The sequence below is a fragment of the Canis lupus genome, chromosome X, assembly GCF_011100685.1.
Source record: "Canis lupus familiaris isolate Mischka breed German Shepherd chromosome X, alternate assembly UU_Cfam_GSD_1.0, whole genome shotgun sequence".
In the NCBI taxonomy this organism is placed as follows: Eukaryota; Metazoa; Chordata; class Mammalia; order Carnivora; family Canidae; genus Canis; species Canis lupus.
Genome location: NC_049260.1, coordinates 75,419,156 through 75,563,334, shown reverse-complemented (window position 1 = coordinate 75,563,334; position 144,179 = coordinate 75,419,156). Strand labels below are relative to the sequence as shown.

General features: G+C 39.0%; 2 protein-coding genes across 4 annotated transcripts; both read right to left on the bottom strand.

The window, feature by feature from the left end:
* Positions 1 to 43,109: 43,109 nt before the first annotated feature.
* CENPI (centromere protein I) lies at positions 43,110 to 123,245 on the bottom strand. Of its 3 annotated transcripts, none has more exons than XM_038587859.1 (21): positions 123,116 to 123,245; positions 121,197 to 121,432; positions 119,636 to 119,773; positions 114,957 to 115,075; positions 114,562 to 114,669; positions 101,693 to 101,741; positions 101,379 to 101,425; positions 96,200 to 96,289; positions 95,542 to 95,670; positions 95,145 to 95,312; positions 94,883 to 95,003; positions 93,262 to 93,353; positions 90,813 to 90,930; positions 90,659 to 90,723; positions 78,924 to 79,018; positions 74,839 to 74,974; positions 73,828 to 73,952; positions 71,571 to 71,619; positions 70,957 to 71,175; positions 44,763 to 44,807; positions 43,110 to 44,060 (listed from the first exon to the last, which is right to left on the bottom strand). In XM_038587859.1, the coding sequence occupies exons 2-21, from the start codon at positions 121,417 to 121,419 to the stop codon at positions 43,959 to 43,961; spliced, it is 2,238 nt and encodes a 745-aa protein (XP_038443787.1). In that variant the 5' UTR covers positions 121,420 to 121,432; positions 123,116 to 123,245; the 3' UTR covers positions 43,110 to 43,958. The 3 variants fall into 3 exon arrangements, with proteins under 3 accessions (XP_038443787.1, XP_038443788.1, XP_038443789.1); XM_038587860.1 differs by lacking the exon at positions 123,116 to 123,245 and adding an exon at positions 122,941 to 123,108; XM_038587861.1 differs by lacking the exon at positions 123,116 to 123,245 and adding an exon at positions 122,827 to 122,920.
* Positions 123,246 to 124,696: 1,451 nt separating this feature from the next.
* On the bottom strand, positions 124,697 to 138,233 carry TMEM35A (transmembrane protein 35A). The gene is made up of 2 exons (XM_038587857.1): positions 137,942 to 138,233; positions 124,697 to 126,502 (listed from the first exon to the last, which is right to left on the bottom strand). Exons 1-2 carry the CDS (start codon positions 138,059 to 138,061, stop codon positions 126,104 to 126,106), a joined length of 519 nt encoding a protein of 172 aa, XP_038443785.1. The 5' UTR covers positions 138,062 to 138,233; the 3' UTR covers positions 124,697 to 126,103.
* Positions 138,234 to 144,179: the final 5,946 nt, after the last annotated feature.

Genomic DNA, 144,179 nt, shown 5'->3' with positions numbered 1-144,179 from the left:
GCTGATGAGCAACCATTTGTGAACAATCTAATTGTGAGGGAACCAGGGCAATAGCAGACTGAGCATAATGACCCCTAAGCATCAACAAACTACCCACCTACACACTGATACGCTCTCCAGATTCCTGTGTCCAAGTTCCTCATGCCTCCCACTTAGGGTAAGAAAATTAACAGTGAGGGGAGGTACCAGACAAGGCAAGTAGTTTTCTATGATTATTTTTCTCTCCTATAAGACGTTTTCAAAAAGTTCTCCTTTGCTAGTTTAGGGTGGGTTTGGTGCAGTTCTGCAGAAAGCAAAGAGACCATTTATTTCTTCCAGCTATGTGAATCTCTGGATTTAAATCTCCTGACTCCCACAAGAGATGAGCCAGGATTAGCACCCACACTGTCTAGTCTTTTCTGCTGTTCAAACCCAACAAGACCAAACTATTCAAAAGATTTCTGCTTATTGAAATCTTGCTGCTACTGCCAGTACTACTACTTTTATCAGTGTTTCTCCTCTCAGGGAATTTCAGCCTGATAGCACAGATTGAGAAATTAATTCTGACCTCAAGGAGTCACTGTGAGACTTCCAAGAGGGGCTGATATTTAAACAGGTCACCAGACACAGAAGGGTGTTCCAGGCTAAGGGAGCAGCATGAGTAAGGGTGCAGAGGTATGTAAGTGCATGGTATGTTCAAGAAATTGAATAGCAGGGCAGCTGGGTGGCTCAGTCGGTTAAGCATCCGACTCTTGGTTTTGGCACAGGTCATGCATGATTTCAGAATAGCCAGATCAAGTCCCACATCGGGCAACACGCTGGGTGTGGACCCTACTTAAGATTCTCTCTCTTCTTTCTCTGTACTTCACCACTCCTGCTTGCGTGCACATGCACTCTCTCTCTGTGTCTGAAAAAAACAAAAAATTTAAATTAAAAAAAAAAGAAAGTGAATAGTTGAGTGGAGTAACAGTGGATGGTATCAGAGCAGTGAGAGTGATGTCCAAGAGACTGGATCAAGGTGGGGTGCAGGCAGATTGTAAAGAGCACTGAATGCCACGTTTAGGAGGAGGTGGACTTACTCCTTTAGAAATGGGGTGTTCTAAGCAGATGAAACACAATCCGATCCACATTTACAAAATAAGCTCTGGTGGCAGTATAGAGGTTTGATAGGCAAAGGTAAGACCATTTAGGAGGTTCTAGCAAAGGGCTACTTGAGAAAGAAGAGCCAGGAGCACCTGGGTGGTTCAGTTGGTTAAGCATCTGCCTTTGGCTCAGGTCATAATATCAGGGGTCCTGAGATAGAGCCCTGTGTTGGGCTCCCTGCTCAGTGGGGAGTCTACTTCTCCCTCTCCCTCTGACCCTCCCCCCACTCATTCTTTCTCTCTGTCTCAAATAAATAAATAAATAAAATCTTTGAAAAAAAGGAAAGAAAGAAGAGCCAGGTGTAGGACAGTGGTAGTGGCAATTGAAAGGTAGCATATTTGAACAACACTAAGAAGGAGAAGTATGCTGGTAAACAACTGGCTCACCAGAAAAAAAAAAGCCCTGATTTATAGTGTTTGCTGATTTCCACAGTGTAAATACTTCTCCAAGGCAGATTTCAAGCTACCAACTGGACATCACTGGACATAGAATTGAGAAGAGCTCAATCAGCTCTTTCGAGCCAGTGTACCCCTAAGAAGTGACCAGGTAGATGTGGGTGAAAAGAGAAAAATCAAAGATGATGGATGTGTTTACTTTGGATGACTCCTTAAATGTTAAAACAATAGGGAGAGGGGACTTCAGAGGAAAAACAGATTTTGTTTGTTTGTCTGGGATGGTGGACAACTAAGAGTTAAGAGGCATACCAGGAGGGTATTAACAATGTTGAGTTGGAAGTACTAGTCCTGAAACTCAATTTTCAGTGAGGCTCTGACTTATAGCAATAACTCACATTAATGGAATACTAACACTATACTGAGAACATTCTGTAATTTTTAAATGATTTTATTTATTTATTCATGAGAGACACAGAGAGAGGGAGAGACATAGGCAGAGGGAGAAGCAGGCTCACTGTGGGGAGCCTGATGCAGGACTCAATCCCAGGACTCCACGATCAAGACCTGAGTCAAAGGCAGACACTCAACCACTGAGCCATGCAGGTGCCCCTATTATGTATTTTTTTAGAGATTTTATTTATTTATTTATTTGACAAAGAGAAGCAGGGGGAGTGGCAAATAGAGGGAGAGGGAGAAGCAGGCTCCCCGCTGAGCAGGGAATCCAATGCAGGGCTCAATCCCAGGACCCTGGGATCATGTGAGATCATGACCTGAGCCAAAGGCAGATGCTTAATGGACTGAGCCACCCAAGCGCCCCGAACATTATATACTTTTATGTTCTTTCCCCCTCATAAGAACCCTATGGGTCTAGCAGAACAGTTGGCATATAGTAGTTGTTCAACAAATATCTATTAATGAATGAATTAGGCACTCTTGTTTTCTTCAGTTTATAAATAAGAGAAATGAAACACAAATTGGTTAAGTAACTTATACAAGAACACACAGCTGGACTCAAGCCTGTGTGATTCCAAAACCACTTTGCTAGTCTATACGTGTGCTGTAGAGACAAACCATGGCAGAGACTTTTTTATCTTTCTAACTCTAGCTTATCATAATGCCTATACCTATGCTATGGGCTTAATGTCTGTGTCTTCACAAAGTTCATATGTAGAAGCCCTACCTCCCAGTGTGACTGTATTTAGAGATAGGGCTTTTGTGGAGGTCAAGGCTAGGTGAGATCATAAGGGTATGTCCCTGATCCAAGGGATTTCTGTCCCTGTAAGAAGAGTAAAAGAGACCAGAGCACTCTCTTGCTCACTTGCACCCTCTTTCTTTTTCTCTCTCCTCTCCCCTACTCCCCTCCTCTCCTTTCCCCTCCTCTCCATACCCTTCTCCAACCACTCCTTCCACGTGCATTCACTGAGGGAAGGCTTCTAAGGACAGAGCAAGAAAAGAATGTGGCTGCAAACCGGGAAGAAAACTCTCAGCAGAAGCTGATCAGCCAGCACCATGATTTTGGACTTTCCAGCCTTCAGAACTGCAAGAAAATAAATGTCTGTTGTTTAAGCCACCAAGTCTATGGTATTTTGCTATGGTAGCCTGAGCTGACTAATACACAAGTATAGGATCATAATATTTGTTGAATGAATGAGGACTGATCTTAACATTTATATTTGCAATACTATTTTTCAGAGATAAGACCTAGTAGGATATAAGGAAAAAAATAGGAGTTAAAGAAGGCTTCACATGAGAAATCTTTGATGGTGGATTTTTCTGAGGAAAGATTTTCTCTATAGGGAAAGTAAGGGGTTTCTTGCCAGGGTTTACAGTGTTATCATTAGCCAAGCCTGAAAAATATATTCTCCTGAGGATTTTCATACTGTTTCCTGCATTTTTTATTTACTTATGATACTGGAAATGCAATGGGAGAATTAGAAAAGTATTTGTTATTTACAAATATATATTGAGTATCTTATGTCCTATATAATAAGCCCACTATAGTATTCATTTTTTACTACAAGCCTTGGAGGTGGTTCATATTATAAGTGAAATCACACATATAAACTCATGTCTGACTTTTCAAAAAAAAAAAAAAAGGCTCTCTTTCTTTACCCTCACTAACCAGCAGGGGGCACCCTCTGCACAATAATCTTTTTTCTACCTCTTGGCTTCTGCTTATTTCCACTTGGGGGTACTGTGCTGCTATTTATGCATTCTCTTATTTCCTTCTCTCAACAACCCTAGGCATCTAGCCCAGTATCTTGAGCATAGTAAGTATTTGATAAATCCATTTTGGAAGGATGGCCATGTAATAATAATAGGAAGCAACATTTATTGATTTTTCCATGGGTCAGCATCCATGCTAAATACATGCAGTCACTTATTTAACTTCCACGACAACACAATGAGTTAATGACTACTCTTTTACACCTTTTAAATACATCTACTGATGATAACTTTTTGGGTGTTCCACAGGCATCTCCAGTTCAACATGCTTAAAATTGAACACCTCTTCCTCATAGCTCGGGTCTATATAACCCCCCCACCCCCAACATCCTCCTCTCCTGAGTAAACATCTGTCTGCCAAACATCCTGCTGGCTCTACTTCTACAAAATGCAGGTATCAGGATGCTTGGATGGCTTAGTGGCTGAGTGTCTGCCTTCCGCTCAGGTCAAGATCCCCATTCCTGAGATTAAGTCCTGCATCAGTCCCCCACAGGAAGCCTGCTTCTCCCTCTGCCTATGTCTTTGCCTCTCTTTGTGTGTCTCTCATGAATAAATAAACAAAATCTTTAAAAAAAAAAAGCAGGGATTGGAGGGAGGTGCAAGATGGTGGAAGAATAGGGGTCCCCAACTCACCTGGCCCCACAAACTTACCTAGATAACTTTCAAAACATCCTGAACACTTATGAATTCGACCTGAGATTTAAAGAGAGAACAGCTGGAACGCTACAAAGAGAAAAGTTTTCACTTCTAACAAGGTAGGAAGGTAGGGAAAAAAAAGAAAAAAGAATAAAGTTGGGGAGGGGAACTGAGAGTAGCTAGGCTAAAGGGGAGCTGTGAAATCCTCCGGGACAGAAAAGTCCAGGCCTAGACAAGTGGAACTTTAGAAATCCGCACTGGAATTTTCCCTGACAGAAAACTGCTTAGCAGGGAAATTGGGCAGAATCCCAGGAGGGGCAGTGAAGCCTCAGGATTCCAGGAGTCTAGAAGAGGAGGGGCGCCAGGGGAAATCTCACCACAAACCACAGTCGATATCTGACCAGCGATAGGCGGAGCCTAGGGCTGGAGCACCGCAGCCTTCCGGGACATTTGGGAGAAGCCAGTCAGTTAGGCAGGCCAGCTCCAGATGGAGGTGGCTGTATCATGTTCCCAAGGAGAGGTGGTTCCCAGGAGCACGGGTACAGCAGGACAGGGCCCCAGATCCCAGGGCGCCCAAACGGACCAAGCCAGCGACCCTGGGTTCCCCCTGGAACAGGCGGAAGTGGGGATGGCACTGGAAAGCAAGAACTCTCCTGCCACTGGGCACCCCGGCAAGCTATGCAGATCAGTGCACCTACACCTGCCTCGAGGAGCATCTAGACCAGTGAGGACTGGGAGACTGCGGTTAGTTACAGAGCTGGAAATCTGGCCGCTGATATTGTTGTATTTCCTCTTTGTTTTACCTTGTGCCTGGGGTGGGGGGGAAGCGAGGGAACAGAGGCCTCACAGGATAAACAGCTCCCACTGAGTCTGGCACCTGACAGGGAGTAGGGCATCTCCACCCAGGCACAGACATCTGAGAATCAGCACAGCAGACCACTCCCCCAGAAGACTAGCTGGAAGAAAAAAGGAAGAAAAAGTTTATTGACCAATCAGTACTGGAAAGCTCCAGGACTGAGGGAAAATAGTACGTAGAACTAGAGGGTCCTTTTTTTTTCTTTTTCCATTATGACTCATTTTTATATCAAACTAAAAATTTCCAATATTTTTTCTCTTTTCCCACCTTAACTACAATATTTTACCAGCTCTTCCTTTTTAAGTTTTTTCCTTTTTGACTTTCACATTTCTACAATTACATGTCTTAAATATATTTCTCACTTCTGGATTCCATTCAATGTATTCAATTTAATTTTGGTAGATATATGAGATATGGGTTTTTGTTTTTTATTTTTTATTTTTTCTGCCTCATTTTGTTTTACAATGGTGGAAGTTAGTACCTTGGAGAACATGACCAACATACACTCAGAACCAAGTGGATAACTGTATTGGTTCATTCTGTGAGATTATATTCTCTCTTCCTTCCCATTCTGCCTCCCTCTTTTATCTTGTTTATGTTTTGGTGGTCAAAGTTGAGGCTTTCCACAAGTATTGCTGGTTTATATAAATTTGGGACTGAGCATCATCTAACATACAGAACTTAATACACTCAGAACCAAGAGGATCACCCTCTAGGACCCCTCAGGTAGACTATATTCTCTCTCCACTACCACTTCCTCACCACAACCATCCCTCCCTTTTTTTTTTCGTTTTCCTCATTTCTTTACTTTTTTTCTTTCTTTTTTCTTCTTCTTTGTTTTTGGTTTTTCGCTTTTTATTTTTACTACTTCGTTTTAAAATTTGTTTTTCACTCTAGTCGTCCTTTTGTTTTATTTTGTTCTGTTCTTTTTTCCCATTATTTTCTGGTCTCTGATCTCTTCAGAATCATCTAGAGTGTATTTTACTTAGATCGTGGTTGATATTCTTGACTCAGCCTGCTCATACAGCCACTCTGCACTGGATAAAATGACTAGAAGGAAGAATTCACCACAAAAGAAAGAACCAGAAACAGTATTCTCTGCCACAGAGTTACAGAATTTGGATTTAAATACGATGTCAGAAATTCAATCCAGAAGTACAAATATAAAGCTACTGGTGGTTCTGAAAAAAAGAGTAAGGGTCTCTAGAGACTGTGTTATTGCAGAATTGAGATCTAATCAGGTCAAAATTAAAAACAGATGAAATGAGACACAATCCAAACTGGATGTTCTAACTGCTATGGTTAATGAAGTGGAAGAGTGACTGACATAGGAGACAAGCTGATGGTAAGGAAGGAAGCTGAGGAAAAAAGAGAAAAACAATTAAGAGCTCACAAGGAAAGGCTTAGGGAAATAAATGATAGCTTGAGAAGGAAGAATATACGTCTAATTGGAATTCCAAAACATGCCAAGAGAGAGAAGGGACCACAAAGTATATTTGAACAAATTATGGCCGAGAATTTCCCAAATCTGGGGAGAAACAGGCATTCAGACCCAAGAAATAGAGAGGACCCCTCCGCAAAAAAATCAATAAAAACCATTCAACACCTTGATATTTAATAGTGAAACTTGCAAATTTCAGAGACAAAGAGAAAATTCTTAAAGCAGTGCAATACAAGAGATTCTTAACTTATACGGGGAGAAATGAGATTAACAGCAGACCTCTCCACAGAGACCTGACAGACCAGAAAGGGCTGGCATGATATATACAGGGTACTAAATGAGAAGAACATGTAGCCAAGAATACTTTATCTAGCAAGGCTGTCATTCAGAATAGAAGGAGAGATAAAGAGCTTCCAGGATAAGCAGAAACTCAAAGAATATGTGAACACCAAACCGGCTCTGCAAGAAATATTAAGGGGTACCCTGTAAAAGAAAGAGGAAGCCGAAAGAAACAATCAACAAAAACAAGAACTGAATAGGTATTACGGTGACACTAAATTCATATCTTCAATAGTTACTCTGAATGTGAATGGGCTAAGTGATCCCATCAAAAGATACAGGGCAAAGGACTGGACAAAAAAGGGAGACCATCTATATACTGTCAACAAGAGACTCATTTTAGACCTAAGGACACCTACAGCCAGAAAATGAAGGGGTGGAAGACCATTTACCATTCAAATGGTCCTCAAAAGAAAGCTGGGGAAGCAATCCTCATATCAGATAAATTAGAGTTTATACCAAAGACTGTAGTAAGAGATGAAGAGGGATACTATATCATACTTAAAGGGTCTATCCAACAAGAAGACCTAACAATCATGAATATTTATGCCCCTAATGTGGGAGCTGCCAAGTATATCAATCAATTAATCACTAAAGTAAAGAGATACTTAAATAATACTACACTAATAGTAGGAGACTTCCACAGGGCACTTTCTGCAAATGACAGATCTTTTAAGCAGAACATCACCAAAGAAACAAGGGCCTTACATGATACACTGGACCAGATGGATTTCACAGATATTTACAGAACTTTCCATCCAAACGCAACTGAATACACATTCTTCTCAAGTGCACATGGAACTTTCTCCAGAATACATGACATACTGGGCCACAAATCAGGTCTCAAACGATACCAAAATATTGGGATTGTCCCCTGCATATTTTCAGACCATAATGCTTTGAAATTAGAACTCACTCACAAGAAGAAATTTCGAAGAAACTCCAACACATGGAGGTTAAAGAACACCCTACTAAAAGATGAATGAGACAACCAGAAAATTAGAGAAGAATTAGAAAGATTCATGGAAACTAATGAAAATGAAGATACAACCATTCAAAATCTTTGGGATACAGCAAAAGCAGTCCTAAAAGGGAATTGCATCGCAATACAGGCCTCCCTCAAAAAATTGGGAAAAACTCAAATACACCAGCTAACCTTGCACCTAATGGAAATGGAGGAAGAACAGCAAGTAAAGCCTACACCAAGCAGAATAAGAGAGATAATAAAGATTCAAGCATAACTCAATGAAATAGAGACCAGAACAACTGTATAACAGACCAACAAAACCAGGAGTTCGTTCTCTGACAGAATTAATAAGATAGGTAAACCCCCAGCCAGCCTTATTAAAAAGAAAAAAGACTCAAATTAATAAAATCATGAATGAAAGAGGAGAGATCACAACCAACACCAAGGAAATGCAAATGATTTCAAAAACATATTATGAGCAGCTATATGGCAACAAATAGGCAATCTAAAAGAAATGGATTCATTTCTGGAAACCCACAAATTACCAAAACTGTAATAGGAAGAAATAGAAAACCTGAACAGGCCAATAACCAGAGAGGAAATTGAAGCAGTCATGAAAAACCTCACAAGACATGAAAGTCCAGGGCCAGATGGCTTCCCAGGAGAATTCTATCAAACATTTAAAGAAGAAATGTACCTATTCTACTAAAGCGGTTTCAAAGGATAAAAAGGGATGGAATACTTCCAAACTCGTTTAATGAAGGCAGCATTACCTCGATTACAAAACCAGACAAAGTCCCCACCAAAAAGGAGAATTATAGACCAATATCTCTGATGAACACAGATGCAAAAATTCTCACCAAAATACTAGCCAATAGGATTATTCACCATGACCAAGTGGGATTTATCCCTGGGATGCAAGGTTGGTTCAATACTCGAAAAACAATCAACCTGATAGATCACATCAACAAGAGAAAAAACAAGAACCATATGATCCTCTCAATAGATGCAGAGAAAGCATTTGACAAAATACAGCATTCATTCCTCATCAAAACTCCTCAAAGTGTAGGGATAGAGGGAACATTCCTCAATATCTTAAAAGCCATATCTGAAAAGCCCCCAGCGAATATAATTCTTTTTTTATTTTTTATTTTTATTTTTTTCGAATATCGTTATTAATGGGGGAAAACTAAGAGCCTTTCCCCTAAGATCAGGAACACGATAGGGATGTCCACTCTCACCACTGCTATTCAACATAGTATTAGAAGTCCTAGCCTCAGCGATCAGACAACAAAAAGAAATAAAAAGCATTCAAATGGGCAAAGAAATCTAACTCTCTCTCTTTGCAGATGACATGATACTCTACATAGAAAACCCAAAAGAAAAAAAAAGAAAACCCAAAAGACTCCACTCCAGGATTGCTAGAACTCATACAGCAATTCAGCAATGTGGCAGGATACAAAATCAATGCCCAGAAATCAGTGGCATTTCTATACACTAACAATGAGACTGAAGAAAGAGAAATTAAGGAGTCAATCCCATTTACAGTTGCACCCAAAACCATAAGAATAAAGCTAACCAAAGAGATAAGGGATCTATACCCTAACAACTACAGAACACTTCTGAAAGAAATTGAGGAAGACACAAAGAGATGGAAAAACATTCCATGCTCATGGATTGGCAGAATTAATATTGTGAAAATGTCAATGTTACCCAAGGCAATTTACACATTTAATGCAATCCCTATCAAAATAACATGGACTTTCTTCACAGAGTTGGAACAAATAATCTTAAGATTTGTATCGAATCAGGAAAGACCCTGAATAGCAAGAGGAATATTGAAAAAGAAAACCAATGCTGGGGGGAGTCACAATGCCAGATTTCAAGCTGCATTATAAAGCTGTGATCATCAAGACAGTGTGATACTGACACAGAAACAGACACATAGATCAATGGCACTGAATCGAGAACCCAGAAATGGGCCCTCAACTCTATGGTCAACTGATATTTGTCAAAGCAGGAAAGACTATCCACTGGAAAAAGGACAGTCTCTTCAATAAATGGTGCAGGGAAAATTGGACAGCCATGTACAGAAGAATGAAAGCGAACCATTCTCTTACACCATACACAAAGATAAACTCAAAAAGGTTGAAAGCTATAAATGTGAGACAGGAATCCATCAAAATCCTAGGGAAGAACACAGGCAACAACCTTTTTGAAATTGGCCACAGTAACTTCTTGCGAGATACATCTATGAAGGCAAAGGAAATAAAGGGAAAATGAACTATTATGACTTAATCAAGATAAAAAGCTTCTGCACAGCAAAAGAAACAGTCAACAAAACTAAAAGATAACCTATAGAATGGGAGAAGATATTTGCAAATGACATATCAGATAAAGGGTTAGTATCCAAGATCTATAAAAAACTTATTAAACTCAATACCCAAGGAACAATCCAATCATGAAATGGGCAAAAGACCTGAACAGAAATTTCACCAAAGAAGACATACACATGACCAACAAGCTCATGAGAAAATGCTCCGCATCACTTGCCATCAGGGAAATGCAAATCAAAACCACAATGAGATACGACCTCACACCAGTGAGAATGGTGAAAATTAACAAGACAGGAAACAACAAATGTTGGAGAGGATGTGGAGAAAGGGCAATCCCCTTGCACTGTTGGTGGGAATGCAAACTGGCACAGCCACTCTGGAAAACAGTGTGGCAGTTCCTCAAAAAGTTAAAAATAAAGCTACCCCATGACCCAGCAATTGCACTACTGGGTATTTACCCTAAAGATGCAGATGTAGTGAAACGCCAGGACACCTGCACCGCAATGTTTATAGCAGCAACGTCCACAATAGTCACACTGTGGAAGGAGCCACGATGTCCTTTGACAGATGAATGGAGAAAGAAGATATGGTCTATATATACAATGGAATATTACTCAGCTGTCAGAAAGAACGAATACCCACCATCTGCATAGACGTGGATGGAACTGGAGGGTATTATTCTGAGTGAAGTGAGTCAGTCGGAGAAGAATAATCATCATATGGTTTCACTCATACAGGGAATATAAGAAATAGTGAAAAGAAATATAAGGGAAAGGAGGGGAACTGAGTGGGAAAAATTAGAGAGGGAGACAAACCATGAGAGACTCCTAACTCTGGGAAATGAACAAGGGGTTGTGGAAGGGGAGGTGGGCAGGGGGTTGGGGTGACTGGATGACAGGCACTGAGGAGCGCATTTCATGGGATGAGCACTGGGCATTACTATATGTTGGCAAATCGAGCTTCAATAAAAATGAATGAAAAAAGAAAAATATTAAAAAAAAACAAAACAGGTATCATTCTTTGGGGAAATTGGCCCTCCACCATTTCATTGGTTCTTGCGGAATTATGGATACAGTACCTCCAACTTTCCACCACAGCAGTGGGCCTGTGATCCAAGCAAGATTGGATTCTCTTAGAACACTGAACCTCAGGATGCCTGGGTTGCTCAGTGGCTGAGTGTCTGCCTTTGTCTCAGGTGGTGATCCTGGGGTCCTGGGATCAAGTTCCACATCAGTCTCCCTATAGGGGAGCCTGCTTCTCCTTCTGCCTACATCTCTGCCTCTCTGTGTCTCTCATGAATAAATAAATAAAATCTTAAAAAAAAGAAAAGAAAACTGAAATCTCAAGTGCATAGGGAAGTGAAAGTTGACTAGGGTTTGGTTATCTAATATCAGCACCCTAAAGAGACATCCCTAATTTCCTGTTCTTGGAGAAACCCATAGTTGTTCTTATTCTGTCCTTTCTAAGGTCTGACCCAGCTCTTCCTTTAGTTGTGACCCATCCTTCCCATGAATTTGGTTTTTCGTTGTTTAAGTCAGAGTTTTTTCACTTTAAATTTAATTTCTTTCCTGTTTGCAACCAAAGGACTCTGATTAAGCCAAACTCAGTGAATGGTACCATTTTATATATCCAGTAGTTTAGGTTAGAAACCTGAGAATACTAGGCTGATGATACACACCTATATCATCAGTCACAGAGTCTAATATTAATTGTACCTTTCTTTCTCATCTATCTCTATATTCTTATTGCTATGGCCTCGTTTCAGGCCCTTGTCTTGCTTTGATGGCAGCAAGTGTCATTGTTGGTCTTCCTGTTTCTAGCTTAGTCCCTTCCAATATATTCATGCTGTAGTGGATGCTTTCTAAAAACCCAAATCTGATAATGTTGCTCCACTATTTAATACCTTTTGTGGTTTCCCATGCCACTAAAGATGACTTTGAATTCCTTAGGTTAATGCAAAGGGCAACTTATGACTAAGCCCCTGTCCATAATTCTCCCTCTTGGATAAAAGAAAACAAAACCAGTATTTGTGTAAGAAAATTCAATTGCCCCTCCACCACATGGTACAAAGCAATAGGCATGAGATATTTTCAAAATATCTCCCCAAAAGGCCTTAACTCTTGGAGGGCAATTTTATTCATCTTTGTAATCACAGTGCCTACTCATAGTTAGACACATGATAGTTAATTCCCTTCACTCTTTCCCATGCTAGATATTCTCCAACAATTCCTCAGTGGCATTATTTCATTCTATTTCTTTGTTGCTTTGACACTTCTATACAGGCCAAAATGTATACATTATTATCTTTTCTTTTTTTAAGATTTTATTTATTTATTCATGAGAAATGCACAGAGAGAGGCAGAGACATAGGCAGAGGGAGAAGCAGGCTCTCTGCAGGGAGCCCGATGCAGGACTCGATCCCAGGACCCCGGGATTACAACCTGAGCCAAAGTCAGATGCTCAACCACTGAGCCATCCAGGTGTCCCTATTTTCCTTTCTTCCTTCAGTCATCCCCCAGTGAGCCCATGCCTCTCCTATATTCATGCCCTATGGGACATATCCCGTATCCTTCCCTTTCCCTTGAATCTTGACTGGTCTTGTGACTTTTTTTTTTAACCAATAGATAGAAGTAACTGTGTGAATGCTGAAGCAAGGTCATAAGAACCTTTATAGCTGGGGGCACCTGGGTGGCTCAGTAGTTGAGCATCTGCTTCTCCCTCTGCCTATGTCTCTGCCTCTCTTTGTGTGTCTCTCATTAATAAATAAATAAAAACTTTTAAAAAAGAAGCTTTACAGCTGTTACCTAAGCAACTTGGACCACTCCCTCTCAGAACCCAGCCATTACACTAAGCTCAGGACACATGGAAAAGGCACATGTAGCTGCTCCAGTTGACAGCCCTAGCTAGGTTCTCAGCCCACAGCTAGCTAGCATCAGCCACCAGTGATGTGAATGAGCTGTATCCAGCCCAATCAAGTCCTTCAATGAATCTAACTCTAGCCAAGAATAGCCCAGCTGAGCCTAGTCAGGTCACAAAAGTATGTGAGACAAAAATAGTTTTGACTTTGGGGTGGGTTCATTACACAACAAAAGATAATTAGAACACCTTTCTCATTCCACCCTGTATCTTTAAAAAATCCTCATAGGTAAACCAAGTCATGTTGTAAGACTGAACCTTCTTTCCTGGTTATACTATCATCCAGTCAAACAAGTTTTTCCTCCAAGGACAAGCACTCAGAGAAACTAACCTAGATAATTCAGCTTTACTCTATATCTTCTACAGTTCTGAGTTTCTCTAAAAGAGGGAATATATTCATTGAGATTTTTATAGAATTAGGAATAGTACTGATTATAGAATTTCAGTAATTACAGGATTGTGATGAAGTATTCTGACATTTATCCTAAGTAATAGCCAAGTACTTTTTTCATCTCTGAATGTCTGCCTTAGAACTCATTTATTGGTAGCCATAGAGTCCACAGGCGTCTTTATCCCTACTTAACAAAAGTAGACCATTGACATCTCATTCTCACTTCCTTTCCAATGCTTCCCTTTCCTTTGTTTTCTTAATAGGTAGTCACTGAATTGTCAATTGTATCTTGGTGCTTTTTTCTGACAATATATACCAACGGCAACCATTAATAAGAACCAAATTAAATATTTTTCTCAATGTCACAACTTCTCCCTGCAAATCCTCAGTATCTTAAGATTCTCACTTCAAAGGAGAATTGCTAAAGAATCCTGAATCCATCAACACTATCATTTTAAGCAAAATGTTTCCTTAGGTATTTAATGTACTTAATGATGATAAATTGGGTAAAGAAGTAATAATAATAATGGTTAACATTCATCAGGTGATTATTATATACTAAACACTGTTCTAAGTGTCTTACATATATTAATTCATATAATTCTTGTCACAACCCCGAAAGGAAGGTGATATTATTATTTCTGTTTTATGGATAAGAAACTGAGACACAGAGAGATTAAGTAACTTGCCCAAGGCCACATACCTAGAGTATAGCAGAGTCTAGATTTGAACCTCGGCAATCTAGCTTCAGAGTCTACTCTCTTAACCACTATACTAAGTTTTGTTCAAAGCTTTCAGACACTCAAACTTTAAAGAATGAAATAGAGAAAACAGAATTACCCAGTACCTATTTTTCTTCTATTTTCTCTGTGTTAGAAAATGATTATGCATTGGTCTGGAAAGGGTAGAACAATTACTGGTATGAATCTTATATCCAAAAGTGAGTTAAGCAACTCTAAAGACATCTCAAAAATCTGTAAATTTAATTCTAGGACTTGTGCCAGTAATTTACCCTTGCCCTTAACTTTGCTCCTACTATTTTACACTTTGGTCTTCACGTTTACATTTGCTCTGTACATTTCCCAGGCTCTCTTACCAACTTAGCTTGCTCTTAGGGTCTGCCAGTAGGAGGCAGTAGTGGGAGATCAGAAGGCAAGTGGAAGAGAGGTGCTTCCTGCTTTTGGCTCTGGTCAGTGGCAGTTGCAGGCAGGACCTGTAGTGCCACCACCAGTAGAGTTTCTAGACCTGGTTAATGTGACACTGCTTTGGTAGATCTATACTTGATTGTAATAATGTCTCTAACAGTACAATAGTAGGTACCAGCTTCACTCCAGAAATATTAGTTTCTGATCTCTCTATCACCTTTTCCTCCTTTTTCCTCTCCTCCTTTTTGGTCTATGATTCTTTTCAAAATATTTGTAACTAATTTTTTAAATTAAATTTCCTGTTTGAAACACCAGGAATAATTTCTCTTTATCTGCCTGGACCCTAGGACCCCAAAGAACTTACAGATGAGACTATTGGATCCCTATCAATGGTCTTTGAGAAAGTTACAATTATAGGAATAGCATCAGAAACCTGAAAGCAGTGAAACATTATACTTTAAGAAACAATTTTTGTATTGTAAAGAATAAAATACAGAAAAATGAGAACATAGAAATATATAGCTCAATAGTTTATGAAGAATTAGCCATGCAACCAGCACCCAGGTCATGAAACAGAACATTACCAACACCCCCAAATCCCCCTGCCAATCACGAAGTCCTCTTTCTTCCACAAAGGCAACTATTAACCTGAGTTTTATGAAAATAATGTCATCTTTCTTTATAGCTTTATGCCTAAGCATTAGTTAATCATCAGGTAATGCCTGAACATTAATAGCTTAGTTTTTTTGTTGTTTTCTGAACCATTATGTACATGTAATCAAACAATATGTATACTTCTGTGTCTGTCTTCTTTCACTCAACATTATTTTTCTTAGATTCATTCATTCTGGTGCAAAGAACTATAATTATCTTTTTAAGATTTTTGAATTGTATTTATTCATGAGAGACATAGAGAGAGAGGCAGAGACAGGCAGAGGGAGAAGCAGACACCCTGCAGGGAGCTTGATGCAGGACTCATCCCAGGACCCCAGGACCACAACCTGAGCCAAAGGCAGATGCTCAACCACTGAGCCACCCAGGTGCCCCAGGAACTATAATTAATTCATGTTATTGCTCTATAATATTCTATTATATAAACAAACATCATTACCAAACAAGGTCTGATCTGAGGCTGTATTAATAAAGTAGGTACAATTTGGTATAATATCAATGAACTAGATATTATGCTGTGAAGGATGACCAAGACAGTAAAGGTCTAATTGTTTATGCTGGTCTGGAAAAAAGAGAAGACTTAAGGTACAGAAGAAAAGGAGTCACAGCTGTCTTAAAATTTTTTTTTTTATGATAGTCACAGAGAGAGAGAGAGAAGCAGAGACACAGGCAGACGGAGAAGCAGGCTCCATGCACCGGGAACCTGATGTGGGATTCGATCCTGGGTCTCCAGGATCGCGCCCTGGGCCAAAGGCAGGCGCCAAACCGCTGCGCCACCCAGGGATCCCTGTCTTAAAATTTTTAAAGGGTTACCATGTTTAAGAGGAATTAAATTCATTCTCTGCACTTTCAGAGGGCAGAACTAGGACCAGTAGGTAGATGGTATAAATATTTCAGCCATCTTAACACTATATTCTTGTCCTTGTTGTCCCAGAAAGTTCTTGGAGATAAATATAGATAAATTAAAATGGTCTGTATTACTAGTTGCCTGAGCACAAGGTCTTTAAATGCAATAAAATAGTTACAGAAATAATCTATATCTCAATTTTCTCTGCAAGTTTTCTGTTGACAGAGACTTTTCAGCTGGAGCAAGCATATGCAAATCAATAGAAAAAATAAGCTAGAAACTGTAGTAGATACTGACCAATCATGAGAACTAAATGATGTGAAAAATTGGAAAATTGCCAGTTCATTTTGACACTAATGTTAAAAATCAATTCCTACACTAGGTAATGTTGGGAACTTTCTAACAAAAAGGTGATCTCAAATATGTAAAGTTAGAGGAAAGCCAGCAGAAATTTCTTGGAGCTTCTGTGTGTATATGTTTGTCTAACACTACCTCCCTTACCAAGTTCTAAAGTTCAAACAAGGTAAGGTAAATATAAGCACTTCATAAACTCCATGGTATATTCAACTAGAAGATGGCTTTAAAAAAACAAGATTCCAAAGAATGCTCAGAAGAATCAGCCTGGGGATCCCTGGGTGGCGCAGCGGTTTGGCGCCTGCCTTTGGCCCAGGGCGCGATCCTGGAGACCCGGGATCGAATCAGGCTCTCGGTGCATGGAGCCTGCTTCTCCCTCTGCCTATGTCTCTGCCCCTCTCTCTCTCTCTCTCTCTCTCTCTGTGACTATCATAAATAAGTAAAAAAAAAAAAAATTAAAAAAAAAAAAAAGAATCAGCCTGAAGTTCCAAACCAGGGCTTAGTCTTAAATACAGAACCAGAAGTATTTCTTTTATAAGTTGGCCAAGGTACTAATAGAGTTGCTTAAGTGGCTATTAAGTTTTAAGTGGCAGAGATAACTAATAAATAGTGGTTTTTGCTAAAATTTATTCCCCTATTCTAAGCATATTAAAGAAAGAGGTATGAAATCTGATATTATTGGGATGAAAAAGCTCTCTCAGAGCCTTCAAATTCTATCTTAAGATTTTTGGTGGAGAATTTAAGTCATCTGTAATGATCTCAGTTACACCTCTCTCAATTTACCATTAGCCATAGTATAATGCCTCATTGTACTTCTGTGTTGGGGGGTGGAGGAAATGGAGATAGAGAAAGAATACAATATTTAAGAAAAATCCATGTCTAACAGAAAAACTAAGTAAATGTGGTTTGATGTTTTTTGTTTTGTTTTCTTGAGATTAGCAAAAATTCTAGGACAAAATAGAAATAAAAGAATGTTATTTAAAAGTTACATAAGTCAGAAAATTACATATTTTAATTAATATTGCTGAAGTTTTTTAAAAAAACCTAAATAAATGGATTGATATACCATGTTCATAGGTTAGAAAACTCATTATTTTAATATGTTAATTTTCCCCAAATTGATATATATAGATTCAATACAATCACCCATGGATAAGAGAGCCTTTGTGAAAGTCAAGGAGTCCAGTGAAGTTCCAGCATATCGTTTAAGAAAAAATTTTTTAAAAATTCGAGATTGAACACAGTGGAGAGAGTAAGATGAACAATAGGATTTTACCTGCATCATCCCTTCCTGAAGTCAGTATGGGTTAGAGCCAGGAAAGCACCCCTCAGTTTGTGATTTCTCCCACAAGGAAAAACAAAAGCATGTAAGCACTGAGCTTCCCTGGCTGTCAGGATACTGCAAAAGAGGCCCATTCCTTGCTTCCCTCACCCAGAGTACCAAGTTATGTGTTGCACAACTTGAAGTCAGTGAGTAGCTGGTAAAACAGCAGCCAGGGCTAAAAATGGAACATATCAAAGGGACATGGATCCTAATAACTATGTCATGAGTCTGTCCCCAAACTGCTAAGGACCACTCACCTACAGATCACCCCAACTGGCAAACAGGCACCCCCATAGTTCCATGCACTCTACTCACATCTCTCCCTCACCCCTTAGCCAGCATCCTGCACAAGCTTCTGATGACAGTGAGATCAAGCTTTTGCAGACAGCGAGTGAGTACATGCAGAAAGCCAGTCTGAATCACAGAAAGACAATTCAACAAAATCAGGAAAATAACACATAAATAAAATGTGAAGTTCAACAAAGAGATAAAAATCAAAGAAAAGAACCAAATAAAAATTCAGGAGCTAAAAAATACAATAAATGAAATGAAAACTGCAATAGAGAGCATTAACATTAGACTGGATCAAACAGAAGAATCTGTGATGTAGAAGAAAGGACCTTTGAAACTATCCAGTCACATGAGAACAAAGAAAAAAATGAAAAATTCTACTAGAACTACAGGATATCACCAAAAGAAACAATCTATGAATTATTGGAATCCCAGAAGGAGAGGAGAGGGAGAAGAGGGCACAAAGTTTATTCAAAGATCTGGGTAGACATTTGGTTATCCAAGTTCACAAAGTACATAGGTCCTCAAATGAATTCAACTCAAAGAGATCTTCTCTAAGACACATTATAATAAAATTGTCAAAAGACAAAGACAAAATATTGAAATCATCAACAGAATAGAATTTTATCACTTATCAGAAAATCCCCATAACTCATTCAATGGATTTCTCTGTGGAAATCTTACAGGCCAGGAGAAAGAAGGATGATATATTCGAAGTGCTGGGAAAAAACCCTGCCAACTAAGAATATTTTATCTGGCAAAGTTATCCTGTAGAAATGAAGCATAGATAAGGATTTTAGCAGACAAACAAAAACTGAGGGAGTTCATCACCATTAGACCCACATTATAAGAAATGTTGAATGGATATCTTCAAGTTGAAATTAAAAGATACTAATAAGTAACATGAAAATATATGAAAACATAAAACACACTGGTATAGGCAAGTATATAGGCATATTTAAATACTCTCCTACATTAATATGATGGTATGTTAACCACTTAATGCAAGTAAAAAGGTTAAAGGACAATAGTATTAAAAATAACTATAGCTATAATAATTTGTTAATAAATACACAATATAGAAAGGGGTAAACTGTGACATCAAAAACAAAAACATGGGAAGGAATTTATGTAAAAATACTAACTCAAAAAGATATCTGCACCCTCATGTTCATAACAGCATTATTAACAATAGCCAAGATATTGGACAAGACTTAGGAGACAACCTAAGTGTTCATCAATGGGTGGATGGATAAAGAAGTTATGGTAGGCATGTATATATATGTGTGTGTGTGTATGTGTGTATATATATATGTGTGTGTGTGTGTGTGTGTGTGTGTGTGTATAATTCAGCCATAAAAATGAGGAAATCTTACCATTTGCAACAACATGGATGGACCTTGGAGGCATTATGCTAAGTGAAATAAGTCAAATAGAGATGGGTGAAATAGGTGAAAGGGATTACGAGGTCCAAATTTCCAGTTATAAATCACAGAAGTAAGAAGTACAGCATAAGGAATATAGTCAACCGTATTGTAATAATGTTATATGGTGACAGATGGTGAATATATTTATCATGGTGAGCACTGAGTGATGTATATAATTGTTAAATCACTATGTTATACATCTGAAACTAATATAACATTGTATGTCAACTATATTTAAATAATAAGAAAGGAGAAGATACAACAATCATTAATATATATGCACCCAACATTGGAGCATCAAATATACTAAGAAAATTCTAACAGATTTGAAGGGGAAAATAGACAATAGTACAGTAATAACAGGGGACTTCAATACCTCACTTTCAACAATGGATAAATCATGCAGACAAAAAAACAATTAGAGAACTTTGAATTGATTTAGCTATACTAAAGATCAAATGAACCTAAAAGACATAAACAGAATATTATCCCACAACAGCAGAATATATATTCTTAAGTGCACATGGAACATTCTCCAGCATAGATTACATTATGGGATCTGAAACAAGTCTAAGCAAATTTAAGAAGGCTAAAATCATATGAAGTATCTTTCCCAACTACAATGATATGAAACTAAAAGCCAATTATAGAAGGAAAGTTGGAATATTCACAAATATGTGGAAATTAAAAAACACATTCCTGAATAATCAATAGATCAAATAAAAACCAAAGGGAAAATTTTAAAATCTCACAACAAATGTAAATAAAAATACAATATAATAAAACTATGAGGTGCAGCAAAAGCAGTTCTTAGAGGGAAATAATAAATGCCTCCATTAGGAAAAGAAATGAAAATAATGTCCTAACCTAACACCTTGAAGAGGTAGAAAAGGAAGAACAAACTAAGCCCAAAGGTAGCAAAAAGAAGGGAATAACAGAGATCAGGGCGGAAACAAATGAAATAGAGACCAGAAAAATAATAGAAAAGAGCAACAAAACTAAGAACTAGTTTTTTGAAAATAAATAAAATTGACAAACGTTTAGCTACACTAAGCAAGAAAAAGAGGAGACACAAACAAAAAAAATAAAATCAGAAATGAAAGCAATGTTACAGCTGATACCACAAAATATATAGTATCATTGGGACTACTATGAACAATTATATACTGATAAATTGGATAACTTAGAAGAAATGGATAAATTCCTAGGAACATATAACCTACCAAGAATGAATCTTGAAGAAGCAGGAAATTCTGAACAGACCAACAATGAATAAGGAGATTAAATCAGTAATCTAAACTCTCCCAACAAAGAAAAGCCCAGGACTAGATGGCTTCACTGGCAAATTCTAAAGAATTTAAAGTATTTAATAATTACATTTATTAAATTATTAAATTAAAATTATTAAATTAATTTAAAGAGTTTATGCCAGTATTTCATGAACTCTTCCAAAATATAAGAGAGAACACTTCTTAACTCATTCTATGAAGCCAGTATTACCCCAATATCAAAAGACACCACAAAAAAAACTACAAACCAATATCACTCATGAATACAGATGTTGTAAATCTTCAACAAAATACTATCAAGTCGAATCCAGCCACATATAAAATACATTACATTCCATGACCAAGTGGGATTTGCCCCAGGAATGTAATGTTGAGTAAACTACAAATATAACCAATGTAATTCATGGTATTAATAGAATAAAGAACAAAAACCAAACCATATGGTCATCTCAATAGAAGCAGAGAAACCATTTGACAAAATTCAACACCCTTTTATATAATAAAAGAACCCAGCAAATGAGGAATAGAGGGGAATTTCCTTAATTTTATAAAGAACATTACTAAATAGCCACAGCTAACATCATATTGAATTCTGAAAGAATGAAAGCTCTCCCCTTGAGTTCAGGAACAAGAAAAATGATGTGCACTCTCTCTATTTCCATTTACTATTGTACTAGAGGGTCTACTAGCCAAGATAATTAGTCAAGAAAATGAAATAAAAGGTATCCAGATTGGAAACAAAGTAATAAAAATATTTCTATTTGCGGATGGCATGATCTTGTGTATAGATAATCAAAATAAATCCTCTTAAAAACTATCGTAGGGGTGCAGTTAAACCTCTGACTCTTGATTTTGGCTCAGGTTGTGATCTCAGGGTCATGGGATCAAGTCCTGCATCAGGTGGAATCTGCTTGAGATTCTCTCTCCTTCTCCCTCTGCCCTTCTTTGCTTGTGCTCACTCTCAATCTCTCAAATAAATGAATAAATAAATAAGCAAACAAACAAACAAATAAATATTTAAAAAACTATCTGAATCGTTAAATAAGCTCAGCAAGGCTACAAGATACAAGATCAAAATACTAAAATCTGTTGTATTTCAAAACTGCTACAACTCAATATCAAGGAAACAAATAATCTAATTTTTTTGAAAGGACAAAGAGGAACACCTGGGTGGTACAGTCAATTGAGCATCCAGCTCTTGGTTTTGACTCAAGTTGTGATCTTGGGGTCATGGGATTGAGCCCTTTGTGGGGCTCCCCGCTCAGTGTGAGTCTGCTTGGGACTCTCTCTCCCTCTCCCTTTGCCCCTCCCCCCTCTCTAAAAATAAATAAATCTTTAAAAAAATAAAAGTAAGAAAGGACAAATAAACTGAATTGACATTTCTTTGAAAGATACACAAATGGCTAAGACGTATATGAAATGGTCATAACTAATCATTAGGGAAATACAAACCAAAATCATAATGAAATATCACCTTACACCTATACAAAAGCTATTATCAAAACAAAGGGACAAAAAACCCCAAGATAACAAGTGTTGTCAAGGATATGGAGAATAACAAAAAGGATATGGAGAAAAAAAGAACCCTTATAAAGTGTTGGGAATGTAAATTGGTGTTGCTACTATAAAAAATAGTATGGAGATTCTTCAAAAACTTAAAAATACTATATGATCCAGCAACCTCACTTCTGAGTATATATCTAGAGGAACTGAAATCAGGATCATGAAGAAATACATTCACTTCCATGTTCACTGCAGCATTATATACCATAGCCAAGACATGGAAACAACCTAAATGTCTATTGATGGATGAATTAATAAAGAAAATATGGCAAATACATACACTGGAATATTATTCAGCCTAAAAAAAAACAAGAAAATTCTATCATTTGTGACAACATAGGTGAATGTAGAGGACATTATTCTAAGTGAAATAGCCAGACACAGGACAAATACTATATGATGCTTATATGAAAAATCTAAAATAGTCAAACTTGTAGAAGCAGAGAGTAGAATGGTATTGTGAGGGGCTAGAGGGAGTGAGAATGGAAAAGCAATATTCTAAGTGTACAAAGTTTCAATTAAAAAATCAGTTGCATTTCTACACACTTATAATGAACAATATAAAAATGAAATTAAGCAAACAATTCGAGAGGCGCCTGGGTGGTTCAGTATGTTAAGCATTTGCCTTTGGCTCAGGTTGTAATCCCGGGTTCCTGGGATCGAGTCCTACATCAGGCTTCCTGCAGGGAGCCTGCTTCTCTCTCTGCCTGTCTCTGTGTCTCTCATGAATAAAAAAAAATCTTAAAAAAAATTTAGTGTAAGAAGTACAAGATTGTACACTCAAAACTATAAAACATTGTTTAAGTAAAGCATATGTAAATAGATGGAAACACATCTGGTGTTCATGAACTGAAAGATTTAAAATTGTTAAGATAGCACTACTCCCCCTTTCAATGCATTCTCTATGAAAATTCCAATTGCATTTTGTTGCAAACACTAACAAGTTAATCCTATGGGACGCCTGGGTGGCTCAGCGGTTGGGTGTCTGCCTGTGGCTCAGGGCATGATCCTAGGGTCCTGGGATTGAGTCCCACACTGGGCTCCCTGCCTGGACCCTGCTTCTCCCTCTGCCTCTCTCTCTCTATGTCTCTCATGAATAAATAAATAAAATCTTTATAAAACCCAAGTTAATCCTAAAATCCATACGAAATGCAAGGGACTTAGAATAGCCAAAACAACACCGAAAAAGAAGAACAAAGTTGGGGACACCTGGGTGGCTCAGTGGTTGAGCATTGGCCTTCAGCTCAGGTTGTGATCCCAGGGTCCTGGGATCAAGTCTCACATGGGGCTCCCTTTAGGGAGCCTGCTTCTCCCTCTGTGTCTCTGCCTCTCTCTATCTCTCATGAATAAATAAATAATATCTTGTAAAAAAAGAACAAAGTTGGACTATCCATACTTCTCAATTTGAAAGCTTACCACTAAACTACACTAATCAAGACAGTGTGGTATTGACATAAGAACAAACATACAGATCATTAGAACAAAACTGGAAGTATAAACTCATACTTCCATAGCCAATTGGTTTTTGATAAGGATGCCAAGACAATTCAATGGGGGACAAAATAGCCTTTTACTAAATACTCAATACTAAATGGTATTGAGACAAATGTATATCTTCATGGAAAAGAAATGAATTTGTAAAGAAAAGAATTGAATGAAATGAATTGAAAAGAAAAGAATGAATTTGTACCTATAACTCACACCATATAAAATAATTAACTCGGATGAAAGATCTAAAATAAAAACTAAGAGGTTTATAAACTCTCAGAAAAAAAACATTGATATAAATCTTCATAATCTTGGATTAGAAAATTTCTTAGACTTGATGCCTAAAGTATAAGCAACTAATGAAAAATAGATTAGACTTCATCAAAGTTTAAAAATTGTGAGCATCGTGGGGCCCTGGGTGGTTCAGTCAGGTAAGCATCTGATTCTTGGTTTTGGCTCAGGTCATCATCTCAGGGTCCTGATATTGGGCCCCACATTCAGCTCTGAGCTGAGTGCAGAGTCTACTAAAGATTCTTTCCCTACCCCCTCCCTCTCCCTCCACCCCTCTTTCTCCCTTTATCCCCCATGTACCCCATTGCCCCTCTCCCACTTGTGCTCTCTAAAATAAATAAAATCTTTAAAAATTGTGTGCACTGAAGGGCACTACCAAGAAACTGTAAAGACAACCATTTGCAAATCATGTATTTTATAAGCGTCTCATAATCCGAATATATACAGAAGTTTTACAACTCTACAACAAAGACTAACAACCCAATTTTTAAAAATGGGCAAAGGCCTCAAATAAGCATTTCTCCAAAAGATACATGTTGGCGAACAAGACACAAAGAGATGCTCAACATCATTAGTCATTAGGTAAATGAAAATCAAAGCCACAATGAGATAACACTTCACATCCACTAGCATGGCTATAATTTTTTTAAAAAGAAAAATAACAAGTGTTAGTGAGGATGTGGAACAAACGAAACCCTTGTACATTGCTAATGGGAATGTAAAATGGTGAAGACACTTTGGGAAACAGTTTGGAAGTTCCTCAGTAAGTTAAACATAGAATTATCATATGACCTTGTAATTCTATTACTAGGTATGTACTCCATAGAACTGAAACACAAGTGTTCAAACAAAAATTTGAATATTCACAGCAGCACTATTCACAATAGCCAAAGGTGAAAACAACCTGAATGTCCATCAAATGATAAATGGATAATAAAATGTGGTATATCCTTACAATTGAATATTATTCAGCCATAAAAAGGAATGAAGTAGTGATACATGTTGCATAATATTGAAATCATTATGCTAAGTGAAAGAAAACAGACACAAAATGTCATATATTGTGTGATTCCATTTATATGAAATATCCAGCATATGCAAATCCATAGAAAGAGACACAGACTGGTGGTTGCCTAGAGCTGGGAAAAGAGGAAGAAATGAAGAGGAACCGTTTAAATGAGTACATTTTGGGGAGAGTGATAAAAAGGTTCTAAAATTAGATATTGGTGATAATTGTACAACATTGTAAATGTATTTAATGCCACTGAATTGTACACTTCAAAATGATTAAGATGGTAAATATTGTGTGTATATTACCAGGATAAAAAGTAGTAAAATGTAAAACAGTTGTCTTACCAAAACTAGCCTTAAAAAGTGATGAAAGAAACCTAATATAAAAAGCATATATAAAATATAAAATGATTAAGAAGTCAAAGTTAAACCTACTGGTGATAGAATAAGACAAAATGTTATGAAAAATATTTAATGCTCCTTAATGTCAAGGAAAAGTCTGAGACTTAGTTTAAAAAGGACTACTAAAATAAATAAATATAAAATAAAATAAAATAAAATAAAATAAAATAAAATAAAATAAAAAGGACTACTGTAGCTACTAGCCAATACGTCTCCTCTTATGTAAATGGATGCTAGGGGTAGAGCTTTTTTATTTTAAAGATTTATTTATTTATTTATTTATTTATTTATTTATTTATTTATTTGAAACAGAGAGAGATGCAGAGACATAGAGGGAGAAGCAGGCTCCCCACTTAACAAGGAGCCCAATGTGGGACTTGATCCCAAGAACCCAGGATCATGACCTGAGCTAAAGGTAGATGCTCAACCACTGAGCCATCCAGGTGCCCCAGGGGTAGAGCTTCTCAAGTGTAGACCCCAGCAAGATTCAATTACTGTCTGACGCCCTAGGACCTAAGTCATAGGCCAAGAATTCTCAAGTTCTTGCGTTCAGCTCAATTCACTTCCAAACACATGGGAAATGGCTTTTTGAAGTCAGGAAAAGCAGAAAACCATAACTGTCCTCTAGTTCCCCATTCAGCTAAATATATTAATTTTACCCTACTGTTAGCTTTCTCTGCACTGTAGAAGCTAAGTTTCAGGGATTGAATTCTTATTTCCTTGTAGTGGGATAAATGTCCTGCCAGGGAGATTAGTAAATTATCCTAGATTCTGCAATAATACCATGGGATTCTAAACATGACTAAGGAATGTCTGAGTAGCTCAGTGGTTGAGCGTCTGCCTTTGGCTCATGGTGTGATCCTGGGGACCTGGGATCAAGTCCCACATCTGGCTGTCTCTGCCTCTCTCTCTGTGTCTCTCATGAATAAATAAACAAAATCTTTGAAAAAATAAACAAGATTTTTTATACAGAGTATATTAAAAACTGGGTTAAGTTTTTTAAATAAGCCTAATTTTTATAATTCTCACCTGAAATTAAATATGTGTGTGTGTGTATATATATATATATATTTTTTTTTTTCTACAATGATCAACCTAAAAAACCTGAGAGCTTCCCAGTTCTGTTTAAAATATCATTCACTGGCTGTATCCTCATTCAGGATAGGGGAAATTAAACTATTAGAAATCTAATTGTGCCTTATTTGTTTAAATATAGCCATTATGGCTATGTATTTTATTCTTGGTAGAAAATGTCAGTGCCTCTATAGTTGATCAAAAACTTTCTTAAAGAGAAATAATACAATGATTTTTACCCACATGAGACCTCATAACCTACTCCTACTTATCTATCTGTATTTTAGAAAATTATTTCAGCATTATTTTTCTTGCTTACCCTAAAAAAATCTTATATAAATATGTAAATCTGATATTTACCCTAAAAATTCTTAAAAATTTGATAGTTCCACAATTCCCAAATATAATTCTGTTTGCATATTCTGAATTTCCTAGACTGGAAGAGGACAAGGTATGAGAAGAGAAGCAAATAATAATTTTATGACTAAAATTTTTCTAAATTTTTATTATACAGTTAAGGTAATCATTATGCAAACACAATATATTAAAGACTACTCATCTCATCCTTTTCCAAAAGATTTGAAACAGTTCTTGTTTTTTTTTATCTTTTTTTCCTTACATGTTTTTTAAACAGCTTTAGTGGTATAACCTAAAATTAATTCATCCATTTAAAATTACATAAAATTGGGATCCCTGGGTGGCGCAGCGGTTTGGTGCCTGCCTTTGGCCCAGGGCGCGATCCTGGAGACCCGGGATCGAATCCCACGTCGGGCTCCCAGTGTATGGAGCCTGCTTCTCCCTCTGCCTATGTCTCTGCCTCTCTCTCTCTCTCTCTGTGTGACTACCATAAATAAATAAAGAATTAAAAAAAATAAAATAAAATTACATAAAATTAAGTGGTTTTTATTATATTTACAGAGTTAAGAGCACACTTCCATCATCCTAAAAAGAAAATCTACTCCCTATCTTAGTCTATTGGGGCTGCTAGAACAAAAACACCGTAGACTGGGTGGCATATAAGCAACAGAAATTTATTTCTCACATTTTTGGAGGCTAGGAAGTCCAAGATCAAGTTGCTGGCAGATTCAGTGTCTGGTAAGGGCCCACTTCCTGGTTCATAGACAGCCATCTTGTTCGTTTTTCTTTTTAAGATTATATTTATTTATTCATGAGAGACACAGAGAGTGAGAGGCAGAGACACAGGCAGAGAGAGAAGCAGGCTCCATGCAGGGAGCCCAATGTGGGACTCAATCCTGGGACTCCAGGATCATGCACACCCTGGGCCTAAAGCAGATATTCAACCGCTGAGCGACCCAGGTGCCTCTCTTGTTATAATCTTACTTGATGAAAAAAGCAAGGGAGTCTTCTGGGGCCTCTTTTTATAAGGGCACTTATCCCGCTTATAAGGGCATCACCCTCATGACCTAATCACCTCCTAAAAGCCCCACCTCCAAATATCATCATACTGGAGATTAGGTTTCAACATATGAACTTGGGAGGTGGGGGGACACAAACTTTCAGTTTACAGTACTCCCCATCATCTGCTTCCCTTTCCCCATCAGCCCTATGGACAACCATTTTACTTTCTATCTTTATCGATTTGCCTATCATGGGTATTTTCATATATAGAGAACCATACAATATGTACTTTTCTGTGACTTTTTTTACTTCACATAAATTTTTGAGGTTTTTCCAGATTAAAATATGTACCACTTCTTCAATCTTTTTTTGCCAAGAACTATTCCATTACATGGAAATAGTGTATTTACTGATATCAGCTGGACATTTGGGTTGACTCCTCTTTTTGGCTATTATAAATAATGCTATTTTACTGCATTATGCGTATGAACATTTGTGCATGACTTTTTGTGAGGACATGTTTTCATTTCTTTTGGGTATATATTCAGGAGTGGAATTACTCAGTCATATAGTATCTCTGCTTAAACTTTTGAGGAACTGCCACATTGTATTTCAAAGTGGCTACACCATTTATAGTCCAAGTTAGCAATGTATGAATTTTTTTTTTAAGATTTTATTTATTTATTCAAGAGAAACAGACAGAGAGAGAGAGAGAGATGCAGAAACACAGGAAGAGGGAGAAGCAGGCTCCATGCAGGGAGCCTGACATGGGACTCGACCCCGGGTCTCCAGGATCAGGCCCTGGGCCGAAGGCCACATTAAACCACTGAGCCACCGGGCTGCCCCAATGTATGAGTGTTTGAATTTCTCCACATACTCACTTGTTTTTATTATAGCCATCCTAATGATTGTAAAGGGGTACCTCATTGTGGTTTTGATTTGAATTTACCTCCTAATGATGTTGAAGTTCTTTTTGTGTTCTTATTATGCATTCACAGACTTTTCTGGGGAGAAATATCAATCTGGAACTTTTCCCCATTTTTTAATTGGGTTGTCTTTTTGTTATTAATTTTTTTAAAAAAATTTTATTCATTTATTCATGAGAAACACAAAGAGGCAGAGCCACAGGCAGAGGGACAAGCTGGCTCCTTGCGAGGAGCCCAATGCGGGACTCGATCCCAGAACTCCAGGATCACACCCTGAGCCAAAGGTAGACACTCAACCCCTGAGCCAACAAGGTGTCCCAGGTTGTCTTCCTATTATTGAATTGTTAACAGTTCTTTATGTACTCTAGATACAAGACATTTCTCAGATATACGATCTGTAAATATTTTCTTCCATTTTTGTGCATTTTCTGTCCACTTTCTTGATGGTCTCATTTGAAGCACAAAGTTTCTAATTTGATGAATTTCATGAATTTCATTTTTTACTCTTTGTACTTTTGTTATAACAGCTACAAAATCACTAACTCAAGGTCATAAAGATTTACAGTTTTTGTCTAGATTTACAGTTTTAGATATTACATTTTTTGATCCATTTGAGTTAATTTTTGTACATGATGTGATATAGGGGTCCAACCAGATTTTTTTTTGCATGGGGATATCCACTTCTCCAGCACCTCTTCCTGAAAAGACTATTCTTTTCTCAGTAACTGTCTCGGCATCCTACTTGGAAATCAAACTGACCTTGCATGAATGGGTTTACTTCTGGACTCTGAATTCTATTCCATCAATACATGTGTATCCTTATGCTAGTGCAGCACTGTCTTGATTAGTGTACCCTTGTAGCAGACTGAAATAGATAAATGTAAGGCCTCCAACTTTGTTCTTTTTCTGTATTTTGTTCATGGCCTATTTCCATTTGAATTTCAGAATCAGTTTGTCAATTTCTGCAAAAAATGTTAGCTAGCGTTTTGATAGAGCTTATACTGAAACTACAGATCAGTTTGGGGAGTACTGTTAACAATATTCAGGCTTCTGATCTATGAACATGGGATGTCTGCATTTATTAGATGTATTTTTACTTTAAACAATTTTGAGGAGGAGGGGCAAGATGGCGGAAGAGTAGGGTCCCCAAGTCACCTGTCCCCACCAAATTACCTAGAGAACCTTCAAATCATCCTGAAAATCTACGAATTCGGCCTGAGATTTAAAGAGAAAACAGCTGGAATGCTACAATGAGAAGAATTTGCCCTTCTATCAAGGTAGGAAGACAGGAAAAAAGAAATAAAGAAACAAAAAGCATCCAAGGAGGAGGGGCCCCGCGAGGAGCCGGGCTAAGGCCGGGGCGAGTGTCCCCAGGACAGGAAAGCCCCGTCCCAGAGAAGCAGGAGCTTCACCAATCTTCCCGGGTGGAAAGGCGCTAGCAGGTAGTTAGAGCAGGACCCCAGGAGGGCGGGGGTGCCCTCGGGGCTCCCTGGGACAGTAACAGAGCAGCTGCGCCCCGGGGAGAGTGCGCCGAGCTCCCTAAGGGCTGCAGCGCACGGCGGGACCCGGAGCAGCTCCGAGGGGCTCGGGGGGCGGCTCCGCGGAGGGGGCTGCACGGCCAGAGCGCGAATCCAACAGCGCAGGCTCCGGAGCACAGGGCGCCGGGACACAGCCCAGGATCTGGCCTCCCCCTGGGACAGGCAGAGGCCGGGAGGCCCCAGGACAGCGAGGACGCTCCTGCCCCAGCTGAGCAGATCATCGGCCCCACCCCCGGAGCCTCCAGGCCCTGCAGACGGAGTTCCTGCCGGAGATGAATCCAGGTTTCCAGAGCTGCCCTGCCACTGGGGCTGTTCCTCCTGCGGCCTCACGGGGTAAACAACCCCCACTGAGCCCTGCACCAGGCAGGGGACAGAGCAGCTCCCCCAAGTGCTAACCCCTGAAAATCAGCACAACAGGTCCCTCCCCCAGAAGACCAGCTAGAAGGACAAGTTCCAGGGGAAGTCAAGGGACTTAAAGTATATAGAATCAGAAGATACTCCCCCGTGGTTTGTTTTTTTCTTTTTGATTTGTTTGCTTCCCCACCCTTTTTTTCCCTTTCTTTCTCTTTCTCTTTTTCTTCTCTTTTTCTTTTTTCTTCCTTTTTTTCTTTTTCTCTTTTCTTTCCTTCTTTCTCTCCTCCCTTTTTCTCCTTTTCCCAATACTACTTGTTTTTGGCCACTCTGCACTGAGCAAAATGACTAGAAGGAAAACCTCACCTCAATAGAAAGAATCAGAAACAGTCCTCTCTCCCACAGAGTTACAAAATTTGGATTACAATTCAATGTCAGGAAGCCAATTCAGAAGCACTATTATACAGCTACTGGTGGCTCTAGAAAAAAGCATAAAGGACTCAAGAGACTTCATGACTGAAGAATTTAGATCCAATCAGGCAGAAATTAAAAATCAATTGAATGAGAGGCAATCCAAACTAGAAGCCCTAACGACGAGGGTTAACGAGGTGGAAGAACGAGTGAGTGACATAGAAGACAAGTTGATGTCAAAGAGGGAAACTGAGGAAAAAAGAGACAAACAATTAAAAGACCATGAAGACAGATTAAGGGAAATAAACGACAGCCTGAGGAAGAAAGACCTACATTTAATTGGGGTTCCTGAGGGCGCCGAAAGGGCCAGAGGGCCAGAATATGTATTTGAACAAATCCTAGCTGAAAACATTCCTAATCTGGGAAGGGAAACAGGCATTCAGATCCAGGAAATACAGAGACTTCCCCCCCCCCCCCAAATCAATAAAAACCGTTCAACAACTCGACATTTAATAGTGAAGCCTGCAAATTCCAAAGATAAAGAGAAGATCCTTAAAGCAGCAAGAGACAAGAAATCCCTGACTTTTATGGGGAAAAGTATTAGGGTAACAGCAGACCTCTCCACAGAGACCTGGCAGGCCAGAAAGGGCTGGCAGGATATATTCAGGGTCCTAAATGAGAAGAACATGCAACCCAGAATACTTTATCCAGCAAGGCTCTCATTCAAAATGGCAGGAGAGATAAAGAGCTTCCAAGACAGGCAGGAATTGAAAGAATATGTGACCTCCAAACCAGCTCTGCAAGAAATTTTAAGGAGGACTCTTAAAAATCCCCTTTAAGAAGAAGTTCAGTGGAACAATCCACAAAATCAAGGACTGAATAGATATCATGATGACACTAAACTCATATCTGTCAATAGTAACTCTGAACGTGAACGGGCTTAATGTCCCCATCAAAAGGCGCAGGGTTTCAGACTGGATAAAAAAGCAGGACCCATCTATTTGCTCTCTACAAGAGACTTCATTTTAGACAGAAGGACACCTACAGCCTGAAAATAAAAGGTTGGAGAACCTATTTACCATTCGAATGGTCCTCAAAAGAAAGCAGGGGTAGCCATCCTTATATCAGATAAACTAAAATTTACCCTGAAGACTGTAGTGAGAGATGAAGAGGGACACTATCTCATACTTAAAGGATCTATCCAACAAGAGGACTTAACAATCCTCAATATATATGCCCCAAATGTGGGAGCTGCCAATATATCAATCAATTAATAACCGAAGTGAAGAAATACTTAGATAATAATACACTTATACTTGATGACTTCAATCTATCTCTTTCTATACTCGATAGGTCTTCTAAGCACAACATTAACAAAGAAACGAGAGCTTTATTTTCTTTTTAATTTTTATTTATTTATGATATTCACAGAGACAGAGAGAGAGGCAGAGACATAGGCAGAGGGAGAAGCAGGCTCCTTGCACTGGAAGCCCAACGTGGGATTCGATCCCGGGTCTCCTGGATCGCGCCCTGGGCCAAAGGCAGGCGCTAAACCGCTGCACCACCCAGGGATCCCCGAAACGAGAGCTTAAGATGATACACTGGACCAGATGGACTTCACAGATATCTACAGAACTTTACATCCAAACTCAACTGAATACACATTCTTCTCAAGTGCACATGGAACTTTCTCCAGAATAGACCACATACTGGGTCACAAATCGGGTCTGAACTGATACCAAAACATTGGGATCATCCCCTGCATATTCTCAGACCATAATGCCTTGAAATTAGAACTAAATCACAACAAGAAGTTGGGAAGGACCTCAAACACGTGGAGGTTAAGGACCATCCTGCTAAAAGATCAAAGGGTCAACCAGGAAATTAAGGAAGAATTAAAAAGATTCATGGAAACTAATGAGAATGAAGATACAACCGTTCAAAATCTTTGGGATGCAGCAAAAGCAGTCCTAAGGGGAAATACATCGCAATACAAGCATCCATTCAAAAACTGGAAAGAACTCAAATACAAAAGCTAACCTTACACCTAAAGGAGCTAGAGAAAAAACAGCAAATAGATCCTACATCCAAGAGAAGAAGGGAGTTAATAAAGATTCGAGCAGAACTCAACGAAATCGAGACCAGAAGAACTGTGGAACAGATCAACAAAACCAGGAGTTGGTTCTTTGAAAGAATTAACAAGATAGATAAACCATTAGGCAGCCTTATTAAAAAGAAGAGAGAGAAGACTCGATTAATAAAATTATGAATGAGAAAGGAGAGATCACTACCAACACCAAGGAAATACAAACGATTTTAAAAACATATTATGAACAGCTATACGCCAATAAATTAGGCAATCTAGAAGAAATGGACGCATTCCTGGAAAGCCACAAACTACCAAAACTGGAACAGGAAGAAATAGAAAACCTGAATAGGCCAATAACCAGGGAGGAAATTGAAGCAGTCATCAAAAACCTCCCAAGACACAAGAGTCCAGGGCCAGATGGCTTCCCAGGGGAATTCTATCAAACGTTTAAAGAAGAAACCATACCTATTCTCCTAAAGCTGTTTGGAAAGATAGAAAGAGATGGAGTACTTCCAAATTCGTTCTATGAGGCCAGCATCACCTTAATTCCAAAACCAGACAAAGACCCCACCAAAAAGGAGAATTACAGACCAATATCCCTGATGAACATGGATTTTAAAAATTCTCAACAAGATACTGGCCAATAGGATCCAACAATACATTAAGAAAAGTATTCACCATGACCAAGTAGGATTTATCGCTGGGACACAAGGCTGGTTCAACACCCGTAAAACAATCAATGTGATTCATCATATCAGCAAGAGAAAAACCAAGAACCATATGATCCTCTTATTAGCATTTGACAAAATACAGCATCCATTTCTGATCAAAACTCTTCAGAGAGTCGGGATAGAGGGAACTTTCCTCGACATCTTAAAAGCCATCTACGAAAAGTCCACAGCAAATATCATTCTCAATGGGGAAGCACTGGGAGCCTTTCCCCTAAGATCAGGAACAAGACAGGGATGTCCACTCTCACCACTGCTATTCAACATAGTACTAGAAGTCCTAGCCTCAGCAATCAGACAACAAAAAGACATTAAAAGCATTCAAATTGGCAAAGAAGAAGTCAAACTCTCCCTCTTCGCTGATGACATGATACTCTACATAGAAAACCCAAAAGCCTCCACCCCAAGATTGCTAGAACTCATACAAGCAATTTGGTAGCGTGGCAGGATACAAAATCAATGCCCAGAAATCAGTGGCATTTCTATACACTAACGATGAGACTGAAGAAAGAGAAATGAAGGAGTCAATCCCATTTTCAATTGCACCCAAAAGCATAAGATACCTAGGAATAAACCTAACCAAAGAGGTAAAGGATCTATACCCTCAAAACTATAGAACACTTCTGAAAGGAATTGAGGAAGACACAAAGATATGGAAAAATATTCCATGCTCATGGATTGGCAGAATTAATATTGTGAAAATGTCAATGTTACCCAGGGCAATTTACACGTTTAATGCAATCTCTATCAAAATACCATGGACTTTCTTCAGAGAGTTAGAACAAATTATTTTAAGATGTGTGGAATCAGAAAAGACCCCGAATAGCCAGGGGAATTTTAAAAAAGAAAACCATAGCTGGGGGCATCACAATGCCAGATTTCAGGTTGTACTACAAAGCTGTGGTCATCAAGACAGTGTGGTACTGGCACAAAAACAGACACATAGATCAATGGAACAGAATAGAGAATCCAGAAGTGGACCCTCAACTTTATGGCCAACTAATATTCGACACAGGAGGAAAGACTATCCACTGGAAGAAAGACAGTCTCTTCAATAAATGGTGCTGGGAAAATTGGACATCCACATGCAGAAGAATGAAACTAGACCACTCTCTTGCACCATACACAAAGATAAACTCAAAATGGATGAAAGATCTAAATGTGAGACAAGATTCCATCAAAATCCTAGAGGAGAACACAGGCAACACCCTTTTTGAACTCAGCCACAGTAATTTCTTGCAAGATACATCCACGAAGGCAAAAGAAACAAAAGCAAAAATGAACTATTGGGACTTCATCCAGATAAGAAGCTTTTGCACAGCAAAGGATACAGTCAACAAAACTCAAAGACAACCTACAGAATGGGAGAAGATATTTGCAAATGACCTATCAGATAAAGGGTAGTTTCCAAGATCTATAAAGAACTTATTAAACTCAACACCAAAGAAACAAACAATCCAATCATGAAATGGGCAAAAGACATGAACAGAAATCTCACAGAGGAAGACATAGACATGGCCAACACGCCCATGAGAAAATGCTCTGCATCACTTGCCATCAGGGAAATACAAATCAAAACCACAATGAGATACCCTCACACCAGTGAGAATGGGGAAAATTAACAAGGCAGGAAACCAGAAATGTTGGAGAGGATGCGGAGAAAAGGGAACCCTCTTACACTGTTGGTGGGAATGTGAAGTGGTGCAGCCACTCTGGAAAAGTGTGTGGAGGTTCCTCAAAGAGTTAAAAATAGACCTGCCCTACGACCCAGCAATTGCACTGTTGGGGATTTACCCCAAAGATACAGATGCAATGTAACGCCGGGACACCTGCACCCCGATGTTTCTAGCAGCAATGTCCACAATAGCCAAACTGTGGAAGGAGCCTCGGTGTCCATCGAAAGATGAATGGATAAAGAAGATGTGGTTTATGTATACAATGGAATATTACTCAGCCATTAGAAACGACAAATACCCACCATTTGCTTCAACATGGATGGAACTGGAGGGTATTATGCTGAGTGAAGTAAGTCAATCAGAGAAGGACAAACATTATATGTTCTCATTCATTTGGGGAATATAAATAATAGTGAAAGGGAATATAAGGGAAGGGAGAAGAAATGTGTGGGAAATATCTGAAAGGGAGACAGAACATAAAGACTCCTGACTCTGGGAAATGAACTAGGGGTGGTGGAAGGGGAGGAGGGCGGGGGGTGGGGGTGAATGGGTGATGGGCACTGAGGGGGGCACTTGACCGGATGAGCACTGGGTGTTATTCTGTATGCTGGTAAATTGAACACCAATAAAAAATAAATTTATTAAAAAAACAATTTTGATATCGTGTATTACATTGATGTTAAACCAACCTTGCATGATTGAGATAGATCCCAGTTGGGTCATGGAGTATAATCCATTTCATGCAGCCGGATTTGATTTGCTAGTATTTCCTTGTGCTTCTTGAATATATAGATTGTTTTCATCAAATTCGGCCCATTATCATTATCAGCCATTATTTATTCTAATATTTATTCTGTCCCTTTGTTTTCTCCTCTGGTATATCTATTATGAATGTGTTTGTGTGCTTAATGGTGTACCACTTTCTATAAGGTTCTTTTCATTTTTCTTCACTCTTTTCAAGTCCAGCATTTTCATTTGGAGTGTCTCTGTATGCATTCTATTCTTTACTGATATTTTCTTTTTGATGTCATTATCATCATATATTCCTTTAATTATTTAAACATGGTTGAAGTTCCTTAGGCATAATTATAATACCCTGCTTTGAAGTCCTTGTCAACCAAGTTCAACATCTGATGCCCTCAAAGGAAATTCCTACTTTTTTCCCTGTGTATGGGTTCCCGTTTCTTTGCTCCTTGAAACCGAACAGTTCAGATAATATATTGTAGCAGCTCTGGATACTGATTGTTCCTGCTCCTGGGTTTATTGCTGTTGTTTCATAACTTGGCTAGACTAATTCTGTGAAACCTTGTTCCTTCACAGTGGGCAGCCTTTACTTTTTCTGTTTGGATTTTTCTTGGTTTTATCTTTAAACTTGGCATCCTAAGGGTCATCCCTGGTTCATCACAATTTAGTAGTCAGTCACTGATTGATCAGAGTTGTACTTAAGCCCTGAGCCAGTTAAAGGTTTTCATTTTTTTGCCACGTGATCTGGATGGCATAGAGACTGCTTTCACATTACAGGGAGTTTAAAAATTTGTTCTACATTTAGCCAACGACTAATAGAGTTTCCTCTCCAGTGGTTCCTAAGAGTGTGGCCTTACATAAATGCTGTCTCTTTTTGATCTCCCTGTTAAACTTCTGACTTGTCTCCACTAGTATCATATTATGTTTTTGGCCCCCAATAAATGTTAGTTGACTTTTATTTTGAACAGTTCCTTGGAGACATAAGTTGCTCCACCATGCAAATAAAGTCAGGCCCCTCAGGCCAGGGCCAGCGTGTTGCCGGTCTTTGAGGTTTTCTCTGACCTCTCCCCGGCAGAACCTCTGTATTATAGAATAATATCTGGTACTGACAGGAGCTGCCAGTTGGTTTCCAACTGTCCTAGAATCCCTCTTCTGAAACAGAGTTGGGTGAGAGAATAGGTTTATAGCCTCTACTTCAGATGTTACAGCCTCCTACTACTATTACTGAATTCTGTAGATTTTGAATAAATGGTTCTCAATTTGGTTTTTATTTTTTTATGGTTCTCAATTTGTTGTAAATCCTTTTATTATTCTCCAGAGATGTTGAATGATTACTCTTTGCTAATTTTGACCAATTAGACAAATACTTCTCTGGGGAGTTCCATTGAAGTCTTCACATTGCCGTCCAGAAAACCTCTCCATTTTCATTTTTAACTGACTGTAGAAACTGGTGATCAATTTTGTGAATTTAATTTATCTACAAAGCTGATTATAAAAATGATCCATTTCTAATTTTTTGAAGCTAAAAGTAATACCCAATTTTAAAAATTATATACTATCTTCTCTCTCATTACCCCAGGTAACAGAATGTTGTCTACAAATAGATACAAGGGGAAAGTAAAGCATATAAAAATGGTAGCCATGTTCAATTTCAAGTAATATTAACTGGGTTATTGTATCCAGGATTGAAATACTCATAAATGACCAGGATGTCAAATTTTTAAATAAATGCTTATTCGTATATTGAGCACTTTTTCCAGAAAGGCTCAGGCAACCTCTGTTCACACAGAAGGTGAAGTACAGAAAAATGTGTGTTACTTCAGTAACCTACTACCTTCTGGGACAGGCTTCAATTGCATTTCTATTGTTATACTTTGAATAGACATACTTCAAAGGTAGGAAAAACTTTTATATCTTTTTCCCCTTTATGGATTTTCAATAAAATTTCACAGATTTCTATCATTTGTATACCAGACCTTTGAAAGATAGACATAGAATCTGAATTTTACCAAAGAGGGAATCATTAGGCAAAGTACTTAAGTGACTTCCAAGGTCACACAATTCATTAATGATAGATCTAAAACTAAAAGCAATGAAAGAAAAAATAAATAAATAAATAAATAAATAAATAAATAAATAAATAAATAAATAAATAAAAGCAATGAAAGGACTCCTCAACATCCAGCCTCTGGCTCTGGAAAGCTGAAAAATTTGCTTTCTTGCTACATGACTTAAAAGTGGACTTTAATTCACAGGTATTTATTATGCTCCTTGGGAAGACATCCTTTTCTGAGTATGATAAAAGTAAAGCATTGATGATTCAGGTCAACAATATATTCTGTCAAACATTGCTGGTCATTGTCTTAGATCAGGTTGCTATAACAAAATACCATAGACTGAGTATCTTAAAAAACAAATTTATTTCTCACAATTCTGGAGCTGGAAGTCCAAAAGATAAGCGTGCCAACATGGACAGGTTCTGGTGAGAGCCCTCTTTCTAGCTTGTACATGGCTTGGTTATTGCTCTCTCCTCACATGGTAGAGAGAAAGATCGGTATCTCCCTTGTCTCTTCCTATAAAGGTATTAATCCCATTGATGAGGGCTCCACCTTCATGACTTAATTACCTCCAAAAGGCCCACCTCCAATTACTATCACATTAGGGGTTAGGGCTTCAATGCCTAAATTTGGGAGAAATAAACACTCAGCCCATAGCATCCATCTTTATTGAAAATAGAATATTTTTACACAAGAAAAATACAGTCTTTTTATATTAAAGAAATAAATGAAGTAAAAATTTATAGCAATTGAAAAGAGATTTTTAAAGTATCAATTTTTATTTAAATATTTATTTGTTTGAGAGAGTACTTGTGAAAAAGGGAAGGGGCAGAGGGGAAAACAGAGGGAAAGAGCAAAGGGAGAGGGAGGAGGAGAGAAGCAGACTCTCCGCAGAGTGGGGAGCCCAAGGCAGGGCTCAATCTCATACCCCTGAAATCATGACCTGAGCCAAAATCAAGAGTCAGATATTCAACTAAGTCACTCAGGCATCCCAATATAATAACAATTTTAGAAAATAATTTTTATTTCTAGTAAGCCATTGTGTGATATAAAATGTATCTAATGTAAACGGAAAATGTCTGCAAACAAAAATTTTACGTGAGACACCACAGACATATCTACTTTCCTTTCTAGATTGTTCTCAAGACCAAGCGGAAGAAGTTATGATAAAAAGAAAAATAAAATGTTAGAAATCTAACAGTAACTTTTTTTTTTAATTTTTACTTACTTATGATAGTCACATAGAGAGAGAGAGAGAGAGGCAGAGACATAGGCAGAGGGAGAAGCCGGCTCCATGCACCGGGAGCCCAACGTGGGATTTGATCCCGGGTGTCCAGGATCGTGCCCTGGGCCAAAGGCAGGCGCTAAACCACTGCGCCACCCAGGGATCCCTAACAGTAACTTTGTATTGAACATTATTAAGCCAATATTTATAACATCAACAATTTTACATAAATAATAGTAAAGAAAGTATTCTTTCTGTACAATTGGGATAATAAACCAAATTTTCTATTTTTCTTTTGTTGGCAACTTTTGCACTAAAGCAAAATAGCTATTCTTAAGTAATCTTGTTTTTGTTTGCCATAAACATCCTTCAAAAAGGTTTCCAAATAACTAGATTTGCCTTATTTGCACATTTAATCTTAACTGAGTTTTTTTAAAAAAATGGATCAAGGGAGGCCCGGGTGACTCAGTGGTTGAACTCAGGTCAGCCTTTGACTCAGGTCATGATCCTGGGGTCCTGGGATCAAGTCCCACATCAGGCTCCCCGCAGGGAGCCTGCTTCTCCCTCTGCCTATGTCTCTGCCTCTCTCTGTGTGTCTCTCAGGAATAAATAAATGACCAAGAGAAGAATATGAACAAAAAACGATACCTAGGGAATCATTACTAAACAAAAAGACAAACATAAGGGGAACATGTTTTTTTCCTATAACAAAAACTTAGGTTTAGAAACTTCTTCCATGACTGGAATATTTTTTGGGATTAAATTTCATGGAAAATAATAAAATTCCTTCTCACAAATGAAAGTTCCACATGATCTCAATGACTGAAATATCATATTCTAAATAACAATATAGAAAGTTATTCGGACTGCAAACTTAAAAACAAAAGAGAACTCTCTAAATGAGAAAGGTTATCTATTGGAGACACTGTCAAATTTACTTCAAAGCAGCTAAAACTTTTTTACCTGGGTATATAGGCAACATTCTACACCAAGAAGTACTCCCTCTCTTGTTTGAAACACTTTTTTCACTTGGCTTCCAGCATGCCAACCAGTCTCCTGACTTCTAGCCACTGGTTCATCCTTTTTTCTTCTACTTCTTAATGTTCACCTACACCACAGGGCTCAGTCTTTTGCTGTCTTTATCTTCTTTTTTTCTAGCTGCACTAAATGATCTCATACAATTATCATGGCTATTCACTAATGATGTCTAAATTAATTTTGCCAGTCCCAACTTGTACCCTGAACTCTAGACCCAAATATCCACCTGCCTACTCAGCATCTCCAACCTAACATGGCCCAAACAGAACTTCTGATTCCACATTCCTCCAAATCTGCTCCTCCTCCAGGATGCCTCATCTCTGTATCCTAGAACTTATCCAGTTGCTCAGTCAAAAATCTAGGAATCATCCTTTACTTCTCTCTTTCCCTCTCTTCATATCCAAGCTAACAGCAGATCCTATCTTCTCTACCTTTAAAGTAGAGCCTAAATCCAGTATCTAACCACCTCCCCATCATCTACCACACTAGTCTAAGACTCTTTCCTGGAACTCTAATAACTTAACTGATCTCTCTTTTAACCCTTAATCTTCTCCAGTCTAACTTTCAAACTACAGCTCCATACAGGTAAGTCAAAGTATATCACTCAGCTCTCAATTGTTTGAATGGCTTCCTTTTTTAAAGATTTTATTTATTTATTCATGAGAGACAGAGAGAGAGAGAGAGAGGCAGAGACACAGGCAGAGGGAGAAGCAGGCTCCATTCAGGGACTCGATCCCGGGTCTCCAGGATCACACCCCAGGCTGAAGGCGGCGCTAAACCGCTAAGCCACTGGGGCTGCCCTCAAATGGCTTCTTATTGTCTATCTCTAACACATTATAAGGGCCTTAATGAACTATGCTCTGGTTTCTCTATTTCATTTCTTACCACTCCTTTTTTATTTTTTTTAAAGATTTGTTTATTTATTTGACAGAGAGAGAGAGAGAGAGAGAGAGAGCACAAGTAGGCAGAGTGGCAGGCAGGGGGAGAGGGAGAAGGGAGCTGGGAACAGGGAGCTGAGCAGAGGGCCCTATGTGGGGCTGGATCCCAGAACTCAGGATCATGACCTGAGCCAAAGGCAGATGCTTAACCTACTGAGCCACCCAGGCGCCCCATCACTCCTCCCCTTTAATTACTCTGTTGTAACCTTACTGGCCTCTCTGCTATTCCTCAAATGTGCTAAACCCAATTAATGTTTTTAAGCCTTTCACAACTTACCTTTACCTCTGCCCAGAATTCTCTTACCCCAAATATTAACATGGCCCATACATTTATATCATTAGGGCTTCTGCATAGGTCACCTCCTCAAACAGGCCTTAAAGTAGCAACCGTCTCAATAGTCTGTCCCTACACCTGCACCCCGATGTTTATAGCAGCAATGTCCACAATAGCCAAACTGTGGAAGGAGCCTCGGTGTCCATCGAAAGATGAATGGATAAAGAAGATGTGGTCTATGTATACAATGGAATATTACTCAGCCATTAGAAATGACAAACACCCACCATTTGCTTCAATATGGATGGAACTGGAGGGTACTATGCTGAGTGAAGTAAGTCAATCGGAGAAGGACAAACATTATATGGTCCCATTCATTTGGGGAATATAAATAATAGTTAAAGGGAATAGAAGGGAAGGGAGAAGAAATGGGTAGGAAATATCAGAAAGGGAGACAGAACATGAAGACTCCTAACTCTGGGAAACGAACTAGGGGTGGTGGAAGGGGAGGAGGGCGGGGGTGGGGGTGAATGGGCACTGAGGGGGGCACTTGACGGGATGAGCACTGGGTGTTATTCTGTATGTTGGCAAATTGAACACCAATAAAAAATAAATTTATTATTAAAAAAATATATTCTGTATTCTTTGCTTCTTCTTTATAGCACCTCATACTATATTTTCGCTTATATTTTTATTGTCTGCCTTCTCCAAAGGGATACAGTAAATCCCACAAAAGCAGTACTTTGTATTGGTCACAGCTATACAACCAACACAAAAAAATATCTGCCACATAGTAAGCAAGGTAAATATGTATTGAATCAAATAATGAATGGGATTCTAATCTGAACACTACCCAATAGTATAGTTTTGTTTTGCTTTAAAGAAAAAAAACAAAAAAAAGAAAAAAACCCTCTAGAATATGCCCTTACAAACAAAAGTAAACTCAGCTTAATTTCTCTCAAATGATATGAATTTTATTAAAAGACAAAGAGTTACTTAGTAGCAGTGAGGCTGAATTTTCAGCAAGATATTCTAGCTATTATAATTTTTTTAAGTCTCAGAATTATCCCTGAAAATAAAGTCTCAGTTTATTTGAGCCTGAACACTTACAAATGGGATATGTAACATATACATAATACACATACACAATATAGTACAGTTTTGTGAAACCAAAGTAGTATAAATAGGAACATTTTAGATTATCCCACAATCCTTTCCATTGCCTTCTCTCTTCAAATTGCTACCAGTGAAGGCCCAGGCTCCTAATCTACCAATTAGTTAGAGCTAGCTTTCACAGTTAAACATGTTATATACAATTAACTTGATGGCTGACACTGTTGTTCACAATAAGGAAAATGGCAATATCACCAGAGGTTGCAGAGGCAGGGCATTTTACATGAGTATGTCTGTGGCTAAATTGCCACTATATATTATATATTACCTGATCTCTTCCATCAACACAATTTACAGTCCACAAGAATGTGAAAAATCCCACCACATAACAGATGTATAATTTGGTAGAAGGCAGGGCTTGATGATGAAGTCATTATTCACTAGTGGGCTAAAGAATCTAGATCCTGAAAAATATAGTTAGCCACACTGAGGCTCTCTGGAGCCATGCATAGAAGGCCAGTTCAAGTACTCCCTGAAGATGACAGTCTATTGATGAAAAGATTATGGAAACTCAAGTTGAGCCATTTGGCCTCTCTAGCAACAAGGAAAAGAATTTAGTCCAGTATGATTGGTTCATTTAAGTCTAAATTCATTTCATGTTGATGAGGTGGTTTATGCTCTCTGATGATCAGGGGACAGAAGAATGATGAATACTACTTCTTATGAAAAGTTTCAAGCCTTGTAACCCCTCTGAAAATAAATAGTCCAAATACCAGTTCCATTTCTTTCCCTGCAGGCACAAAAAAGGGAAGATTACTTGTGAAATATTTACTGTGCTTATTCTGTCTTCTCTTCTTTCCCGAGTAAAAATTCCCAATGTCCTGAATGCACATACCAAGGGTTAGCTCAGAGGGGCCAGGTTCCTAACTGGAACTCAGGCCCTAAAGTAACATTCAAACCAGAAAGTACCTGAAATTTAAAGGCTAAACATTCCTTTTACTTTATTGGCAAAAAGTTTTAGCTATCCAACTGAACACGTCCTATGAAATGGAAATGGGTCATCATTACCTTGTTCTAGAAATTTAATATCTAAAATAGATAACATGGGAGCAGACATTGTCATATTACTGTCTAGATTAAATATGTACACAGCAGAGTTTCTATAATAATGAGACAACTATGTTAGGTTTTGTTAAATTAGCCTCATGGCAGTCACACTTTGAATACATGCAACTGTACTATAAAATGAGACAATGCACAGATATAATGGCAAGAATCAAATTATGAGTAGTTCTATCTTAGAGAGGAAGGAGAGGGTAAATGCTAATAAATTCACATAAAAGTCACCGGAATGAATTCAGGAGGCAAACATTTCACTTTGATTTTGTGGAGGCAGCAGGCTTAAGACTGGGAGAAAAGTAAAAGTACACATTTTTTGATAAAATAAAGCTATAGTAAATTCCTGAAACATGATGAAAATAAATTTATTTACCCGAATAGATCTCATGTTTACTGTTGTCCTTTCTTCTGGCCACTCCTTAAAAAACAAAAACAAAACAACAAAAAAAAGTGGGGAGATAGGAGATAGAAATATTTGGTTAGCAAAAATTACCAGAAAATTAAGATGGCTCTTCACTGACTCATTTGTTACATTTTATTCCTACTATCATTCTTGGATTCCTTTTAGGTAAACACTCACTATAACCTTCCATATTTCTCCCTAATAGCACAAACAGAAGGAAGGTGAGATTACAGCGAATAAAGGGAGTTCCATTTTGCTAATTTATGGCCTCAAATCTGTATTCAGCCACTGGAGTGAAGATAGAAGATATTAGAGAAGGCATCTGCTGAGGTAAAGGATACCTGAACTGAGTTTTAAGGGATGAGGAGGAAGTCTAGTGAGGCAGTCTGTGTACACAGGAGATTCTATAAAAACTGATTATGAAAACTCAGACCTAGGCAATCCCACATATTTTCCTATCTTTAACTATCACCCACTGTATTTCAATGAAAAGTCATCAATTCTATAACAAACATTTTTAATATATTACTAAGAAAAAACTATGCCTATTAAACTATGTATAGCACAATGTCTTCTTAACACTTAGAATTTTTCTTTTATGATGATTTTTAGATGTAGGCAGATTTTGATCATATATCATTTTTATAAACATGAAATGGTAAATATAAACAAAATTAAGTAGTGAAAAGTATTTCTAAAATTTTATATTTGGAGTCCTACTCTTCTGAATTACTTTTCTACTCAAGAGCTATAGATAGATAACTATGTTTTTTCACACAGTATCATCTTCTGTGCCAAAGTGTTGGCAATGCAACGTTCCTCAAAAAGCTAAAAGATACTAGTGTTGGGGTCCCAATTACATAAACATAACCTACTTTTGGTTCCTGCTTCAAAGGAAAGTCCGTAACAAGTATGATATACTGCTTCCCTCCCCTCTTCCTCCAAGGCATTTGTTTTTTGGGGCCTAAAGGAGTGTTCCAATATTTCCTCCAAGTTATTTCCCCAACCTGCTAACAACCATCCTGCAAGGTCTGATTCTGGTAATCTGCCTGGACATACTCAAAAACAGTAAACGACAACTATATTTTCATTGCTGCCTGCCTGACATCAATTGCAAGACACGCCCTGATCTCTGAGAAGTTAAAAAGTTAAAAGAACATGTGTTTTTACTGATTAAATATACTCCATGCTGATGAATTCCATATTTATTTCTCTAATTCCAACTTTTCTCCTGAACTCCAAGCCTAGCTTCAAACTGCCTATACTTCCACTTGTATGTCTACAGACATTTCAAACTTAGGTAGATCAAAACAGAATTTGAGTCTCAACTTGCCCTCCCCCCAAACCAAAATAACCTCTCTTGCTCTTTCACCAGTATTCCTATTATTAATAAATGGAACCACCATCAACTCAGTTGCTCAGTTACAAAAAACCTCAAAACTGGATGCCTGGGTGCTCAGTTGGTTAAATGTCTGCCTTCAGCTCAGGTCATGATCCTGGAGTCCTGGGATCGAGTCCCGGGTCAGGCTCCCTGCTCAGTAGGGAGTCTGCTTCTTCCCCTACCCCTCCCCTCAACTTGTGTTCTCTCTCACTTGCTTTCTCTCAAATAAATAAAATCTTATTTAAAAAAAGAATTATAAAAATAAAAAAATAAAAAAAAATAAAAATAAAAATAAAAAAAGAATTATATAGGGACATCTGAGTGGCTCAGTGGTTGAGCATCTGCCTTCTTTGGCTCAGAGTGTGATCCTAAGTTCCTAGGATAGAGTCCCACATCAGGTTCCCTGCAGGGAGCCTGCTTCTCCCTCTGCCTATGTCTCTCCCTCTCTCTCATGAATAAATAAAATTTGGGGATGCCTGGGTAGCTCAGCAATTGATCGTCTGCTTTCAGCTCAGGGCGTGATCCCAGGTCCGGAGATCAAGTCCCACATCAGACTCCCTGTGAGGAGCCTGCTTCTCCCACTATGTCCGTCCCTGCCTCTTTCTTTCTTTCTCTCTCTCTCTCTCTATCTCTCATGAATAAATAAATAAAATCTTTAAAAAAATATAGCTTGCAAAAAATATCTTCTTAAACTCAAAAGTCCTTTTCTTTCTCTCATTCCCACTTTTTTTTTTTTTTTTTTTTTTTCATTCCCACTTTTTAAAATTAGTTTCAGAGGTAGAATTTAGCTATTCATCAGTTGCATATAATACCCAGGGCTCATTATATCAAGTGCTCTCCTTAATGCCCATAACCCAGTTATCCCTTCCTCCCTCCCCCATTCCCTCCAGTAACCCTCAGTTGTTTCCTGGAGCTCAGTGTCTCTTACGGTTTGCCTCCCACTTCTAATGAAGCCATTCATCAAGTCCTGTCCAACTTTTGCAATATATCTCAAATCAATCCACTTCCATCCATTTCCACTACCACTACATGTACACAAATCTCTATCAGTATCTCTTGTCCAGACTCCACCAACAGCTTCCTAATTGGCGTCCCTGCAGCTACTTGGGCCTCTAATTATAACTCTATCCTCCACAAAATAGCCAAAGTAATCTCTGTTAATAAACATAAACTCAGGCCGTACTATGATATTGCTTTAAAATTTTTCAATTGTTTCCCATGGCACTTCAAAGAGATCTGTAAAAGACACAGCCCCTGAATCTCTGCTCTTATTTCATTCCATTCTCACTCTTGTTCCTTAAGCTATAAACCATACCAGCCTTCCTTTTCTCCTTGAACCCCTTGAGCCAGTATACTATTCTCACTACCTGGAATTCTCTTATTCCAGCTATTCCTAGGCCGCTGATTCTCATCTTTTAGAAGAAATATTAGACCAAATGCCACCTCCGCAAAAAGCCTTTCTTGAACACCCATTCCTGACAACTCCCCAATCACTCTTTCTCTTACCCCACCCTGATTATGTCCTTCACAGCATTTCTCAAAATTCAAAATTATCATGTTTACTTATTTCATTACTTATTTACTGTTCGTTCTCATTAGAACACAAACTCCATTTGGGCATAGATGGTATCTGTCTTCTCAGGCACTATCTTCCCAGTATGAGAAGCATAGTGAACACAAAATAAATATTTGTTGAATGAATAAAGAAACAACTACTGGGCAGCTCGGGTGGTGCAAGCTAGATTTTTTTAAAGGTTTTACTTATTTATTCATGAGAGATACAGAGAGAGAGAGAGAGAAAGAAAGAAAGAGGCAGGGACGGACATAGAGGGAGAAGCAGGCTCCTCACAGGGAGTCTGATGCAGGACTTGATCTCCGGACCTGGGATCACGCCCTGAGCTGAAAGCAGACGATCAATTGCTGAGCTACCCAGGCATCCCCAAATTTTATTTATTCATGAGAGAGAGGGAGAGACATAGGCAGAGGGAGAAGTAGGCTCCCTGCAGGGAACCTGATGTGGGACTCTATCCTAGGAACTTAGGATCACACTCTGAGCCTTTGGCTCAGGTCATGATCCCAATGTCCTGGGATCAAGCCCCATGTTGGGCTCCCTGCTCAGTGGGGAGCCTGTTTCTCCCTTTCCCTCTGTCCCCTAGCTTGTGCTCTCTATCTCAAACAAACAAATAAATAAATAAAATCTTTTTAAAAATGGATGCAACCATGTTGACAAGATATGGAGAAAATAACCATTCATTGTAAGCAGCAATGTAAATTAAAATAACTTCTACTAAAAGCAATTAATGATACCCAACAAAATCAAAAAATCACATTGAAAACAATCCAGTTAGCGCAATTTTAACCACAGACACACTTATATATGTATGAAATGGTGAATGTGGTTTAAGAATATTCATTAGAGTATAATTTCATAACAGAACTAGAAAAAACTTAAATGTTCAATTTACAACTTATATGCTTAACTTTAACATAGATTCATATGATGGAATACTATGGAAACATCAGAAACAATGAGGCAGCGCTTTATGTACAAAAATGAAACATAAGCCTAGATATTAAGTCAAAAATTCAAGAGGCAAAAAAAAATTCAAGAGGCAGAAAAGTAAATATGGTATACAGTGTTGTAAAAGATCATTTACAGAGAAATATACAGTATGTCTCTATAAGGATATTCAAGAAACTGAACGTAGTTGCTTTATGATAAAAAGTATCCACATAGAGTTCCACTTCCAGGATGAAATCATGAGTTCTGAGGACCCACTCCCCAGAAAATGAGAAAATTTGGCAAAGACTGCTTTTTAAAAACCAGCACTTAAAGACTCTGAAGGTAGATCTAAATTCAATAATCTAACATACTGCCTTAAGAAACTAGAAACAGGAAAGCAAACTAAACCCAAAGTAAGAAGAAAGTATAGGTGACCCTTGAATAACATGCGGTTAGGGGTGCCAACCCTGGCACAGTCAAAAACCTATGTATAACTTTGGCTTCCCCCAAATTTAACTACTGACAGCCTGTTGACCAGAACATAAACAATCAATTAACACATATTTTATAAGTATTATACACTATATTCTTAGAACAGAATAAGCTAGAGAAAAGAAAATGTTAAGAAAATCATAAGGAAAACACACTTATAGTATTATACTGTATTTATTGAAAAAAAATCTGCATTAAGTGGACCCATGCAGTTCAAACTTCTATTGTACAAGGGTCAATCATAAATAATAATGATTAGATCAAGAAATAAATGAAATAAAGAATATAAAAACAGTGGCACCTGGGTGGCTCAGTTGGTTAAGCATCTGCCTTCAGCTTAGGTCATGATCCCAGGATCCTGGAATGGAGCACCACATCGGGCTCTCTCCTCAGCAGGGAGTCTGCTTCTCCTTCTCCCTCTGTTCCTCCCCCACCCCCCTGCACTCACGCTCCCTTTCTCTTTCTCTCTCTCTCAAATAAATAAAATCTTTTTAAAAAGAATATAAAAACAAAGATTCTCATACTTCCTGATTTTAAAACTTACTATAAAGTTACAGTAATTAAAACCATGTGGTACTGGATGAAGAAAGACCTATAGACCAATGGAACAGAATAGAGAGCTGAGAAATAAACACTCATATAGGGATGCTTGGGTGGTTGAGCATCTGCCTTTGGCTTAGGGCATGATCCTGGGGTCCTGGGATTGAGTTCTACATCGGGCTCCCTGCATGTAGCCTGCTTCTACCTCTGCCTGTGTCTCTGCCTGTCTCTGTCTCTCATGAATAAAAAAATAAAATCTTAAAAAAAAACCCTACATATCAACGGATACAAATAACAGAATGAAAAGGCAACCTATGGAATAGGAGAGAAATATTTGTAAATCACTTATATGATAAGGGGTAAATATCCCGACTTCTTATATAAAGAACTCCTACAACTCAACAACAAAAAAACAAATAACCTGATTTGAAAAAAATGGGTGAAAGACTTGAATAGATATTCCTCCTAAAAAGATATACAGATGACCAATGAGCACATGAAAAGATGCTCTATATCACTAATCATGAGGGAAATGAGAATCAAACCCACAACAAAATACTGCCTCACATCCACAGGATGTTTATTTTAAAAAATCAGAAAATAAGAAGTGCTGGTGAGGCCATGGAGAAATTGGAACCCATGTGCCCTGCTGGTATGAATATAAATTTAATATGGAAACACTTATGGAAAACAATACAGTGTTTCTTCAAAAAATATAAGTAGAATTACTATATGATCCAGCAATTCCACTTCTGGGTATACACCTGAAAGATCAGAAAGCAAGGACTTGAACAGATAATTTTATACCCATATTCACAGTAGCATTATTTTCAAGAGCTGAAAGTGGGAAGTAATCCAAGTGTCCATCAAAGGATAAAACAGACATGGGTGGACCTAGAGGATGTTATGCTAAATGAAATAAATCAGACTGAGAAAAACAAATACCAAATGATTTCACAAATGTGGAATCTAAAAGACCAAACAAATGAATAAACAAACAAACAACAGAATTAGACCTATAAATACAGAGAACTGATGGCCACCAGGGGGAAGGGGGTTATGGGAGGATAAGTAAAATGAGTGGTGGGGAGCAGGATTTACAGGCTTCCAGTTATGAAATAAATGAATTATGGAAATAAAAGGTACAGCATAGGAAATATAATAAATGATATTGTAATAGCATTATATGGTGACAAACAGCAGCTACTACACTTGTGATGAGCATTGCATAATGAAGCTGAATCACTATGTTGTACAACTAAAACTAATTTAACATTGTGTGTCAACTATACTAAAATGAAAAAAATTTAAATAAATAAGGACTGAGATTTAAAAAAAAAGGATGAACAGATAAGCAGAATGTGATATATACATATAGTGGAATATTATTTAGTCTTAAAGAAGAATATCTGTACACATGCTATATTAGGGATGAATCTTGAAGACATGCTAAGTGAAGCTACTTACAAAAGGACAAACACTGTATGATTCCACTTATATGAGGTACCTAGAGTTAAGCCAAACTCAGACTAAAAATAGGATGCAGGCTACAAAGGGCTGTGGAGAGGAGGGAATAGGGAGTCACTATTTATTTTATTTTTTGTTTCAAGCTCAGGTATTTATTAGGCACCCACTGCACACCTTGGGAGAAGGCCTGGCTGGTGAACATAGTAATTCCCCAGGACAGCTCTGGCCCCCATCCCACAAGCTCTCGGACTAGAATAGGGGGCAGCAAACATTACCAGCAAAACGACAGGGATGATGGGGGCCATGAGAGCTGGGTGGCAGGGGGCTCCCTGCAGGTGGGAAGCCAGGGTGAGAAAGAGCCCTCTGGCCCCCAGGAGAGGAAGAGCAGGCCCAGGTGCAGGTCTTCAGGCAACTGTGGGCTGTACAGCGTGTGGAACATTTGGGGGCATTTGGGGGCAATGCTGGTGGTCAAGGCCAAGCTCAGAGGGTGGGCTGTACTGCAGGTAGCCACAGGAGGCTTGGGGTAGAACAACAGTAGGACAGGCCACCGCGTGGGGGACTCGCTGGTGGGGGGGCAGGCTCCCCATGTCCCGCCTCCTGACAGTACAGCCCAGCCCGTGGACGCAGCGCTCCTCAGAGCCCTTGGGAGTCACTATTTAATAGGCACAATTTCAGTTTTACAAGATGAAAAGAGTTCTGTGGATGGACAGTAGTAATGGTAGAACAATAATGTAAATGTACTTAATGCCATTAAATTATATACTTAAAAATGGTTAAGATAGTAAATTTTATGTTATATGTATTTAATTACAATTAAAATTTTATTTTATTTATTTTTTTTTCAATTAAAATTTTAAAAAATTTAAGAAAAAATTTATTTAATTTAAGTAGAGAAAAAGCAGTGAAACCAAACTGGTTCTTTGAAAAGGTCAACAATATTGACAAACTAGCTAGGCTAAATACACAAAAAAGAGAGAAGATTCAAGTCACTAAAATCAAAAATGAAAGGAGGAAATCACTATCAACTTTACTGAAATAAAAGGTATTGTAAGGTATATCAACACATTAGATAAACTATATGAAATGGACAAATTCTATTCAACAACTAAATGTTGAGAATGACTCAAGAATAGCTGAACAGAACTATAACAAGAGGTTGAATAGTAATTTAAAATCTTCCTACTAATAAAAGCCAATGACCAGACAGCTTCACTGGTAAAATCTATCAGATATTTAAAGAAGAATTAATGACAATTCTTCACAAACTTTTCCAAAGAATAGGAGAAAGAATACTTCCTAACTTATTGTATGAGGCCAGAATTAACCTGAAACCAAAACCAGACAAAGATATCACAAGAAAAAATCAATATCCCTTATCATCCACAAACTACCAGGAAACCAAATCTGGCAACATGTAAAAGGGATTATTCTCCATGACCAAATACAATTTATCCCAGAAATGCAAGTATGGCTAAATATCTGAATATCAATTAATATAATATACCATTATCCTCAGAAGAAAGGGCAGGAACCACATGATCATGTTTGTAGATACAGAAAGAGCATTTCACAAAATCTAACATTGTTTCATGATAAAAACACTCAATAAACTAACAATGGAAAGTCAGTTCCTCAATCTGATAAGGGGCATCCATGGAAATTCCTAATATCATACTGCAGAAAAATGAAATTATTTCCCTAATAAGAAAAAAAACTTGTCCATTCTTGCCATTTTTCTTCAACTTTAATTTTACCTGAGGTTCTAGGGAATACAATTAGCTTGCCAAGAAAAAGAAAACAAAAGATCCAGATTTTAAAGAAGGAAATAAAATTATCTGTTTGCAGAAAACATTATCTTGTGTAGAGAAAATCCTAAGGGATCCATTGAAAAGCTTTAAAATTTTAAAAATAAGTTCAACAAAAACAATGAAACAAAGGTTTCAGGATGTAAGATCAATATATACTGGGATGCCTGAGTCGCTCAGCGATTGAGCTTCTGCCTTCGGCTCAGGGCGTGATCCTTGGGTCCGGGGATTGAGTCCCGCATCAGGCTCCCTTCAAGGAGCCTGCTTCTCCATCTGCCTATGTCTCTGTCTCTCTGTGTCTCTCATAAATAAATAAATAAATAAATAAATAAATAAATAAATAAATAAATAAAATCTTTTAAAAAATCAATATACACCAATCAGCAATGAACAATCCGAACATGAAATTAAGCAAAAAATTCTAATATACTGTCTTTGAATGACACATTAGACCAGATGGACATAATAGATATACACAGCATATTCTAGACAAAAACAACAGAATATATATTCTTTTCAAGTGCACATGGGACATCGTGAAGGGCAAATCATCTATTAGGTTACAAAACAAGCCTCAATAAATTTAAGAAGAGTGAAATCATATCATGCTCCTTTTTAAATCACACTGGTATGAAACTAGAAAAAAAAATCACAAGAAAAAAACTGGAGAAAACACAAACACAGGGAGACAAAACATAATACTAGACAGCCAATGAGTCAATGAAGCAATCAAAGAAGAAATAAAAAATACACAGAGACAAATGAAAATGAAAACATAACAGCCCAAAATCTTTGTGATAAAGCGAAAGTACTTCCTAGAGGGAAATATAGAGCCATGAAGGCCCACCTCAAGAACAAGAAAAAGCTCAAATAAAAAATCTAACCTTACACATAAAAAAAATAGAAAAAGAAGAATAACCAAATTCCGAGGTGAGTAGAGGAAAGGAAATAATAAAGATGAAAGCAGAAATAAATGACAGAGAGTAAAAAAAGGAAAACAATCAATGAAACTAAGAGTTGATTCTTTGAAAAGATAAACAAAATTGACAGCCAGACTCATCAAGAAAAAAAGAAAGGACTCAAATAAATACAATCAGAAATGAGAGAGAAGAACTGATACCACAGAAAGACAAAGGATTATAAGAGAATAACTATGAAAACTTAGATGCCAACAAAGTGGACAACCTAGAATAAATGGATAAATACCTAGAAACATACAATTTTCCAAAATGGAACCAGGAAGAAATAGAAAATCAGAACAGACCAATTACAAGTAACAAAACTGAATCGATAATTAAAATAAAAACCACCAAAAAATAAAAGTCCAGGACCAGATAGATTCACAGGTGTTTTCTACTAAACTTTTTTTTTAAAGATTTACTTATTTGAGAGAGAGAGAAAGAAAGCACGAGAGTGAGTGCACAGGGGGAGGGGCAGAGAAAGAGAATTCCAAGGAGACTCAGTGCTGAGCCTGTCACAGAGCTGATCTCACAATCATGAGATCATGACCTGAGCCGAAACCAAGGGTTGGCCGTTCACCCAACTGAGCCACCCAGGTGCCTAGAATTCTACCAAACTTTTAAATAAGACTTAATACCTATTCTCCTCAAACTATTCCAAAAAATATATAAGCAAGGAAAGCTTCTAAATACATTCTACAAGGCCAGCATTACCCTGATAACAAAACCACACAAAGAAGCCACAAAAAAAGAAAACTTCAGACCAATATCCCTAACGTACACAGATGGCAAAAATCCTCCACAAAATAGGAGAAAATCACATATAACACATTAAAAAGATCATTCACTATTTGCAGATGACATTGTGCTATATATATGAAACCCTAAAGACCTCACAAAAAAACTACTATGGCTAATAAATGAATTCAGGAAAGTCACAGGATACAAAATTAATATACAGAAATCCATTGCATTTCTGTACACAATAATAAAGTAGCAAAAAGCAACACAATTTCAACTGCACCAAAAAGAATAAAATATCTAGGAATAAATTTAACCAAAGAGCTGAAAGACTTATACTCTGAAAACTGTAAAACACTGATGAAAGAAACTGAAGATGATACAAAAAAATGGAAAAACATTCCATGTTCATGGATTAAAAAGAAAAATATTGTTAAAATGTCTATACTATCTGGAAAGAGCTCAGATGTCCATCAACAGTTGAATGGATAAAGAATATGTGATAAACACAACCACAAACACACACACACACACACTGGAATATCATTCAGCCACCAAAAAGAAATAAATCTTGCCATCTGCAAATGATGTGGATGGAACTAAAGGGTATTATGTTAAGTGAAATAAGTCAAAGAGAGACAAATACCATATGATTTTACTCATATGTGGAATTTTAAAAATGAACAGTTAAACATAGGAGAGGGGAAGGAAAAATAAAATAAGATGAAAACAGGGAGGCAAACCATAAGAGACACTTAACTCTAAGAAACAAACTGAGGGTTGATGGAGAAGAAGTAGTTGGGGGGGGGAGGAGTAATTGGGTAATGGGCATTAAGGAAGGCACTTGATGTAATGAGCACTGGATGCTGTATACAACTGATGAATCACTAAATTCTACCTCTGAAACTAGTGAAAAAATAATTTTTAAAATGTCTATACTACCTAAAGGAATCTAAAGATTTAATGCAATCCCCATCAAAATATCAACAGCGATTTTTAACGGAACTAGAATAAATAATCCTTAAATTTATATGGAACCATAATAGACCCTGAGTAGCCAAAGCAATGTTGAAAACAAAGAATAAAGCTAGACATATCACAATTACAGATTTCAAGGTATACTACACAAAGCTACAGTACTCAAAATGAATGGTACTGGCACAAAAATAGACACATAGATCAATGGAATAGAATAAGGAGTCCAGAAATAAACCCACGATTATATGGTCAATTAATCTATGAAAAAGGAGGCAAGATTATACAATGAGGAAGACATTCTCTTCAACAAATAGTGCTGGGAAAATTGGACAGTTACATGCAAAAAATCAAACTGGGGTGCCTGGGTGGTTCAGTTGGTTAAGCATGTGCCTTAGGTTATGATCCTGATGTCTCCCTCTGCCTACTGCTCATGTTCTCACTCTCAAACAAATAAAGCTTTTTAAAATTTTAAATTAAAAAATTAACTCTTGGACTACATCAAAATAAAAAGCTTTTGCACAGCAAAGAAAACCTTCAACAAAACAAAAAGGCAACATAACAAAATGGGAGAAGATATATACAAATGATATAGCTGATAAGTGGTTAGCATCCAAAATGTATATAGAACCTATACAACTCAACACCAAAAAACGCAAATAATCCAAATTAAAAATGGGCAGAGGACATGAATAGATATTTTTCCATATAGACATATAGATGGTCAGCAGAAACATGAAAAAATGTTCAACATCCCTCATCATCAGGGAAATGCAAATCAAAACCACAGTGGGATTAACACCTTACACCTGTCAGGATGGCTAAAATCAAAAAAGCAAGAAATAAGAAATGTTGCTAAGGATATGGAGAAAAGGAAACCTTTGTACACTGTTGGTGGAAATAAAAGCTGGTGCAGCCACTGTGGAAAGCAGTATGTAGGTTCCTCAAAAAATTAAAAACAGAATTATCACATTATCCAATAATTCTTCTACTGGGCATTTACAATAAAAATGAAAACACTAATTTGAAAAGATATATGCACCCCTATGTTTACTGCAGCATTATTTACAATAGCCAAAATATGGAATATCCACAAACAAATGGATCTCTCTCTCTCTCTCTCTCTCTCTCTCTCTCTCTCTCTCACACACACACACACACACACACACAGGAACATTACTCGGCCATAAAAAAGAATGAGATTCTTCCATTTGCAATAACATGAATGACTCTAAAGGGTATAATGCTAAGTGAAATAAGTCAGTCAGAGAAAGACAAGTACCAAATGACTTCACTCGTAAGTGGTATCTAAAAAAAATAAAACAGAAAACAAAAACAACAAATGAATAAACAATAAGCAGAATCAGACCTATAAATACAGAAAACAAACTGATAGTTGCCAAAGGGGAGGAGGTGGAGGGGTTGGGCAAATTGGGTGAAGGGAAGTGGGGCATATAGGCTTCCAGTTATGAAAGGAATAAGTCATGTGAATAAAAGACCCAGCATTAGGAGTATAGTCAATGACATTGTAATAGCCATGTAATGGGACAGATAGTACCTACACTTGTGAAGAGAGCCTAATAAATAAACTTGTTGAAGTACTATCTTGTACACCTAAAACTAATGTAACACTGTATGTCAATTATACTCAAAAAAAGAAAGAAAATAATTTCATTTATAATAACCTCAAAAAACCCCCCAAAATAATCAGGAATAAATTTAACAAAAGAAGTATAAAACGTATACTATGAAAACTATAAAACATTGTTGACAAAGGCTAAATAATTGGAAAGACATTCTATGTTCATACATTAGAAGACAAAACTATTAAGATGGCAATACTATCCAAATTGATCTAGGGATTCAAGGTATTACCTATCAGAATCCCAGCTGGTTCTTTGTAGAAACTGGCAAGCTAATTCTAAAATTCATATGGAATTTCAAGAACAAGAATAGCCAAAACGACCTTGGAAAAGAACAAAGCTAGAGGTCTCGTATTTTCTGATTTCAAAGCTACAAGACAGTTTTGTACTGGTGTAAGGATAGACAAAGATCAATGGTAAAGAATGAAAGTCCAAAAATAAATCCATATATCTATGGTCAATTGATCTTTGAGGGTTCTAACACATTTTAATAGGAAAATAATCTTTTCAAAAAATGGTGTTGGGAAAACCGAAGAGCCACATGGAAAAACTGGAGTTAGATACCTACCTGTATCACATACTATACAAAAATGAACACAAAATAGATTTAAAAAATCTAAATATAAGAACTAAAACTGGGTAGCCCAGGTGGCTCAGCGGTTTAGCACCACCTTCAGCCCAGGGTGTGGTCCTGGAGACCCGGGATCCAGTTCCATGTGGGGCTCCCTGCATGGAGCCTGCATCTCCCTCTGCCTGTGTCTCTGCCTCTCTCTCTCTCATGAATAAATAAATAAAATCTCAAAAAAAAAAACTAAAACTATAAAACTCTTATACAAAACATAGGAACAAATTCATGATCTTGGGTTAGGCAGTGATTTCTGCTATGACATCAAAAGCACAAGCAAGGGATCCCTGGGTGGCGCAGTGGTTTAGCGCCTGCCTTTGGCCCAGGGCGCGATCCTGGAGACCTGGGATCGAATCCCACGTCAGGCTCCCGGTGCATGGAGCCTGCTTCTCCCTCTGCCTGTGTCTCTGCCTCTCTCTCTCTCTCTCTCTCTGTGACTATCATAAATAAATAAAAATTAAAAACAAAAAAACAACAACAACAAAAAAAACAAAAGCACAAGCAATACACTAACAACTAACAGCTGAGCTCCTGGATGGCTCAGTTGGTTAAACAACCAACTCTTGGGTTTCGGCTAGGGCCAATGATCTCAGGGTCATGAGATCGAGCCCCAGGTTGGGTTCCATGTTCAGTGGGGAATCTGCTTAGGATTTTCCCCTTTGGCACCTCCTACTTCTCTCTCTCTCTCTCAAATAAATAAATAAATAAATAAATAAATAAATAAATAAAATCTTCAAAAAGGAAATTAAGAAAATTCTATTTACAATAGCTTTAAAGAGAGTGAAATATTTAGTAATAAACTTAACCAAAGGAGATGAATGACTTATACCTGGAGAAACTATAAAACACCAATAAAAGAATATATGCAAAAAATGGAAAGACACCTTGTGTTCATGGATTCAGAGAATTAATATTGGTAAAATATCCATACAAACCAAAGCAAAATACAGATTTAATGCAATCCCTATCAAAATCCCAATGGCATTCTTTACAGAAAGAAAAAAAAATAATGAAATTCACAAAGAACTACAAAAAACCCCAAGTAGTCAAAAAATTTTGAGCAAGAACAAAGCTAGAGAAATCATACTTCCCTATTTCAAAATACATAACAAAGCCTCAGTAATCACACAGTATGATACTTGTATGAAAACAGACACAAATGAAACAAAATAGAGCTCAGAAATTACAAGGATGCCAAGAATATACAATTGGGAAAGAGAGTTTCTTCCATAAATGGTGCTGGGAAAACTGGATGTCCACATGCAAAAGAATAAAATTGAACCCCTACCTTACACTACTCACAAAAATTAACTTGAAATAGATTAAAGACTTAAATGTAAAACCCAAAATTGTAGAACTCCTAGAAGAAAATATAGGGAAAAGGCTTCTCTGGACACTGGCCTTGGCAATCATTTCTTGGAAAAAGCACCAAAAGCAAAAATAGACAAGTGGGGTAACATCAAACTAAAAAGCTTTTTACAGGAAAAGAAAAAATCAGCAAAGTGAAAAATCAGCCATACTGAATAGGAAAAAAATATTTGCAAACCAAATATCTAATAAAGGGTGAATGTCCAACATACATAAGGAACTCCTACAACTCAACAGCAAAAAAAAACAAATAACCCAATTAAGAAATGGGCAGGGGAACTGAAGAGACATTTCTCCCAAGAAGACATCTAAATGGCCACCAGATACATGAAAAGATGACCAACATCAATAATCATCAGGGAAATGCAAATTCAAACCATAATGAGATTATCACCTTGCAATAGTTAAGATTAATTTCATCAAAAACAAATAATAACAAATGTTGGCGGAGGAGAGGAGGGGCAAGACGGCAGAAGAGTAGGGTCCCCAAATTACCTGTCCCACCAAATTACCTAGATAACCTTCAAATCACCCTTAAAATCTACGAATTTGGCCTGAGATTTAAAGAGAGAACAGCTGAAAAGCTACAGTGAGAAGAGTTCGTGCTTCTATCAAGGTAGGAAGACGGGGGGGGGGGGGGGGGGGGGGGGGGGAATAAAGAAACAAAAGGCATCCATGGGGGAGGGGCCCCGCGAGGAGCCGGGTTGAGGCCGGGGCGAGTGCCCCCAGGACAGGAGAGCCCCGTCCTGGAGAAGCAGGAGCTGCACCAACCTTCCCGGGTGGAAAGGGGCTCGCAGGGAGTTAGAGCAGGACCCAGGAGGGACGGGATGCCCTCAGGCTCCCTGGGACACTAACAGACACCTGCTCCCCGGGGAGAGTGCACGGAGCTCCCTAAAGGGCTGCAGTGTGCACACATTGACCCGGGAGCAGCTCTGAGGGGCTCGGGCGGAGGCTCCGTGGAGAGGGGGCTGCGTGTCCCGGGAGCAGCTCGGAGGCGGCTCTGGCAGAGGAAGAGGCTCCATACGGAGGGGGCTGCGCGGCTCCGGGAGCAGCTCGGAGGGGCTCGGGCGGAGGCTCCGCGGAGAGGCAGCTGCTGGGCCGCGAGCGCGAATCCCACATTGCAGACCGGGAGCCCAGGGCACCGGGACACAGCCCAAGATCCGGCCTCCCCTGGGACAGGCAGGGGCCGGGAGGGCCCAGGACAGCAAGGACACTCCTGCCCCGAGCTGAGCAGATCAGCGGCCCCACACCGGAACCTCCAGGCCCCTTTGGACGGAGAGCTCCCTAGTTACTGCGGGGGCGGAATCCAGGTTTCCAGAACTGCCCCAGCCACTGGGGTTGTTCCTCCAGGGGCCTCACGGGGTAAACAACCCCCACTGAGCCCTGCACCAGGCAGGGGCAGAGCAGCTCCCCCAAGTGCTAACACCTGAAAATCAGCACAACATGCCCCTCCCCCAGAAGACCAGCTAGACGGACAAGTCCCAGGGGAAGTCAAGGGACTTAAAGTATAGAGAATCAGAAGATACTCCCCCGTAGTTTTTTTTTTCTTTTTGATTTCTGATTGCTTCCCCCACCCTTTTTTTCACCTTTCTTTCTTTTTCTTTCTCTTTTCCTTTTTTCCTTTTTTTCTTTTTTCTTTTTCTCTTTTCTTTCCTTCCTTCTCTCTCTCTTATTCTCCTTTTCCCAATACAACTTGTTTTTGGCCACTCTGCACTGAGCAAAATGACTAGAAGGAAAACCTCACCTCAAAAGAAAGAATCAGAAACAGTCCTCTCTCCCACAGAGTTACAAAATCTGGATTACAATTCAATGTCAGGAAGCCAATTCAGAAGCACTGAATGGAGCCACTGGTGGCTAGAAAAAAGCATAAAGGACTCAAGAGACTTCATGACTGCAGAATTTAGATCCAATCAGGGAGAAATTAAAAATCAATTGAATGAGATGCAATCCAAACTAGAAGTCCTAACTACGAGGGTTAACGAGGTGGAAGAACGAGTGAGTGACATAGAAGACAAGTTGATGGCAAAGAGGGAAACTGAGGAAAAAAGAGACAATTAAAAGACCATGAAGGCAGATTAAGGGAAATAAACGACAGCCTGAGGAAGAAAAACCTACGTTTAATTGGGGTTCCCGAGGGCGCCAAAAGGGACAGAGGGCCAGAATATGTATTTGAACAAATCCTAGCTGAAAACTTTCCTAATCTGGGAAGGGAAACAGGCATTCAGATCCAGGAAAGAGAGATCCCCCCCTAAAATCAATGAAAACCGTTCAACACCTCGACATTTAATAGTGAAGCCTGCAAATTCCAAAGATAAAGAGAAGATCCTTAAAGCAGCAAGAGAAAATAAATCCCTGACTTTTATGGGGAGGAATATTAGGGTAACAGCAGACTTCTCCACAGGGACCTGGCAGGCCAGAAAGGGCTGGCAGGATATATTCAGGGTCCTAAATGAGAAGAACATGCAACCAAGAATACTTTATCCAGCAAGGCTCTCATTCAAAATGGAAGGAGAGATAAAGAGCTTCCAAGACAGGCAGCAACTAAAAGAATATGTGACCTCCAAACCAGCTCTGCAAGAAATTTTAAGGGCGACGCTTAAAATTCCCCATTAAGAAGAAGTTCAGTGGAACAATCCACAAAAATAAGGACTGAATAGATATCATGATGACACTAAACTCATATCTTTCAATATTAACTCTGAACGTGAACAGGCTTAATGACCCCATCAAAAGGCACAGGGTTTCAGACTGGATAAAAAAGCAGGACCCATCTATTTGCTGTCTACAAGAGACTCATTTTAGACAGAAGGACACCTACAACCTGAAAATAAAAGGTTGGAGAACCATTTACCATTCGAATGGTCCTCAAAAGAAAGCAGGGGTAGCCATCCTTATATCAGATAAACTAAAATTTACCCCGAAGACTGTAGTGAGAGATGAAGAGGGACACTATCTCACACTTAAAGGATCTATCCAACAAGAGGACTTAACAATCTTCAATATATATGTCCCGAATGTGGAAGCTTCCAAATATTTAAACCAATTAATAACCAAAGTGAAGAAATACTTAGATAATAATACACTTATACTTGATGACTTCAATCTAGCTCTTTCTATACTCGATAGGTCTTCTAAGCACAACATCTCCAAAGAAACGAGAGCTTAAGATGATACACTGGACCAGATGGATTTCACAGATATCTACAGAACTTTACATCCAAACTCAACTGAATACACATTCTTCTCAAGTGCACATGGAACTTTCTCCAGAATAGACCACATACTGGGTCACAAATCGGGTCTGAACCGATACCAAAACATTGGGATCATCCCCTGCATATTCTCAGACCATAATGCCTTGAAATTAGAACTAAATCACAACAAGAAGTTGGGAAGGACCTCAAACACGTGGAGGTTAAGGACCATCCTGCTAAAAGATGAAAGGGTCAACCAGGAAATTAAGGAAGAATTAAAAAGATTCATGGAAACTAATGAGAATGAAGATACAACCGTTCAAAATCTTTGGGATGCAGCAAAAGCAGTCCTAAGGGGGGGAATACATCACAATACAAGCATCCATTCAAAAACTGGAAAGAACTCAAATACAAAAGCTAACCTTACACCTAAAGGAGCTAGAGAAAAACAGCAGATGGACCCTACGCCCAGCAGAAGAAGAGAGTTAATTAAAATTTGAGCAGAACTCAACGAAGTCGAGACCAGAAGAACTGTGGAACAGATCAACAGAACCAGGAGTCGGTTCTTTGAAAGAATTAATAAGATAGATAAACCATTAGCCAGCCTTATTAAAAAGAAGAGAGAGAAGACTCAATTAATAAAATCATGAATGAGAAAGGAGAGATCACTACCAACACCAAGGAAATACGAACGATTTTAAAAACATATTATGAACAGCTATATGCCAATAAATTAGGCAATCTAGAAGAAATGGACGTATTCCTGGAAAGCCACAAACTACCAAAACTGGAACAGGAAGAAATAGAAAACCTGAACAGGCCAATAACCAGGGAGGAAATTGAAGCAGTCATCAAAAACCTCCCAAGACACAAGAGTCCAGGGCCAGATGGCTTCCCAGGGGAATTCTATCAAACGTTTAAAGAAGAAACCATACCTATTCTACTAAAGCTGTTTGGAAAGATAGAAAGAGATGGAGTACTTCCAAATTCGTTCTATGAGGCCAGCATCACCTTAATTCCAAAACCAGACAAAGACTCCACCAAAAAGGAGAATTACAGACCAATATCCCTGATGAACATGGATGCAAAAATTCTCAACAAGATACTAGCCAATAGGATCCAAGAGTACATTAAGAAAATTATTCACCATGACCAAGTAGGATTTATTCCCGGGACACAAGGCTGGTTCAACACTCGTAAAACAATCAATGTGATTCATCATATCAGCAAGAGAAAAACCAAGAACCATATGATACTCTTATTAGATGCAGAGAAAGCATTTGACAAAATACAGCATCCATTCCTGATCAAAACTCTTCAGAGATTCAGAATAGAGGGAACTTTCCTCGACATCTTAAAAGCCATCTACGAAAAGCCCACAGCAAATATCATTCTCAATGGGGAAGCACTGGGAGCCTTTCCCCTAAGGTCAGGAACAAGACAGGGATGTCCACTCGCACCACTGCTATTCAACATAGTACTAAAAGTCCTAGCCTCAGCAATCAGACAACAAAAAGACATTAAAGGCATTCTAATTGGCAAAGAAGAAGTCAAACTCTCCCTCTTCACCGATGACATGATACTCTACAAAGAATACCCAAAAGCCTCCACCCCAAGATTGCTAGAACTCATACAACAATTTGGTAGCGTGGCAGGATACAAAATCAATGCCCAGAAATCAGTGGCATTTCTATACACTAACAATGAGACTGAAGAAAGAGAAATGAAGGAGTCAATCCCATTTACAATTGCACCAAAAAGCATAAGATACCTAGGAATAAACCTAACCAAAGAGGTAAAGGATCTATACCCTAAAAACTATAGAACACTTCTGAAAGAAATTGAGGAAGACCCAAAGATATGGAAAAATATTCCATGCTCATGGATTGGCAGAATTAATATTGTGAAAATGTCAATGTTACCCAGGGTAATTTACATGTTTAATGCAATCCCTATCAAAATACCATGGACTTTCTTCAGAGAGTTGGAACAAATAATCTTAACATTTGTGTGAAAGCAGAAAAGACCTTGAATAGCCAGGGGAATACTGAAAAAGAAAACCATAGCCGGGGGCATCACAATGACAGATTTCAGGCTGTACTACAAAGCTGTGGTCATCAAGACAGTGTGGTACTGGCACAAAAACAGACACATAGATCAATGGAACAGAATAGAGAATCCAGAAGTGGACCCTGAACTTTATGGTCAACTAATATTCGATAAAGGAGGAAAGACTATCCACTGGAAGAAAGACAGTCTCTTCAATAAATGGTGCTGGGAAAATTGGACATCCACATGCAGAAGAATGAAACTAGACCACTCTCTTTCACCATACACAAAGATAAACTCAAAATGGATGAAAGATCTAAATGTGAGACAAGATTCCATCAAAATCCTAGAGGAGAACACAGGCAACACCCTTTTTGAACTTGGCCACAGTAACTTCTTGCAAGATACATCCAGGAAGGCAAAAGAAACAAAAGCAAAAATGAACTATTGGGACTTCATCCAGATAAGAAGCTTTTGCACAGCAAAGGATACAGTCAACAAAACTCAAAGACAACCTACAGAATGGGAGAAGATATTTGCAAATGACCTATCAGATAAAGGCCTAGTTTCCAAGATCTATAAAGAACTTATTAAACTCAACACCAAAGAAACAAACAATCCAATCATAAAATGGGCAAAAGACATGAAGAGAAATCTCACAGAGGAAGACATAGACATGGCCAACATGCACATGAGAAAATGCTCTGCATCACTTGCCATCAGGGAAATACAAATCAAAACCACAATGACATACCCTCACACCAGTGAGAATGGGGAAAATTAACAAGGCAGGAAACAACAAATGTTGGAGAGGATGCGGAGAAAAGGGAACCCTCTTACACTGTTGGTGGGAATGTGAACTGGTGCAGCCACTCTGGAAAACTGTGTGGAGGTTCCTCAAGGAGTTAAAAATAGACCTGCCCTATGACCCAGCCATTGCACTGTTGGGGATTTACCCCAAAGATACAGATGCAATGAAACGCCAGGACACCTGCACCCCGATGTTTATAGCAGCAATGTCCACAATAGCCAAACTGTGGAAGGAGCCTCGGTGTCCATCGAAAGATGAATGGATAAAGAAGATGTGGTTTATGTATACAATGGAATATTACTCAGCCAGTAGAAACGACAAATACTCACCATTTGCTTCAACGTGGATGGAACTGGAGGGTATTATGCTGAGTGAAGTAAGTCAATCGGAGAAGGACAAACAGTGTATGTTCTCATTCATTTGGGGAATATAAATAATAGTGAAAGGGAATATAAGGGAAGGGAGAAGAAATGTGTGGGAAATATCAGAAAGGGAGACAGAACATAAAGACTCCTAACTCTGGGAAACGAACTAGGGGTGGTGGAAGGGGAGGAGGGCAGGGGCTGGGGATGAGTGGGTGACGGGCACTGAGGGGGACACTTGACGGGATGAGCACTGGTTGTTATTCTGTATGTTGGTAAATTGAGCACCAATAAAAAATTAATTTATTAAAAAAAACAAATGAATAAAAACAAAAAGAATGTAGAGAAAAGGTACCCTTGCATACTGTTATTAGGAATGTACATTGGTGCCTTGCTACGGAAAACAGTATGAAGATTCCTCAAAAAATTAAAAATAGAACTATCATATGATCCAACAATTCCACTTCTGGGGATACATCCAAAGGAATTGAAGTCAGGATCTTAAAGACCTATCTAAACTCACATGTTCACTACAGCATTATTCACAATAGCCAAGACAGGGAAGCAACCTAAATATCCATCAATAGATGAATGGATCAAGAAAATGTGGTATATACATACAATGGAATATTATACAGCCTTTATTGTTATTTTAAAGATTTTACTTATTTGTTCATGAAAGACACAGAGAGAGAGGCAGAGACACAGGCAGAGGGAGAAGCAGATTCCCTGCAAGGAGCCTGATGTGGCACTCGATCCCAATCATGCCCTGGGCCAAAGGCAGACGCTCAACCACTGAGCCACCCAGGTGTCCCTTATGCAGCCTTTAAAAAGAAAGAGATCCTGCCATTTATGACAACATGGATAAACCTGAAAGGAATTATGCTAGGTGAAATAAGTCAAACTCAGAAGGACAAATACTTCATGATACCACTTATATGTTGAATCTAAAATAATCAAACTCATAGAAGCTAAGAGCAGAATGGTAGTTGCCAGGGGCTGAGGAGACAGAGACATAGGAAATCATTTTTAAAAAGCACAAGAGACAAAAGAAAAAATTCATAAATTAAAAGTTCACCAAAATTAAAAATGTCCTTTAAGAGATCAATAAAAATTAAAAGATTGCCTACAGAATAGGAAACATTTGTAAATCATGTATCTGATAAGTAACTTGAAACTAAATATAGAAATGACTCTCAATGAGCCAATAACAATAAGGCAAATAACCTCATTTAAAAATGGGCAAAGTGTGGGACACCGGGTGCCTTAGCAGTTGAGCGTCTGCCTTCGGCTCAAGGCATGATCCCAGAGTCCCGGGATAGAGTCCCACATCGGGCTTCCTGCATGGAGCCTGCCTCTCCCTCTGCCTATGTCTCTGCCTCTCACTCTGTGTCTCTCATGAATAAATAAATAAAATCCTAAAAAAAGAATAACAAGTCTTGGGGAAGATACGGAGAAAATGGAACCCTTATACACCGTTGGTAGGAATGTAAAATGGTACAGCTACTTTGGAAAATAGTCTGAAGTTCCTCCAATAGTACCATATAATCCAGCATTCTCACCCCCAAGTATATCCCAAGAGAAATGAAAACATGTTCACACAAAACCTTGTACACAAATCTTTATGGAAGCACCATTCGTAACAGCCAAAAAGTGGAAATACCCCAAAAGTCCATCAACTAATGGATAAACAAAATGGAGCACATCTGTACTAAACAATACTATTTGGCAATAAAAACAAATGAAGTACTGATAGGTGCTCTGTCATAGATGAACCTTAAAAACATTATGCTAAGTGAAAGAAGCCAGTCACAAAATAACATATTGTATGAGTTCATTTTCATAAATTTCCAGAATAAGTGAATCTACTTAGATATAAATAGATTAGTTTTTTAAAGATTTTATTTATTCAACCACTAAGCCACCCAGGAACCCCTAAAAATAGATTAGTATTTGCAGGATGGGGGTGGGGAATGGGAAAACAGGAGTGACAGCCAAGGGGTGTAGGGTTTCTTTTTGGGATAATAAAAAACAATATAAAATATATTATGATGATGTACATCTCTGTGAATACACTAAAAGCCACTGAACTATATTTTAAATGTGTGAATTATACTGTATTTTAACTGTATCTTAATAAAGTTGTTTTAAAAAGACAAATTTTTAAAAAGCACCCATATCTTTTAAAGGTATATAATGAAGCATTTACAGCAAAATTGTATAACATTTGGTATTTGCTCCAAAATAATTGGGTGGGGTGAGAGGGTAAAACTGGGTGGGAGTAGAGACTGAGCTGGGTGATGGGTATGTGGGGGTTTATTGTACTATTCTCTCTACTTGTGTATGTTTGAAATTTACAACATAAAAAAAAGTTTTATAATAAAAAAAGTAACAAAGACCTAACTCTATGGTAAGGAATTCCAAAATCTCTGGTAAGGTAAGCCAGTATCTAGAAGATGAGAACCCAGATGGGTAAACCTAATTCTCAAAGTCCCTCTTGGCTTTTGCCAATTTGCCAATCCAGAGGAATCATCTGCAAAACTGAGCTGCACTTCCTTCAACTGGGTAAGGCAAGTGAAGTAAAAGCACCGGGTTTGCCAAAAGTGTGAATTCTTATAAACCATCCCCTACTTTACACTAGAAAACCTGTGGGCAAGAAAACACTGGATGGGAAAAACAAGAAGCAATAAAAATGGCTAGCTACCTAAAGAGAAGAGAAAAAGAAGGAGGAGAGGAGGATGGAAGCAAGATTTCAATAGTTTAGAATTTGGAATATGGTCAACCTGTTACATTTTCTATGAATGAAATTAAATTATAAAAAGCAACCTCTACAACATGAAAAGAAACTGAAACTGGGACGCCTGGGTGGCTCAGCAGTTGAGCATCTGCCTTCGGCTCGGAGCGTGATCTGGAGGTCCCAGGATCGAGTCCCACACTGGGCTTCCTGCATGGAGCCTGCTTCTCCCTCTGCCTATGTCTCTGCCTCTCTCTCTGTGTGTCTTTCATGAATAAATAAAATCTTAAAAAAAAGAAACTGAAACAAACATACCTAAAATATAGTACCAAAAATATAGTACATGCACTGTACAATTTTAGTAGGGTTTAGTCCAGAGAGAAAAAGGACTAAAATTATTTCAAGTTTCATCCAGTAGTCTCATTATTAACAGTAATATAAATAATATTGATTTGAAACAAGTTTTTATATATTATATGAATCAGACAAGTTACTATGGAAGTGAGAAAAAAGAAGAATATCAGAAAATCACTAAACTATACAGCTCTGAAATCCTTCTATGGACTTAAAAATGTAATTTTTACTCAAATGCTAAAATCAATCAATATGTTTTTGAAGGCCTACATAATACCTTTTTCACCATCTGGTCCCTGACTGCATTTCAAGACCTCATTTTCTATCATGCTACAGACTAGCCCAGTGGTTCTCAACCCTTATTGTATATCAAAATTGTATTTAAAAAGGAGATCCTGGATATCACTCTAGAATTATTAAATCAGAATCTCAGGGTGGGAGCAATCAAGGATGTATACTTTGGAAAAGCATTCTGGGTACTTCTCCTCAGGGTAGAATCCTTACTCAAGCCCTACAATTCTACTTCAGGTCCTCAAACATGACAAGTTCTAAATAGGGGCCAGCAAAACATAGCCCATGGCTCACACTCAACCCAATACCTGTTTCTGTAAATAAACTTTCACTAGAACACAACTCTGTCCATTTGTTTACCACTGTCTATGGCTACTTTCATGCTACACCGGCAAGGTTGAATAGTCTTGACACGGACAACATGGCATACAAAGCCTAAATCATAGTCTAATCCTCTAACAAAAAAATAATACTGTCCCCTGCTCTATCTTTGCATTTGTCTTCAAATATTGCTCCTGTCTTGGCAAGATCATGCTCATCATTCAAAACTCTGATTAGCATCACTTCTATAATGCCTGAATCAGGTTAGCACCCTCATACATTTTTTCATCATCCTCTGTACCTTCCCTGTATTACTCATCATTCTTTTTTTTTAATTTTTTAAATTTTTATTTATTTATGATAGTCACAGAGAGAGAGAGAGAGAGGCAGAGACATAGGCAGAGGGAGAAGCAGGCTCCATGCACCGGGAGCCCGACGTGGGATTCGATCCCAGGTCTCCAGTATCGCGCCCTGGGCCCAAGGCAGGCGCCAAACCGCTGCGCCACCCAGGGATCCCTCATTCTTTTTTTTTTTAAGATTTTATTTATTTATTCATGAGAGACACGGGGGGGGGGGGGCGGGGCAGAGACACAGGCAGAGGGAGAAGCAGGCTCCATGCAGGGAGCCTGACGTGGGACTCGATCCCAGGTCTCCAGGATCACTCCCTGGGCTGCAGGCGGCTCTAAACCACTGTGCCACCAGGGCTGCCCTCATCATTCTTTATTCTATTTAATGACTTCCACCTCAACTAGACTGTAAGCTCTATGAAGATAACACCTAGATGTGTCTTGTTCACCACAGTGCCTGGTTCATTGTGTGCACATATTAAGCAATTATTCAATGAATATCTCCCTATTCTGTACATTTCTTTTTCATTTTGTTAGATGCCTCAATGTTCTCATCTGTTGAGGGAATTCTGAATCTAGATTCTATCAGTGTATTTGTAATTCCATCATGTTCCATCATCCACATGTTTGATATGCACACCATTTGAATTCCTCAAGTCACTGATAAAGGAATGAAGTAACAAAGATCTAACACTGTGATAAGGAATGAAAATGACAAGGCTGAAGACCACACTCCCTCCCTTCCAGCATATTGATATCCATTAAAGCAGCAGTCTTTGGTGAAGATTCCAATTCTAATTATAATATTATCTATCCTACAGTCTTCCATCTTGTCTAAGAAGGATCTTATGAGAGCTTCTACTTCTCCACAGCCTTTCTTACCTGGTACCATTTCTACCCAAGCAGAACTGAATATGACTCCATCTTTCTCACAACTGTACCTTTTCTTATTTCACCTCACTGTATTGTATTAACATTTACAAGTCTGTACCCGCCACAAGCCCAAGCTCTTGGGAGGATAGAAGCTTACTTAAACTAACTGAACCCCCAAAACCTAGTACAATGCTCAAAATCTAGCTGACACTTAAAAAGGAATGACTGAACACGTCTTACAATTCAGACACACTAAATTTATGGCATTTCCCATTACTGCCATTACAGTATTCCTATATAAAATCTAGAAATCTTTTAAATGTCCTTACCTGTAGCAGAAAGGAAACAGCATAGCTCAATAGAGCAGGGTGATGAACTAAATTTAAACTGTTTTTATACTCTGCTACTCCAGTTTTTTCTAACACATCAGGGTCAATATAAAATCCTTTCTGGAAAGGTTTGGATGTCCACAGGCAACCAACCATGGCTGTCAAATAATGATTAAATTCTTGATAGGTCTTGCTGCTGAAATTGAACTCTGATTTTGTCTATTGAAAAAGAAAAAAAACATTATAATCTATTCTCCCTTTCTTTCTTACTCCCAATAGATCATATATATCCAAACTCAATTTTTAAATTTTTTATTGGAGTTCAATTTGTCAACATATAGCATATCAACCAGTGCTCACCCTGTCAGGTGCCCCCCTCAGTGCCCGTCACCCAGTCACCCCACCCACCTCCCTTTCCACTATCCCTTGTTTGTTTCCCAGAGTTAGGAATCTCTCATTTTTTGTCACCCTCACTGATATTTTCACTCATTTTCTCTCCTTTCCCCTTTATTCCCTTTCACTATTTTTTATATTCCCCAAATGATTGAGACCATATAATGCCAAACTCAATTTTTAAACAATGGTGATTTAACACAGAACTTAATCATCCATACCTTTTGTACCAACTCATTTTTCTTGGCAGCTGTCAAATTTTTACGATATCTAAAAGAAAGAACAATGAAATTTTGAACATTAAATGCTTTTGAAATGTAAACATAAACAAGTGTACATTTTAAATGTAATTATATGCAGATGTGCACATACACAAATACCCAGCTGTCTAGTTAAGGTTTTTATTCTTCTGTGCTACATTCTTCTCAAAGAATAAAAATTAATAGAGGTTCAAATAGAGTTACACATTTAAGATATGCACGTGACTGTATGTAAATTATGCCTGAATAAAAAAGAAAAAAACAATGAAGGAAATGCTTTTGATGTTTCATTATAAAAAAGTAATAGAGGGGATCCCTGGGTGGCTCAGCAGTTTGGTGCCTGCCTTCGGCCCAGGGCATGATCCTGGAGTCCAGGGATTGAGTCCCACGTCAGGCTCCCTGCACGGAGCCTGCTTCTCCCGCTGCCTGTATCTCTGCCTCTCTCTCCCTCTCTCTGTGTATCTCATGAATAAATAAATAAAATCTTTTAAAAAAAAAAAGTAATAGAGGCTCAAGAACAGAAACTGATGGGATGCCTGGGTATCTCAATCAATTAAGCAACTGACTTCAGCTCAGGTCATGATCTCCGGGTACTGGGATCGAGCCCCACATAGAGCTCCCCACTCAAGGGGGAGTCTGCTTGTCCCTCTCCCTCTATCCTTCCTCCTCCCCTTGCTCGTGCTCTTTTTCTCGCTCAAATAAATAAATAAAACTTAAAAAAAGAGCAGTCACTGATTTAAAACATATTTTCTTAATGCAGAAAAAAGTACAGTAGAAAGGATAAAAGAGAAACTTACAAAATTTTTTTCTTGCCTAGGAAATATTTAATTAGTTTACAATCATTCTAACCTTGACATAATCCTACAAATTATGCCAAAAGGGTTTACAACTCTTATAGACTACAAAGGGTAATTTCAGCCTATAAGTGAAAGAACTAGAGAAGATCAGAAATAGTACTTACAGTTTCATATAACTGGCAATAGTTCCCCTAATCTCCCAGAAAATGTTCTTTTTATCAGACAAGCTAAGTAGACCTAAACTAGTTATCAGCCAAGGACTAATTTTTCTTTAAGACATAGCAATGAGAATGAACGATGCTGAGTGCACCAGTACCACTGCACAAAAGATTCTTTTTTTTTAAGATTTTATTTATTTATTCAGAGAGACACAAAGAGAGAGGCAGAGACATAGGAAGAGGGAGGAAAAGCAAACTCCATGTAGAGAGCCTGATGTGGGGCTCGATCCTGGGACTCCGGAATCACGCCCTGAGCCAAAGGCAGACGCTCAACCGCTGAGCTACCCAGGCATCCTGTACAAAAGGTTCTCTTTTTTGTATTTTTTATTAGAGTCTGTTTTGTCAACATATAGTTTAGCAGTCAGTGCTCATCCCGTCAAGTGACCCCCTCAGTACCCGTCACCCAGACACCCCATCCCCCCGCCAACCTCCCTTTCTACCACCCCTTGTGGTTTTGATTTGTATTTCCCTGATGGCAAGTGATGTGGAGCATTTTCTCATGTGCTTGTTGGCTATGAATATTTAATTTTTAAAAATTTTGAGTATAGCTGACATACAATGTGACATTAGTTTCAACTATGCAACACAGTGATTTGACAAGGCTATACATTATGCTATGCTCACTACATTAGCTATCATCTGTTATCACACAAAGCTATTATATCACTGACTATATTCCCTATGCTCTGCCCTTTATTCCCATTAATTATGAATTTTTTCTTATTTTTAATAGATATATTCTTTTCTTTTTAAAAGATTTTATTTATTTATTTGAGAGAGAGAGAGAGAATGAGGAGCAGGGAAGGGGCCAAGGCAGGGGAGAAGTAAACATCCTGCTGAGCAGGAAGCCTGGTGTGGGGCTCAATCCCAGGACCCTGGGATCATGACCTCAGCAGAAGGCAGATGCTTAACTGACTGATCCACCCAGACACCCCAACGATGAATTTTTTTAAATCCATATCCCCTACAGTGACATCTCAAAAACACAGTTAAAATAGTCCCATATGGGAAGGTCATTACCAAAAGAAAGACACATTCCCTATTTCCATAGGTTCTGGCAGAAAATAGAAATAGTTTTATTGTATTTAATATTTTATTACATTATATACAGTGTTTATTTTAGTGTATCTATAAGTTATTTATTATACAGTTGAAAAAGAAGTATGATATGTTAATTTATAAAACAGTAGAAATGCTTTGTACCTGTGCATGATATAACATAGCTGGTTCAGGATACTGGAATCTAGGCTGAGAAGAGCAGGATAGAAGATCCCCGGAGGAAATAATACCACCAATGGAAGGTTATAATTTATATATATGTCACACACCTTTCAGGAAGAATGATAACATCAGTATATAGATTATCCCCCAGAACCCCTCAACCAAGTTCACCCAAAGAATTATCAATAGAGAATAAGCAATAATAGAACCTAAGATTTGGACCTGCCTGATTCATAAATAGGTAGCCACAGCCTGCTTAAAAATGTACCTCTCTAATCATCAAACTTGCCATAGAGGATTATTTCTACAAGGTCACTACTAAAATATTCCATTTTTTTTTCTGGGACGAGATCTTCAAGTTGGGAAAAAAGGGGAAGGGAGCACTTCTACCTTAAGTCCTATTAATACTGATTTACCATATTAGCTGTCAACCTGCAAAACAAAAGAGCATGCTTCTATGTAATTATATAACAGAAAGACAATTAGTGCAGGGAGGAAGCCAGGAAAACTGAGATTAGTGGGAGCTTCAGTATAATACTTCTGTTCACATCAAATACTATAAAACAACCGAAGACCAGAATTACAGGTACTATGAGAAATAAGGCAGTTAAAAGGTAAAAGTTGAGAGCTAAAGAAACAACAGCATATTTTTGGGTTTTGCCAGGGGTTTGGGATGTACAATGAATGAGCAAAAAGTGATAGTGATGCTAGAGACAGACTTCTCTCTAGGGTCAGCATTCTTCAGGGGAATGTTTTTATTAAAGCAGTACCTGAACTCTTTACAAAAAGCATTTTGTTTCTCCACTTTATGAAGATCAGTTATTCAGGTAAGAATATGATCATTAACTTCACAATAAGTAGCTTATTTTAACTATGCTAATAAGGTCGAAACCCAACTAACAGTTGTACATAAAATTTAAATAATAGAGCAGTAACGTAGAGCAGTAAAGCAACAAAAATCTAAATAGGAAAAACAGGATATGTACTACCTACCTTCTCATAGAAATCCAAAATAAAGTGCAGCAAGAAAGTACTGTTGCTTTCCAAGCGCAATGCAGTAGTGGACAGCCACCCTACATAGTGAATCAGTTCAGACACAGAATTCATGGATCCACCTAAAGTTGTCTCTCTGCAATAAGAAACCATGACATTCAGATCCACATTTGCAAAAGTTGTCACAATTTCCAAGCTAAAGGTAAATATTACATAGCAAAAAGTTAAGGATTTCAGAAAACAATCAGTGCTCCAAAGTATAATTGACATTTTTTAAACCACAGTAATTAAAAATAAATAAATAAATAAATAATAAATAAACCACAGTAATTAGCCATAAAACTACACAGCCCTCCAGGGAATCATTAACATCAACTCACAGAACATCCTCAGCAACCACTCTACTAAATAAATACCAGAGAAATAAAGGATTAAGCTCCAGACAGACTAGATAATATTACCAATGTCCAGGAATCACAGCATTTAGCAAATTAGTTTCTAAGTGTAGAAATCAAGACCCAGTTTTACCTGAATTCCAGAGCTAAAATTCTATTTAAAATATTTTTACTTTAACTGGAACTCATTTCAATCCTAAAACTCAATTACTCTAATTTTGGGGATCTTTCTATCTTCCACTAAAAACCACACTGTGTATATCTTATATTCTTCCCAAATCAATGAACTGTGTCTCTTTAAATCACACACGGGTATAATTGGTTCAATTCATCCACCTACTTAACCCTGTTCTTCAAACCACTGTTGAGTGGATTAGGAAAAGACCTAGAAATGTGATTTCATAGCTTTACTCTCTGATTTAGGTAGCCAACAATGGTTATGCACAAGAAATAAAGAACAGCATATAGTTATAAAGCCTAAGAAATGATGATGACTTACCACTACCCACCACTATGATGGCTCAGTGCCAGAGTCAGCAGGGAAATATTAGGAGACCATTCACGTAGGTGGGCATCCATATATTCAGTTGGCCATTTGCAAACTATGTTTTAACTATGATTTTTGGCAGCACCTGGCAAATGTGTCTGAAATAATTTGAACAATGATGACTGCTCAGAACAGCATCCTTCGAAGTCTTTCTCCACAGGACACCAGAGGCATTTTAGATGAAACAATTCACTACTCAGGATTTCTTCCTATTCCTACAGTAATACAATGATCATCCTTGGCTCCCACCTACTAAATAAGGGTAGCACTCTCTTCCCAATCACAGTGCCAACCAAAAATGCCCAATGAAGAACCATTGCTGAGAATGGCTCCCTAATCTTCTCTCCTTGTGATCTACAATTTACTCCCTCTTTGACAGTCATGTGGCATATGGTCATATGAGAGGGACATGGCATTACATCCACATCTCCTAAATAAAAAAAGTTACTGAGAACATAAGAACTGTATTATAGACAGAAGCTCTTCCTGTCCATGGGTCCTGTCCCATTGTTTTAATAAAACCACCATTTTGCACCCAAAAAAGTCCTGTATAATGCCAAATGGTATTATGACATTAAAGTTACCTGCATTTATGTCCATTTGTTTAAGAATTTTAGAAAACAAAGTTCCTTTTAAAATGCCTCCCAAGGGTGCCTGGGTTGGCTCAGTGGTTGAGCCTTTGGCTCAGGGTGTGATTCTGGAGTCCCGGGATCGAATCCCAGGATGGAGTCCCACATGGGGCTCCCTGCTTGGAGCCTGCTTCTCCCTCTGCCTATGTTTCTGCTTCTCTCTCTGTGTCTCTCATGAATAAATAAATAAAATGTTAAAAAAATAAAATAAATACATAAATATATAAATAATAAAAAAATAAAAAATAAAATAAAATAAAATAAAATAAAATGCCTCCCAAGATTTATGGCTTTTAAAAAGGCTCCTAGGATATTTAGAAATATAGAAATTGTAAGGCTCCTATATCAGGGTGCGTTAAGACTTACATTGCAAATTGGTCGAAAATTATAAACACAACATAGTATCCTTAATAAAATTGAAGTGTTTGAAGAGGTTAAACATTTAATTTCTTCATGATTGTGGTTCTCAAACTTTAGCTAGCACCAAAATTACGAAAGCATTTGTTAAAACATAGATTACTAGGCCCTACCTCCAGAGTTTACTTCAGCAGATCTAGGGTAAGGCCTGAGACTTTCTGTCTCTAACAAGGTCCCAATAATGCTGATGTTACTGGTTCAGGGACCTTACTTTGAGAAGCACAGCCTTATAAGATGCTTTCACTACTCATAATGCTCTATTTCCTTCTAAAAGTGACCAGACAGGGGCACATGGGTGGCTCAGTCCGTTAAGTACCTGCCTTCAGCTCAGGTCATGATCCTGGAGTACTGGGATTAAGCCCCCTGTCAGGCTGCCTGCTCAGTGGGGAGTCTGCTTCTCCTTTTCCCTCTGCTCCTCATCCCCCATGGCTCATACTCTCTCTCATTTGCTCATGTTCTCAAATAAATAAAAATCTTTAAATTTTTTTTTATTTTTTAAAAATTAAAAAAATAAAAGTGACCAGACATACACAAGATATGGACACACTGCAATAATGAATATGAAGAACTAAAAACAATTTCCAAGCAACTCTCAAGAAGCTTCTATTCAGGGATCCCTGGGTGGCGCAGCGGTTTGGCGCCTGCCTTTGGCCCAGGGCGCGATCCTGGAGACCCGGATCGAATCCCACATCGGGCTCCCGGTGCATGGAGCCTGCTTCTCCCTCTGCCTGTGTCTCTGCCTCTCTCTCTCTCTCTGTGACTATCATGAATAAATAAATAAAATCTTTAAAAAAAAAAAGAAGCTTCTATTCATCATGCTCTTCTCAAAGTAGAAGATCACTATAGGGATAAGAACACATAAAAAGGTAGGAGGTAATCTAACCAAGCTAACCACCAAACTACATACAACTGAAGCTAAGGGATCCTTACACTTTAAAGTAAGACTATGACTGATTAACATAGGGAATTTGAGGGGCGCCTGGGTGGCTCAGCGACTGAGCATATGCCTTTGGCTCAGGGCGTGATCCCGGGAATCGGGATCGAATCCCGCATTGGGCTCCCTGTGAGGAGCTTGCTTCTCCCTCTGCCTATGTATGTCTCTGCCTTTCTCTGCGTCTCTCATGAATAAATAAAATATTTAATAGAAAAATAAAAAAAATAAAGAGACGTGAGATTTTAAAAAATATATAGGGAATTTGCTGATTAGATATTTGAAGATATTAAGAACTATTTATTTTTTATAAGTCAGATAGAGAAAGACAACATATGATATCACTTATATGTGGAAAAACAAAACAAATGAATAAAGAAACAAAAAAAACCCAACAGATTGATAAATACAGAGAACGAACTGATGGCTGGCAGAAGAGATGTAGGTGTAGGGTTGGGGAGGGAGGCAAAACAGGTGAAGGGCATTAAGAGATATAACTTCAAGTTATAAAATAAGTCACAGGGATGAAAAGTAAAGCATAGGAAATACAGTCAATATTATAGCAGTAACTTTTTATGGTAACGGATGGTAACTACATTTTTCATGGTAAGTACTATGTAATATATAGAATTGTCAAATCACTATGGCATACACTAATATAATATTGCACATCAACTATATTTCAATTAAAATATTTTTAAGGGGCATCTGGGTGGCTCAGTCAGTTAAGCACCTGACTTCAGCTCAGGTCATGATCCTTGGGGTCCTGGGATCAAGCCCTGAGTCAGGCTCAGTGGGAAGTCTGCCTCTCCCACTCCCTCTGCCCCTCTCCCCACTCATTCTCTCTCTCTCTCTCTCAAATAAATAAAATCTTTGGGACACCTGGGTGGTTCAGTGGTTGAGTGTCTGCCTTTGGCTCAGGTCATGATCCTGGGATCCTGGGATCCAGTCGTGCATTGGGCTCTTCACAATGAGCCTGCTTCTCCCTTTGCCTACCACTCCCCCTGCTTGTGCATTCTGTCAAATAAATAAATAAAATCCTTACAAAAAATTTTTTTTTTAGAAAACCATAACTAAGCATTTACAAAAAGGTCTCATGCCACACTATTAACCTCTATAGGAAAAATTTTTGTACAGATCATCTCTTGTGGAGTGCTATAACTCACAGAGGACTGTTCATCACAGGTTTCATGTGAATGTCCACAGAAAGCCACAACAGCCAATTCTGCAGCAGTTCCTTCAGACTCTGGAGAACACTACTCTGCGAAAGCAAAACAAAACAAAAAAAATCATTCACAAAATCATTCACACACTTTAGTGTTGAGAACTAAAAAATTAAACCAGAAGCTTAGAGGTGGAAGGGACCATGGAGATGACTGCATCCAGCTATTGGGTTTTATATCAGAACACAATAGCCGCTACTCCAGCCTGATCAATCTCCAAGAGACAAATGAATTTGAGTTCAAGTTTATTTTGACATTTTCTCTACAAGACTGCCCCAGCTTATCAGCCCGGAAACAGACTCTTGTTTTTCTAAATGACATTCATTTAGAACATATATTACATCTTCAAATACAGTATCACCCACTCCTTACTGTCTCCCCTCAGAGATCCTTTGAAGTTGCTAAAGAAATGAGTTCCCTATCCTTTTCACCTGTGTCACAACTACATTTTGCTCCCATTTTGAAGGTCAAAAATTTATCTTACCTTCCATAAGTATAGAAAACAAACAATTTTATTCTTTCCTTTCTCAGGCTTTGGCTTCATTTCTAAGGGCCTCAGTTTTGACACAGGTGTGCCCAGAGAGGACTGAGAGCACTGAGGAGGGGCACTTGACGGGATGAGCACTGGGTAATAAGCTATATGTTGGCAAATTGAACTCCAATAAAAAAATAAAATAAATTTTAAAAAGATACTGCCCTGTATCCAATCTTATCTCCTGAAGCCAAATAAGCTTCTTCTCTTTCCATGGGACAATCAATCAATTATTTGAAGGGGACCACAAAATCATAGTCTGTTTTCCTCCAGGCAAAAATATCCCCACTTCCTTTAACATACCAAGCTAGAAATCTTAAAGTCATCTTGTGTCCTTCATGCTTTACTTCATCACCAATTCCTATCATTTTTTTCTTTTCAAAATATCCAACTTTTCCATTTCCTTCCAATCCCACTGTAACTACCTTAGCCCAGGCCTTCAAATCTCTGAGATTACTTTATTCTCCTAGTCGGTCTTCTCTGGTCTCATCTCCCAGACCCCAATTCTTTCTCCATGGCTGCCAGATCCTTGTTATTTAAGTACTCTACCCATTATAGCCATCTTCCCTCAAAGAATTGTGTACGGCAAAAGAATACCAGTATGTAACAAGGTCATAAAAAATGTTCAAAATTTCCTTTCGTCCAGTAACTTCGTTCCTGGAAATGCATGCCAAGAGAATAAAGAAATCTGTATTATGAAGATGATCAATATAGTTATCTATTCCTACAAAGACACAAATTAGAAATAACAGGGATGCCTGGGTGGCTCAGTGGTGGAGCATCTGCCTTTGACTCAGGGATGGTCCCAGCGTCCAGGATTGAGTCCCACATTGGGCTCCTGTGGAGAGCCTGCTTCTCCCTCCACCTGTTTCTGCCTCCTTTCTCTCTCTCTCATGAATAAATAAAATCTTTAAAAAAAGATTAGAAATAATAGAAAAAAATTTAATTGTAGTATAACATCTATAGACTATGACTAGATATTTCACTATGACTACATTTGACTAACTTTATATTCTGATCTATAAATTTATGTCCACTGTTTTGTTATTATACAGGGAACACAAATCAATATGGACAAAAATTAGAAAATTAACATGCCACAATGAGAATTGCATTGTTACAGTAGATTTGTGGGATTTTCTCATTCAAAATTCAATGATAAAGGTTGTTTACTGATAGACACAATTGGCTAAACACTGAAAAGGTGAAAATATTTTTAATAGATTTCTAAAAATATTAATTATTACATTAAGCTGGATATCAAGCTATATAATAGCTAAGGTAATAATAAGTTATTAAAAGCCTCATAAACTATACTCCAGGTTCTCTACAGATCATGTAAATCTTTGGCTTTTTCTTTAAAGATTTTATTTAATTATTGATTTGAGAGGGAAAGAGAGAGATGGAAAGCACAAAGGGATAAATAAAGGGAGAAGCTAACTTGCCACTGAGTAGGGAGCCTAAATCAAGGCTCGATCTCAGGACCCCAGGATCACACACACCCTGAGCTAAAAGCAGATGCCCAACCCACTGAGCAACCCTGATACCCCAATCTTTTGCAATTTAAAAGCTTCATAAAAGGATGCCTGGGTAGCTCAGCGGTAGAGCATCTGCCTTTGGCTCAGGGCATGATCCCGGAGTTCTAGGATCGAGTCCCACATCAGGCATTCTGCATGAAGCCTGCTTCTCCCTCTGCCTCTCTCTCTCTCTCTGTGTGTCTCTCATGAATAAATAAACAAAATATTTTTTAAAAGGAGGCGGGGCAAGATGGCAGAAGAGTAAGGTCTCCAAGTCACCTGTCCCCACCAAATTACCTAGATAACCTTCAAATCATCCTGAAAACCTACAAATTCGACTTGAGATTTATTTTTCTAAAGATTTTATTTATTTATTCTTGAGAGACACACACAGAGAGAGAGGCAGAGACACAGGCAGAGGGAGAAGCGGGCTCCATGCAGGGAGGCTGACGTGGGACGCGATCCCAGATCTCCAGGATCAGGCCCGGACTGAAGGCGGCGCTAAACCTGCTGAGCCACCTAGGCTACCCTTCGGCTTGAGATTTAAAGAAAGAACAGCTGGAATGGCACAGTGAGAAGAATTCACGCTTCTATCAAGATAGGAAGACGGGAAAAAAGAAATAAAGAAACAAAAGGCATCCAAGGGGGAGGGGCCCTGCGAGGAGCGGGGCTAGGGCCGGGGCGAGAGCCCCCAGGACAGGAAAGCCCCAAGAAAGCCCCGTCCAGGAGAATCAGAGGCTTCACCAATCCTCCCGGACAGAAATGCACTCGCAGGGAGTTAGAGCAGGATCCCAGGAGGGGCGGGGACACTCAGGCTCCCAGGGACACTAACAGAGCACCTGTGCCCCGGGGGAGAGCAAGACACACACCGAGGCTGAGCTCCTCAAGGGCTGCAGTGCGCCCACTGCTGGGCCCGGGAGCAGTTCGGAGGGGCTCCGGCGAAGGCTCCACGGAGAGGGGGCTTCCCGGCCGGGAGCGCAAATCCAACAGCGCAGCAAGGACATTCCAGCCGCCAGGCCGCCCGAACTGAGCAGATGAGCGGACCACGCCCCTGGAGCATCCAGGCCCCTGCAGACTGCGAGCTCTGTAGTTACTCCGGGAGCTGACTCCAGGCCAGGAGACCTGGCCGCTGCCACTGTTGTTGTTCCTTCTGGGGACTCCCAGGATAAACAACACCCACTGAGCCTCACAGTGGCCTCACAGGATAAATAGGCTAAACAACTTTCACTGAGCCCTGCACCAGGCTGGGTGCTAAGCAGCTCCCCCAAGTGCTGACACCTGAAAATCAGCACAGCAGGCCCCTCCCACAGAAGACCAGCTAGACCGACAGGGGAAAAACAAAATATTGACCAAGCAGCACCGGAAAGTTCCAGGGGAAGTCGAAGGATTTACAGTATAAAGAATCAGAGGATACTCCCCCTTGTTTTTTTATTTCTGTGTGCTTCCTCCCCCACCCTATTTTTTCTTCTCTTCTTTTTTTTTCCTAGAAGGAAAAACTCACCTCAAAAGAAAGAATCAGAAACAGTCCTCTCTCCCACAGAGTTACAAAATTTGGATTACAATTCAATGTCAGAAAGCCAATTCAGAAGCACAAACTACCAAAACTGGAACAGGAAGAAACAGAAAACCTGAACAGGCTGATAACCAGGGAGGAAACTGAAGCAGTCATCAAAAACCTATAAAGCTACTGGTGGCTCTAGAAAAAAGCATAAAGGACTCAAGAGACTTCATGACTGCAGAATTTAGATCTAATCAGGCAGAAATTAAAAATCAATTAACTGAGATGCAATCCAAACTAGAGGTCCTAATACCGAGGGTTAACGAAGTAGAAGAACGAGTGAGTGACATAGAAGACAAGTTGATGGCAAAGAGGGAAACTGAGGAAAAAAGAGAAAAAACAAACGATCATGAGGATAGATTAAGGGAAATAAATGACAGCCTGAAGAAGAAAAATCTACGTTTAATTGGGGTACCCGAGGGCGCCAAAAGGGACAGAGGTCCAGAATATGGATTTGAGTAAATCGTAGATGAAAACGTTCCTAATCTGGGAAGGGAAACAGCCATTCAGATCCAGGAAATAAAGAGATCCCCCCTATAATCAATAAAAACCGCTCAACACCTCGACATTTAATAGTGAAGCTAGCAAATTCCAAAGATAAAGAGAAGATCCTTAAAGCAGCAAGAGACAAGAAATCTCTAACTTTTATGGAGAGAAGCATTAGGATTACAGCAGACCTCTCCACAGAGCCCTGGCAGGCCAGAAAGGGATGGCAGGATATATTCAGGGTCCTAAATGAGAAGAACATGCAACCAAGAATACTTTATCAAGCAAGGCTCTCATTCAAAATGGAAGGAGTGATAAAGAGCTCCAAGATAGGCAGGACTGAAAGAATATGTGACCACCAAACCAGCTGTGCAAGAAATTTTAAGAGGGACTATTAAAATTCCTCTTTAAGAGGAAGTCCAATGGAACAATCCACAAAAACAGGAACTGAATAGGTATCATGATGACACTAAACTCATACCTTTTAATAGTAACTCTGAACGTGAACGAGCTTAATGACCCCCTCAAAAGGCGCAGGGTTTCAGACTGGATAAAAAAGCAGGACCCATCTATTTGCTGTCTACAAGAGACTCATTTTAGACAGAAGGACACCTACAGCCTGAAAATAAAAGGTTGGAGAACCATTTACCATTCAAATGGTCATCAAAAGAAAGCAGGGGTAGTAGCCATCCTTATATCAGATAAACTAAAGTTTATTCCGAAGACTAGCGAGAGATGAAGAGGGACACTAAGGATCTATCCAACAAGAGGACTTAACAATCATTAATATATATGTCCCGAATGTGGGAGCTGCCAAATATATCAATCAATTAATAACCAAAGTTAAGACATACTTAGATAATAATACACTGATACTTGGTGACTTCAATGTAGCACTTTCTACAATCGATCGATCGTCTTCTAAGCACAACATCACCAAAGAAAACAAGAGCTTTAAATGATACACTAGACCAGACTGATTTCACAGATATCTACAGAACTTCACATCCAAATGCAACTGAATACACATTCTTCTCAAGTGCACATCGAACTTTCTCCAGAAGAGACCACATACTGGGTCACAAATCAGGTCTTAACCAATACCAAAAGACTGGGATCATTCCCTGCGTATTCTCAGACCATAATGCTTTGAAATTAGAACTAAATCACAAGAAGAAGTTTGGAAGGATTTCAAACACGTGGAGGTTAAGGACCATCCTGCTAAAAGATGAAAGGGTCAATAAGGAAATTAAAGAAGAATTAAAAAGATTCATGGAAAGTAATGAGAATGAAGATACAACCATTCAAAATCTTTGGGATACAGCAAAAGCAGTCCTGAGGGGAAAATACATCACAATACAAGCAGCCATCCAAAAACTGGAAAGAACTCAAATACAAAAGCTAACCTTACACCTAAAGGAGCTAAAGAAAAAACAGCAAATAGATCCTACACCCAGCAGAAGAGAGTTAATAAGGATTCGAGCAGAACTCAATGAAATAGAGACCAGAAGAACTGTGAAACAGATAAAAAAAACCAGGAGTTGGTTCTTTGAAAGAATAAGATAGATAAATCATTAGCCAGCCTTATTAAAAAGAAGAGAGAGAAGACTCAAATTAATAAAATCATGATGAGAAAGGAGAGATCACTACCAACACCAAGAAAATACAAACAATTTTAAAAACATTATGAGCCGCTATACGCCAATAAATTAGGCAATCTAGAAGAAATGGACACATTTCTGGAAAAACACAAACTACCAAAACTGGAACAGGAAGAAATAGAAAACCTGAACAGGCCGATAACCAGGGAGGAAATTGAAGCAGTCATCAAAAACCTCCCAAGACGCAAAAGTCCAAGGCCAGATGGCTTCCCTGGGGAATTCTATCAAACGTTTAAAGAAGACTATACCTATTCTACTAAAGCTGTTTGGAAAGATAGAAAGAGACGGAATACTTCCAAACTCATTTTATGAGGCCCAGCATCACCTTACTTCCAAAACCAGACAACGACGCCACCAAAAAGGAGAATTATAGACCAATATCCCTGATGAACATGGATGCAAAAATTCTCCATAAGATACTAGCCAATAGGATAGAACAATACGTTAAGAAGATTATTCACCATGACCAAGTAGGATTTATCCCTGGGATGCAAGGCTGGTTCAACACTCGTAAAGCAATCAATGTGACTGATCATATCAGCAAGAGAAAAAACAAGAACCACATGATCCTCTCAACAGATGCCAAGAAAGCATTTGACAAAATACAGCTTTCATTCCTCATCAAAACTCTTCAGAGTGTAGGGATAGAGGGAACATTCCTCAACATCTCAAAAGCCATCTATGAAAAGCACACAGCAAATATCATTCTCAATGGGGAAGCACTGGGAGCCTTTCCCCTAAGATCAGGAACCAGAAAGGGATGGCCACTCTCCCCACTGTTATTCAACATAGTACTAGAAGCCCTAGCCTCGGCAATCAGACAACAAAAAAGAAAAAAAAAAGGCATTCAAATTGGCAAAGAAGTCAAACTCTCCCTCTTCACCGATGACATGATACTCTACATAGAAAACCCAAAAGCCTCCACCCCAAGATTGCTAGAACTCATACAGCAATTTGGCAGTGTGGCAGGATACAAAATCAATGCCCAGAAGTCAGTGGCATTTCTATACACTAACAATGAGACTGAAGAAAGAGAAATGAAGGAGTCAATCCCATTTACATTGCACCCAAAAGCATAAGATACCTAGGAATAAACCTAACCAAAGAGGTAAAGGATCTATACCCTAAAAACTATAGAACACTTCTGAAAGAAACTGAGGAAGACACAAAGAGATGGAAAAATATTTCATGCTCATGGATTGGCAGAATTTATATTGTGAAAATGTCAATGTTACCCAGGGCAATATACACGTTTAATGCAATCCCTATCAAAATACCATGGACTTTCTTCAGAGAGTTAGAACAAATTATTTTAAGATTTGTGTGGAATCAGAAAAGACCCCGAATAGCCAGGGGAATTTTAAAAAAGAAAACCATAGCTGGGGGCATCACAATGCCAGATTTCACGTTCTACTACAAAGCTGTGGTCATCAAGACAGTGTGGTATTGGCAAAAAAACAGACACATAGATCAATGGAACAGAATAGAGAATCCAGAAGTGGACCCTCAACTTTATGGTCAACTAATATCGACAAAGCAGGAAGGACTATCCATTGGAAAAAAGACAGTCTCTTCAATAAATGGTGCTGGGAAAATTGGACATCCACATGCAGAAGAATGAAACTAGACCACTCTCTTTCACCATACACAAAGATAAACTCAAAATGGATGAAAGATCTAAATGTGAGACAAGATTCCATCAAAATCCTAGAGGAGAACACAGGCAACACCCTTTTTGAACTCGGCCACAGTAACTTCTTGCAAGATACATCCAGGAAGGCTAGAGAAACAAAAGCAAAAATGAACTACTGGGACTTCATCAAGGTAAGAAGCTTTTCCACAGCAAAAGAAACAGTCAACAAAACTAAAAGACAACCTACAGAATGGGAAAAAATATTTGCAAATGACCTATTAGATAAAGGGCTAGTTTCCAAGATCTATAAAGAACTTATTAAACTCAACAGCAAAGAAACAATCCAATCATGAAATGGGCAAAAGACATGAACAGAAATCTCAGAAGGAGACATAGACATGGCCAACAAGCACATGAGAAAATGCTCCGCACCACTTGCCGTCAGGGAAATACAAATCAAAACCACAATGAGATACCACCTCACATCAGTGAGAATGAGGAAAATTAACAAGGCAGGAAACCACAAATGTTGGAGAGGATATGGAGAAAGGGGAACCCTCCTGCACTGTTGGTGGGAATGTGAACTGGTGCAGCCCCTCTGGAAACTGTGTGGAGGTTTCTCAAAGAGTTAAAAATAGACCTGCCCTACGACCCAGCAATTGCACTGTTGGGGATTTACCCCAAAGATACAGATGCAATGAAATGCCGGGACACCTGCCCCTGATGTTTATAGCAGCAATGTCCACAATAGCCAAACTGTGAATGGTGCCTCGGTGTCCATCAAAAGATGAATGGATAAAGAAGATGTGGTTTATGTATACAATGGAATATTCCTCAGCCATTAGAAATGACAAATACCCACCATTTGCTTCAACGTGGATGGAACTGGAGGGTATTATGCTGAGTGAAGTAAGTCAATCGGAGAAGGACAAACAGTGTATGCTCTCATTCATTTGGGGAATATAAATAATAGTGAAATAATAAGGGAAGGGAGAAGAAATGTGCGGGAAATATCAGAAAGGGAGACAGAACATAAAGACTCCTAACTCTGGGAAACGAACCAGGAGTGGTGGAATGGGAGGAGGGCGGGGGGTGGGGGTGAGTGGGTGACGGGCACTGAGGGGGACACTTGACAGGATGAGCACTGGGTGTTATTCTGTATGTTGGTAAACTTAACACCAATAAAAAATTAATTTATTAAAAAAAATATAAAGAAGATGTGGTTTATGTATACAATGGAATATTACTCAGCCATTAGAAATGACAAATACCCACCATTTGCTTCGACGTGGATGGAACTGGAGGGTATTATGCTGAGTGAAATAAATCAATCTGAGAAAGACAAACATTATATGGTTTCATTCATTTGGGGTATATAAACAATAGTGACAGGGAATAAAGGGGAAAGGAGAAAAAATGAGTGGGAAATATCAGAAAGGTGACAGAACATGAGAGACTCCTAAGTCTGGGAAACGAACTAGGGGGGGTGGAAGGGGAGGTGGGCGGGGGATGGGGGTGACTGGGTGATGGGCACTGATGGGGGCACTTGATGGGATGAGCACTGGGTGTTATGCTATATGTTGGCAAATTGAACACCAATAAAAAATAAATTTATATAAAAAATATTTAAAAAAATAAATAAAAATAAAAGGCTTATAAACTTGGTGCCTGGGTGGTTCACTCAGTTGAGCATCTGACTCTTGATTTTGGCTCAGGTCATGATCTCAGGGTCATGAGATAGAGTGAATTAGAGCCCCACATCGGGCTCTGTGCACAGTGCAGAGTCTGCCTAAGATTCTCTCTAATATAAATAAATTTAAAATAATAATAATTACATTATAATAATAAAAGGCCTCATAAAATAACTGAATTTTTAGCTAATTCTACTACCTGTCATTGCTATTACCCTTAGCTATCCCCCAAAATGAAGCCTCTTACGCCACTTATCCTTTCTTATATTCTATACTTCCTTTCCCTTTTCATCAATCTCATCATTTCCAAATCTTTCCATTACAGTTCTCAGAACTTCTATTCTATGGTAATCTAAACCTGTATCTTCATATTCTTCAAAGTATGGTTTCTGTTTTCTTATTCTAGTCATATCCTGGCTCTCCCTTCGCCACCCAAGGATGCTGTTTCCTCTGAATACATTTCCATATCCCACCCAACATCTGGAGGTAAGCACTGCCCTTGCTTCCTACTACCAACATGAGAATATAAGCTCCTTCTTTAAGAAGGTAAATATAAAATCAGAATAAATGTCCCTTAAGGACAAAATCTGAAAAAATAAAAATTTTAAAAATTAAATATAAATAAAAATTTTTAATAAAAGAAAAAAAATCTGGTCGCCCCCCCCAACATTCCCCCAAAACTGCTCACAAAGGTAGCACAAAACCTCTGTATTATCAATTTCAAAACAAACTTTCTTTGGCCCTTATCCTTCTGGATCTTTCTGGGATATATGGCAACATTTTTCCTTTACTACTTCTTGATATCCTGTATTCCCTTTGTGTCCTTTGCACTACTATTCTTCTGGTTCTTTTCATACCTTTTGAGAAGGTTCTTTCATAGATTCTTCTTTTTAGCTAAGAATTCAATACTGAGTATTCCCCCTGAGTTCTGTCCTTGGCCCACCAACTGTTTCCTTTCCTCTATCCCTTTTTCTCCACAGACTCCCACTCTCAAATATATGTATGTGTGTATAATTGTGTATATACTTACTAGATTAGGCCATATGAAATTGCCATTGATCAAACATCTCTGACCTATAAAAATGGCAATTTCATATGGTTCAACCTATATTTATAGATAAACAGCTCTCTAAATTGGTGGAATAAGAAAAGAGATAAAGAATAGTCCAATTACAAGATAGGAAGAAAATCACAAAAGGCTGCAAAATGAAGTCCCTAAAAATGCATTAGCTGGGGAGAAGTGGTAGGTACTGTCATGTGAATGATGATATTGGTCAGGTAGTAAGTACAAGTAATATAAATAAACCTCAAGTCCAAGTTATTCTGACAGATAATTAATAAAGTGCCATTTCAATATGAGAAACACTAACCAGGACAAAACATTTTTCCTATAAATGTGGCCAACAGTAAGTGATTTAAGGTGAGAACCATGTTACAAAAGAAACATTGCTTATTGCACCCCGATGTTTATAGCAGCAATGTCCACAATAGCCAAACTGTGGAAGGATCCTCGGTGTCCATCGAAGGATGAATGGATAAAGAAGATGTGGTTTATGTATACAATGGAATATTACTCAGCCATTAGAAATGACAAATACCCACCATTCGTTTCGACGTGGATGGAACTGGAGGATATTATGCTGAGTGAAATAAGTCAATCGGAGAAGGACAAAGATTATATGGTCTCATTCATTTGGAGAATATAAAAAATAGTGAAAGGGAATAAAGGGGAAAGGAAAAGAAATATGTGGGAAATATCAGAAAGGGAGACAGAACATGAGAGACTCCTAACTCTGGGAAACGAACTAGGGGTGGTGGAAGGGGAGGTGGGCGGTGGGTGGGGGTGACTGGGTGGTGGGCACTTGACGGAATGAGCACTGGGTGTTATTCTGTATGTTGACAAATTGAACACCAATAAAAAAATAAATTTATTAAAAAAAGAAACATTGCTTATATTGTTATTCTTCTGGAATAGGAATAATCATTCTATACAAAAGTGGCTCTCAGACTAAGTGGGGTAAAACTACTGGAAGCCACAGTGGTCTTTTTGAGGAATAGCCCAAAATAGTATTAATTTTATCATATAAGGTTAGAACAATTTTATCAGCAGAAAAAAATTTTGTTATAATTCATTACAATTTCATATAATTCCTTATAATTTCTGTTATAAATATAGAATATGAATGTCACAGGGGTTTTATTTGCTTTGGCCATTACTGCATTCCCAGTGACAAGAAGGGCATCTAGTACATGGTAGGTGCTCAGTAATTATGTGTAAAATGAGTAAGTGTATCTATAAACATATCAACCACAACAATCTAAGTATGGTTAAGTATTTCCCACTTTGTTTTTATTAATACTAATTTGCCACCTGTTCATTCACTTTGTCATGTGCTACAAGTGGAAATAGTTCAGGAAAATTATACACAACAAAACTTTTAAAACAGAAAATTTTATGCATTAACTTTGATTTGAGTAATGCAGTACCTCAAGTCTATGTCCAAGGGAATCCTGTTAGAAAACCATTGCTTTAACATGGGTTTGGAATCATGTACTACTGGCCATAAAACAATACTTGCTTAGATAGTTTTTTTTTTTACCTTGAAATAAATGGTTGATGTAAAGAAGAGCTGTGCTAGATGGTCAAAAACAAGTGGTTTCACCTCTAGGAATTGAAAAAAAAAAAGATTATTCAAGATTCTTTCAATTAATAATACATTGAATTAAAGGACTCAAAATTTTCAGGATACATACCAGAGAAACTATTAAAAGGAATCCAGCTCACAAGTTGAAGGAACTGTGATCGACAACAGAAGCCATCCCAGAGAGGAAGGCTCTTGTATAGGAATGTTTCACAGGAATAAAACCCCTCCTATAACAAGCCAAGATCAAAAATTCGTATGAAACTCAGTACATTAACTACTCTCTAAACAGTTATATTGTGCTATAATTATTTTACTCTTAGACTAAATTTTTTGTCAGCACTATAATAAAATCCTTGTGTTAGGTGCCAGAGTTCCTCATAAAAAGGACCAGATGATTATTTGGACACATTATCATCTTCATCAACATACTTTACAAATACCATAAAACATCAATTGGAAAGAAGGTAAAAAATCAACTAATGGAATATTTTTTAAGATAAATGAAATTGGGGATCCCTGGGTGGCGCAGCGGTTGAGCGCCTGCCTTTGGCCCAGGGCGCGATCCTGGAGACCCGGGATCGAATCCCACGTCCGGCTCCCGGTGCATGGAGCCTGCTTCTCCCTCTGCCTATGTCTCTGCCTCTCTCTCTCTCTGTGTGTGTGTGTGACTATCATAAATAAATAAAAATTTACAAAAAAAAATTTAAGATAAATGAATTGTACTACTCTGGGGTATATGCAGTCCCTTGTGCAGTCCTTGTGCAGTCAATAAAATGTATGCAATGTTGGGGCACCTGGGTGGCTCAACTGGTTAAGCATCCAACTCTTGGTTTCGGCTCAGGGTCCTGGGATTAAGCCCCATGTCAGGCTCTACGTTCCGCCTAGAGTCTGCTTGTTCCTCTCCCTCTGCTCCTCTCCCTGCTCATGTGCTTTCTCTCTCTCAAATAAACAAATACAAATCTTTTAAAAATGTATACAATGTTATAATAGGGCTAGAATTTCTTTAGAGACCATAGACCAAATCCAAACGCTGGACAGCTCCATCTGATGGAACACTGAGTATGTAGACTGCTTATGCTTCCACCAAAGAGAAGCAGCAAGGCTTTCCTTTTTTTCCCCTGTGTTGCCCTAAGCCTTAAATAATGGCATGTACCAAGACTCCATCCTTGACTTTTTTATGACATGAATTCTCTGGACAATCTCATCTATAACATAGCTAAAATCACCACCTATATCATGAGAAGTCCTAATGCTGTATCTTTAGCTCAAATCTCATTCCTCAGCTCTAGACTCATAATTTAACTACTTTCTGGATATGACCTTTTAGATATTTCACAGGCATCTTTTAAGTCAAATCTCTGGGGCACCTGGGTGGCTCAGTCAGTTAAGCGTCTGAGTTCAGCTCAGGTCATGACCCCAGGGTCCTGGGATCAAGCCATGCATCAGGCCCTCTGCTCAGCAGGGAGTCTGCTTTTCCTTTTCCCTGGCTCCCAGTCATGCGTTCTCTCTCTCTCTCTCAAACAAATAAATAAAATCTCTAAAAAAATAAGTCAAATTTCTTTCCTTTCAAGCCTGTTCCTTCTACATTCCCTTTCTTACTGAATGCCATCATCCTCCTCCCAAGCAGGAAACTCAAAAGTCAACCTGAATTTATCCCTTTATCTTCACCACCATATATATCCAACTTCCAATTCAATGGTTTCACATCAAATCCTTAAGATTTGGTCAACACATTTATTGAGCATCTCTTTTGTAACAGGTACCAAGCTAAACACTTGTACATGAATGAAGACAATTAGAGGGGATCCCTAGGTGGCTCAGTGGTTTAGCACCTGCCTTTGGCCTAGGGCATGATCCTGGAGACCCGGGATCAAGTCCCACATCAGGCTGCCGGCATGGAGCCTGCTTCTCCTTCTGCCTATGTCTCTGCCTCTCTCTCTCTTTCTCTCTCTCTCTGTCTTTCATGAATGAATAAATAAATAAAATCTTTTAAAAACGACAAGTTAAGACATGGTTCCCAAGGCCTGGAAGCTCATAATGTGTGGAAAAACAGATGCTGAAAGTGCCATGATACAGGTAAACACAGTGAATTAAGGAAGCACATAAAACAAACATCTAAACCAGACTGGGGTGATGAGTATAGGCTTCTTCATGGTACTGATAATTGAGCTGCAGCCTAATGTACAACTAGGGTTACTTATGTATGTCAAATAATTAATTGGCTAGAACATTAAAATATATTTGTAAATTATGAGAACACAATTGGTAATCCTATGAGATCTATCTTACCAGCTAATTCAATTAGTTGAATGCATTCAATTACATATTCAGTTTGTTCTCTTAAATTATAGGCCTTTCTCTCTAATTTGACAAATGATTTCTTCAAATCCAACAGTATAGAAATAAACATCAATTCAACTCAACTCTATAATGAGTTTTTAATTGAGCAAATACTGTTTACAAATGATGCTGAGCACTAAAGAAAAGGTATTCAATGTATATCTCAATGAATTTTAGTAAAAAATGCTGGAGTTTATATGAAGAAAGTGAAATCTTACTTGTAAGAAGCACTGTGCCCTGTTGACAGTGGCCAGGAAGTTGGCAAATTCTTTCTCATGTTCAAAATTATTCACCTTGTACCAAATACACTCTGGAACAGAAATATTAAATATAAGCATCTGGTTGCATGACAATAAAATCTACATGAAACAGGGGATCCCTGGGTGGCGCAGCAGTTTGGCGCCTGCCTTTGGCCCAGGGCGCGATCCTGGAGACCCGGGATCGAATCCCACATCGGGCTCCCGGTGCATGGAGCCTGCTTCTCCCTCTGCCTGTGTCTCTGCCTCTCTCTCTCTCTCTCTCTGTGACTATCATAAATAAATAAAAATTAAAAAAATATATTAAAAAAAAATCTACATGAAACATAATTAACACTACTCTAAAGTGACAAATGACAAATATAAACAAGTAATCAGTCTTATATACCTATAAGACTGGCACTGCAGACTGTAACAGGTATGTGGAAGTGACAGAGAGAGGCTCTTCAAAAATTTCATGATATAGAGAAAGCTTATATAGTGAAAAATAAACTAGTAAAATTGACATATAATAAATGTGATTAGCATAAGTCACATAGTAGTCCAAGAGACTATGCATGTATGAATTAAAAGTTTGAGAATAGGGCAGCCCCAGTGGTGCAGCAGTTTGGCACCGCCTACAGCCTGGGGTGTGATCCTGGAGACCCGGGATCAAGTCCCACATCGGGCTCCCTGCATGGAGCCTGCTTCTCCCTCTGCCTGTGTCTCTGCCACTCTCTGTGTCTATGAATAAATTAAAAAAAAATAAAATAAAAAAATAAATAAAAATTTGAGAATACCCCAAACTTCAACTAGGGTGAGCTGGGGATAATATCAGAGTGGTAGAACTTTAGTAAGTGGTAATCTAATTATATCATATCCTATCTAAAGAAAAAATGAGCAGGAAAAGGAGTTAGCCTGGAACCGACTAAAACCAACTTTAAATACCTGAAGAGTCAGGAGTTGCTTACCCAGGAAAGAAACAGTCTGGTCAACAGAAATATGATTTCCAGAGAACCTGATCCCCTTGGAGGAATGAAATGATCAGGCTTTATTTACTATGGTCTGGATGAAAAACTTCCTTATTGCTTTTTCCTTCAAATCTGTAATTAAGAAATCTTCTAATGACTAATTTGGCTCCCATCTATACTGGCAGCAGAGAGGAGACATTGTTGTTGGCAGACATGAATACTTTGGTCACCAAGAAGAATTACTTCTATGATGAAATAGTAAGTTGATATTCTGACTTATATATCAGCCCTCTTTGAATATGGGTTAGCATTAATATGATGATTTGGGAGCCTGAATAGCAAGTTTCTGGACAGATACAGACAAAGAGGGTTTGGATTGTGATGGTCATCAAAATGGAGCCACCCAGAGAGTTTGGGTGGCCATCCAGCAATGTTTCCTTAACAACACATCTCCTTTCTTACTGTCTCCCAAAATTACAAGGGAAGTATACCAGCTCTGAATATATGATTATCAGAGAAATAGTTACAGCATACGAAGGCTCCTTCTATTTAGAATTTGTCACCCTTATAAAAGATATGAACTATCTTGTTCCTTCCTCATTCACCTAATGCTTTTAAGGATCAGTTTTTACCTTCTTGTAATGTTTGACTCAACCAGTGATAGAGCCTCAGTAAGATAGACTCGTCTTTGACACAGTTAATATAGTGAAGTAACAGAGAATTGTTCAACACTGCACCCATCTGAGAAGGCAGCTGCAAAGAGAGAACAGTCAACTAAATATATGAAAAGTAGGTTATAGCAACAAGGAAATCATCAGAAAGCATATATAACAAAAATAAAGGCTATGAAGATCAAACGAAAAATACAGATAAGCACATTATCAAGTCACATACCTCTAAGCAATGGATGTTCTGTAAGAGTTGAGGGAAGCTTTTGAGCTGTTCTAGTGGAAACAATTCATGGCTACTGAGATAATTAGAAAGAATCATCCCTTTTTTCCCACATTCTTTACTGCAGCTACTAGAATTTAGCACTGGTATAACTGAGTAAGAATTCCATTTCTAAAGAAGAAACACAATAAAACAATCAATGGACTAAACAGACTACAAACTAAATGTAAAAGCAATTGCTGAGATGATTCAATTAATGAAGTCTGAATGTGATTTGCATAGAATCCTGGGCAATTAAAATATCTTTAAATATCTGTAATTTCTTCAAATATCTGAGTGGTTAATATTTGTATTTAAAAAAAGGAAGTTGCACAAATCTTTTGGAGTTTTCAATACTTACTCTTTTTACAGGACGGACCTTAGCAGGACCTAACATCAACTTTAGAGGCTCAGGAGGGGGTCCCTGATTCCTTTGCCTCACAGCAAGTAGAGCAGTCTTCCACAAATTCTCTGAATTCTTAAAATAGATCTATAAAAAAATTGTATTAAAGTACATGTGTAGATAACCATAACCCAAAGCAATATAAAATCCCAAACTCTACATTAATTGAAAGAATATTAATTATGAAACATTTTATAGCCATGCAAATCCATTAAGGTCTTTTTTTCTGATCAAGAATCTATTAAATACATCAAAAAGAACCAAAACAAAGTGCCAACCCCTAAAAAAACTTTCCAGAAATAGTGCCACAATACTAGCTCTTAAAAACAGTAATGCTGGGCAGCCCGGGTGGCTCAGCAGTTCAGCGCTGCCTTCAGCCCAGGACCTGATCCTGGAGACCCGGGATCAAGTCCCACGTCGGGCTCCCTGCATGGGGCCTGCTTCTCCATCTGTCTGTGTCTCTGCCTCTCTTTCTCTCTCTCTCTCTCATGAATAAATAAATAAAATCTTTAAAAAAACAGTAATGCTATAAACATTTCAGTTCAAATCTGCAAATTAATTTAATAAAAAAACATATTTCAATCTCAATATGACTTTTCACTCCTTAATCCCTTACCTTCTTCCTCGTCGGCAAAGAGACAGAAATCAAAGTAGGAGCAAAGAACTTATACAGTGACAACAAAGCCTGAAGATGAGGCTGCATTCCCTGAAATGAAATAAGAATTTTCAATTTTGAATCCTATGGAGTAAGGAAGAAAAGTAATGATAAAATAAACAGATTAAACATATACTCAGACCCGAATTTTACTATGTGATACAGCTACAGGAAGATGCAATAGGAAATTAAAAAATAATTAACCAGACATTTAAATCAACTGTCATAAAACTACCCTTGCCAGCCTGTGGACTTCTCTTTTATGACCTTTTCTCCTATTCTACTTCTTCCTTATATTTTCTCTCCTCTTCTCTGCCCATGCCTTAGGTCTACCAGTTGTACCCGCTAGCATGGCTTACTTTCACAGGTAGCATACTCAGGACTCAAAGTTGACTCATTGTTAATTTCAACAGAAAGGGAGGAAGACAAAAAGGGAAGCTAGGAAAACAGGGCAAAGGAAATATTAATATCTTATTATCACAATCCCTGGAAAATTAACTAGGAAATCCAACAACTGGTATGTAATAGTCAAGCAGCTTAGTATAACTAAGACAAAGTCTTAACATAAACATTAATTTTATAATGATAAAAGTCATTACTGCTGGATATTTATGTTAGATATATCTGGCTATCCAGAGAAGCATACCACTAAAATTAATTCTAAGAAAATAGGGAATCCCTGGGTGGCTCAGTGGTTTAGTGCCTGCCTTTTGCCCAGGGTGTGATCCTGGAGTCCCAGGATTGAGTCCCACATCGAGCTCCCTGCATGGAGCCTGCTTCTCCCTCTGCCTGTGTCTCTGCTCCTCTCTCTCTCTGTGTCTCTCATGAATAAATAAATAAAATCTTTAAAAAAAATTTCTAAAGGCAGAAAATGGAACTTAGAAATACAGTATTCCTTTTTTTAAGATTTATTAAATCTTAAATCTTCCAATCGCTGTACTCATTGTCAATTAGTATCAGTGATTGCTTTGAGTTGGAATGTTTTTTGATAGAGCAAATATTTAGTAGAGGAGAGACCTTTAGAACTTATTGTCTAGTTAACTAAACATATCTTGGTTGTTAAAAAGTTAACACTCTTTTCTTTTTTAAAAAGAATGCCAGTTAAACATGGCATATTGAACATATATAACTCTGGGTCCCCTCAAAGCCCCACTGAAAAGTAAAAGCATAAAAAAGGCATAAAGCACAAGTTCAAATGAATAAGTGAGGACACAACAACAAATGAGAGATCCCAATAAGATTTTGGAACCCAGAACAAAACTGGACAAATAGTAACCAACTTAACAAAACAGAAAATAAAACCTAAGGTAGCAACAGAAAAAGGCTTAAAAGCAGCAGATTCATGTTTGAGAATTCTCTAAAAGGCTCAGGAATTTGAGGGACCAGATACCTCTGAAAAGTGGAGGTAGCAGAACTACAAGAAGGACAAAAAACAGGATTGGTTGAAAACCTACGTAAGAAGCAGTTAGAGCCCCAAATTCCTTCACCACACTAACATGAAGGTTTTACTTTTGAAGATGAAACTGAGTTTAGACAACAGGCACAGCTGAGGAAGGGTACCAGGACCCTTCCTTACCCCCTTTCACTGCTTATATCCCAGAGTGCTAGTAGCCAAGTTTATAACCCATGATGGTTAATTTTATGTGTCAAGTTGGCTGGGCCACAGAGTGCCCAGATATTTAGTCCAACATTATTTTGGGTGCTTCTGTGAGAGTGTTTTAGATGAGATTAACATTTAAATTGGTGGACTTTGAATAGACTACCCTCCATAATGTGGATGGCCCTCATTCAATCCGTTGAAGGCTCTCATAAAACAAAAAGACCAGCCTCCTCCAAAGCAGGAGAGAATTCTCCAGCAGCCTACCTACAAGACTTTATCTGTAACAGCAGCTCTTTCTGGTTCTACAGCAGACTGCCTTTGGACTTAAAGTGAAACATCAGCTCTCCAAGGTCTCCAACCTGCCAGCTCCCCCGATTATAAACTTGCTAGCTTCATAATCATGCAAGTCAATTCCTTATAATAAATATCTTTCTAGGGCAGCCCGGGTGGCTCAGCGGTTTAGCGCTGCCTTCAGCCCAGGGCCTGATCCTGGAGACCCAGGATAGAGTTCCACATCAGGCTCCCTGCATGGAGCCTGCTTCTCCCTCTGCCTGTGTCTCTGCCTCTCTCCTCTCTCTCTCTCTCTCTCCCTCTGCCTGTGTCTCTGCCTCTCTCTCTCTCTCTCTCTCTCTCTGTGTGTGTCTCTCATGAATAAATAAATAAAATCTTTTAAAAAAATGAATAAATATCTTTCTATTTATCTATACACACATCCTATTGGTTCCATTTCTCTAGAGAAGCCCAATACAACCCCCTAGGCAGAAGACAAGAGAATTTCTCTCTGGGAAAAGTGACATAGCCATCTGTGAGGCTTCCCAACAAAACATCAAGATCCAACAATGAACAAGTCCTGCTCACATGCAAAAGTTTCCAATCACCATTTTAGTTCTTTCCTATTAAATACGGACAAACAAGGTTTGCCAGGCATTTGAGAAAAGCCTCTACTGTGAAAGACCAAAACTAACTAAAGAAAGGAACTCTGAGGAAACAGAGACAAAGCTGGAAATAGGGAAAAACCATAGTCCAAGTCAGATAGGCTCATGCCTAGCAGAGGAGAAAATTCTAGAAACCATCCTTATCAACCCTCAGACAAGACCTAACTCCCCAACTCTGTTCCAAAGACTGGTCTAACAGTGCCTGGTGTATATATGACAACAACATGCCTGCTCCATTTCCCATCATTCATGGTTGCCACCAGAAAGACAGTTTCTGTATTTTATTTTCTTCATGGATGTATAGAGGGGATACATGCCTTTGCAGGTGTCAGAATTTCATATATTCAATTTATTTGTTCCAACATGCAGATTATGCCTGTTACCATTATACATGTTGGGTTACATGTGAGCACACTATGCCTTCTTGGTGTATGCCTTCCACTATGCTGGACTTGACCAAAATTCAGCTAATCAAAAACAAATATAAATGCATCTTTTTTTTTATTTAATTTTATTTATTTATTTATTTATTTATTTACTTACTTACTTACTTACTTACTTATTGATAGTCACAGAGAAAGAGAGAGGCAGAGACACAGGCAGAGGGAGAAGCAGGCTCCATGCACCAGGAGCCCGATGTGGGATTCGATCCCAGGTCTCCAGGATCACACCCTGGGCCAAAGGCAGGCACCAAACTGCTGCACCACCCAGGGATCCCTACAAATGCATCTTTATGGGGGCACCTGGGTAGCTCAGTCGGTTAAATGTCTGCCTTCGGCTCAGGTTATAATACCAGGGTCCTAGGACTGAACCCCAAGGCAGGCTCCCTGCTCAGTGGGGAATCTGCTTCTCTTGCTCCCTCTGCCCCTCCTGCCTGCTCATGCTTTCACTCTTTCACACGCTTTCTCGTTCAAATGAATTAAAAAAATCTTAAAAAAATAATACATCTTTATAAATGGGCATTGTCAAAGATACAGATGCAGTGAAATGGCAGGACATCTGCACCCCAATGTTTACAGCAGCAATGTCCACAATAGCCAAACTGTGGAAGGAGCCTCGGTGTCCATCGAAAGACGGATGGATAAAAAAGATGTGATCTATGTATATAATGGAATATTACTCAGCCAATAGAAACGACAAATACCCACCATTTGCTTCAACGAGGATGGAACTGGAGGGTATTATGCTGAGTGAAATAAGTCAATCAGAGAAGGACAAACATTATATGGTCTCATTCATTTGGGGAATATAAAAAATAGTGAAAGGGAATAAAGGGGAAAGGAGTGAAAATATCAGTGAGGATGACAGAACATGAGAGACTCCTAACTCTGGGAAATGAACAAGGGGTAGTGAAAGGGGAGGTGGGTGGGGGTATAGGGTGACTGGGTGACAGGCACTGAGGGGGGCACTTGATGGGATGAGCACTGGGTGTTATGCTATGTTGGCAAATTGAACTCCAATAAAAAAATATACAAAAAAATAATAAAATAAAATAAAAATATGTATATATAAATAGGCATTGATAATGGAATAATTTAATAATGTACTATTTAAACTGTTATCAATGAAGCCATACATTTAATGTCTGTATTTAAATTTTTTATACTAAAAACTAATTTTGTATACTAAATAAATAAAGATAAAATAAAATTTTTATACAATCATGTACTAAATCATTCTCTAAACTTGAACATATGCTGTTGTTTCAGTTAATACAAATCAGTAAGATCTTATTTATGCTAAGAATTTTCGTATTCCTTTGAAAGGCTTTGCTGTTAATGTGGGAAAATGTACTTTTTCACAATTTATATTATGGTGAAATAAAACTCCATTTGGACAGAAACATGATCATTAATATCTTCAGAAAACTAAGAGAAGATATTGAACTGATAGAACCAAAACAGAGTTGTAAAACAAGAACAATCATTGAATTGTACTAACAGGAAACCTCACACTGGAGAAGCATGAATGTGCATATGTGTTTGTGTTTTTCATTAAATTTGAATGCTTTTAGGTAAATCATGAAGGGCTTCAGCAGTTAGAATAGACACTATAACTTCCTATTGTTTTATATCCAAAGCTACACAGACTTCTATTACCAGACAAGTTAGTAGAAATAACAATACAAGAGAACTGTAAGGACAGAGATAATGGTCAGAGAATATACTGAAGTTTATGTGTCCAGAAAGGAATGCTTTCCTAGATCACATCCACAAAAATATAACCAAAAACACAAACCAGCCATTTTACTTTAATAGAGTGGTAGTTTTGACTACTCCTCAACACTTAGTTTCTAGCCTTAGCAACCCAGTTCCCTAAACAGTTTTGCTGTTTGCCATCTACATGTCTTTGCTTATGCTGTTCCCTCTGCCAAGGTACCCTTCTCTTCCTTCTTGGCCCAGGCAATTCCTATTAATCTCTTAAAATTTCTCTCAAGCATCATCACTCCTCCTTGACCCCAGTCTTATTCTGATTTTTTATTTTATTGACTAAGCTCCCCAGACAGTAAGTTCTTTGAAGATCATGACTCATTTAATTTTATATCCCCAAAGCCCAGTTCGGTACCTAACCCAAAGTACCAATTTTAGGGCTTTTCAGTACTCACCATTTTGGCCTGAAGATCAAGCAGTTTTCTCACACGAAATGGTTTGACTAGAAAAGGTAAAGAAAAGTACAATGAATGGGGTTCAGAATTAAAACGAATCATGTGGCTCATACAAGCATCTTCTTACAACACACCAAAAATATAAACATCTTGTTCAGTTAAAAGAGTAAGCAGATGCTCTAAGATAAAAGTATTAACAAACAAGTCCCACAAAATCTTGTCATAGAACTAAATCTACTAGTTAGCTTTATAAAGGCCAATACAAATGCTAATTCCACAGAATAATTGTAATACAACTGGAATAAAATACTCACCATTCTCTTTTTTGGTAAGTAAATATAACAAATGGCAGGCATAAGGGCACTGTTAAAATATAAAATTTTTAAAAGAGAAATGACAATATATCTTGAACAGAGTGGCAACACATTTTCCTCGAATGTCAATCTTACACTGATTAAAAGTAAAAAGGATTTCATTGAACAATAGTTCTAAAGCTTTCCTTTTTCATATTACAAAATAGTAGTAAAAACCAATAGTGTTAATTGGTATCTCATTATACCATTTTTAAGTACTTTTGGAATACAGAAACACTGCAGACAATTTGAAAAACAGAAAAAGAAAAAAAAAAGAAAAACAGAAAAAGATCCTCCTACCTAACAAAAATTCATGTCTTCTTTCCAGTCCATATTTATTAAGATACAAACTTAAAACTTTTATCTTGATTCCCCACTTAAAATCATTTTCCCATGTTGTTTGGTCTTCAAATGATCATGTTCAATGATCTTAATATTCTAAGGAGTGGACATACCACAATTTAATTAACCACTTAGCTCTGTTTAGCAAATAGCATACACTCAATAAATTTGTTACAGAAGTTATTGAATGAATGGTTCCTTTATACCATCTCATTTTGAGGGTCCACTTGTTCAGGTTTTATTCTAGACCAGGGATCAGCAAACTATAGTTCATATGTTTTAGTAAATCAAGCTTTATTAGAACATAGCCATGCACATTCATTTATGAATTATTTATAGCTGCTTTCTCACTACAATAGCAGAGCTGAGTAGTTCTGACAGAGACTTTATGGCGCACATACCCTAAAATATTTACTATCTGGCCCTTTACAGGAAAGTTTGCCACAACCTGTTCTAGAAGAAACCATAGGAGAAAATCTTTATGCCAGAGAGTGGCATTTTTTTTTTCTTTCAGAAAAGAAAATAAAATTATAGCCACAAAATAAAACATAAAAGAAAAAGACTCCATAAATTGGAAATCATTAAATTAAGAACATCTGTTTATCGAACAAGGAAATAATCTATCACAGAGATGAGTAAACAACAACCTGCAAGTCAAATCTAGCTCACCACTGGTTATTATAAATAAACTTTTATTGGAACACTGCCACAGTCATTTGTTTATATATTGTCTATAGCTGCTTTCACAGTACACCAGCAGAGTGAGCAGTTGTGAGAGAGACAGTATGGCCCTTACACCTAAATATTTAGTACCTGGCACTTTACAAAAAAATTTGCCAACACTTGCTTCAAATATTAGGAAATCAAAAAAGTAAATTATGCAATGGAACTAGATAAGACAAAAGCAAAGATTTTCTCTAAACAAATTTGTATTTGGTAATCATGAATCTAAACTGTAAAGTCTAATGTATAGCATTCCATATTGCCTATCCTCTACTTAGAAATAGGTTCAAAGATACATCCACGAAGGCAAAAGAAACAAAAGCAAAAATGAACTATTGGGACTTCATCAAGATAAGAAGCTTTTGCACAGCAAAGGATACAGTCCACAAAACTCAAAGACAACCTACAGAATGGGAGAAGATATTTGCAAATGACATATCAGACAAAGGGCTAGTTTCCAAGATCTATAAAGAACTTATTAAACTCAACACCAAAGAAACAAACAATCCAATCATGAAATGGGCAAAAGACATGAACAGAAATCTCACAGAGGAAGACATAGACATGGCCAACATGCATATGAGAAAATGCTCTGCATCACTTGCCATCAGGGAAATACAAATCAAAACCACAATGAGATACCACCTCACACCAGTGAGAATGGGGAAAATTAACAAGGCAGGAAACAACAAATGTTGGAGAGGATGCGGAGAAAAGGGAACCCTCTTACACTGTTGGTGGGAATGTGAACTGGTGCAGCCACTCTGGAAAACTGTGTGGAGGTTCCTCAAACAGTTAAAAATATACCTGCCCTACGACCCAGCAATTGCACTGTTGGGGATTTACCCCAAAGATACAAATGCAATGAAACGCCGGGACACCTGCACCCCGATGTTTCTAGCAGCAATGGCCACGATAGCCAAACTGTGGAAGGAGCCTCGGTGTCCAACGAAAGATGAATGGATAAAGAAGATGTGGTTTATGTATACAATGGAATATTACTCAGCTATTAGAAATGACAAATACCCACCATTTGCTTCAACGTGGATGGAACTGGAGGGTATTATGCTGAGTGAAGTAAGTCAGTCGGAGAAGGACAAACATTATATGTTCTCATTCATTTGGGGAATATAAATAATAGTGAAAGGGAAAATAAGGGAAGGGAGAAGAAATGTGTGGGAAATATCAGAAAGGGAGACAGAACGTAAAGACTGCTAACTCTGGGAAACGAACTAGGGGTGGTAGAAGGGGAGGAGGGCGGGGGGTGGGAGTGAATGGGTGACGGGCACTGGGTGTTATTCTGTATGTTAGTAAATTGAACACCAATAAAAAAAAAAAAAAAAAGAAATAGGTTCAGATTCTGGACATACTTTTAAGAAGTATGAATTTAGATATAGGATTTTTTTTTTAAGGAAAGAAGACATACTATGACCAAGTCTGATATATCCTACACAAAGTACAGTAACTTTCAGTAAAAAATTCAGCACCTCACATCCCTAGGATATAAACTATTAGCAACACAATTTGTCATGCTGGGTATAAAATGAGCGTCACACAATCACTTGCTCTAGGCCCCAGCATAATAGTAGATCTGATATTCTCTTTTAATCACATCTAGAAAGGAAAAACTCTTATGTATCTAAGATTTTACAAATGCCTTTCTGACAAATAGTAACCACTTGCCACTTGAGTCACTAAGGAGTCAGGCTCCCATCAAATTATATGAAAATGACTTGTTGAAGTAATGATTTTAAAAGTTAGGTTCCTTATTTCTTGATCTGGGTGATATTTACACAAATTTGGTCAGTTTATGAAAATTAATTGAGCTCATCACTTATGATATAGGTTATTTTCTCTACATATATCATACTTCAATAAATATTTTTAAGAGACAGAAAAAGGGAGGGGCGCCTGGGTGGCTCAGTGGTTGAGCATCTGCCTTTGGCTCAGGTTGTGATCCTGAGGTCTGGGGATCAAGTCCCATATCAGGCTCCCTGTGAGGAGCCTGCTTCTCCCTCTGCCTATGTCTCTGCCTCTCTCTGTGTGTCTCTTATGAATGGATAAAATCTTTAAAAAAAAAAAGAGAGAGACAGAAAAAGGAAAAAAAAAGTAGATCCCCTTCCCTCTTGCCAAGATGAGCAAGAAACCCATCAATATGAAACTACTCAAGTATACTGCAATTGATTTGACAAATATTTATGAGTACCTTCTATTCATTCACTCATTCATTCATGAAACAAATATTTATTGAGCAGTGTCCAAAACAGACCAAAAAAGCCTGTTCTTATCAAGTTTACATTCTATGTGCTATGAACAGTGTTACTAAATTGTCGGTTTGTAAAAGGCTCAGCTCCTGCCTGGAAGAATTCAGTCTCAGTCTATTAAGCTATTACAAGAAAGGGGAAAGCATGTTTTAGTATTTTTAACTTTTTACAAAGTATGTTTAAACATAGAATTCATTTATTTTACAATTTGGTTGGTTTATGAATAAAAACAATATAAGGTTAAGAGAGAGGTCAAAGGTAAGGGGGAGTCATACTAATTATTCATCCACTCCTGTGTACCACAGAGAAAGCAAGAGGGATGAGCATTCTTACTTTATCTTGTTACTTCAAGGTACTACTCTTTCATTCTTGTACAGAGACTTCCTTGACATTTAGTTCATCCAACCTCACTATCTCCAACTTACCTATATTCACTACTAACCTCTTATTAACTTCCAAAAGTTCACAGAAGACTTAGGCATCTGATTCAGTCTTCCACTCCAACAGTATTCCCAATAACATGCCAGAAGATTTTAATGTTTACATCAACAAATCATCTTGGCCTTAAAGCTTATTGACCTTAATTCCAATAACCTGATTACCATTCATAGAAACATTATATATTAGATACCCTGAATGATCCTGCCTGCTTTCTTGCCAACTCAACAATGTTTCCTTACGTTGTATCCAGCTGTTTAAGTACATTTCTGAGCTGGCATGAAAGCAAAGAAACTGCAATTCCCAAAAACAAAGTTTAAGAGGAAACATTGAATACTGAACAAGCTCTCTCCCCAAGATTTCTGCCAAACCTTAAAAATCTTGAACTTATAACTTTAATAGCTACAAAGGGAGGTAGGAACCAGGTAGGAGATGGTAAAGCTGAGGGCCCACTCAAAGTATGGACTATGCAAGGGATCCATTAGAAAACTGGGAATAGAGGTACCTGGGTGGCTGTTAAGTGACTGCCTTCAGCTTGGGTCATGATCTCAGGGTCCTGGGATCAAGCCTCACATCAGGCTCCCTGCTCAGTAGGGAGCCTGCTTCTCCTACTCCCTCTCCTCTCCCCTGACCCCCCTTCCCCTGCTCAGGCTCTTTCTCTCTCTCTCTCTCTCTATCAAATAAATAAATTAAATATTTTAAAAACCTCAGAACTTCAAGAGCTACATCTTAAGTGTATGGATATGAAATAAAAACAAACCCCACTGTGCTGAAGGGGACAGCAAGTAAACTTGTCTGTTTTAGTCTTGAATTTGGATGAAAGGAAAATAAAGCCTCTCCAAAGAATATGCAACCACAAACCACAGTCCTATATAGGTCTGCAGCTTGAACTTACACTAGTGGTATGACCTGGAAAACCTCAAGTGAAAAATTTAGAGTGCTTCTACCTTAGTTGTACTTCCCAGAAAAACCAGATTGGAGATTTGTACCAAAAATACAGAAAGAACGTTTACAACCCAGTAATAAAAAGATAACCCAATTTAAAAAATTGGCAAAGGATTTCTCCAAAAAAGATACATAAATGGCCAATTAGCACATGAAAAGATGTTCAACACCACTAATCATTAGAGAAATGCAAACAAAAACCAAAATGAAATACCACTTTACATCCAGTAGGATTGCTGTAGTCCAAAAGTCAGACAAATAACATGTGTTCGTGAGGATGTGATGAAACTGGAACCCTGGGATCCCTGGGTGGCGCAGCGGTTTGGCGCCTGCCTTTGGCCCAGGGCGTGATCCTGGAGACCCGGGATCGAATCCCACGTCAGGCTCCTGGTGCATGGAGCCTGTTTCTCCCTCTGCCTATGTCTCTGCCTCTCTCTCTCTCTCTCTCTCTCTCTCTCTCTGTGACTATCATAAATAAATAAAACTTAAAAAAAAAAAAGAAACTGGAACCCTCATACACTGCTAGTGGGAACATAAAAAGGTCCAAACTGTAGAAAACAGTTTGGCGAGTCCTCAAAATTCTAAGCATAGAATTAATATATAATACAGCAACTCCACTCCTAGATATATATACAAAAGAACTGAAAGCAGGGACTTGAACAGTTACTTATATGCCAATATTCATTGCAGCATTATTCACGTTAGCCAAAAGGTGGAAACAACCCAAGAGTCCATCAATGAGTGAACAGATGAAGAAAATGTGGTATATACATACAATGGAGTATTATCCAGTCATAAAAATTAATGAAAATCTGACACATGCTATAAGTTGGATGAAACTTTAAGACATTACACTAAGTGAAAGAAACCAGATACAAAAATTGTATGATTCCACTTATAGGAGGCACCTAGAATTAGCAAATTCAGAGACATAAAGTAGATTATCAGTTACCAGAGGCTTCGAGGGAGGAGGAATGTGTAGTTACTGTTTAATGAGTAGAGTTTCCATTTAGGATAAAGAAAAAATTTTGGAAACAGTAGTGACACAATTAATGCTAATGAATTATACACTTAAAAATAATTAAAGTGGTAAATTTTAAGTTATGAAAAAATATAACAGGTTAAAAAATGAAGCACTGACATGTGCTACAATATGGATAAACCTTGAAAACATTATGCTAAGTAAAAGAAGCCAATCATAAAAGACCATATAGGATTTCATTTATATGAGATGTCCAGAATAGGCACATCTCTGAAAACAGAAAATAGATTTAAAAATAGGCAAAACTTTATTTACTTATTCATGAGAGACACAGAGAGAGAGAGAGAGAAAGAGGCAGAGACATAGGTGGAGAGAGAAGCAGGCTCCATGCAGGGAGCCCGATACGGGACTCAATCCCAGGACTCCAGGATCACGCCCTGGACCGAAGGCAGGCGCTTAACCGCTGAGCCACCCAGGTGTCCCAAAAATAGACAAAACTTTAAAGACAAAAAATTGATTAGGAATTATTGAGGTGGGCAGCCCGGGTGGCTCAGCGGTTTGGCACCACCTTTGGCCCAGGGCATGATCCTGGGGTCCTGGGATCGAGTCCCATGTCAGGCTCCCTGCATGGAGCCTGCTTCTCCCTCTGCCTCTCTTATGGATATATAAATAAAATATTTTTTTAAAAAGGAATTATTGAGGAATCCCTGAATAGGAAGATGGGGGAATGCTAATAGGTATGGGATTTTTGAGGTGATGAAAATGTCCTAAAATTGACTATTCTCATGGTTGCACATATCTGTGAACATACTAAAAACCAGTGAATTGTATGCCTTGAGTGGGTAGACTGTATGATATGTGAATTATATCTCAATAAAACTCTTCTTTAAAAGTATATAAAGTGTGGGATGCGTGGGTGGCTCAACGGTTGAGCATCTGCCCTCGGCCCAGGGCATGATCCTGGAGTCCCGGGATTGAGTCCCACATCAGGCTCCCTGCATGGAGCCTGCTTCTCTCTCTGCCTGTGTCTCTGCCTCTCTCTGTGTGTCTCTCATGAATGAATAAATAAAATCTTTAAAAAAAAAACTTATCCAAAGTGAAAAGAAGAAATGACAGATTACAATTAGACTGACTCAGCAATGGAAAGGAGCCAATGGAATACTGTCAATGTCCTGAGAGAATTTAACTGTTACCCTAGTTCTACACACAGCAAAACCAACTTTCAAGAACAAGAGCAATGTAAAGACATTTTCAAACAAAGACAATTTACTATCAAAAGATTCTCACTGAAAGAATATTCTAAAGGATACATTTCTACACAGGAAAATGATCTCAGATTGGAGGTCTGAGATGCAAAAACAAATGGTGAACATGAGGTAAGTATGTGGGCAAATTTTTTTTTTATTGGAGTTCAATTTGCCAACATATAGCATAACACCCAGTGCTCATCCCATCAAGTGCCCCTATGTGGGCAAATTCAAACAAATGTTTGGGATGCCTGGGTGGCTCAGCGGTTGAGGGTCTGCCTTGCACGGAGCCTGCTTCTCTTCCCTCTACCTGTGTCTCTGCCTCTCTCTCTCTCTGTCTCATATGTCTCTGAATAAATAAAATCTTTAACAACAACAACAACAACAACAAAAGTCAACTGTGAAGATAAAAACAATGCCTACTTCACATGTATGTGAAGAATGGAGAAGAACAAGCTAGAACTAAAACCAGATAATAGTATATAATCTAGGAGGGCTATGATCAGAGCTAAAGCATTCTAAGGTCTTCGCCTCATTTAAGAAGAAGGTAAAGATACTGGTTACCTTTAGACTCTAAGAAAAACCATATTGGCAATTAAAACTGAGGGGCGCCTGGGTGGCTCAGTCAGTTAAGCGTCTGCCTTCAGCTCAGGTCATGATTCCAAGGTCCTGGATAGAGCCCCATATTGGGCTCTCTGCTCAGTGGGGAGCCTGATTCTCCCTCTCCCTTTGCCCCTCTATCTGTTTGTGCTCTCTGTCACTCTGTCGCAAATAAATAAATAAAAACCTTAAATAAATAAAATAAAACTGAGAAAATTTTAAATGCTTATTAATTCATTAAAAAATAATATACCAGGGCAGCCCGGGTGGCTCAGCGGTTTAGCACCTGCCTTCATCCCAGGGCGTGATCCTGGAGACCCGGGATCGAGTCCCACGTCAGGCTCCCTGCATGGAGCCTGCTTCTCCCTCTGCCTGTGTCTCTGCCTCTCTCTCTTCTCTGTGTGTCTCTCATGAATAAATAAATAAAATCTTAAAAAAAATAAAAAATAAAGTAAAAAAAATAATAATATACCATTACATGGTAACATAAATGACATATTCTATGAAAAATAACTATATTTGCCAAAAGAAAAATAGTAAGACGAGTGACACTGTTGTACATTTTTACACTAAATATGCATGTTAAAAATAGGTACAATAACACCTAAAAGAACATACACAGAATGTATAACTAACTTTCAAACAAAAATAGGAGGAAAACCACAATCAATCCAAAATGAGAGAAAGAAGGGAAAACAGTAGATCATTTAGAAAGCTCAAAAAAAGATAATTGAATTTACTCCTATTATATGTATAATCATATGTAGTTTATGTAAATAAACTAATTCTTCAGGTTAAAGAAAAAAGCATAAAACAGGATTTAAAAATAAAATCTAGCCCTTTCACGAAGATGGCGCCAAAGGCAAAGAAGGAAGCCCCTGCCCCTCCCGAAACCGAAGCTAAAGCAAAGGCTTTGAAAGCTAAGAAAGTGGTGCTGAAAGGCGTGCACAGTCCCAAAAAACAGAAGATCTGCACGTCACCTACATTCCCACGACCCAAGACCCTGCGTCTCTGAAGGCAGTCCAAATATCCTCGAAAGAGAGCCCCCAGGAGAAACAAGCATGATCACTATGCCATCATCAAGTTCCCCCGACTATGGAGTCAGCCATGAAGAAAATAGAAGACAACAACACACTTGTATTCATCGTGAATTTCAAGGCCAATAAGCACCAGATCAAACAGGCTGTGAAGAAGCTCTATGACATTGATGTGGCCAAGATCAACACCTTGATCAGGCCTGATGGAGAGAAGAAAGCATATGTTCGACTGGCTCCTGACTATCATGCTTTCTTTGGATGTTGCCAACAAAATTGGGATCATCTGGGCAGCCCCAGTGGCGCAGCGGTTTGGCGCTGCCTGCAGCCTGGGGTGTGATCCTGGAGACCTGGGATCAAGTCCCATATCGGGCTCCCTGCATGGAGCCTGCTTCTCCCTCTGCCTATGTCTCTGCCTCTGTCTCTGTGTCTATGAATAAATTATTATTTTTTCATTCCCACTGCCACCTCCTTAGACTAGGACAGTAATTCTCAAACTTTTTGGTCTCGAGACTCTTTACAGTCTTAAAATTAGAGGATCCCAAAGAGCTTTTGTTTATCTGGATTATATCTAGATATTTACCATATTAGAAATTAAAACTGAGAAACTTAAAAATGTTTATTAATCCATTAAAAAATAAAGCCATTACATATTAACATAAATGACATATCTTATGAAAAACAACTATGTTTTCCCAAAAATGACTAGAGTGACATAATTTTATATTTCTAAATTCTATTTGAGGTTTCTGACTTAATAGGATACAGCTGGGGCATCTGGATGGCTCAGTGGTTGAGTGTCTGCCTTTGGCTCTGGTAGTGATCTGTGATCCCAGGGTCCTGGGATCAAGTCCCACATCAGGCTCCCTGCATGAAGACTGCTTCTCCCTCTGCCTTTGTCTCTGCCTCTCTCTCTCTGTCTCTCATGAATAAATAAATAAAAACTTTTTAAATTTGGATGCAGCTAGATTCCCTACTTTAGCACTAAACCTGTTGTTTTAACTGAAGTACATGAAGAAAATCCAGCTCACACAGATATGTAGTTGGAACAAAAGGAATATTTTAGTAGCCTTTTCAATAAAGTATTTATTAGTCTTGATAAGTAGTCTCTTAAGGGTTAGCTGCAATGTAGAATCTGAAGCCTTACCAATGAACTCTCTTTGTACTGTTCCAATACAATTCATTGCTATATAAAAACTATTGAAAAAATGTTTAAAAATTAAAGTCTGCTGAAAAAGTGTTAAATAAATACATATATATATACACATAAAACTGATATATCTTGGGCAGCCTGGGAGGCTCAGTGGTTTAGCGCCACCTTCAGCCCAGGGCATGATCCTGGAGACCCGGGATCGAGTCCCACATCGGCTCTCTGCATGGAGCCTGCTTCTCCCTCTGCCTGTGTCTCTGCCTCTCTGTTTCTCTCTGTGTCTCTCATGAATAAATAAATAAAATCTTTTTAAAAAATTGATCTATCTTGCACTTTTTTTTAAAGAACTTGAGAATTTTATTTTTTTATTTTTTTAAAGATTTTATTTATTTATTCATGAGAGACACACATGCAGAGAGAGAGAGAGAGGAACAGACACAGGCAGAGGGAGAAGCAGGCTTCCATGCAGGGAGCCCGACGTGGGATTCAATCCCTGGTCTCCAGGATCACACCTAGGCTGAAGCAGCACTAAACCACTGAGACACCCGGGCTGCCCATATCTTGCACTTTGAATGGATCTTTTAGCCGTGCATAATTTTACAACATCATACTTGGTCATCTGGAAAATATTGGTTCATTGAGTTATATCAACCTTCCAAATATTGACACATTTCATTATACAATATCTAAAAGTCACATTCATTTATATTGTTACCAATCTCATCAGAAAAGTTTAAGTATTGGGAAGCTGTCAGGTTCACAGTGGTAGATACAAATTTTCCCCATACTCATAATTTTCACTTGAAAGCTCAAACCTTATCATTGGCAAAAAACACTGTGAGTTGTTTTCTTTGAAATGACAGGCTGGCTTTTCATTTTTGAGAAAACATCTGCCAAATAACCATGTCTGAATAACCATAGTTTATATGTCAGTCATTCTTTTAAGTAAAAATGGTATTCCATGAAGAAAGCAGCTAGTTTAGCTCACAACTCAATGATACAAGTGCTTTTCCTGAGGACAACTGCAGTTTAGTATACGGATTTATTTGTACTTTCTATTTCATGACACAGAATATTAAAGACATGTCTCAAAGGTTGAAATTTGATAAAATTAATGTATTAATTTTTACCGCTTCATTTGGGACATTGGAGAAACTAACATTTTTGTTTTTTACTATAGCAAAGAATCAAATGACCATTAATACAGTGTGGTCCCACTGCCCTGATTCTTGCTAAGGCACCAGCAGTTTTATTCACCGTTACTTTAGCACCATCAGTGCAAATGTCAACTCAATGAAAATAGCAGGTAACAATCTTGATATTGCTATGAAAATAATTCTGACCTCTCATAACCCCTGGATCAGGGAGCCTCAAGGGGTCCACAGGTCATATTTGAGAATTGCTAGTCTAGAACTTCATGATGGTTATATCTGGGTTATCATGTTAGTCTCCTAACTATTCTTCTTAACACTTTGCTTACTCATATTGTTTGGCATTACTAAACACAACTTCTGGGATCCCTGGGTGGCGCAGTGGTTTGGCGCCTGCCTTTGGCCCAGGGCGCGATCCTGGAGACCCGGGATCGAATCCCATGTCGGGCTCCCGGTGCATGGAGCTTGCTTCTCCCTCTGCCTATGTCTCTGCCTCTCTCTCTCTCTCTCTCTGTGTGTGACTATCATAAATAAATAAAAAATTAAAATAAATAAATAAATAAACACAACTTCTATAATTCTGCTTTCAACATGTTCTGCCCAAAAATTATCAGTGCTTTCCCCATTGGATAGAGGATAAAGTCCAAATTCCTTAAATTCACCTTCAAAGATCTCTACAATCTTTCCTTTATCTAACTTTTTCAGCCTTACCTTCCATCACTCCCTGACACAACTGTAATTAAGTCAGTCTCATCTATTTAAGGTCTCTGAAAACAAAATTTACACAGCTCACAACTTGGCTTGAAATATTCCTGTCATATAAGATACTATTTTCTTAGGATGCTTGGGTGGCTCAGCAGTTGAGCGTCTGCCTTCGGCTCAGAGTGTGGTCCCAAGGTCCCGGGATCAAGTCCCACATCAGGCTCTCTGCATGGAGCCTGCTTCTCCCTCTGCCTGTGTCTCTGTCTCTCTCTCTCGGTCTCTTATGAATAAATAAATAAAAATCTTTAAAATATATATATTATTTTCTTTCATCAAATCTCAAATCCTATTGTACCTTCAAGGCCAAGCTCGATTCCCAAATACTTTATTTATGATGCTTTTTCTAATCACAGGTTTATAGTTTAGCAGAAACTCTCTGCTAAACTTTTTTTTTTAAACTTTTTTTTAAGTAGGCTCCACACCCGGTGTGGAGCCCAATGTGGGGCTTGAACTCACAACTCTGAGATCAAGACCTGAGCTGAGATCAAGAGTCTGACACTTAAACAACAGAACCACTCAGCACCCCAAAACTTTGATTCTTCTACAGCACCTAATACAATGCAACAAACACAGTGAAAACATCAATTTTTGAAAATGAAACCAATGAATGAATTTCCTTTCCAAAGGCAAGAGGAATTTGGTTAAATGAATGATTCACATGGTATATGAACTACTGATGGCCCTTGAAAGTCTTCCAGGTGGGTAGTAGATTGATTTCTTAGAGTTATTAATGTTTTCAATGGGAATAATTACGCTATTTAATCAAAATCAGTCCACTGGCATCTCATCAAAAGCAATCCTCTCCTTCTCATTAATTCTGATGAGGTTTTTGCTGTGTTAATCAAGAAAATGTAGAATAAGTGACCCATAGGACCGTGCTGAAGTGGTTTTAAAGGGAAAATATGGCAACCACTGCTCTAAATTAGCAGAGACTCCAATGTGGAGTCAATTCAATCTGTAACATGTTTATTTTCTTAAAAGATATAAATCAAATATGGTAAAAATGTTATATTTGTTAATATGAAAGACAGGTGCAAGTGTGTTTATTATGTTATACTTTATACTTTTCTATATATCTGAGGTATTTTAAAATAAGGAAAAATACATCATGTGGCATTTTGAAGCAAAAATGGTCCATCAATATATAAGAGCATACCATTTGATTGATGCATGATGTCCAATTTTTACTTACCAGTGCATCATCTTGCAATGAAGCAAAAAAGAAGCCATAGAGCAAGTTAATTTCCTCCTTGTGATCAATGAAGTCAAACATTGCAACCAGCCAACGATAAAAAAGTACCTATTGAGAGACAAAAATGCTTATCTTTAGAGAAATATAACTGGCATAGGGGAGAGCTTAATTCCCCACTCAGGGCTGTTTTCGAAGCTTCTAGCACAAAGTAGGATAACAGATTTTATTTCACAGTAAAAATTTCTGCTTGAGCAAAATCCTTGCATCAAGCTATATTGTTCCAAAACTACAGGCTTTGCACAAAAGGTCACTGCCATTACTCCATAAGTGGCTCTTCCTTGCCAGTCCTTAAGTGGTTCTGAAGGACTTATCAACAAACTGTTTAAAAAGATTACCTTGGTGCTACCAGAACACTTGCCAACACAAAGCCAGGAGACTGCCTTAACCACAGAATGTTCTGATATTAGAGTTGTTGGAATCATACACTTCAATATCCGAGTGTTTACAGCACTCCCTAGAAAGCAGAAAAACTCCAAATTAAACTACATTTTAGAATCTTGATTGTTCCTTTACTATTGTTCACTCTTAGTCCTAAAAATCCCACTTTAGACTGAAGGCAATAAAAAAGTGAATAATATTTGACTATCTCTTATCATCATTACAAAACATAGTTTCAAACGAAAATTTAACTTTAAGTTCTAATATAAACTATACAGCAAGGATGCCTGGGTGGCTCAGTGGTTGAGTGTCTGCCTTCCGCTCAGGTCGTAATCCCGGAGACCCAGGACCGAGTCCCACATCGGACTCCCTGCATGGAGCCTGCTTCTCCCTCTGCCTACGTCTCTGCCTCTCTCTCTCTATGTGTCTCTCATGAATAAATAAATAAATAAATATTTTTTAAAAATTAAAAAATAAATTATACAGCAAATTCTTTGGCCCTATATTTCTATTTAAAAAGGAAGGATGAGGGATCCCTGGGTAGCTCAGTGGTTTGGCATTTGGCTTCAGCCCAGGGCGTGATCCTGGAGTCCTGGGATCGAGTCCCACATCGGGCTCCCTGCATGGAGCCTGCTTCTCCCTCTGCCTGTGTCTCTGCCTCTCTCTCTCTCTCTCTGTCTCTCATGAATAAATAAATAAAATCTTGAAAAAAATTTTTTTTAATCTTTAAAAAAATAAAAAGGAAGGATGATTATGGGGTTTCTTTTCAGGGTGATGAACATATTTAGGAATTAGAGTTGTGATGGCTGTACAACTCTGAATATGCTAAAAAAAATCCTGAATTGCATGCTTTAAAAGAGTGAATTTGGGATGCCTGCTTGAGCCACAGTGGTTGAGCCTCTATCTTCGGCTTAGGGCATGATCCTGGAGACCCGGGATCGAGTCCCATGTTGGGATCCCTGCATGGAGCCTGCTTCTCCCTCTGCCTGTGTCTCTGCCCCTCTCTCTCTGTGTCTCTCATGAATAAATAAATAAATAATTTTAAAAAATAAATTAAAAAATAAACTAAGACAGTGAATTCTATGGTATGTGAATTATACTTCAAAAAAAGCCCTAGGAAAATTTCAAAGATTATTTTTTAAAGATGTATTTATTTGTTTCCGAGAGAGAGAGAAAGCACCTGTGAGCGGGGGAGGGGCAGAGGGAGAGGGAGAGAAATACTCAAGTAGACTCCCTGATGACAGCAGAGCCCTACACAGGGATCAATCCCAGGACCCTGAGATCATGACCTAAGCCAAAACCAAGAGTCAGACACTTAACCAATTGAGCAACCAGGCACTCCAAAATTATTTTTTGTTACTATTTTTTTTAATGGCACAATAGATTCTGACTTATTCAAAGCTTCCAACAGGGGTGCCTGGGGGGCTCAGTTGGTTAAGCATCTGATTTTGACTCAGGTCATGATCTTAGGGTCCTGGGATTGAGCCCCACATTGGGCTCCTTCCTCAGTAAAGAGTCTGCTTATCCGTCTCTCTCTGCCTGCTATTCCCCTTCTGGTTCTCTCTGTGTCAAATAAATAAATAAATAAATAAATAAATAAATAATAAATAAATAAATAAATAAATAAATAAAATCTTTAAAAAAATAAAGCTAGTGACAGACAGCTTGCATGAGCTGCTCCATTAAAGAATAAATAATTAAATATATTTGTAGTCTCCATCCCTCCCAAAAAGTGGGGAAGAGAGTAGAATAGAATAGCTATTCTTGGAATTAGCTGGCAGTAATATTATTCTATCCTGGTCCAATCTTTCCATCATATTCTCTGGCTTCTATGGTATTCTCCCATCTGATAATAAAAGTGATGCTGCAAATAGCTTTGTATACACCCTGTATCAATTTCTGCTTATTAAGGCTTCAAGAATTAAATGTCTATCTCATCTATTTGTTTTGGTATGTAAACATGGTGTCATTTGCATTATAATGTGGTGATCACAACCGCTCACTGAAAAAACAGTTTTCAACTTCTCCTGCAAATAGAATTCTCAAAAACATCTTGGATCCATGGTCTTTAACCACCCTTTTACATGCATTGCAGTGTGCTGATCACATCCATTCACTTTAATACTGTTCTCAACTTCTGCAAGTAGCATTCTTAGAAACATCTTACACGTGTCTTTATTTTTTTACACGTCTTAAAACACTTTTATATGCATTATAGCATGATGATCACATTCATTCACTGAAATAACACTGATCTTAACTTGCCTGCAAGTAGCATTCTCAGAAACATCTTACACACATCTTTTTCTTCCTGAGGGTAAGGAACTCTCATTTTATTTTTTAAATAAAAAATGTGTATATTTAATATGTATAACATGATGATATGATATACATATACATAGTGAAATAATTACTGAAGTCATGTTGATTTACATATTATCTTCTCACACTGTTACCATTTTTTGTGTGTGGTGAGGGCACCTGAAATCTACTCTCTTCCAAACTGCAGTATTCAATGCAATATCATTAACTATAATCATCATGTGGTACATTAGATCTGTAAATTTACTCATCCTACATATATCTCAATTTCTATCCCATCATTCTGTGGAGAAGGAAGGAAGTTGTAATGGCAGGCAAAGAATTGTAAGAATAAATATTTCTGTATTCCACTATGGTTTCTTGTTTTCATTTTCTTTTCTCCCCCACTCCCATCCCCTAACTCTTCTAAAGTTTTAGAGTCTCACCACTAAGACTTCACACATGTACCAAACTCAAAGGGTGAATTCAGTACGGACTCAATACTTATTTCCAAGCGACTTTTTAATTTCTAAATTGTCTGAAGTCTTTTTGTACTTGGTTATGACATTTCAAGCACACCTGCCCCTGAATATGAATTTCAATTTATCAGAAGAGCTACATGTAAAGATATAGTAGTGATGGAATATATCACAGAAATAACTAAAAGGAGAAAAACAATTAAGGTCATATTTGACATCACCAATTCCAGCTTAACAGAAAAATGAAAAGTTAGAATAGAAAGCCAGAGATTATTTTTTAAATTGTTATACACAAGTTTCCAAGGCTGAGGCATGCATTTGCCACAGACCTGGCAAACATCATGAAAACCTTTTAACCATTAACTTCTGAGATGTCAAAAAAGAAAAATTCCAAAATCAAAAACACTTGTACATTCCATATATGTTTTAAGAGGAGAAGGGAAGAGAGAGAATTCTTAATAGAGAGTGATCAGTTAAACATAGGTTCTGGAAAGATACTAGAACCAAACAATCTGAAACCACCTAATAGAAGAAGAGCAAATTTTATCAGGTCAAATTTCACTTTGTAGGAAAACAAACAGATAACTAATCAGGTAAAAGTAGAGAAATAAAATACCTGAGAGTCATATTTTGAATTTGGCCAGTAATGTGTTGTTGCTTTAAAATACACACCCATGCAAAACATGATGCCAGGGTATACACAAAGGAACCTAATATGCAAGGGCCAGGAAATAGTATATAAAGCATCCAGTTTTTTTTTAAGATTTTATTTATTTATTCATGAGAGACACACAGAGAGCGAGAGAGAGGCAGAGACACAGGCAGAGGGACAAGCAGGCTCCATGCAGACTCAATCCCAGGACTCCAGGATCACGCCCCAGGGCTGAAGGCGGCGCTAAACCCCTGAGCCACCCGGGCTGCCCTAAAGCATCCAGTTTTGATGGATGTCTTAATTATTTAAAAAAAAAACAAAAACGAAAATCCAGTAACAGTATGTGCGGTATTAAACACTAGAAGGGGAATCAGGAGATCTGAGTTCCCCAGTTCTAGCTCCGACACTAAACAAGTCTCTAGGGATGCCTGGGTGGCTCAGCGGGCATGATCCTGGGGTCCTGGGATGGGGTCCCACATTGGGCTCCCTGCATGGAGCCTGCTCATACTTCTGCCTGTGTCTCTGTCCCTCTCTCTCTGTGTCTCTTAAGAATAAATAAATAAAATATTTAAAAAAAAATAAGTCTCTATCCACTCTGGGTCTCAGTTTCCTCACTTTAAAATGAGGATGTTCAAGGTCTAAAATACCTTCCGCATCTGAATTTGGGTTGGAGTAGGTTAAAAGGTTCTTCTCAAGTAAAAAGAATACTGGCCAGGTGTTCTTTCTTTATAAGAACCTCCTCCCCTCCATTTGAAATGCACTTAGAACAGGAAAGGAAGCATTTCCACAAAAGAAAAAGCATTTTGACTGTTAAGGTCATAGAAACTGGAATGGAGTTTCCAAAGGGACTTGCCACAGGTAAGTTAACCTAAAAGCAATGAAGTAGACTAGTGATCTCTTAAGCTGCCTTATCTATGCTTAAGAGAAATACTAAAAATGACTCCCATGTATTTGGTGTCAAGAGTCTATATATTCTATTTGTAAAGATATGTGATAACCATTCTCAGCATATGTACACAAAAACTTTTGGTCCATAAGGGTCGCTTGAACACAAGAAAGGCTCATTTTATAATCTTACCAGATTGATTTATGAAAAGACTAGTACAAATAAAGAACTGCAACTGATTCCAATAAATAATCTATTTCAAAGTCTGGAAGGCAAAACTAATAGCAAACTGATAACAAATGTATGCCCTTGACATACCAAATTTGCCACTGAGTGCCACATTTAATAGAATGTCAATTCCTTCTGGAGCTAACCCATTCTTCAAAGCCACATTTTCCACAGTTTTCAAGTGTTCTTCCAAGATTTTATCTTTATTCTGTGAAGTTTTAACAGGTCCTGGAAAAAGGAATAAAAATAAATAGTGGGACCTTCAAAATTCTTTCAGTCCTCAACCCCAACAGTTACAACTTGGGATACTTCAAAGAAATTGCTTTTTTTTCTTTAAGTAGGCTCCACACCCACCTCAGAGCCCAACAATGGGCTTGAACTCAAAACCCTGAGATCAAGACCTAAGCTGAGATGTAGAGAGAGCCGATGCTTAACCAACTGAACCACTCAGGTGCTCCTAAAAGAAACAGCTCTATGGTAAAAATGCCTTCCCCCAAACCCTTCAAAGCCTTTAAAATTGTAGAATATTTAACTGCAATAGAGCAACAGCACCTTCAGTGAGGAAAACTGAATCATGCCTTGGCGTCATCATCTCTGCTCTAAACTAATTAAAAGCACTGAACTGAGACTATAAGCCAATTCAATACTAAGACAGTAGTTCCCAGACTTTGCTGCAAAATGGAATCACCTAGGGAGCCTTTTAAAAATCCTGATGCCAGACTGCATTCCATGCCAATAAATTAGAATATCTAAGAGTAGATGCCAGGCATCAGTGTTTTTTAAAGATTCTCAGATAATCCCAATGTGCAGCATCTTGGAAACCACGCTGCCAAGAATTTGCTTTGTTGTATCCCTAGTACCCGGCATACTGACTGATACTAGGAAGTGCTCAATAAATGCCTATTAAATAAACAAAAGCATGAATGAGCAAAAATATGCTTTCCTTTAAAATCCATAAGAAAAAGTCTAAGATAGGGACGCCTGGGTGACTTAGCAGTTCAGAGCCTGGGTGACTTAGCAGTTGAGAGTTTGCCTTTGGCTCAGGACATGATCTTGGGATCCAGGATCGAGTCCCACATTGGGCTCCCTGCGAGTCGCCTGCTTCCTCTGCCTGTGTCTCTGCCTCTCTCTGTGTGTCTCTCATGAATGAATAAATAAAATCATTAAAATAAAAGAAAAAGGGTGGCTCAGTGGTGGAGCGTCTGCCTTCGGCCCAGGGCGTGATCCTGGAGACCAGGGATGGAGTCCCACGTCGGGCCCCCTGCATGGAGCCTGCTTCTCCCTCGGCCTGTGTCTCTGCCTCTCTCTCTGTGTATCTCTCATGAATAAATAAATAAAATCTTTTTAAAAATAAATAAATAAAAGAAAAAAATTTCAAAAAAAAAAAAAAAAAGGGATCCCTGGGTGGTGCAGCAGTTTAGCGCCTGCCTTTGGCCCAGGGCGCAATCCTGGAGACCCGGGATCGAATTCCACATCGGGCTCCCGGTGCATGGAGCCTGCTTCTCCCTCTGCCTATGTCTCTGTCTCTCTCTCTCTCTGTGTGTGTGACTCTCATAAAAAAAAAAAAAGAAAAGAAAAAATTTTAAAAAAGAAAAAGTTGAGGACATTTTTACAGAAATAGAACTTTCATACGGAAAATTATCTGTCTTACCTTTCTCAAAGTATCTCACTGCTATTTGTAGGGCATCTTCTGCTTGATCATCAGCATGTCCATAATCTTCCACTGGATTGTTTTGTCCACGTTTCAAGCTGTACTTTGAGTCATTCAGGTCCTCTTTTTCTTCCCAGGCCAAGAGATTAGTCGGATAATTACCACTAACTTGTGAAGTCCTTTTTTGCACCTGAGAGTTCTTAACTCTCTTTTGAGGTGACATTATTGCACAAGTTCTATACAGAAACAAGTATCAAGTCACCATTAAATAGGCAAACCATCCCTTTTTACTCCGTAAATACAGGAACCATATCTGCCTTATCTAGTTGGGAATAGCATACAAACAGTATGTACACACACACACACACACACACACACACACAAAACCCTGACAACAATCCAGGCAACAAAAAGGCTAACTCTAAAAAAAATACTTTAAAAAAGGCTAACTTTCACAGAAGCCTTTGCCATAAAAAGAAAAAGGGAGAAACAACACTCCAGCATAACAAGTTGAACTGGACTTCTTGTGGAAAAAAAAGAGTACAAAGCAACACAGCAAGTTTTCTTAAAGTTTTCATAATCAAGCCCAAAACTAATCCATCTCATACATTCAATCTATCTTTTCCCACTCCTTATTTTTCAGCACCCTCCTTGATTTTGCTTTTAATCTTTTATGCTCTCCACTTTGTGAGTGCTAAGTTAAAACTGCATAGTTCAAAAGTCAAACTGGTGACCAAACTAAGGATTCTCACAATAGAATCATTCTTCATTAGTTAATTCACTAATTCGATAAATAATCATCTATAAGCAGAGCATGGTTCTAGTTACTAGGGATAGAATAACCAGTCAAGGTTTCTTGAAACTCTCATGAAACTTTGGGAGGTAGGGTGGGAAGGAGTGTGAGACAGGGGAGTGATATCATCTGATTTGTTTTAAGATCGTTTTCTTCTTTTTTTTAAGATTTTATTTACTCATGAGAGACACACAGAGATAAAGAGGCAGAGACACAGGCAGAGGGAGAAGCAGACCCCATGCAGGGATCCCGAGTCTCCAAGGCACTCCCCGGGCCGAAGGCGGCGCTAAACCGCTGAGCCACTCAGGCTGCCCCATTAAGACCGGTTTCGCTGCAGGGTAGAGAATAAAAGGTTTGGGCAGCCCGGGTGGCTCAGCGGTTTAGCGCTGCCTTCAGCCCAGGTTGTGATCCTGGAGACCCAGGATTGAGTCCCACCTCGGGCTCCCTGCATGGAGCCTGCTTCTCCCTCTGCGTCTCTCATGAATAAATAAAATCTTTTTAAAAAGAGAGAATAGAGTGTTAGAGGCCAAGGAATGAAAACAGATGAATTAAAAAAAAAGTCTTGCACAAGTCCAGAAGAAATAGGACTGTAGCCTGAACTAGGCCTAGGGTGACGGTGGAAGAGGCAGAAAACGACTGATGCGTTTTGGTGGTAGACTGGGCAAGGCCGTGATAAAAGAACTGGGTGTAGGGAAAAGGAAAGAGAGGAACCCAGAAAGACTTTTTAAGTTGTGGCTTCAAATGGGAAAAACTAAGGAAATGGTTGGAATGAGTTACTCAATCCCATCTCCCTGGAACATACGAGGCCAAAGCAGGAGAGCAATAGGTATATCTAACCCAATGGTTCCGCGTAGTTTCCTGGGGTCCAAAAAAAAAAAAAAAAAAAGGGCGGGAGAGCAGCTTCTAACCCCATCCGGTTGAACCGTCCCATCGCTTCCCAAGAACCCAGACCTTCTCGTTCCGCCCCAGCTGAGAGCGAACTCGGGCACGACGAAGGACCCCCTGGGCAGATTCCTAAGCGGAGGAAAAATTCGACCTCGGCCACATCTTGCAGGAGAGTCCTGCTCAGAAATCAAGAGCCCCCATTTCGCTGAGAGCCCCCATTTCGCGCGGTCTTTAAGAGTACCTCACAGAACACACTCCACCGTCCCAAAGCCTCCGATTCCGGAATCCAAACACCGCCGGGATTCAAATGAATGGGCCCGCCCCGCGCATGCGTTTCTGCAGACACCCAGGTTGCACTAGGCAGAACAGCTCGCCCTGCCGAAACTTGATTGGTTGGGTTACAACTCAACAGCGCGAGGAGGCGCGCGCGCATCGACGCTGACGCAGACCCAATCGCGGAGAACCGCTTGCCCCGCCCGCCTCCCGCAGGGGACCCGCGGCCTGTGGGCCGTTGCTGCTGGAGCTAGCTGATTGGCTGGGGTTCCCACTGCCCTAATTCTGTTTGCATTCGACATTTTGCGAAAAACCGAACTAGTGTCTTGATTCCTGAATTTAACAAGAGCATTTATAGTGATAATTCTGCCCAAACTGACTGCAAGTGTCAGGACTTTGAATCCATAGGAAAATATGAAACTGCAAACTTCGCAATAAGGGCTGATAACCTTGCTGGACGAGAGACTTAGGTTATTGAGTCTATGACTTCTGAAGCTGTCGCTTTTTCCAGGTGAAGCTCTGGGGTGGGAGGAAAGGTTGGCTGGATCTGCCCTCTTTTCCCGAGCGTGAGTATTCATATCTTCCAGAGTTTGCTAGAAAGTTGTGTCCTAAGCTAAATGTGGCACCTTGCACGTAACCCGCCAGGCAACACGTAAAGATTTCTAACTTTAAGGAATCCGTGAGTCTTAAAGAAACTGGCTAAAACAGCAACAAGGGGTTAGTATGAGACCTGAGCCTAGTCCTAGTTTAATCTCTTACTAGACTTGGAATTAAAGTGGAAAGGTAAATTGAATGGCTCTCACTGATTTTTTGAGGCCAAAACATACCCATAAACTGGGCAAAACTCTGGAAGGAAACGGTGCAATCTTAGGGAGAAATGAAGAATCAAAGATTAAGTTGATGTATTTGGGAAACACTACGCCAGAAATTATTATTTACTACATCTTATATGATTTTCAGAGTACTTTGATGAAGTCTTGTTTAAGCGTGCATAAAAACGGAATGTTTGATATTTTATCTGGTAAATAAGCTGCTCTTATCTAGTAAAACTTAAAATTTCTCGAGGTATTTTCCATACTTTTAATAATTTCATAGACTCAAATGTCAATTGGAAGAGATTTTCAGCCTTCAGTCCCCTTCTCTTTTGTAGATGAAACTAGGGATCTGAGTGGTAAAATAACTGTGGCACTGAAACTTGTGCCACTTTGTGGATACACATAGTGAAAGAACACTGGTTCGCCTTTGTTTCATATACCTGCAATTTTCTCTGAAATCACTCTTCCACCTTCCCTTGGCATCACTTAGTGAAGCAGAACTCCTAAAACCTGAAAACTGTATCGATCCTAATTCTATGGCTTTCTGTCTTATGTACTGACATTACTGAAGTGTGGGGGAACTTAAATGAGATTGGAAAGTTGGTAACCTCATTGTATACTGATTATACTGCTCCTCTTTCTTCTCCCTCATCCAGGATCCAAATTAAAAGAGCCTGAATTGCTTCATAGGACCCTTTATTCCCAGATTTTCATTATTTGTCTAGACAATTTCCTCCAAATTTCAAAAATTTTTATTTTGAAAGAATGAGAGAAATAAGACAGAGGTATCAATTAACAAGAACAATGTTACTGAAGAAAATACAATGATTTGTACTCCCCCACACACACAAAGCCCCCACCCCTCTCCCCATCCCTGGTACAATTATATTAAAACCATCAAAGTACATCTAACAAGGAGAAACAGCAGTATGGAATGAATAAAGCAAAGTTTCATACTGCTCAGTCCAACCAACCCATATCAAATGTCCTTCCCCCAAGCTCGACTCCAGCCACCATAATGATAAGGAGGTGTAGAGGAGACAACCACAGGAGTGACTTGGATCTCTGCTTACACTAGCAAAGTTCAGTGAAGATTCAATAGGAGTAATGATTCTGTTTCTCAGGGAAACAAACACTGGATACAGTTCCTCTGTCATGTTTCAGATGATTTAAGAGAACAGCTAGAGTTTGAGATTCACAGACTGCTAACAGGACTAATCCCTGCTCCCTCAACTGCAACAGCGGAGCAGCTGACAAATCCTGGTTAGCTGCTGAGAATAGTAGGAAGTGAGGCAGCTCTTGGCTTAAGAAAATCCAAAAGAAATGTCTGGTAACAAGTCTGCTTCAATTTCAAACTGTGAGCAAAGGAGCTTAGTAGGTTGGGTTGGGGCAAAGGCAAGGTGAAACTTTCAATTGTATCAGTTGAATAATTATATTATGTATTGACTGCATATATTCCTTATTTTGATTAAATTCAATATGGAGTATTTACAATTTCAACAACTGTTACAGCGGAGGCTAATCAGTATAACTCAGTGTCTCAAATTGAAGGAACTTTCTCCTAAGGTGGTAAATTTAAGTTTTCAGCTTGATCTATTGAGGGAATTTCCTTCATCCCACAGGAATACATCACTTGATTTATACCAGAAGTAGGATTCTCTTTACAGGAGGATTATTTTATTCTGCCTTCACTAGAAGCAGTCTATAAAGGGAAGGATACCTGTACAGGATTAGTTCAAGATCAGAGCCTTCTCGCACCTGCATGCGTGCACACACACATACACACACAAACACACTCACAGTAAATACAGTTTCCCACACATAATCTTACAGTCACATGCTTGCTGGAGTCCATCTCACAAATACACTTCAACAGTTAGCCATATACATGTACATGCAGCAAGATGTGAGAGTTGCCCCAGAGTGATTAAAGGTGGTGCACATATGTCTATGTGGGAAGGTCATTTTAGGGTACAGGTGTACACAAGCCAATAGGGCCATTAACTTGCAGATTATATTTTCCCTTTCCCTCAAGATAAATAAATAAATGAAATGAATTGAATTCATGAAAAACACTGACATCTTCCTGGGTGTCATGGAGGCAACTGCCTGGGAGGTCCACTTTTTGCACTTCTGCTTTCCTATGACAACTTCATTTTGCCCTGAGGGACCTTCTCATATAAAGAGGGCTGCTCCTCGGCATTCCCCACTTGCCCTGACAGTGGCAAGGGCTTCTTCTCTGAAGACCGGTCTTCAGGCTTGCGGGCAATCAGCAGGCGACAGGTGAGCAGGATTCCAAATACCAGAGCATGGGCATAGCGTTTGAGAGGATCACCGACTAGCTGATGGAAGAAGAGCACAGCCAACACCAGCAAGAGTAGGAAGAAGTTGGCCACATCTTTGGGCCGGCCAGGCACAAGGGTCATGACAATGCCACAGGCCACCTCAAGAGCACCAATGCTTTTGCGGAGGAGAATGGAATTGATCCCCATTTTCTTCAGCAGAGGGAGGGCTCGGACATAGCTCTTGTAAGCACGTTTCTAGAGTGAAATACCACAAAGAATGTCACATTAACCATGATTTTAACATTACAATGAAGAACACACAAAGTCCTTCCCCGCCATTCCCTTTATATGTCCCCACCAGATCCCTTTTTTTTTTTTTTACTGTGGCCCCTAAATAAAAGCTTTGTAATTAAGATGAGAAAAAAGCAAGCAATCTTCTGAGATCCCTGTGATTTAAAACTTTAGTAACAAACAAAATAAATAAATAAAAACAAAAACAAAATAAAACCCTTAGTAACACGGCAGCCTGGGTGGCTTAGCGGTTTAGCGCTGCCATCGGCCGGGGGCCTGATCCTGGAGACTGGAGATTCGAGTCTCACGTCGGCTCCCTGCATGGAGCCTGCTTCTCCCTCTGCCTGTGTCTCTGCCTCTCTCTGTGTGTGTTTCTCATGAATAAATAAATAAATAAGATCTTAAAAAAAAAAAAAAAACCTTAGTAACAACGGAGTGTCTGGGTGGCTCGGTTGAGAAGGTTGAGCATCCGACTCTTGATTTTTGGCTCAGGTTGTGATCTCAGGGCCCTGGGTTTGGGCTCTGCACTAAGCATGGAGTCTGCTTGTCCCTCTCCCTCTGCTCCTTCCCCTACTTGTGCTCTCTCTCTCTAAAATAAATAGATAAAATATTTTTAAATGAATAAATAAATCTTAGTAACCAGCACCAAAGAGAATTTGGCTTGATAGCTAAAAATTATTTTCTGATTATAAATCATAAACAACGCTAAAAGCATCTAAAAGAAAATTTACTGGGCCCATAAAATCTGGTATGAATTAGCCACAACCATATTTTCTAGTGCCTGCCTTGTCCAAACCCAGATGCATATGAATACCAACAAAAATGAAACGAGGGCAGCCCTGGTGGCGCAGCGGTTTGGTGCTGCCTGCAGCCTGGGGTGTGATCCTGGAGACCGGGGATCGAGTCCCACATCGGGCTCCCTGCCTGGAGCCTGCTTCTCCCTCTCCCTGTGTCTCTGCCTCTCTCCCTCTGTGTCTATGAATAAATAAATAAAATCTTAAAAAAAATGAAACGAGGCGGGGTGCCTGGGTGGCTCTGCCTCTGCCTTCAGCTCAGGTCATAATTTCAGGGTCCTGGGATAGAGACCCCACATCAGGCTCCCTACTCAGTAGGAAGTCTGCTTCTTCTTCTGCTGCTGCTCCCCCTGCTTGTACACTCTCTCTTACTCTCTCTCTCTCTCTCTCTCTCAAACAATAAATAAAAAGAAATCTTTAAAAAACAAAAGAAAAGACCATGTGATCCTATCTCCTTATCACAGTTGATCAAAGCCAGGGTAAACATGACTTTAGGAGGAAAAAACTGAAACAGGGTAAGGCACAGTATGGTAAAGCCTCACTAATTTTTTAAATATTTTATTTATTTATTCCTGAGAGAAAGAGAGAGTCAGAGACACAGGCAGAGGGAGAAGCAGGCTCCACGCAGGGAGCCCGACGAGGGACTCGATCCCGGGTCTCCAGGATCAGGCCTTGGGCCAAAGGCAGCACTAAACCGCTGAGCCACCAGGGATGCCCAAGCCTCACTAATTTGGACTTCCCTAATCTGGAATCTGTGATGATTCAGAAAAAAGCTGAGCAGAAGTTTACATTTGTGGAATCTGCAAAAATTCAAAAATGAGTGCTAAATAAATAGAAAAACAAAGATGTGTACAAACATTAGCCCCTTATATATCTTTAAAATATAGTAAGATAAAAATCATTCTTATGGTCAGTGAGATAAATCCCCAGGCCTTTACAAGACACTACTCTGATTAGCCTGGTGTAAGTTCATTAATTTTAATTTAACAAATATATATTGAACACCTACTATGGATTATGTGATGGAGATAAAAAGGTAAGTAAGACAGGGTCAAGAAGCTTTTGGTCTAGTGGGGGAAACAGATACATAAAACACCATTATAAAGCAACATGGTTAGTGACACATAATAGAAGTCTGTACGAGATCTAATTATAGCCCAAAGGGACACATCATAGAACAGAGGAGGAAATCACTGGATATATCACAAAGTAATAAGATTATATTGACCTTAGAGTAATAGATAATCATATTTTTCACTGTATTCAGATTGACCTGAGCCTCATTTTGTAGTAAATCGATGGGATTTTATCAAGTGTCTTATTAGTTTGGCCCACTGCTTTGTTTTCAGTAAGTATCCATTAATTCGTTCGATATTTATTAAGTTCTTCCTGGTGCTAGGCACTGTACTAGGTACTTTAGATACAGATACCAATCATTCAAAGGCCTTGCCTCCCTGAAGCTTGAGTTTATATGAAGAAAAGTTATGGATGCTGTATAAAATTATGTGGAGGCACACCAGAGTGATCAAGTCTCCGTAGATGGAAACTGAGAAAAGCTAGAGTGGAATATTAAAGGAAGAGCAGGTGTTTGCAAGATAACTAAGGGAAGGGCACTGCAAAAGAAACCAGATGAGCAAAGGCCCTGAAGCACAAAAAAGACTTGTGTGTTTCAAACACTGCCCCAGTTCAGCATAAGTTGGGAGAAGGAGGGGTGAGAGTGAGACATGAGACAGGGGAGGTAGATATGAATCATGGATCATGAGAATTATATATGTCCTTTTATATATGTCTATATATGTGTCACCATGAGATCATGGAGAACTATATATGTTGCATTGTGGAGGTGGATTTTTATCCTATAAGCCAGGGGGAGCAACAAAATTTGCTTTTGAGGAAGGTCCCTCTGAAAATAGTGTGGAGGATGGATTGGGAGAGGTATGCCTAGAAGTAAGGAGACCAAGCAAGAGACCTACAGTAATGACGTAGGAATAGAGGAAAGGGGACAGAGTCAAGAATACTTTTAATGCAAAAGCAACAGAATTTAGTGTTATATTGAAGGTGGACCCTGAGGGAAAGGGATTACATCAAGAAAGATTCTCTGGTCTCTGGCTTGGGTACCTGGGTAGAAGAGTGCTAGCATTCTCCAAGTTTGGGCATGCATCTGGAAGAAGAGGTTGGAGTTGGAACAAGAGGTATGAAGAAATAAGGGACTCAGTTTGGGTTTTTTTAGTTGAATTATCTCTAAGACATCTAAGTGGAGATGTCCAGTAGGCAGCTCAGTAAGAGAGGTCTGGAGTAAAGATACAGGATGGATAGTCATCAGGATCCCAGGTAGAATGTATACAGTGGGATAAATTGTGTGACAGACATTTAAGAAATGGAAAGAGGAAGATAGTCCACAACATAGGCAGAAGAGAGTGTGGTCAGAAAAGTAGGGAGAGGGACTCCTGGGTGGTTCAGTGGTTGAGCATCTGCCTTCGGCTCAGAGCGTGATCCCGCCTGCAGTCCCGGAATCGAGTTCCACACTGGGTTCCCCACGGGGAGCCTGCTTCTCCCTTTGCCTGTCCCTGCCTCTCTCTATATATCTCTCATGAATGAATAAATGAAATCTTTTAAAAAAAGAAAAAGAAAAGTAGGGGGAAAAGCAAAAGAGACAAGGTCATGGGGGCCAAGGTTTTCAAGAAGAGACTAGTCAAAAGTTCCAGATGCTGGGACACCTGGATGGCTCAGTGGTTGAGCATTTATCTGCCTTTGGATCAAGGAGTGACCTGGGGTCCTGGGATCAAGTCCCATGTCAGGCTTCCCACAGGGACCCTGCTTCTCCCTCTGCCTATGTCTCTGCCTCTCTCTGTGTGTCTCTCGTGAATAAATAATTTCTTAAAAACAAAAAGTTCCAGATGCAAGGCAAATATAAGAATCAGGCAGAAAGCCAACTTGACCTCTCAGAAACATCTGGCACTTAGAATAGTGTTCACACACTCTAGGTTTGGAACAAATGTTAAGTCATTTCTCTCACTTCTGGATAAGTGAATGCACCTTATTTCATGGATTAATTATCATGAGTGGCACAAGATAATCCTCTATGAGGAGTGTTAAAAGACCAATGGTTTAGTGGAAAAAAAAAAACCAACCATGGTTTTTGATTCAAAAAGACTTGGCTTTAAATCCCATCTTTGTCACCTTCTAGTTGAGTGTCCATAGGCTAATTATTTGACCTTTCTGAGCCTCATTTTCCTGAGCAGGGTTAAGACTAAAGTGAAATGAGCAAGGCTATTTGCCTTGAATGCAAAATTTAAGAGGGCACCAAAACACTTCTTGATTAAGGTAAATAACATCAATAATGAGCAAAATATCAAAGCTTTAAATAAAGGCAGGATCCAGCTCTGTGCTTATACAACCCTGCCTCATTTATCTCTTCCCAATCCTGGCCCTGCCAGATCCTGTCTTTAAAATTTCACCTCAACTTAGTCACTATCCTGTTCCTGAGCATGTAAAGAAATAGTGTTTGTCATTCTTCCTCCCTCTTCCCATTTTAGGTTAAATGAGGGACTTTCAGAGAAATTAGGAGAGAGGTTGACCAGTAAAACCCTGGCAGAGTAAAACTCTGGGCTGAACTGAGCCAGACCTAAATGGAGCAGAGCAGAAATGAGGGTTGGGGCACCTGGTGACAGGGAGAAGCGTGCCCATTTCCTCTCACTAGTAAACTAGATGCCACCTGCCCACTCTCTCCCCCTCTGCACTCTAGTGACAGTAGCAGGGCAACATTAGGGAAATCTAGACACAAGAGGCTTCCTTAACACTTTTAAGTGAGGACCATTTCTAATTAACAACACAAAGCTTCCCAAAGAGGCAGTTCCTAAATTCTAAATGTAAGCTTCTGACATGATGAATGCAGGACGCAAGAGTTTCTTAGTTCAGAGCCATTTCCAGATGCTGGCTGAGTGGCTTCTGGAAACACTCCTTTTTTTGGCTAAGGCTAACCACCCCATCATTCAAGAATAGATTATTAAACTATACTATAGTAGAATCTGTAGCCGGGGCCAAATTCTAGGTGTTTAAATCAAGTTCCTATGTCTCCAGTGATCTTTTTTTCTCTACATTTGGTGTAACTCCATATTACTTTTTCAGTTGTTTAACTTCTTAAACTACAGCTGTGGCTCCTTTATGCAGCTGTTGCCTCTTTTTTACCTTCTTTTCTCCAGAGGAAACTGCACATCAATAAGCCATTTCATCAAATTTTTAGTTCAAAGCTGAGTAGATACAGATACCATCTATTCTCCAGGACTCCAAACAGGGAATGTTTAATTTCTTAGAAATGGGGGGTCTAAACTTGTTTGGATGGAGTCTTGACACTATAGGAAGCCCTTTATTCTTTCTCCTGTGGAGCAAGATGGAGACATCAAAAGAATGCTAGTATTGCCAACTCCATCGATGTTTGGTCTGGTCCACCTCAGTTCTCACAATAGAAGGGTCACATGTCTTGAATCTATAGTAACTAGATCTCTAAAGACTTTAATTGTTCTGATAATAAGAATAAAGAGAGTTGACTGAGCCACTCTCCCAAAAGGCTCTCACAATTCACTTTGTTAGGTCTCTTTCCTTACCAGTGCAATGACCCAGACCCTGTAACCATAGTTTCCTTATAGGGCAAGGAAGCAAGGAAGAGAAGTGTTTAGTCAAATGTTTCAAATCTCTTTAATCAAAAGCAATCATCCAACAATATCCTTGGCCTGGGATTCTTAACATAAGCTAAATTTCAATTTTAGCTTTGCCCCTAACGTTGCTTAGAGAAAATTACTAAATATTCTATTATCTGGATTTTCCCTTTTGTAAATTAAATGAGTATTTTGGACATAGAGTAAAAAAAATCATAGCTTCATGGCATCAAACAAGGGCCACACACACAAACACGCACACATTTCATTATTAACGAACCATACAATGAGAAGTGCATATGTTTGCAAGCCATGGTGATTATTTTGATGATAATAGTGCTGAATCAAACACGATATGAGAAGATAGGATTCTGACATGAGTCCAAAGCATATGGAGCCTTTCTTTAGTCACACCTTTTTTCTTCTTGTCATTTACTCTTCACAACACCCCAGGGTTCATGATCTTATATTAATGACATTAAATTTGAACAGCTCAAAATGGTCTAATTATATTCACCTTCAATTGCAATTAATAACTGATCCAAGTCAGCTAACAGGACAAAATAGGAACAGAGGCCAAGTGGTTTGGTCCATTTCTGTACACTTATGCATGCCAGTTAGGTAAAAGAAAAAAAATGGCTTATCTAACTGTTGAATTCCATTTATAGAAAGTTCAAAAACAAGTAAACTAACTTATATTGTTAGAAGTCAGGAAAATAATTACCCTTGGGGAGGTAGTAATTGGAAGGGGTCATGGAGGGGTTTCTAGGGAGCTGGTAATGTTCTGTTTCTTGAACATTATACAGGAGTATTCTGAAAATTCCTTGAGCTGTAAGATGCACATTTCAGAATGTGTTACACTTCAATAAAATTTACAGAGGAAAAAAAACAATGAAAGCCAGAGAGGACACTGACAAAAATATATTTTGGTTAAAAATCTCAGCCTCGTTGCTATCTTATACCATAAAGGCTACATACATAACAGCTGCAAAATTTACTGACTCAAGTATGATTTTCCTGCATCTTTGTAAGGGAAAAAGCCATATGTGAATTATAGATTATTTCTTAAATGCAACAAATGCAATAAAAAGCCATCACGTGTTTAATTGCCAAATATCATTCAAATGTGAATGATAAATTCATTTAAGCAATTCTACTTTCCACTGTCATATAGTACCTACCTAAAGAGGAAGCTGGCAAACCTTGTCCTAGTAACCAAAGTGGATTCTTCCCAGATTGCATTTTAGGGCAGAAGAGTCTGACTTCACCCGTGAGTCAAAGGTAGCTCTGAAACAAGCATAGTTCTTGGCCATTGAGAGCCTACACATTCTCTGGCATCAGCTCCAACGTGGTTTAGCTTGGGATGGTTAGCTGTATGAACTAAGCAAAGTCACTTCACATTTCAGGGTCAGTTTCCTCTCTGAGGGAATAAATGTACTATACCACCTCAGAGAGCAGTCTAAGCATCAGTGAATTATTATCTTCTTACCTAGCTGGAAAGCAATTAATGGCAGTGATTGGAAGTATAAAAGATTACCTAAGGACATTAAATAAACTGCCCAAACATATCTGGAGTGTTTCCCCAGGGTTATACAAACAGGAGGGCATTTAACTATAGGTAAGCAAATCAACCAAATCAACAAACCTTCCCTATGAGGGGATGCAAAGAAGCAGAGACTTGCCCTGTTTTCCTTAGGGCGTAAATCCCTTGGCTTCACTGTGACAGGATTTTGGTGTTTTCTCACCATTCTACGTGTGGCCCCTTTTGATTACAGAATGGAACCACTGCTACAAAGAGCTGAATACCAAATTTAGAGCAAGTCAACCATTTGTTTGTTCCCCATCGTTGCACAGGAAACTGCTCAGCAGCATTTGTAAGTGCTGTCTCCCAATTTCAAGTGAATTAATGAAGGCATTTAGTCAAGGGAGTGATCAGTCATGTTGAATTCATGTGGGCTTTAGAGTACTCTATAATGACACTTGCTAAATCTGGAGGAGGTATGGGGCAACACACACCAAATGGACAATTCAGAGAGACATCTGGAAGTTCTGCATGGAATCCATTGTGCATTAACCAGCAGCAAGTGTAGAGTTTTCAATATAAACTAATTGCATAGGGATCCCTGGGTGGTGCAGCGGTTTAGCGCCTGCCTTTGGCCCAGGGTGCGATCCTGGAGACCCGGGATCGAATCCCACGTCAGGTTCCTGGTGCATGGAGCCTGCTTCTGTCTCTGCCTCTCTCTCTCGCTGTGTGTGTGTGTGTGTGTGACTATCATAAATAAATAAAAAAATTTTTTAAAAAAGTAAATAAACTAATTGCATAAAAGTCTGTTCACCAGGGCACATGAAAATAGCATCTTGCTCTTCTAAATACCTGATTTCAATCCCTTAAACTGACCATTCAAAGTAGTCAGGAAGCTACTGCATAATGTAGAATCAATTATCATCATCACTTCACCCAGAGCATTTCTTGAACACTTACTATATGTAAACACTGTGCTAGAAGCTTCCATATATAATCTCAATTAATATTTACAACAGCCTTCTTAAGGAAGTATTATCCATATTTTCTAGATGAGGAAACTGAGGCACTAAGAATGTTAAGATTCAAGCACAAACCTATATGACCGAAAGCCTGTGTTGTTTCCATTAACCTTTCCTGGCTTCTGCAGTATACAGGAAAGAAGTTAATACTCATTCGTCTGTTTGGTTTTTAGCAATGATTCTTCAGGGAGAGGACAATATGTAAGAATAATGCTAATGGTTTTAGAAGGAGAAAAAAAGAGTGGCAGAAAAGAAACAAACCAAAAATTTAAATTTGAAATTGGTTTCAAAGTAAAAGCAAGGATTGGTAGCAGTTGAACTGTTACAGAAAAAGAAGCAAGAACATGCCAGGTATTTTCAAGATTCAGTTGCAAGGGATGCCTGGGTGGCTCCGTGGTTGATCGTCTGTCTGCCTTTGGCTCAGGGAGTGATCCCTGGGATCCAGGATCGAGTCCCACCTTGGGCTTCTTGCATGGAGCCTGCTTCTCCCTCTGCCTAGGCTTCTGCCTCTCTCTCTCTCTCTTTCTCTCTCTCTCTTTCTTTCTGTGTCTCTCATGAATAAATAAATAAAACCTTTTTAAAAAAAAAAAAAAGAATCAGTTGCAAGTTCTGACATCCAAAAAGGCAGTTGTAATCATTAATGACTCCTCTACTGAGAATATTGAGTCGCGAACTTGGTTTCTAACCTCTGTTCCCACAACAGCTTACCCTATGATATTGAATTAGTTTAATACATTAGAAAATAAGAATAAGTAATAAAAGGAATTTACCCCACTGATATGTTTTAAAGAACAAATAATCTTTAAATAACAACACTTTGAGATCTTATAAGAAAAGCCACTGCAGGCAATGCATGACTGTCAATGCAGAGGAATCACTCCTAAATCAAAAACAGAAAATCCCAGACAATCATCCTAGCTGATGTAGAGTTGGGATCCTAAGGGGCCATACCCGCTTTCTAGGAGCAAGAAATGACTCCTGAACTATATAATCAAGATCCAACCAGAGAATTCTGAAGGGTGGTGACCAGCCAAGACAATGCTCCAATGACTCATTCATTCACTCATCCATTCAACAAATATAAATTGAGCACCCTCTTTGTACTAGAACTGAATTTTTCCCATTTCTTATGGACTCAAGAATAAAGCTTGGCCGGCCCAGGACTGGTGCAGTGGGCCCTGTGCTAGACAGCCATCCCCAGCCTGGGGCCCAATATTCAATGCAGAAGGGGACCCTGGAAAAGTCAATCTGAAAATCCTCCTCAAGTCTATCTCCCAGTGAGATGTAGTTCTTCCTTTCTTTCCAGATGCTCCTGAACACATAAGCCCAGAATTGTGCATATACACACACACTCACACACACAGGCACAATGGTTCTATATGCTGTATTAGCTTATACCTATTTAAGTATGTTCGTTTGTATGATATGAAATCTTGAAATTGGTTTCTTCTGTCTTTCAGTAGACTGCAATATAAAGCTCCACTCCTTAGGAAGAAACCTGCTGTAAACCCATTTGTGGCTGGTCCTCCTCGTGAGCTCCTGCCGAGCTGATAGAAAGCTTCCCGGTGACTCCATTTTAGTTGGATTGCCTGCAGAACCTTATAGTGTACTTAGGGTGCAGCTTGGGAGGCCTCTAAAACAGCTGAGGAGGGCCTGGGGGACAGGGAATATACTGAAGAAGGATACTATGTCCTAAGGAAAGGGAAAGCTCAAAAATACCTAAGGTGTATACACAAACATATTAATACATGGATATATGTAAAGTAAAGCAAGAGCATACTCATTTACTTGTAATCTAACACCAAACTACTACCACCAAGACAGAAATAGAGTGGCATTTCACCTCCACCCTGTCCCTCTGCCTTTGGTGGCTTCTGCTACCCCACCTCCCCCTTCCCCTCCCCAGGGCAGGCTGCCTTGGATACTCATTTTGACCTGATTTCAATTCCATCTGGTCAAACATGCTGGGAGGAGGGGAAGGAGGAAGGAGAAATACATTAGTATTTGCCACTGGGGCCAGGCTTAGGCCCTTGAGTCCCAGGCACCCTCCCAGCACCCCAGGGTAATCCCATGGTGAGGGAGACATGGAAAGCACCAGCCCAAAGCCTGAGACAGAAGCCAGCACTGCCTGCAAATATTTTCTGAGCATCTACAATTTGCTGGGCTCCATCTATTTGCAGCTCACGTTGAGGGGCCCTGGAATGCTCAGCAGTGGGGTCCAGGAGAGCTATTTATTTCTGTCAAGGTGGGGGGCTGGTCCTCCTTGCTTCAGCCCTAAGGGGGAAACCCTCTGGCCTCTTTTCTCTCTCCCTCCCTGTTTTTCCCCTAAGCTCCTTTCTTTCTTGACCTTGAGAGACCAGTAAGGGGTTTCCTTCCATTACTGGCAGTCAGGCAAAGGCAGTGAGAAGCAGGTTCTCTTCAGCTGGGGCGGGGAAATGAAGAGGCAAAGTGACGAGGGAGAGACCCGAGACCGAAAGTGCTGGAAACATCCCCTGCCATCTCCTCACACTCCACAGCGTAGGAACAAGTCTTCACACCCAACTGGGGAGAGCAGCCCAGCCCCCAGGTTGCAGAGGAAATGTTTTGGCCAGTCACCTTCGATGATTCCAACTCTGCAAAGGGGAAAACCTGCAGAGGACCTGCCCTCCCTCCCCTGCCCCCAGCATCCACAGGAAGCTAGGTGAGGATTATAGACTATTTTGCCGGAGAGAAGAGGCAGACTTTACAAATTTTGCAGATTAGCCCACAAACAAAACAAAACAAAACAGCCAAGTCTCCCTTGAGAGAAGGGGTAAGAAGCAGGAGCTCGGTGACCTTTATTTGGGCCAATACTGCTTTGTCTCAAGGATACAGACACACACGCCCAGGCAGCTAGGGGATTAGCTCTCCGCCAGGGATGAGGAATACCTTTTCCCGCCCCTAAAAAAAATTGCTTGTTTTAGTAGCCCATTCTCCTCCAGCTCTTTCCCTCCTTCCCTTTTGTTCCTCCCTAAGATAAACAAACTCTCCAGCTTGCTAAACTCTTAGCTCCAAGGGAAGGAATCGGACTTGCAGACTGATTGCCCGTACTTCGGGTGTGCTAGAAGGAGGGAAGGATTCATGCCAATGACAGGTGTTACGCAGGTCTCAGCCTTTTGGTTTACTTGGAGATGGGGGTGTACTCGCTGGGCAACCCCTCCCCCAACTGGCATCCAGAGGTTCAAAAACAGTTGCTCCCAGCATAGCCCACAGATGAAATCGCTCTTGTCCAGCTGCTCTTTCAGAGCTGGAAAGTTGTTGGGGAAAAGGTATGGTCCGGGGTGGGGGTAGGGGTTAAGGGGACGAGACCAGGGACTCGGAAGGAAAGGAGCGGAAAGGTACTCGCAATCCCTTGGGGGGTGCGTCCCTCGTCACCCGTTCGCTTCACTTACCATCTCAGTGTAGGCATCTTTGCTGAGCCTGGGGGTCAACTTGATAGTTCCCATGAAAACAAAGAAGAGTCCCAGGGCCACTGAGAGGGCCACGACGGTTACGGTTCTGGGGGATGCCATGGGGTCACCAAGGCAGGTCCCAACTAATCCTTCCGCTTTGCGCACCCTGTCTAAAGCGCAGCAGTTTGCACAGAGAGAGCTAGAGGGACGCTGCGGAGGCTGCAGGCAGCTAGAATGACAAAGGGAGAGGAGGGAGCTGGAGAGAAAAATTGAGAGATCGAGATTCAACCTCTCTCACTACAACAATCTCTGGGTCCTAATGCCCTACGCTTACTCCTCACTGGCCGAAAGCACAGCCTGGAAGTTAAAAGAGGACCTAAACCGAGGTGGAAACTCCACGTCTTAAAATGGGGGGAAAGTAGATTATGCTTGCGTTGGGCCCCTGGGCTGCCTCTAGAATGAGGAATCTGGGAAGACCTCCTTTCCAACCACCTTCCCGCCAGGCTCACTTTTCATCTCTATGGTCCTCTATAGTTATTCACTCCCTCTTTACCACCTCCCTCCTTCCCTCCCCTTTTCCTTTCCCTCAGTCAAAAAATTAGTCCTCAGTTGCTTGTTTCTGCAGTGGGTAAGGCTCAAGGCTAAAACTCCCAAGTTGTCAGGCTCCATTGCTACTGAAGGAAGCTTTATCTTTCTCTTCCTGGAAAACCTTTAAAGGCTCCCATTGACCAGTGGTTAACTCCAGAGTTTTAAATCTGGCATTCGAGGCCTTCCACATTTTGACCTCTGCTTCTCTTTGGAGGTTTATCTTCCAAGAGCTCCCAAGCCACCCATCCTCTCCTATCTGCTCATGGACCCATTCAACCGGAGTTTTCCCACCTCTCCTACATTCCCTTCCCCTACTCCATCACTCTTCCTTAACATTTAACATTTTCTTCAATATCACCTCCTCCACAAAGCCTTTCCTGATCCAGTCCCAGCTGGATATGGTTTCTCTCTCCTCTTATATCCTGTAATAATAACCAGTATCTGTTTACTAAGTGCTAGACATCACCCATTACTTGCATTAATTCATTCAATCTTTACAGCAACTCTGTGAGCTAGGTATAAGCTCCCATATTACGGATAGATCATTGAGACACAGAGAAATTAGGTGACTTGCTCAGGAGTATATGCTAGTAGTAGAGAGACAGAATTCAAACTTAGGCAGTCTTAACCTGGGTTAAGAGCCTGGTTCTTAACCATTGTTCTATTGCCTCTCCTTACTTGATGTTTGCATCCTAAGTATGGCCTGATCTGATTGTGCTTTGCACTGTAATTACACACACACACACACACACACACACACCCCTTTTTGATGAGGCATTGTTCATTAAGAAAGATAATAGTCTTGGGACGCCTAGGTGGCTCAGCGGTTAAGTGTCTGCCTTCGATAAAATAAAATCTTTTTTTTTTTTTTAAAAAAAGAAAGAAAGGTAACAGTCTGAAGTCAGGGACTGTGCCTGGGTGGCTCAGTGGTTGAGCTTCTGCCTTTGGCTCAGGCTGTGATCCTGGGTCCAGGGATCGAGTCATGCGTCAGGCTCCCTACAAAGAGCCTGCTTCTCCCTCTAGCTGTCTCTGCCTCTCTCTGTGTGTGTCTCTCATGAATTAATAAATAAAATCTTTTAAAAAATAAAAATTAAAAAATTAAAAAAATAGTCTGGAGTCAGGTCCAGAAGGTCCAAGGTTTATTTATTTTTTTAAAGATTTTTATTTATTCATGAGAGACACAGAAAGAGAGGCAGAGACATAGGCAGAGAGAGAAGCAGGCTCCATGCAGGGAGCCCGATGTGGGACTCAATCCTGGGGCTCCATGATCACACCCTGGCCTAATGCAGGCGCTCAACTGCTAAGCCACCCAGGCATCCCTAGGTCCAAGGTTTATTTTATTTTTATTTTTATATTTTTTAAAGATTTTATTTATTTATTCATGAGAGGCAGAGACACAAGCAGAGGGAGAAACAGGCTCCATGCAGGAAGCCTGATGTGGGACTGGACTCCTGGTCTCTAGGATCACACTATGGACTGAAGGCAGTGCCAAACCGCTGAGCCACTCGGGCTGCCCTAGGTCCAAGGTTTAAATGCCAGCTCTGCCACTCTGTGAACTTGTCACTTAACTTCTCTGAGCCTCCATTTCCACATTTATAAAACATCTATGAAAATTCTGCCTCAGGAGCGCCTGGGTGGTTCAGTGGTCGAGCATCTGCCCTTGGCTCAGGTCGTAGTTCCAGGGTCCTGGGATTGAGTCCTGCATCAAGCTCCCTGCAAGGAGCCTGCTTCTTCCTCTACCTATGTCTCTGCCTTTCTCTGTGTGTCTCTCATGAATAAATGAATAAATTTAAAAAAAAAGAAAATTCTGCCTCAACGGTTTGTTGTAAGAATTTGATATAAGTAAATTGTATAGCACAGTGTGAAAACTATAATGATGGAGTTCCCTTTTTGCTTCTTTTGCCTTCCTAATCTATTCCACAGTTGGTTTAGATTATAAGCATTTCAAGGGTAGGAACAACTTCTACATATTGCCCATGGTACCTAGAACAATGCCTTTTGTGCAGCAGATCCTAATAAATTTTCCTTGCAAAGAAAACTGATGAATTTATTTTTTAAAATATTTTGCTTATTTATTTATTTACTTATTTGGGGGAAAAAGAGAGAGAGAGAGCATGGTGGGGGAGGGCAGAGGGACAAGCAGACTCCCTGTTAAGCAGGGAGCCCGATGATGTGGGGCTCAATTTCAGAACCCTGAGACTATGACCTGAGTCAAAGACAGATGCTTGATCGACTGAGCCACCCAGGTGCCCCCAAAACTGGTGAATTTAAATGCACTTGTTATTCCTGGGAGTGGTAACACTTTAAGGCTTAGCAATCATTACATCTTATTGCTGAAGTGTTCAGTCTTTTGTGATTATGATTCAACCTATAAATTACTGAGTGCCAACAATGAGCATACAAGTGAGTTAGATACTATAGGAATTTTTTTTTAAGATTTTATTTATTTATTCATGAGAGACAGACAGAGAGAGGCAGAGACATAGGCAGAGGGAGAAGCAGGCTCCATGCAGGAAACCCAATGTGGGACTCCATCCCCAGTCTAGGGATCATGCCCTGAGCCAAAGAAAAATCCTCAAACGCTGAGCCACCCAGGCCTCCTGGCACTATAGGAATTATATGCCATTTTGCTTTCAAATTGCATGATAATGGGAATAATAATATTCATTATAAAATGTACACAATACTGAATAATAATAATAAATATAAGGAAAAAATAACTCTTGCTCCCAATGTGCCGAGATGAACATTTTTATTCTGATTGATCATTATTCTAATTGACCTTTTTCTTAAATATCTCTCTATGTACAAAACATATATAAATTAGTTTTTCAAAATTTGATCCTACTATAGAATCAGTTTTATACCCTGTTTTTTTTCACTTGTTAGCATTTTTTCTGTATCATTAACCTGTCTTCAAAAACACAATCTTGGGCAGCCCGAGTGGCTCAGCGGTAGCACTGCCTTTGGTGCAGGGCATGATCCTGGAGGCCTGGGATCAAGTCCCACGTTGGGCTCCCTGCATGGAGCCTGCTTCTCCCTCTGCCTGTGTCTCTTCCTTTCTCTCTCTCTCTGTGTCTCTCATGAATAAATAAATAAAATCTTAAAAAAAACCCACAATCTTTCCAAAATGATTGTATAATACTTAAGCATCATTTGAATGTATGATGTATAATTCATTTGAGTATTCTATTGCTAGATATTGTTTTCATGGTTTTTGTTTCTGCATAAAAAGGTGCAGTGCACATCCTTGTATATCAATCTTTGTGAAAAATCTTGAATTTTTCCTTAGGATAAATTTCTAGAAGTTGGATGGGTCAAAATTATGAACTTTTTATATATACATATTCATTTTCATACGTATATATTTTACAATAGCTAACATTTACTTATCACCTAGAGGATATCAGACACTTTGTTAAGTCACTTGCATGTATCGTGAGATTAGTATTATTAATTCCCTCCATTTTATGAATGAGAAAATGGAAGAAAGAGTGACGCAGCTCCTCAGTTCCAGAACAGAGCCACTACCTATTGGGGTATTCCACTTAAACCTGTATTATTCCTCCATCTGGTGCTGCCGCTCCTTTAAATCATTTAAAGACATGAATGTTTAAAAGACTCTTGATACATATTACTAATGTGATTTCCAAAAAGGAAATTAACTTTCCCATCAGCAGTATAAAAGTATGTACGCATCTCCACATCTGATCTGCATTGAGAATTTCAGTGTTTTTCATCCTCACCAATTTCATTCATAAAAATTTCTATTTTGTGAATTACTAGTATTAGAACTTTTTTTTAAGATTTTATTTATTTATTCATAGAGTCAGAGAGAGAGAGACAGACAGAGACACAGGCAGAGGGAGAAGCAGGCATCATACAGAGAGCCTGACATGGGACTCGATCCAGGGTCTCCAGGATCAAGCCCTGGGCTGCAGGCGGCGCTAAACCGCTGCGCCACTGGGGCTGCCCTAGAACTTTTTTATATATATTTGTGGATCATACATATAACTTTTGTTTATGTCCTTTTCCATTTTTTAGTATTGGTTGGGTTTTTTTTTTTTTAAGATTTTATTTACTTATTCATGAAAGACACAGAGAGAGAGAGGCAGAGACATAGGCAGAGAGAAGCAGGTTCCATGCAGGGAGCCTGAGACTCGATCCCAGATCTCTAGGATCACACCCTGAGCCAAAGGCAGGCGCCCAACCGCTGAGCCACGCGGGCGTCCCAAGTATTGGTGTTTTTTTGATTGATTTATAAGAGCTCTTTATATCATATCGACAACAATTACGTTTTATTTTTATTTTTTTGAAGGAAACCAGTCGCTTTTTATTTTTTATTTTTATTTTTTTAAAGATTTCATTTATTTATTCATGAGGGACACAGAGAGAGGCAGAGAGACAGGCAGAGAGAGAAGCAGGCTCCATGCAGGGGGTCCGATGTGGGACTCCACCCAGGGACTCCAAAATCACGCCCTGGGCTGAAGGCAGGCGCTCAACCGCTGGAGCCACCCAGACGTCCCTCAATTATGTTTTAAATATCTTTCCCAGTTTGTGTTTGCCAATAAATATGATGGAGTCAAATCTAGCAATACTTGGGACGCCTGGGTGGGTCAGACGCTTAATCGCTGAGCCACGCAGACATCCCTGCTTACACTTTTTAAAGTTGTATTATGTTTTCATTTTTGTTTTACATTTTTTAAAAGATTTTGTTTATTTATTCGTGAGAGACACAGAGAGACAGCGGCAGAGACACAGGCAGAGGGAGAAGCAGGCTCCACGCAAGGAGCCCAACGTGGGACTCGATCCCGGGTCTCCAGGATCAGGACCTGGACTGAAGGTGGCGCTAAACCTCTGAGCCACCCGGGCTGCTCTGTTCTATATTTTTAAGATTTTTATTTTTTTATTCATGAGAGACATAGCGAAAGAGAGAGGGAGAGACATAGGCTGAGGGAGAAGCAGGCTCCATGCAAGAAGCCTGATGTGGGACTCCATCCCGCATCCCGGGATCACGCCCTGGGCCAAAGGTAGATGCTCAACTGCTGAGCCACCCAGGCATCCCTCTTTTTTTTTTTACATTTAATTTGTTGATGAATTCTGTCCTTGTTGGTTTGTGATGCTTCTTTTATTATATATTGGGTTCTTTTTTTTAATATTTTATTTATTTATTCATGAGAGACACACAGAGAGAGAGAGAGAGAGAGAGAGGCCAAGACACAGGCAGAGGGAGAAGCAGGCTCCATGCAGGGAGCCCGACGCGGGACTCGATCCCGTGTCTCCAGAACCAGGCCCTGGGCTGAAGGTGGCATAAACCGCCGAGCCACCCAGGCTGCCCCTATATTGGGTTCTTATCTTTTCATTAGGTCGGTCTCAAGGCTTCTATTCCACTGATTTGTCTGTTGATTCTTGTGGCAATATAATGTTTTAAATATTATTTTTTTAATTAATTAATTTATTTATTTATTATATTTATGATAGTCACAGAGAGAGAGAGGCAGAGACACAGGCAGAGGGAGAAGCAGGCTCCCTGCACTGGGAGCCCGATGTGGGACTCGATCCCGGGTCTCCAGGATCGCGCCCTGGGCCAAAGGCAGGCGCCAAACCGCTGCACCACCCAGGAATCCCTAAATATTATTTTTTAAAAGAT

Bases quoted from the DNA above. Each gene is read 5' to 3' on its own strand.
- CENPI (XM_038587859.1), bottom strand. From the start codon at position 121,419: ATGTCACCTCAAAAGAGAGTTAAGAACTCTCAGGTGCAAAAAAGGACT. The intron at 101,742-114,561 runs GTAAGTAAAAAT...ATATTTTAACAG, and splicing joins CATTGCAAGATGATGCACTG to TGCCCTTATGCCTGCCATTT. The intron at 44,808-70,956 runs GTAAGGACATTT...TTGTTTTTTAAG, and splicing joins CTGTTTCCTTTCTGCTACAG to GAGTGGCCAGAAGAAAGGAC.
- TMEM35A (XM_038587857.1), bottom strand. From the start codon at position 138,061: ATGGCATCCCCCAGAACCGTAACCGTCGTGGCCCTCTCAGTGGCCCTG. The intron at 126,503-137,941 runs GTAAGTGAAGCG...ATTTCACTCTAG, and splicing joins AAGATGCCTACACTGAGATG to AAACGTGCTTACAAGAGCTA.